Source organism: Panthera tigris, chromosome A3 (genome assembly GCF_018350195.1).
Source record: "Panthera tigris isolate Pti1 chromosome A3, P.tigris_Pti1_mat1.1, whole genome shotgun sequence".
Classification (NCBI taxonomy): domain Eukaryota; kingdom Metazoa; phylum Chordata; class Mammalia; order Carnivora; family Felidae; genus Panthera; species Panthera tigris.
Window position 1 is genome coordinate 116,293,195 of NC_056662.1, and position 144,179 is coordinate 116,437,373.

Here is a 144,179-nt window from a genome sequence, read left to right on the forward strand (position 1 = left end):
CTATTATTCATTGCTTTTTTTCCTTCTTAATTCCTGGAACTCAAATATGATGGCCAAAAGTTAGAGCATCCATGATGGAGTTTGAGGAGAAAACGACATGCTAAGAAGAGCAGAGCAGCAAGATAGAAGGATCTAGAAACCCTGAAGCATGATATACGCTCTGGGCCACCTTGCCTGGACTTCTTTTATACAAGAGAAAATTAAACTACCCTGCTGTTTAAACTACAGTATTTTGGGTTATGTCGTACGCAGCCGAACCTAATTGTGCTCATTCTGTTATATCCTTTGCCTTGGCTGATGATACCATCAACTATCCAGTTAGCCACTGGAGAAAGTCAGAAAGCCACCTGTTACCCAGTCCCACATCTCACTTCTACCCAAACACATATACATATCTGATCAATCATCAGATCCTATTTTATCTCTTAAATAATTCTCCATTCAATTTCCTCATCTCCATCCAATTCTACCACTTCTGTTCTTATCTGAGCCTTATATCTCCCACTGGAACTGCCACCACTGCTTGTATTAGACTCCCTTTCTCCACGCTGGTCTCAGTGGTACGATCTTTGTAGATTATTAACCTGGCCATTCCACTTCTCCACTTGAAACCCTCCACAAGCTTGCTGGCACCTACAGAAGAAACTCTATGCTGTTTAATATATATGGATTACAAGACAATCTGTAATCTGGTCCCTGTCACCCTCCCCAATATCATCATTCACTGTGGATGGTCTCAAACATCACTAAACCCTGACCTGCTTCCGGTTTCCTGCCCTTATCATTCTTGTTATAGGTCCTGCTCTTTTGCTCTGCCTGTAATTTAAGCTCTTCTAATCCTCTCTCTGCCCCAATTCCAGGCCTTCATTGAACTTACTAACAATTCAACGTTTAACTAATTCTTTTTATCCTACAAAGTGATAGATCCTATCAGTCTCTAATCCTTAACAGAATATTTGCAAATCTAGTCAGCAATATATAAAAAAGATTAAAGACCATGATCAAATGGGATTTATCCCAGGAATGTAAGGTTGGCTTAACATTCAAAAATCAATAACTGTAATATACCATGTTAACAGAATAAAGGATTAAAAATGCATGATAATCTTGAAAGATAAAGAAAAACATTTTTTGATAAAGAAAAAGATTTTAACAGAATCCAACACCGATTGATAATTAAAAAAAAAAAAAACTTTTAACAAAGTAGGGACAGAAAGGAATATCCTCAATCTGATAAAGGGAATCTACAAAAAACCTACAGCTCACTTCATACTTAATGATGAAAGATTGATGCTTTCCTCCTAAGATTGAAAACAAGTTAATTCTGTCCATTCTGACCAATTCTATTCAATATTTACTGAAGGTTCCACCTATTGCAATAAAGTTAATAATAATAATGATAATACCATCCAAATTGGAGAGGAAAGAATAAAAGTATTTTTATTCACAGATAACTTATAGAAAATTTTGAAGAATCCTCAAAAAATTCTAAAACTAATAAATCAATGTAGCAAGGTCTCAAGATACAAGATCCATATAAAAATCAATTGTATGTCTACATTCTATCAATAGACAATCAATATTAAATTGAGAATTACTCCATTTGCAATAGCAACAGAAAAAATACCTGGGGGGAAAATGAACAAAAGTTCAAGACTTGTATTCTAAAAAGTATAAAAAATTGCTGAGAAAACTTAAAGGAGACCTGAATAAAGGGAAGGACGTTGCATATTCATGAACTCAATAAACTCAATATTGATAAACTCAATATTGTCCAGATAGTAATTGTACTCAATTCGCTCTGTAAATTCAATAATCCCTACAAAAATCTTATCAGGAATATTTTAATTTTTATTTATTTTGAGAGAGTGTGCATGCAGAAGGAGCAGAGAGAGAGAGGGTGAGAGAGAGAGAGAGAGAGAGAGAGAGAGAGAGAGAATCCTAAGCAGGCTCCACACCGCCAGCACAGAGCCTGACACAGGGCTTGAACTCACAACCACTAGATCATGACCTGAGCTGAACCCGAGAGTTGGACACTTAGCCGACTGAGCTGCCCAGGTGCTCCTTAGCTGGACTTTTTGTAGAAATTGGTAAATTAATCCTTATATGGAAATGCAAAGTGAAGCAATTATCTAAAAGAAAAACAAATTGGCGTACTCCTACTACCTGATTTCAAAATTTAGAATAAAGCTACAATATCGAGACAGTGTAAGAACTTTTAAGATGTACTCTCTTAGCAACTTACAAATATGCAACGTAATATTAACTATTGTCACCATGTTGTACATTACATCCTCAGGATTTATTTATTTTATATCTAGAAGTTTGTATCTTTTGACCTCCTTCAATTGACTCCTTCAATTTCGAATACACAACAGTATATCCTAGAGGAGTTTTACAGAATCCAGATTCAAGTTCAGCAGCAACAGGGGGAAACACATGAAAAAGCAAGAGAAAAGCAGTTATATTCTCAGATTTAGATACTTTATGTTTTGCTAAAAATCAGTTTTAAAAAAATCATGAACTTCAGCAGTTCTAGTAAAAGCTAAGTACATGTAAAGATACAGAATAAAACATACAACTATTAAATATATTTGGACAATATTTACATGCTGAATTATTTAGTATAGGCACCTAGGTATCAGGGCTGCTGTTTTTCTCATTTCCTACTTTCTTCAATCATTTATTCAACAAATATTTATTGAGGGCACATTGGGTTCCAGGCACTATAACAGGCAATGGAATTATAATGATGAGTTAGACACAACCCTCTCCACAATCTTATCCTCTAACTTCAGAAATGGTAAATAAACAGTGATCTTATTTAATCTGACATGCACAATGCAGGGTTTGGTCTAAAGACAGGATATATACCAGGAGCACATAGGAGAGTCACTTCTCCCAGTGTTTTGGAGTTATTATAAGCCACCATTCTGGTGAGGTTGATACCTGAAGGATGAGGGAAAATTATACAAAAGAGAGGAAAGAAGCACACTCAAAGAGGTAGAGGAGAACATTGGTGGAATTAGAACTGATGGTCTAATTTGACTTGAGATTTTAAGATGTTAGCCATCAGCCACAGTACTCCTTGAAAGCTGTTTGAACTTTAAAATAATTGCTTGACTAAATGACACTGGCCTTATAAATATGAGTTGATGATGCCTCACTATAGTTTCAGAGTACAGGCTGACAGTTTCCTAGAGAAGATGGAAGGAAAGGGAAAAGGATAGTCAAAAAGAGAAAGGCACGCATAGTGACTTTTTGAGAGCTTAAATGCTCTGAAAGATCATCAATTAATAAGGATTAATTGTATTTTTCAACATATGTTAATGTATTTCATTAGATGTGTGTACGACAAAGATTTATAACATCGTGTCTTATTCAAATAGTAAAAAGGGGTGCTATTTGCTTTTTACAGTTTATGTTAGCAATCAAAGATATGTAAACTTATTTCCCACATTCTGTCATTATATCTTCTTCTTTCCAAGCCCTACTCCTTCTGAGATAACAGCCAAATACAATTTAATCATCTTTAAGAGATAATAAAGCAGGAATGATAAATTTTAAAACCATTAGTAGGGCTTAGGATTCAGACAGTGCCAACCCAGGCCCTCATTTGGGAGTAATGACAAAAAGATTTCTTAAAATCATAGAAACTTTCTTAAAAAACATAGGTGGGTGCCTGGGCGGCTCAGTCAGTTGAGCGTCCAACTCTTGATTTTGGCTCAGGTCATGATCCCAGGGTCATGGGATGGAGAGCAGTAAGTGGGGCTCTGCACTGAGTGTGGGGCCTGCTTAGGATTCTCTCTCTCCCTCTGCCCTTCTCCCTCCCCGCCCCCCTACTCTCTCTCTCTCAACAAACAAACAAAACAAGAAAACTTCCTTAAAAGCAAATCAAAACAAACAAATAAAAAACAGAAGTGAGACGAACAGTTGGGTGGAGGGTCAGAGCAGTTTCTTTATTCATTTTTAGGACTGAAAGAGAGAAACCTGATAATGGAGTTTGTGGTGGCTGATGTTTTAGAAAGCACAGTTTAGAAAGTTTTAATTTATCTTCAAAAGCAACAAAAAGACTTCTTTTATCAAACTGAAACTGAATTCATAGCCTTTTGAGCATATTTTGACTTGAATTCTAAATTCAATTGTACTGTTGACCAGTTTTTGGGAAGGGGTGTTACAGTACAAAGAGCGTGGACTGCTGAAGCAGAGTGACCTAGGTCAGAAACCCTGTCATGCCGCTTGTCAGCTTTGGGACCTTGCCCATATAATTTAACCTCCCTGGGTCAGTTTTCTTATGCATAAAGGAGGAATACTTATTTCTAACACAGTGTTGTTGTAAAGTTAAATCAGTAAAATATCCAACATGCTTGGTATTGTCAAACCCTCAGTAAACTTTTACCAACTGAATTAATAAACAAGTTAGTGACATTTAATGTCAAATTCGACCTTGGACTCCAAAGATAACCTTTTCCTGGCTTTGTTTTGGTTTTAGGATTAAATAAATTTATTTTTATTTCACTCTTTTGGGGTAGGGTGCCAAAACCTGAATAAATGATTTTTAAAGAGATCCAATAAAAAAGAATCCAAAAATCCAGTCGATGCTTTTTTTTTTTTTTTTTTTTTTTTGCTTATACAACAGAAATTTATTTTCTCACAGTTCTGGAACACATAGGTCAAATTGTGGGCAGGTTTGGTTTCTTCTGAGGACTCTCTCCTGGGCTTGTAGATGGACATCTGCTGCCTGTCTAGCTGGTCTTCCCTGAGTTCCTGTGTTCTAATCTCCTTTTCTTGTCAGGACACCACTCATAGTGAATTAGGTCCCACACTAGTGACTTCATTTTAACTTAATTGTTTCTTTAACCTTATCTCCAAATACAGTCACATTCTGAGGTACTGGGGATTAGGACTGCGCTATATGAATCCTGAAGGGATTAAATTCAGCCTGTAATACCCCTGTACCCTACAACCCTATTTTAGCAATGACCTTTTCCACCCTTAAAGATGATTCTACTTAGTTTTAGGGGTGGTAACATAATTAACTGTTATATTTTAATTATCAAAAACAATTCTGCTAAATAAGCACACAGTGACTACTATCACTTTAATCGGCCCTTCGGGACTCCCTGGGCCTGGGGCAGGCATGCAGAGGGTCAGAGCCCGGTCCAAGGGACTTGCTAGGGTTGGGGGTGAGGGGGTGGGACTTCGCGGGCAGGGAAAGAACGCGGGTCAGCGGATGGCCGGTCCAAACGCCGCCAGCCAAACGCATCTCTGGGCTTTTTCCTCCGACATCTTGGGGGTGACCAGGTGACGTTAGTGTTCCTGAAGGCTACTGAGCCTACGCTGGTGCAGGACTTCAGTTTACACAGCGCTTTGACAGCTTTTGTCTCTCTTAAGCTTCCTGTCCCCGGGGTGAGGCTGGCGGAATGGGTCAGCGGTCAACTGTTTACTCGGCCCACATTCCGAGTTGGAAAATGGGCCCCCGCGCGGGAGTGCGACTCGCTCCAGAGACAGTTAACTCAGCGACAGCCGGGGGCCCCGACACCCCCAGTTCGGCCTCCTCGGCCCCTCTGCACGCACGCGCAGTCGCAGAGCTCTTCCTGCGAAGAAGCTGCGGATACTCAGCGGCGGCTGCGTCAGCGCGTGTGGCCGCGAGAGGGCCTCGAACGGCCTCACGTCACTGTGTGCGACGGCGCCTGCGCCGGAGACCATGCTGCCAGCCGCGCGGCGAGGTCAGGGCCTCGTACGGCTGCGGCTCCTTCGGAGATGGCCTGGGCTCACGACCTTCTCCTTCCTGCGCGGCCTTGGGCCAGAGCCTTTGGAGACAGCCCGGTCACTGTGTTGCGAATCCTCCCCTAGAGACGCACGGGATGGAGAGGGACGGCGCGGAGCGGCACGGAGGAAAGCCCCCGGCACAGAGTCGCCCCCGTCTCTCCCTCCGCGCGTCCGAGGCACTGGGACCAGACGTTTTTCGTCGCTGGAAAGCCTCAGACTGCCGACGCCACGAGAGGAGTCACCCCCTCAAGAGCGCGAGGACTCGAGCGGAGACCAGGGCCAGCCCGGTCCCGCTCACCGGGGAGCCGGGGGTCCCTTGCCGCCCTCCCTGGCCCAGTCCGGGACCGAGGTAGAAGAGCTTCATGGCTCCTCTTCCCGGTCGACTTCCAGAGAGGGGCCCTTTCGCGCTGGGGAGCTGATCTTAGCCGAGACGGGGAAGAGAGAAACACAATTTAAAAAATTATTTAGGTTGAGTAACGCCGGACACTTAAATAGTAGCTGGGGGACAGTCCCGTTCAGCGAGATCGTGGGGAAGTTTCCCGGCCAGATACTGAGGAGTTCCTCTGGGAAGCACTTCATGCTGAGGAGGCCGGCGTTGGAAGACTATGTGTTACTGATGAAAAGAGGGCCTGCCATAACATATCCGAAGGTAATGCGGTGGGAATTAAGTGTGTGCTGGTTCCAGAAAGAACAAAACGGATGCGGAACTGCAGTCCTGATTCATGTACTTAAAGCACATCTCAGGGGCGCCTGGGTGGCTCAGTCGGTTTAAGCCTCCGACTTTGGCTCAGGTCGCGATCTTAGGGGTAGTGGGTTTGAGCCCCGCGTGGGGCTCTGTGCTCATAGCTCAGAGCCTGGAGCCAGCTTTGGATTCTGTGTCTCCCTCTCTTTGCTCCTTCCCTGCTCATGCTCTCTCTCTCTCAAAAATAAACATTAAAAAAAAAAAGCACATCTCAGAACATTTAAATTGTTCTCAGACTTAAAAAAATAATAATAAAATGAAACAATGCATATGAATTTTGCATATCTTATGATTGCTAATTTTAGGAGGAAACAGTCACCTTTAATTTTAATTTCGGAGTGTCAGTTCTCTCATCTGCAAAGTGAAAAGAATATTGACTAACTATACAGAGTAATGTGGACTAACGAGGCACTAATAAGTACTTACATTTGTTTCCCATAACCATTAAGTTTGCAAATTCAGGACTGGAGAATGTTCAACTCTTTTAGTACCATATGGAGGTATTTTAATCATCATTTAATAAGCCATGTTACTAGGGGTAATGCTTTTTCTCTTTAGAGAAAAAATTTTTGTATTAAAACATTTGACACTGAACACTAAACATAAAAGATATTCTTTATAAATAAATGAACTTCTTAGGGTTCCTTGTTAGTTTTATCATAATCGTCCATTGCTAGTGGTTTATTTCAGTTTTTAATCATGGTCATACCGGTTCTACTTCATGATTGTTTCCTTAAATTCTCTACGTCTTTTAAGTGAGGGCCTTCTGCTGATTTCTCTGTTCTTTGAACTCCTATTGTTACTTAATGTCTGTAATTTTGGTATTATGCTAAAGTGCTGCTTTATTTACTAACCAATTCTTGAATCTCTTATTTCATCAAGTAAAATATAAGCTCTTGGTAGACTGGACCAGAGTTTAATCCTTTTTTTTCACACCTTTCTTCTCTGAGTCCAACACAGTGTTTGGTAAGAGTGTGTACTTAGTACATATTTATTGGTCACTGAGTCACCTATACTGTGTTTCAACGTTTTTGTTTTTTTTTTTTTTTTTTTTATTTATTTTTGGGACAGAGAGAGACAGAGCATGAACGGGGGAGGGGCAGGGAGAGAGGGAGACACAGAATCGGAAACAGGCTCCAGGCTCCGAGCCATCAGCCCAGAGCCCGACTCGGGGCTCGAACTCACTGACCGCGAGATCGTGACCTGGCTGAAGTCGGACGCTTAACCGACTGCGCCACCCAGGCGCCCCCACCTATACTGTGTTTCAATCATAGGATATGAATATGATACTGTCGATGATGGACATCCACCCAGGTGATACTGTTTTGGAAGCTGGCTCAGGCTCTGGTGGAATGAGCTTATTTTTATCCAAAGCAGGTAAGAGATTGGGATAAATGAGCAGGGTTTAGATGGGCAAAGAAAATGTTCGATCTTTCCTAATAACAGAAAGTAAAATGAAGATGTTTTAGAAAATATTCACATAACTTTGTGATCAAGAGCATTCTCCTTGAAACTAAATGCAGGCAACTATTTTTCTTTCCATATTGTACGTTCATTCTAGTCATTCTCTTTGTAACCCTCTCTCCATTTTCTGTGTTTTCTCTTGCTCCCTCCATGTATTTTAGGGCTTTTTTTTTTTTTAAACTAAACTTTTTATTGGGATGTAACGTAGCCATAGTGCACTGATCATAAGTGTGTAGACTTCAAAGAATTTTTAATGTAGTAACCATATCAAGTACTCATCACCCAGATCGAGACAAGGAATGTTGCTGCATCACAGAAACCTCCTCATGTCTCCTCTTGCTCATAATCCTCCTGCATTCTTTTTTAAATAATAAACTTTGTTACAGCTGTTGAAGGTGTATATGGGTAGATTTTATAAAGAGTACAGATAGAAATACACTGAATTAAACCTTTTGTTCTTTGACCTAATGCCATCACATACAAACATAATCCAGTTTATACAAGGTCAGGAAATTCATTCTGGCCTCCTCAAATCTTTTGTTTGATTCTTTTCTGTACATAGGTAAAGGCAGTAATTTCTTCACAGTGACTGATTCCTAAAGGCATTTGATAGAGTGAATTTACAAAAAATTTATGAGAGGAGTGCCCATATTTCTAACATCTATAGTATCAGAGGAGTGTCATGGCATGAATAATCCCAAACTATGAGTGATCAAATTATTGCTATTTACTTTTGGGATGGATTTTTTTCTCCATAATTTTCTTTTCTAATTGTTTAGCTTATGCTATTGTTATCACTCATTTTTATCTTTTGAGAACATGATGCATTGCAGCTGGAGTTACATTTCAAAAGACATCCTTGAATTTAAACTTTTCATTAGAGAGGCCCCCTGGGTGGCTCAGTCTGTTGAACATACAGCTTCAGCTCAGGTCATGATCTCACAGTTTGTGGGTTCAAGCCCCGCATCAGGCTCTGTGCTGACAGCTCAGAGCCTGGAGCCTGCTTAGGATTCTGTGTCTGCCTCTCTCTCTCTCTGCCCCTCCCCCACTCGCTCACGCGTGCACACGCGCGCGCTCTCTCTCTCTCTCTCTCTCTCTCTCTCTCTCTCTGTCTCATTCTCTCAAAAATAAATAAACATTAAAAAATTTTTCTTTTTTAAATTTAAAGTTTTCATGGCGCCTGGGTGGCTCAGTTGGTTAAGCGTCCAACTTCAGCTCAGGTCATGATCTCGCAGCTTGTGAGTTTGAGCCCCACATTGGACTCTGTGCTGACGCTCAGAGCCTGGAGCCTGCCTCGGATTCTGTGTCTCCCTCTCTCGCTGCACCTCCTCCGCTCATGCTCTGTCTCTCTCTCAAAAATAAGTAAACATTACAAATAAATAAATAAATAAATTTAAACTTTCCATTAGTAAACTACAGACTGATGTGGGACAGCTTCCAAATGATATTCAAATCACCTCAAACAGAGGTGGGTGGAAAATTTTTGCTGTAAATTAAAATACATATTAGTCTTTTGCAGAAATTCCACTATTACCATGGTAAACAGTTTAAAAGTTTTTCAGACACACACAAAAATACAAATCTCTTTTAAATGTATGAATGGCTGGGGTACCTGGGTGGCTCAGTGGGTTAAGCATCCAACTCTTAGTTTTGGTTCAGGGCTTGATCTCAAAGTTTGTGAGTTTGAGCCCTGTGTTGGGCTCTGTGCTGACAGCGTGGTGCCTGCTTGGGATTCTGTCTTGCTCTCTCTTTGCCCCTCCCCTGGTTGCTCTTTAACTCTCGCTCTCTAAAAAAATAAACGTTAAAAAAAAAAAAAAAAAAAGCTTGTACTAAAACAAAAATAAAAGGCCTAACTTCATCCATAACTAAAGAAATGTAAATTATAACTTCAGTGATAAGTTATTCAGTTTTTACTTACTTATATTTTCTTGTTTTCCTTTTTTAAAATTTTGTTAATGTTTATTTTTGAGAGAAAGAGACAGAGCATGAGCAGGGAAGGGGCAGAGAGAGAGGGAGACCAGAATCCAAAGCAGCCTCCAGGCTCTGACCTGTCAGAACAGAGCCCCGTGCAGGACTTGACCTTACAGACTGCGAGATCATGACTTGAGCCAAAGTCAGACACTTAATGCACTGAGCCATCCAGACACCCCTATATTCAGTTTTTAGATTGACACAGATAAAAAGTTTGAAAACTCTTTCTTGAAGAAAGTATGGAGAAATAAGCACTCTACTACATTGTTGGTAGAGTGTAAATTGGTATCATTTTTCTGGAGGATAATTTTGTAATGATTTTCAAAATAAAAAATTCACATACCTCTTGAGCTAGCAATTTCATTTTTAGGACTGTCATTTCATGAATACAAAGATTTAGGGAAAATAATTTTCATTGCAGTATTGTTTGTTATAGCGTAAGACTAGAAACAAGCTAAATGTTCATCAGTAGGTGATTGGTTAAATAAACTATGGAATAGCCATACGATGGAACATAATAGCTCTTAAAAAGAATGTAGTAGATCATTAATCACTGAAATATCACTGGTAAGTAAGAAGGTAAGCATGGGACAGTATATATAATACACGTATGTTTTAATGTGTGTTAAAAACAGCGAGAGACACTTTACATGGTAAAGTAGGTAACCAAAGTAACATGGTTGCCTCTGAAGAAGATTGATTAAGGCTCTGCGATGCGATAGAGAGTTTTGTATTATTTATATTACACCATGCACTATTTGTATTATTTTTTCACATCCATGTACTACCTTTGCAAAATAAGTTTTTATAATCTTTTATGAACTAATAAATACAATGAAATATCATAAGTTGTTTTTTTAATTAAGTGGGATCACAAGGACAAGTCCTCAGTTTTGAAATACGAAAAGACCACCTTGAATTGGCTAAGAAGAATTATAAAAACTGGTGTGATTCATGGAAAATAAGTCATGTAGAAGAGTGGCCAGACAATGTGAATTTTATTCATAAGGATATTTCAGGAGCAACTGAAGATATAAAATCTTTAACATTTGATGCGGTAAGTTTTCTAAAGTGGGTGCTATGATATTATCTAATACTGACTACAAAGAAAACAGGCATCATACTTTATACGGAAGGCTCTTCCTTCATTATTTGCACCATTTCTATCTGTAGGAGGAATATTTTCCTTTAATATCATGATAGGATTTAGAGTAGAAAGACATACTGAATCAGATGTCAAAGTTGTTAATAAATGTGGAGTAATAACCAAACCAAATACGAAGAGGAGTGACTGAATATCATGAACTTCAGCATTTCCAGGATAAAGGAATAATAATTTGGAAGCAGCATTGGAAGCATATTGATCCTAGTGCCTGACTTCACGTTGTGAGATTTGGGGGAATAAATAGCCTCCATTTGTGAGAGAATAGCCAAGAAGAATCTTTGGACGGTTAATGTCAGGATGTAGATGAGCGCTCATTAAAGATGTTGAGGACAGAGGCATTTGTTATGAACACAGCTCCAGAAAGTGGAGCGGATGGATTTGTAAGGAGGAGCACTGGGAGGTTCAGTTAGGGGAGAAGGACAGTTGATGACAGGATGATATTTTAGGCTGTGACCAGTGATGGTGGAGATGTGGGACGTGGAGGTATTAGGTGGCCTCAGAGTTTCAGAATTCTTTATTTATTAAAAAAAATTTTTTTTAATGTTTATTTTTGTGAGAGAGAAAGCACTGGGGAGAGCAGAGAGAGAGAGGGACACAGAATCCAAAGCAGGCTCCAGGCTCTGAACTGTCAGCAAAGAGCCCAACATGGGGCTCAAACTCATGAACTATGAGATCATGACCTGAGCCAAAGTCAGATGCTCAACTAGCTGAGCCACCCAGGTGCCCCTCAGAATTCGAATAAGTTACCTTATCCTTAATGATTCCATTATCATTTCATAGCTTGACACTACAGACTGAGGTCTAGGTAAGGAGTCTTCTTTGCTTTTCTTAATTGGCTTTTGGAAAGTTGGATTACTTTAGGACATTTATGAGGGAAACTGGTTGAAAAATGAGATTTTTATCAAGACTGGTTCCTATCTCTAACGTTCTTAAAGTCTATAGTTTTGGTGACACAGATCCTGGACACAAGGACCACAATTCTGTTTTTTTTTTTCTTCCCCTTAATGTTTTTGAGAGAGACAGAGTGCAAATGGGGGAGGGGCAGAGAGAGAAGGAGACACAGAATCTGCAGCAGGCTCTAGGCCCTGAGCTATCAGCACAGAGCCCAATGCGGGGCTTGAACTCTGAACTATGAGATCATGACCTGAGCTGTAGTCAAGACACTTAATCGACTGAGCCACCCAGGTGCCCCATACAGTTTTTTTTCTTTATCCTTGTTTGTTTTGCATATTACAGCTCAGTAAGGGCCCCCCTCCCCCAATTTTTTTTTTCTCTACCTAGGCTATCCATAAGAATGTCATAGATACCTGGGAGGTTAATTGGTCATCAGAAGTTTGTTTGATGATCATGACACACAAGGATTCTAATGATATCATTGAAGCTTTTTGGAAACCTGCTGAACCATCCTTGATCTAAAAGAAAGAATATTCCTTACTAGATTTATTCAGCGGACTCTTGAGCATAGTGCCAGATGTTTATCAGTATGAGAAATATAGGAGGAGTCATACTCCTGCCATCCGAAATGATGCTAAACTGAACAAAAAAGGTGGAAAACCACAAAGAGAACAAAAGGAGAAAAAATGGCTAATAAAATATTTTTGACAAATTTTAAAAAGCCTAGCCACCAGAAGGGGAATGCACACAATGGGATACTAAAAATAGTATTATTTAACATAGTGAAATAGTGTATTATATTTACATCAGTAAATCTCAAAGACATGATGTTTAGTGAAAAAAGCATTATAAAAAATGTGTGTATATGTAAAATTTAAAACTACGTAAAACGGTACCATGTATCGTTTGTAGCAATACACATATGTTGTAAAAGTATAAAATTACTTGGGAACATTACCAACTTCAGGACAATGATTATCTCTGAGGAGAGAAAGGGAACGGGGAAGAGGGAAATAAGTTTCGGAGTCCACTCAGCCTGGTTCACTCGGGCTCCCATAATAGCCAAGATGACCTTGGGTAAGTTACTTCAATCTTTCTGTACCTCAGTCCCTTCACATATTAACAGGAATGATAACAATATTTCCTATTTCATAGAGTTGTTGAGGATTAAATAAGATACTTCATATAAAGTGCATAGAACAGTGCCTCATGTATAGTAAGCATTAAAGAAATATTAGCTATGATTTTCATCTTATTATTTCTCTCCTTTTCCTCACCTGTTTAAATTCTACTTTTCCTTCAAAGTTTAGATCAAAGGTCACCTTCTTCACTGGAATATGTATACCTTACTCATCTAACTGGGGGATTATCATCATTCTCTGAATTATTGAACCACTGTTTCTTGATACAATAAGCATTTATTAAAGACCTGTTTTGTACTGCAATGTACTATGCTAAGACAGAAATGAAGTATGCATTTAAAGGAGCTTTCATTCTAGAAGATAGACATACAATTACTGGAAAGACTCACAAGTGTGGAATACCACGACTGTAGAAATTAGGTGTCATGAGATGAAACTGCAAATGTCATCAGGGGCTAGATAATGAAGAACACTTATGTATGTATCAAGCTAGGGCATATGGACATTATCTTACAGGTCATGGGAACAACTGATGAGTTCTTTTCTTTTTTTTAATTTATTATTTTGGAGAGGGTGGGGGGAGCGCCAGAAAGAGAGGGAAAAGGAGTGAAAATCTCAAGCAGGCTCTGAGGTGTCAGCACAGAGCCTGATGCGGGTCTCAAACTCACAAGCCACGAGATCATGACCTGAACCGAAATCAAATCAGACACTTAATCAACTGAGCCACCCAGGCGCCCCACTACCGATGAGTTCCTAATAGGGAAGCAGAATGTCCAAATTCCCATTTTAGAGTAATTCTTTTTTTTTTTTTTTTTTTTTTGATTCCAGTGTAGTTAACCTACAGTGATCTGTTTCAGGTGTACAATATAGTGGTTCAGCAATTCCATGTATTACTACTCATCAAGATAAGTGTACTCTTCTATTTTAGAGTAATTGTGGTGCAATGACGGAAGCTGTGAGTCTATGTAGAAAGCTATTGTAATGTTTCAACAAAATACAATGAGGTCCTGATCTAAGGCATTAGCAGTAGGATGACTTTGAACAATACTTCAGAGGTATATTTGTGGGGCTGGATAATTTTAATCCAAACAGAAGTGTCAAACTCCACAGATCCTCGAAAGAGAGTTCAAGGTAAAGAAAATGATGACTCCCAACAAGTTTCTGGTTTGAGTGACTAGATGGAAATGTTCACTGAGAAGAGAGTATTCAACAGGATTGGCAGTTTTCTTGGTTGTCTGATTTTTGGTCCCGTCAATAACATAGACAAACTACACCCAGAGAAACCCATTAATGTTCATCGTTTTGACCCTTTGATTCAGTCACTGGGATCTTTCCTTGGAATCTAATAGGCATTTTAAACTCATATCCAAACCTGAATTCTTGATTATTTCTGCCAAGCCTGCTCCTCCCATAGTCTTCATCATTTTCCTCATTGGAAAAGGACATCTCTATTCTTTCTGTGGCTTAGGCTGAAAACACTGGATTCATCCTGATTCCTCTTTGTCTCACATCCCACAACCAATCCTAATTGCAACTGGCTCTACCTTTTCAAAATGTATACCGCTCATGGCATACAATGCTGTTTGCTTGTTGCAAGTCCTCATCCTTCCTTGCCCTCTCTCCATCTTCTCTATGTATGGATTTAATAAGTCCGAATGTACTTCATGCCACTGAATTGTGAGTGAATTCTTCTCTTACCATTTCCCCCTTTTGTCTCCACTGCAGTGACAGTGGCCTTCTCAGATTCACCAAGTATCCTACAGCCTCAGAACATTTGTATTTGCTGTTCTTTACATCTGGAGCATACTTCCCCCCCTAAATTTCCACAGGGTAAGCTTAATGATTTTCTTCAGGTCTCTTTACTGACCAACCTATATATAAAATGGCATTTCCTTTCCTTGTTACTCTGTATCCTTCTTACTTTGCTTTATGATTCTATAGTTCTTCTTGTCACTTATCCTCCTCTGATTTACATATCTATTGGATTTTTGTTTAATGTCTATCCCTTTATTAGGATATATGTTCTCTTGAAACAGAGTTTCTTATTACTGAGCAAAATGCTTGGCACATGGAAGGTGCTCAGTAAATATTTGGTGAATGAATAATGATTGATGAACCATTAATGCCATTTAAAAAAGACAAATAATGGAATAATTTCTAATTTAATAAATATGTTGTTGTACCAACTACCCTTAGCTTTCAGAGTTATCCATCAATGAAAGCCACTTTATTTTGTATTTTGACCCTATTTTATTTTAAGTGATTTTTAAAAATTTCGTTTATTCATTGAATTCATTTAACAGCTTTTGTGAGTTATAGCCTTACAGTCTGCAGTTGAATAAAGAATAAATAAACAAGGGACATGATTCTTACATTTTAGAATCTCTGAAATTAATATTCATAATTTTCCTGTTGAGCATAAAAATACATATTTGAGATCATGTGAATTCCTATTGCCAAAAGCTGAATTAAAGTATTGAGTGAAACTTTATAAAGTATGTATTTGTATACATATGTGTATATGAAATACAGCTAAAGAAAGATTCCTGTATTATCAGTACTGCCAAGCGTAAGACATGCCATTATGATTTTCATATAGTCAAGTACTATGACGAATTCTGTAACAGTAAATATGCTTTTTGGGGGGGGAGCAGCAAAATGATAGTTAATAGTATTGTATTTTAAAAAATGAAAACTGTAACTGGGTAATCGCTTTCTAAAGTGTATCATTATACCACAGTAAGGAAAGAAAACTTGTGCTTTGTTTAAAAAAAACTCAGTCTGATTTGCTTTCCTCTCAACAGGTTGCTTTGGATATGTTGAATCCTCAAGTTGCTTTGCCTGTTTTATATCCAAATCTTAAACAGGGTGGTATATGTGCTGTATATCTAGCAAAGTGAGTAATGTGGCTATTTTTCTTTGTAATGTGATTTAAAAAAATTTTTTTTCATGTTTATTTTTGAGAGAGAGAGAGAGAGACAGAGCCTGAGTAGGGGAGGGCAGAGAGAGGGAGACACAGAATCTGAAGCAGGCTGCAGACTCCATGCTGTCAGCACAGAGCCCAACACGGGGGTCAAACTTGAGAACCACAAGATCATGACCTGAGCTGAAGTCGGACACTTAACCGACTGAGTCACCCAGGTGCCCCTGTAATGTGATTTTAAATACACTTTTATTTTGTCTTAAGTATTTGGTTAAAATGTTCATTTTGTAACTGAATTAGAATTAGGTATATAGGTCATCTCATAAAACTTACGAAATGACATATGTCCCAATTAATTTATATTGCTGTTTAAATCATCCTTTACCTAAATGGTAATATAAGATGTGTATTTCTTCTGGCAATTTAGAAGAAAAGTTTTAAAAGTGTATTGTGAACAATAATGTTAAATTATGGTCTCTGTATTTTTTTACTTTCTATGAAATTGCTTATTGTGTGCTCTAATTTGCATATTTGTTTTTCCCCCTTCATTTAACTATAGCCTTTGAATTTGGGTCAAGAGATATAGTGAACTTAAGTATAAAGTTACTATTTTTGTAGAAATTTAAAGTACATTTTTTCCACTTTTCTAAAAGCATCACACAGGTTATTGAACTTTTAGATGGAATTCGCATCTGTGAACTTGCTCTTACATGTGAAAAGATAAGTGAAGTTATTGTCAGAGATTGGTTGGTTTGCCTTGCAAAACAGAAAAATGGAACTTTACCTCAAAAAGTAGAACCTAAAATCAATACAGATTTACAATTACATTCTCAAAAGAAAGTTAGCATTGAAGATGAGATGTTTCAAGAGGATGACCATGGTAAGCTTCAATTTTATTTCATATGTGTTTGCAATAATAAATCGAGAATAGGCTCCTGAGTGTATTGACCAATAATCAGAGCTGTTTCTCAGGGATTTGGGTTTTTTTTTCCCCCTAGAGAAGATGAAATGTACTATTTCTTTGTTAAATTAAAATCTCTTAAGGGACAGAGTAATGTTTTTTTGCCTTTTATGTAAAACTCTGATACCTTTGAAGAATTGAACTTCTTATAATATTTGTATTTTACTTGTATCAAGGAGGTTGGCTTATGAAATACTTTAAATATACTAAAGGATGTTTTGAATTTAGATCAGTGATTATTACTGAAGGCAAAGAATAGGACCTAATATGCAAATAGCTAATATTCCAAAAAGCAACTTCTGGACACTGCTAGAATTTGTCAAAGAACTAAATTTAGGTCCTTATTGTATGTACACATTATTTAGTTCTTGAACAAGTTTTCAAATATCCATTGATTTATGATATATAAGCTTACCCATTTGGTTATAAAACCATATACAAGTTTATCATTTAATCCTTTTCAAATTGTTTTGTAAGATAACTGGCAGAGTAGCTCCAAAACAAATGCTGAAAAAAATGTCTGAGAGAAAAAACTTAAAGAAACAGTAGTTTGTATTTTAACAGTTTTGTGAGCAAATTATAACATATTTTATGTAGCTTATAATATATATTTTGTTCTACAACAGAAGAATCACATTCGGATTTTCCATATGGATCATTTCCCTATATTGCTAGACCTATACACTGGCAAACTGGTCATACAGGTGAGTGATGTTTTCAGGTCATATTAAATGGTGTTTTCTTCTAATTATTGTAATGACCTTACTTTTTTTCTCTCTCCTTAAATTAGCATTTCTTGTCAAGCTGAGGAAGTTTAAACCACAACTTAACTGAGTACCTCAGAGGATAGCAACTGATGTGAAGAAGGAAAGGTATCAAAATAGAACTTTATATTGCAAAACACTACCTTCATAGATTGAAATTTTTTGTATATGATTTGTATAACTTTTACATATAATTTCAAAAAATAACAAAAGCTGAAGGAAGATGTGTAACATTTCAAAACAATTTAAATGTCCCATTTTGACACTTGTCTTGTAGTTTGACATTTTGTAGTTAATGATTCCAAGTTGGTTTAGTTGAGCCATTTCATTCTTCACTTCCTGTAAACCACTCCATAGATTTGTCTTTCTTCATAAAATTAGTTTTCTTTTCTTTGTCTGATTGATGGTCGTTGGCTACCAAAATAAAATACGCATTTTAAGATAAATTTTAATGTATTTGTGTATTTTAAGTACATATTTTAATGGCTTGTCTGTATCTTAAAAAGTAGCGAAATCTGGGTTATAGTAAATAATAGGAAAACTGATAAGAATCATATAACCATCTTAAAAACTGTAATAGAAGATGTAACAATTGACTCCTTTATCAGAATCATTTTAACTTGTTTGAAAGAACATCAGAATTAATTAGGGGTTTATTATTCATAGGCATCAGTTATTTAGCATTTACCAGGTACCCTACATTGTTTTAAACTTTATAATGTTTTTTCATTTAATAGCTGTAGCTTTTCTTTAAGGTTATCTATATTCTACAGATAAACAAAAACGTAGAGTGGCTAGGTTATTGTTTAGATATGGGTTTTTATAGTTTTTATGTTTGTTTATTTTTTGAGAGACAGAGCACGAGTTGGGGAGGGGCAGAGAGAGAAGGAGACACAAAATCCGAAGCGGACTCCAGGCTCTGAGCTGTCAGCACAGAGCCTGATGGGGGCTCAAACTCACAAACTGTGAGATCATGACCTGAGCCGAAGTCGGACGCTTAACCAATTGAGCTACCCAGGCGCCCCAATGTTTTATAGTTTTTAAAGGGTAGTACCTGAGAGGATAAATGCTGCTATTCCTGGATTTATCCCTTAGGCTATTTAAAATAATAAATATTCTAAATAACATTTTACATATTTTTCATTTTTTTGGAAAATTTTAACATCTCTGCTTTTTTAGACCATAAACTTTAACTAGGCATTAAATAATCACACAAATAGAAAATTGTTATATGCTCCAAAGAAGTACAGAGTACTACAATAGAGGTTTTGCTCTGGCCAAGTAATTACCTATGCAAGTGACAAGTGAGCTGAGACCTGAATGGTAAGTACAAGTTAACTATAGCAGGGAAAATGAGAACAAAAAAGGCCAGTGATGCTGGGGTTGAGTGAAAGAGACCCGAAAAATAAGTAGGGGTCAGGTCATGCAGGATCTTCTAGACCTCTTAAGCTTGTCTATCCTAAGAAAAATAGGGTCTCATTGAAGGATTTAGTGAAGTGAGGGTTAACATGCTTAGATCTGTGTTTTGGAAAAAAATCACTCTCATTGTATTTGGGGAACAGACTGAATCATATAAGCAGATTAGTCTTCTGATGTCATATTTCTTTATGGTAACTATCTAAACACTCATAGAGTAATAATGGCTTTATAGTTTTCATAACACTTCAGATACATAGAAGCTCTGAAGTATATTTTTTTTTTTTGGAAGTTTATTTATTATTGAGAGACAGAGAGAGACACAGTGTGAGCAGGGGAGGGGCAGAGAGAGAGAGGGAGACATAGAATCTGAAGCAAGTCCCAGGCTCTGAGCTGGCAGCACAGAGCCCAACGTGGGGCTCGAACTCACAAACTGCGAGATCATGACCTGAGCCAAAGTCACTTAACTGACTGAACCACCCAGGCACCCCTGAAGTACAATTTTAAGTTCTATCATGGAACATGCCTTTTTCTTCTGTCCTGTGTTTAACCAGTAGTGAAATTCTTCATGTATTGTTTTAAATGCAAGTTCTAATTGTACTACTTGGAGAAGGGGCTGGCTTAAAAGCAAAGAAAAGTTGTGCCTCTACTCCTATTTCACGTAGAATAGTTTCTGTTCAGTACACTGCGCTCAATTCAACTATTGACGTTGAATTGAACAAGATGTCTTTAACGGTGTCCATTCTAATAAATATTAAGATGAATTGAAAACCAAACTACATAAGCAAATTAGCATTTATTTATATGGTTAAAGTCCAGCTTAAGCCCTTTCTCCATGTCTCCATTGAACACTAAGCATGTTAACAATCTTGCTTATGGGACAGATGTGTTCTTTTTTATTTTTTTTATCTTTAAAGTAAGCTCTTTACCCATTGTGGGGCTTGAACTCACAACTCCGAGATCAAGAGTCTCATGTTCCACTGACTGACCCAGCCACACGCACCGCCTACAGATGTGTTCTTTTAAAGTTAACCTTTCTTAAATTCGTGTCTGGCTGTCATCTCTCATACTGTAAACTCCTATAGATTTGTGACTGATTCCGTTGTCTTCCTAGTACCTTCCAGAGATCCCACCTTTTCCACCCACTAATGGTCAATAAAAATGTGCTGATGGCTGTAAACCTACATTTGATCATGTATTGTTTTTATCTGTTGACTTGGTTGTTCTGGGGGGAAATTTAGGCATACAGCTCTTGGACTGTGGGGGACTTGGGAGTTTGAACTCTACTTCAGAGGCAGTAGGGAACTCCTGAGGGTTCTCTGGTCATGTAAAAGGAGATTTTTCTGTTTTAAGTTAGTCTGTTAGTAGTGTCTATGAGTATTTGAAGGAAGGAAAAAACAATTGAATCAGCAATTTCACAGTACCACGTGGTATACATTATGAGGTGATTGGTTGTAGTATATAACCATGAGGTAAGGAAAAAGGGTAGATTTAAAAAATATTGTGAAGGAATAACTAGATAAGCTATTCATTGGCTATCGAGACAGTGAGAGTATATGCTTTCAAACTTTTATCTGCTATTCAGAAGCCCTTCCCCTTACTTTGCTGGGCAAAACAGGACTTAGTTGGTGTTCAGTTCACATATTACTTCCTTAAAAAGCCTTCAACAGCCTCTAAAAAGTCTCTCACCCTAGAGTCTTTTGTACTCTTAAATGTTATATAATTAGCATTGCCCTATTACATCATTAATTTACAAACACTGATTATGCCTTTATTAGGTATTAGGATTTTAAACCAGTAGGACTAGAACAGTTGTAGTGACTCAACTAAATAAGGATTTGTTTTTTGAGGAAAAATTACTTGATTTTAGATTATATAACAGTTGTACTGTCCCATGCGTGTCTCTGTGATCCAGGAATAAGGTTTGATATATTGCTTTTTTCCTCTGGCTTCACTCTAAAATCTGAGGAGTCCTCTGCATATTCATGTTTCAGAGGGATTAACTTAGGTGTCCCAAGGCTTAAAAATGCCTAAGGTAAAGTGTCATTTAGTATTAAAATAGGCCATATTCAGATAGAATTGGGTCCCATCTTACTGGTTTTGTTGTTTTACCTTACAATTGTGACTTTTCTGAGTTTGTTTTTTCATCACTAAAAATCAGCTGCTGAGGCAGTAAGACACTGTCCACTGCTCCTGATAACATTGTGTTACCCTTGAATGCCCCCACACCCCTACTGAGCTCACTCCCAGTTAAGCCTATTGAGGGAAAATGAATGTATATGTTTCCTGGTCAAGTGTATGATTAATAATTTTTCTTTACATCGAAAATTTACATTGAAAATGCCATCCTGAAACAAAAGCTTTTACATTTAACTTTAATATTCTGAATAAAACAGTAATGAGTAAATACTTGTTCTTTCCTGTATAGGATCTGTATATATCCTAAACCAGGGCTTCAGGACTTTCCTCCAGGGACAGAATGAAAGCACAGTTCCATTTACAACTCCCTTAAGTCAAGTGCTCCACTTTTCACCCACCATCTGTCAAAGTTGTGCTTTTGCTTCAAAGCAAGCCAGCTGGCAGAGCCCCTTCCTCCCTGGGTGCACTGTGGTTTCTACTCTTTTTTTTTTGTTTAATGTTTATTTATTTTTGAGAGAGACAGACTGCGAGCAGGGGAGAGGCAGAGAGAGGGAGACACAGAATCCGAAGTAGGCTCCGGGCTCTCAGCTATCAGCACAGAGCCTAACATGTGGCATGGACCCACAAACTGCGAGATCATGACCTGAGCTGAAGTTGGACGCCCAACCACCTGAGCCACCCAGGCACCCCAGAGAGTGTTACTACTCTTTGATATCTACAGGGATTAGCTTGAGTAAACCATAACTGCTTGTGTTCTGCTTTCTATAAATATTTGTTCAAATTGTGGTTGGAATTCTCTCCCAATTCACTCCATACAACCTTTCATTAGGGCTGGTTCTTAACGCTTTCACCACTTCCTTAGTCCTTAGTTTGCTAAAAGACTTCTGTGGCAGCTTATTTTCATCACCAAAGGTAAGATTTCATCAAAGGGGGCAGCAGAGCATAATAGTTACAAATTCAGGCTGTAGTCTAGAGTCAGACCTGGGTTCAAATGTCGCTCCACTTTGGGCAAATGATTTAACCTCTCTAAGTCTCAGTTTCCTTATCTGCAAAGTAGAGATAATAGTATTTATCATAGGGTTGGCTGTGAACATTGCAATTATCAATGTACAATGTTTAACATATTGCCTGGAACATTTTAAACATCTAGTAAATCTTACCTATTACAAGAACCAAAAAGTGTAGGTAAAAGTTGCTGGTATAGAAGGGAAAGATGTTAAAAGGCAATTTTTATTTTATACTTTAGCCTATGGTAGATCCAACTTACCTTAAGATACAAGTGAACAAATGAAAATTATGCTTGGAGGTGTTGCAAGGGAAGAGACTATACTGTCAAATTTGTTTAGTGATTTACTATGGCCATGGAATGAAACAATGACTGAGGTGTGATCCCTACCCTGAAGAGTGTTAAGAGTTTAGTTTCTCTTTTACTAAAACTTCAGTAGCCACTATTAATCTCATAAGGATATAGCAAAAATAAATACGTGATATTCTGAAATAATGGAGGTTCATTATAGAATTTAGGCAGAACTATAAGAAATCTGTCAGTCCTATCTTGGATGAAAATCTAGAAAAAAGGCTTTATAAGAAGTAAAAAGGATCACTGCTGGTAGAATATTATTCTGGCTCGGTTTCAAATGTCAGAAATACTCTACCTTTATAAACATAATTTGAATGAAAATTATGGTGTGGTCGACTAAAAGTATTTCCAGTTCATATGATTATTTTCTAACTAATATATCATTGTGCAAAACCATTTAAATACCAACAAAAATGAAATGTGCAAATAAATTATGATACTTACACCATGTCATGATTAAAAATCAGGTTTTCAAAGACTAATGACATGGGGAAATGCTTTATGGTAAGTGAAAAAAAGCAGGCCTAGATATAGTATGTTTCTAATTTTTTTTAAATAGTAGGAAAGTGTATAATATTACACTATAGTAATCAAAACTATGATTTTCACATAAAACTGACAAATAGAGAAATGGAATGGCATAGAGAGCCCAGAAATAAACCCACACATATATGGTCAATTAATTTATGACAAGACGTGCCAAGAAGTGGAAACAGTCTCTCCAATAAATGGTGTTGGAGAAACTGGACAGTCACATGCAAAAGAAATGAAGACCGCTATCTTATGCCATGCACAAAAATCAACTCAAAATAGGTTAAAGACTTGAATGTAAGACCTGAAACCATAAAACTAGACCAAAATGGAAGGATACTCATCTTGCCAATGGTTTTTGGATTTGACACCAAAAGCAAAGGTAACAAAGCAAAAATAAACAGTGGGATTACATCAAATTAAAAAGTTTCTGTGCAGCAAAGAAAGCCAAGAAAATGAAAAGGCAACCTTATGGAATGGGAGAAAATATCTGCAAAATATCTGCAAACCATTCTGTTCTGATAAAGCATTCATATCCAAAAAAATATAAAGAACTCTTACAACTCAAAAGAAAAGTATCCAAATAAAATGGCCAGAGGAAATGAATAGACATTTTTCCAAAGAAGTCATACAAATAGCCAACAGGTATGTAAGAAGGTGTTCAGCATCACCAATTGTCAGGGAAATGCAAATCAAAACCACAATGAGATTTGTGATTATTAATAAAGCATTTATGCTGTATGTAAAAAAAAATCACAATGATACACACACTCACATGCCCATACATGCAATGGAATATCATTCAGCCATAAAAAGTAAGGAAATCCTACCATCTGTGACAACATGGATGACTTTGAGGGCATTATGCTAAGTGAAATACTTCAGAAAAAGAAAATAACATGTGATCTCACATGTGGAATCTAAAAACAAAACTAAACCAAAAAATGAACTAGATACAGAGAACAGATTGGTTTGCCAGAAGCAGGGATGCAGGGTGGGCAAAATTGGTGAAGGTGGTCAAAAGATACAAACTTCCAGTTATAAATAAATCCTGGAATGCAATGAACAACAGGGTGACTATAGTTCACAATATGTGTTGTGTATTTGAAAGTTGCTAAGAGAGTATATCTTAAAAGTTCCCATCACACACACACACACACACACACACAAAACTGTATGTGGTGATGAATGTTAACCTATTGTGGTAATCATTTTGCAATATATCAAATCATTATATTGTACACCTAAAGTTAATACAATATTTTGTGTCAATTATATCTCAATTTTAAAAAGTATATAAAAGAAAACCAGTAGTTAATCACTGATAAAGCTGGTGAGATTTCAAGTAAATTTATTTTCTTCTTGAAACTTCTTTTGAACAAAACATTTCATAGAAAATGCTTCAGGCTCTTCAAATACTTAATACTTTAAAATACTTGAGACCCATGGTGTGTTAGGTTTCAGTGTAACATAAGTCACATTAAAAATCTTTTAGCTTAGGTACACTACCACAAAAACAGATACTGACACAAGACAAATAGTAACTGAAAAGGAGAAAACTTTCAATACTAATTCACTCATAATGTGATATATAAATTACTATGTACCCCTGCCTGTAAGAACTGACTACAGGTCAATAAATGAGGTTTGTTAATAACTTGCATAAATCTAATTCTGACATATTACTAAATCATACCTTGAGAATAGCTATAAGCTTGAGAAGGATTGACTACTATGTCCATTGACTTGTGTGATTCCTGAGAATGTTTCTCCATCACCTCTACTGTATCACTGGATGAAGATGATGAAGACAATCCCAGTCTAACATATCTTCCTTTTTTACCACAGAGTGAACAATCTACTGGGGTGGCACTAGGTCCTCGGGGCAGTTGAACTTCATCTCTGTTGTAGTTTCTAACAGCTCCACTGTGATGCACAGAGCGTTCCCGCTGCCATATATAATGGGTTGGGGCAATAGCCATAACCTACGGTGGAAAGCTTCCTTTTAGAATTTTAATAAGATTTGAAAATTTGGTAAAATTAAATACAAAAATTAAAACTCACAGCTAGCTCTATAACTAGATCTAAAAATCTAAGTTACTGATGTTAAGGAAAAAAAAAAAAAAAGGCATCTCCAGATAAGACAGCACTACCTATAAAGTGATTCACTGCTTAGATCCTAAAGACAATAACTGACAAAGTACTTATTTCAAATATGAAATAAGACTGAAGCAACCTTCTAGGTTTTTCAATTCTGAGTATTCTAAGTTTGGGATAGATAATACAGTTAGTCCAAAATGACACATAATTTTTAACTGGAATATACTGGGTCAAAAATAACATTGTTGAGGTTTCTAACTATACGTTAGGCTAATCTTAACATGTTTGCAATTGTGGCAAGGGAAATGGCAAATAACACAGGTAATTTACATAACCTCTCTGTTCCTCAGTTTCCTTATCCATAATATGGAGAGAATAATATTGTCTACGTTAGAGGATTGTTGCAAGGATTAGATGAACAATTAATTATAAAACTCTTATGATTCTTCACTACATGTTGGGCATTGTTCTCTAAGGTTAAATAAAATCCTGCCTTTGGAGTCTGGATAGACCTATTTCCTTATCCTGACTCTGCCAATTGGTAGCTGTAGGATACTGAGCAAGTTACTTAAACTTTCTGAGGCTCAGTTTCTATATATTTAACATGAGGATACTATCTGCCTCACAGGACTTTTCGGCGGGTTAGATATGTGTAAAATCCTTATCACATAGTAAGGAGCTGGCAAATGATAGTCATATATAGGTACTTTCCCAACATATGAAGGGAATTGTGGGGACTCTTGAAAATTTTGCTTGGAAAGAAAGAAAGGCTTCTGCTATTAAAAATGAAAACCTTAGGTTTTGTTTTAGTGGGTCAGTTGGTTAAGTGTCCAACTCTTGACCTTGGCTTGGGTCGTGATCTTGTAGTTTGTGAGACTGAGCTCCACGTCAGGCTCTGCACTGATAATTTTGCACTTGGAATTCTTTTTCCCTCTCTCTCTGCCTCTGCCCCACTTTCTCTCTCTCTCTCTCTCTCTCTCTCTCTCTCAAAATAAATAAACTTAGAAATGAAAAGAAAACCTTAAAACCCCCTGATTAAAACCAGTCTGCTTAAACAGAGTACCGGTGGCCTCCTCCAAAATAATTGCTAAAGAATGCTAGCTAGGCTAATTTCTTTAGTGAATTATTTTATAATCTACTTAAATCCTTCAAAGAAGTTTTCAACAAACATGTAACAGTTACATATCTTTTATTTTTAAAAATTTTTACCAAGTTCAAAAAATTTTTAAGTTTATTTTGAGAGAAAGAGAGAGAGAGTGAGAGAAGGGGAGGGGCAGAGAGAGAGGGAAAGAGAGAGAATCCCAAGGAGGCTCTGCATCATCAGCACAGAGCCCAATGTGGGGCTCGAACCCATGAACCATGAGATCATGACCTGAGCCAAAGTCAGAAGCTTAAGTGACTGAGCCACCCAGGTTCCCCCCCACTCAAGTTTTTATTTAAATTCTAGTTGGCTAACATATAGTGTAATATTGGTATCAGGAGTAGAATTTAGTGATTCATCACTTACATATAACACCCAGTGCTCATCACAAGTGCCCTCCTTAATATCCATCACCCATTTAGCCCATCCCCTACATACTTCCCCTACATCAACCTCAATTTGTTCTCTATACTTAAGATTATGGTTTGCCTTCCTCTCTTTTTTTTTTTTCCCATCCCCTATGTTACATTTGTTTTGTTTCTTATATTCCACATATAAGTGAAATAATATGGTATTTGTCTTTTCCTGACTGACTTATTTCACTTAGCATAATACACTGTAGCTCCATCCATATCATTGCAAATGGTAAGATTTCATTCTTTTTAATAGCTGAGTAATATTCCACTGTGTATCTTTATCCATTCATCACTTGATGGACTGATTTGGGCTCTTTCCATAATTTGGCTATTGTTGATAATGTTGCTATTAACACTGGGGTGCATGTGCCCCTTCAAATCAATATTTTTGTATCCTCTGGGTAAATACCTCATAGTGCAACTGCTAGATCTTAGGGTAGTTCTATTTCTAGCTTTTTTAAGCACCTCCATACTGTTTTCCAGAGTGGCTGCCCCAATTTGCATTCCTACAAACAGTGTAATAGGGTTCCTTTTTCTCTGCATCCTCGCCAACATCTGTTGTTTCCTGTGTTGTTGATTTTAGCCATTCTGACAGGTGTGAGGTGGCATCTCATTGTGTGTGTGTGTGCGCACATGCACACTTTATTTCCCTTATGAGTGATGTTGAACATATTTTCATGTGTCTATTAGCCATCTGGATGTCTTCTTTGGAAAAATGTCTATTCATGTCTTCTGCCCATTTCTTAACTGGATTATTTGTTTTTGGGGTATTGGGTTTGATAAGTATAGATTTTGGATGCCACCCCTTAATCTGCTATGTCATTTGCAAATATCTTCTCCCATTCCATAGGTTGCCTTTTAGTTTTGATGATTGTTTCCTTTGCTTTGTAGAAGATCTTTATCTTATGAAGTCCAAACAGTTCATTTTTGCTTTTGTTTCCCTAGCCTCCAGAGACATGTCTAGTAAGAAGTGGCTACAACTGATGTCAGAGGTCGCTGCCTGTGTTCTCTTCTAGGATTTTGATAGTTTCCTGTCTCACATCCATTTCGTATTTTTATGTATGGTGAAAGAAAGCGGTCCAGTTTCATTCTTCTGCATGTCACCATCCAGTTTTTCCAACACCATTTGTTGAAGAGACTTTTTTCAATGGATATTCTTTTCTACTTTGTCTAAGATCAGTTGACTATATAGTTGTGGGTCCATTTCTGAGTTTTCTATTCTGTTCCACTGATCTATATCTATTTTTGTGCCAGTACCATATTGTCTTAATGACTAAAGCTTTGTAACATAACTTGAAGTTGGGAATCGTGATGCTTCCAGTTTTGCTTTTCAAGATTGCTTTGGCTATTCATGGTCTTTTGTGGTTCCATACAAATTTTAGGATCGTTTGTTCTAGCTCTGTGAAACATACTCATAGTATTTTTTTTTTTTGAGAGAGAGAGAGAGAGAGGGAGAGACAGGGGGAGAGATAAAATGAGCCAGGGAGAGGCAGAGAGAGCAGGACACAGGATCTGAAGCAGGCTCTATGCTAACAGCAGAGAGTGTAATGTGGGGCTCAAACTCATGAACTGCAAAATCATGACCCGAGCTTAAGTTGAACACTTAACCAATTGAGCCACCCAGGTGCTCCTGTTGGCAGTATTTTGATAGGAATTGCATTAAATGTGTAGACTGCTTTGGGTAGTATAGACATTTTAACAATATTTGTTCTTCCAATCCATGAGCATGGAATGTTTTTCCATTTCGTTGTGTTATCTTCAATTTCTTTCATCAGTGTTGTATAGTTTTCAAAGTACAGATATTTTACCTCTATGGTTAGGTTTATTCCTAGGTATCTTATGGTTTTTGGTGCAATTGTAAATGGGATTGACTCCTTGATTTCTCTTTCTGCTGCTTCATTATTAGCGTATAGAAATGCAACAGATTTCTGTACGTTGATTTTTGTATCCTGCAATTTTGCTGAATTTGTGTATCAGCTCTAACAATTTTTTTTGGTGGAGTCTTTCAGGTTTTCTATATAGAGTATCATGTTATTTGCAAATAGTGAAAGTTTGACTTCTGCCAATTTGGATGCCTTTTATTTCTTTTTGTTGTCTGATTGCTTAGGCTAAGACTTCTAGTACTATGTTAAATAACAATGGTGAGAGTGGATATCCCATCTTGTTCCTGACCGTATAGGAAAAGCTCTCGTTTTCCCCATTGAGGATATTAGCTGTGGGTCTTTCATATTTGGCCTTTATGATGTTGAGGTATGATCCTTCTATCCCTAATTTGTTGAGGGTTTTCATCAAGAATGGATGCTATACTTTATCAAATGCTTTTCTGCATCTATTGAGAAGATCAAATGGTTTTTCTTTTCTTCTATAAATGTGGTGTATCACATTGACTGCTTTATGAATACTGAACCACCCTTGCAGCCCAAGAATAAATCTCACTTGATCACAGTGAATAATTCTTTTAATATACTGTTGGATTCAACTCGCTAGAATCTTGAGAACTTTTGCATTATGTTCATCAGGGATATTGGCCTGTAATTCTCCTTTTTGGTGGGGTCTTTGGTTTTGTCTGGTTTTGGAATCAAAGTAATGCTGGCCTTATAGAATGGAAGTATTCCTTTTCTTTCTTTCTTTCTTTCTTTCTTTCTTTCTTTCTTTCTTTCTTTCTTCTTTCTTTCTTGTTTGAGAAGAATAGGTATTAACTCTTCTTAAATGTTTGGTAGAATTCCCCTGGGAAGCCATCTGGTCTTGGACTTTTATTAGAAGATTTTTGCTTACTGACTCAATTTCTTTGCTGGTTATAGGTCTGCTCAAACTTCTTCCTGTTTAAGTTTTGGTAGATTATATATTTCTAGGAATTTATCCATTTCTTCCAAATTGCCCAATTTATTGGCATATAATTTTTCATAATATTCTTTCATAATTGTATTTCTGTGGTGTTGGTGGTGATCTCTCCTCTTTCATTCATGATTTTATCTATTTGGGTCCTTTCTTTTTTCTTTTTGATAAGTCTGGCTAGGAAGTTAGCCAGCTCCTAGTTTCATTGATCTGTTCTGGGTTTTTGTTTCTATATCATTTATTTCTGCTCTAATGTTTATTATTTACCTCCTCCTGCTGGCTTTAGGCTTTATTTGCAGTTCCTTTTCTAGTTCCTTTAGGTGTAGGTTAGGTTGTGTATTTGAGACTTTTCTTGCTTCTTGATGTAGACCTGTATTTCTACATACCTCCCTCTTATCACTGTTTTTGCTGCATCTCAAAGGTTTTGGACTGTCATGTTTTCATTTTCATTACATTAGCTTTTAAAAAGTAGAGGTAAATAGGGCTGCCTGGGTGGCTTAGTCGTTTAAGCATCTGACTTCAGCATAGATCATGACCTCATGGTTCATGGGGTCAAGCCCTACCTCTGAGCGGTCAGCACAGAGCCTGGAGGCTGCTTTGGCTTCTGTGTCTCCCTCTTTTTATGCCCCTACTCTCTCTCTCTCTCTCTCAAATAACCATTAAAAAAGTTTTTTAAAGTAGAAGTAAAGATGTTGATTCTAACTATAAATGTTTCCATAACAATGTAAAATTAGGTTCAGAGCTACCTAAAGTGAGGAAGCAGAATATCAGAATTTCTTATTCCTTCCATATTTAGTATTTCTTCCTTAACACTTGTACATCTTTATTTCCTATTTCTGGAATGTCCTCTCCCTTTATTTGTCTTAGTATCGCTTTTCCTTCAATGCTGAGCATAAGTCCCACATTTTAAATACTCCAGCTTTTAGATTGTATTGTTTCATTGTTAATCTGACATTAGGACTTTTAACGTGTCTAGTACTCAGATATCTATCTGTCTATCTATCTATCTATCTATCTATCTATCTTTTTATGAATGTAACCAATCTACGGAAGAACTCTGGGCAGGAAGAGTCTCTCATACACCTATCAAAGGCCCTCCACACAATATTATTTAGTCATATATTTTTTATTGATAGATGAAAATAATTGATAGATGAAAATAGGAATTAGAGGCCACTGACATTATAAACTTTCAACAGCATGATTTTTATAAGAATTCTGTCACAAACTCTAGTGAGAAGAGCAGAGAAACATAGGAAGCAAAGGGCACACAGCAAGTTTGGTAAACCATTCTTTCTACAACAAGCTAGGCATCAGTCTCTCCACATGCTAAACCAGCTAGAAAAATGCATGCACACATATTTGTGTGCTTTTCTAAATACAATTTTTTAATACCTATTTTATTTTGGAGAGAGAGAGAGAGAGGCAGAGAGAGAGAGAGGGAGACATAGAATCTGAAGCAGGCTCCAGGCTCTGAGCTGTCTGCATGGAGCTCGACACGGGGCTCACACTCACCAACCATGGGATCGTGACCTGAGCCGAAGTCAGTTGCTTAACTGACTGAGCACCCAGGTGCCCCATTTGTGTGCTTTTAAATATGTTTGCACATATTTTATACACACAAATATAATTAGAATATTATTGTGATAACAGTTAATTAAAAAGAAAATTGTAAGAGGGTCAGGAAAGCAGGATTTAGTTCTATGACCTTAGGCAAATTATGTAACTTTCTGGGCTACAGGGTGTATTTTGTATATGAACAAACAGGTCACTTATAGTCCTCAAATTCTATGATTTATGAAAGTAACTTCTTTAAAGCATTGGTAGCACTTGATCTACTGGGAATGTTATCCTAGTTTTTACTTTATCTTACTCTTCTGTCATTTTTAGTGATTTTGTTGTTGTTGTTCTTTTGGTGGGTGTTACAAAATTTAATACCTGGACCTCTGTTTTTCTCTCTATATTTTACTGGTTATGATCTCAAGAGATAGTATAGTATAGTATAGGTGTTAAAAAAAAAAACAACCCAACTCTGCGTGTGCCTGGGTGGCTCAATTGGTCAAGTGTCTGGCTCTCGATTTCAGCGCAGGTCATGATCTCATGGTTCGTGGGATCAAGCCCCGCCTTGGGCTCCATGCTGACAGCACAGAGCCTACATGGGATTCTCTCTCTCTCTCTCTCTCTCTCTCTCTCTCTCCTCCTCTTTTTCTGCCCCTCCTCTGCTCTTTCTCAAAATAAACAAACAAACACCAACTCTGGAATCAGACTGCCTAGGTTTGAATACTGGTATGCTGCTTGACTAACTGTGTGACCTTAGAGAAATCATTTATTCTCTCTGTGCCTCAATTTCCTCTTCTGGGATTATCTAGCTAGCTGTAAGAAGAGTTATGAGAGTTAACACATATGCAGTACTTAGAACAGTGCCTGACAAGTACCCAAAAAGTACTAACATCACTTTCACCATGGATCTCTTATCTACTCTACCAAGCTTTCAACATCACTTATATGTGTTGACTCATACTTTATTCATACCTGTTGACCATTCACTTAATTATCCAAGTATCACCTTAAATTCATATGTGTGATATAAAATTCCTTATTTTCTCAATAAACCAGTTTGTTTCTTTAGCATTCCCTATTTTCATTATGGAACCCATTACTCCTTCTGTTCTACAGATTTGAAACCCTGAAAGTGGACTTTCCCATATAATCTATATCCAACTGGTCAGCAAGTTATGACAATTATAATTTCATAACATTGATTTTTCTTTGGCATCATTATATTCAGCACTAGGTTGATACCTTCCTTTCTGACCTATACCAAGTTTAGCAGTTTTCAGTACCCTCCCTATATTGGGTCTCTGCTGCATATGGTCATCGGATTATTTTGTTTAAAACTCTGTTTATATCACATCTCTGATTTCTAAATTCTAATCTGGAATCAAGTAGTAGCTGATAGACAAATAAGTTATGATGATACTGTGCCATCTAGGCCAGAGTACATAACAAGATCAGAGAAAAGATTCCTTTAGATAAAATTGCTACCCTCCATGATGCATAAAGGGACTGGAATTGGAGTCTAACTCTCATCAGATTGGCATATTCCATAATTTGTGAGCCAATCTAGAAATCAAGCTATCATCAACCTAAATAAATTCCACCTCAGAGGAGCTGCTATCCAAAAAAGTATACTAACTGTAACTAAGAAGATAATAATATCAGAATGAGTAGGGAAATAGTCTTTACTCTTTTCTGGAAAGGCCTACATATATTTTTCAATTAAATCATACCTCATCTCTTTCCAAAAAAGGATTATTGGCAGCTGACAAAAACAGCAAATAAATTTTTCATTAAACTAGCACCCAAAAGGGAAAAATTTGGCTACAGGAAGAAAATAGAGGGGCGCCTGGGTAGCTCAGTCAGTTAGGTGTCCGACTTCAGCTCAGGTCACAATCTCGTGGTCCGTGAGTTCGAGCCCCGCGTCGGGCTCTGGGCTGATGGCTCAGAGCCTGGAGCCTGCTTCCGATTCTGTGTCTCCCTCTCTCCCTGCCCCTCCCCCGCTCACGCTCTGTCTCTCTGTCTCAAAAATAAACGTTAAAAAAAATTTAAAAAAAAAAGAAGAAGAAAATAGATTTGCCAGTAGTAATGAGTAGTAGAATTGAGGTAGGTAGAGAGAAAACTTGGCTCTTAGCTTCTTTGCAGCAACTAAGGTTAAAAAAAGAGACAAATTACAAAATTCATATAACCTGGAAGGAGAGAATTAAGTTGACAGTGGTATATATATATAAAGAGTGCCAAGTTTAAGTACTAGCTGGCCCTACCACTTATTAAATAAATGACCATGGACAAGTTACAACCTTTCTAAGCCCCAGTTTCTTCATCAGAAAAATGGACAGAATATACTATTTAGTTCCTGAGATAAAATAATAGATATATGTGTGCCTTTCAAATTAACCAGTATGAGCAGTAGAAGCTAGATGTCAGAGAAAACAGAGCACTGAGAAGTCATTAGATATGAAATCACATCCTGAGTTTACCATTTAATTGATGTATGATCTTGAGTAAACCTCAAACTCCTTGGTCCTCAATTTCATCAGATGTAAAATAAGAATGCTGCAACTCTCACAGGCATTTTTGTGAGGATAAGAAGATAATCTACATATGAAAATATTTATGAATTTATGAAGCACAATGCAAATGTAAAGTATTATCATTGTAAGCCATTTTATAAGTACTATCATAACTTGGGTTTACTTTAGGGTGAGACTCAAGAAATGAGTTGGCAGTATGTCAATACCAGGCTCTCAATAACAAATGTATAGAATACTTAGCTAAATTTCTAACGCCATGTCTTGCACTTTAATGCATCAAACTTCAGGGCAAAGATGATGTAACACTTTTTTACAACAAACCCCCATAATACTGAACTTAAGTGTCTTACTCATTAGGTAGCTATTGAATGAATAGTTAAGAGAACAGGATAAAGTCTACATAATTTCTTTTCCTATGTACTACAATGATTCAAATGTACCTGGTCGGAACAGCCATAAAAAAGCTTATCTATGTGCCCGTTGTAAGAGGCAGTGCTAAGTCAGCAAGTTTTATAGTTTATTGTTTTTCTACTACATGGATAAGAAGGTATGAAAAAGAATCAGAAGCTTTAAATCCCATTCACTGTCATCCAGCACTATTTACTGAGTACCTACTATGTGACATGCACTGTTCTAGGCACTGGAGGTCCAATAAGAAAATAAAGACCATACCCTCTTGGAATTTATATTCTAGTAGGGGGAAATCGTATTTGTAAGATAATTAAAACAGAGTATGTTATATGATGGTTAAGTGCTATGGAGGAAACTACGAAAAGAAATACAGAGGGACAGTGGGAAGTAGTACTTGTTATTTCAGCAGCTTTATTGAGCTATATTCTCAAAATACCATACAATTTACCCACTTAAAGTGTAGAATGGCTTTCAGTATGTTCAGAGTTGCACAACCATTATTATAGTCAATTTTAGAACATTTTCATCACTCCATAAAAAAACTAATCACACCCCATTTCTCCTTCCCCTTGGCCTCTGGCAACGACTAAGCTACTTTCTATCTCTTTGGATTTGCCTATTTTGGACAGTTTATTTAATGGAATCATACAATATGTGGTCCTTTGTGACTGGCTTCTTTCGCTTAGCATAATGTTTTCAGGGTTCATCCATGTTGCAGCCTGTATCAGTACTTGATTCCTCTTAATTGCCAAGTAATATATCACTGTATAAATATACTATATGGTTTATCCATCCATTCACTGAAGGACATTTGCGTTTTCATTTTTTGACTATTACAAATAATGCTGCTATGAATACTCATGTACAAGTTATTGTGTGGACATACCTTTCCTTTCTTTTGTATATACAACTAGAACTGGAACTGCTGGGTTGTATGGTAACCCTGTTTAGTCCTTTGAGGAACTGCTACAGTTTTCCAAAACAACTACACTATTTTACATTCCCAACCAAAGTGTATGAGGGTTCCATTTTCTCCATATCTTTATCAACACTTGTTATATTTGTCTTTTTCACAATAGCTATCCTCGTGGGTGTGAAATAACATCTACTTGTGGTTTTGATTTTTCATTTCTCTGATGGCTAATGATGTCGAGCATCTTTCCATGTGGTTTTTGCCCATTTGTAGATCTTCTTTGGAAAAGCCTTTTCAGATCCTTGCCCTTTTAAAAGTTGTCTTTTTATTGTTGAGTTGTAAGAACTCTTTGTATATTCTAGACACAACTCCCTTATTGGACAGAAAATTGGCCAAAATTTTCATCCACTTTGTGGGCTTCTCACTTTCTTCATGGTGTCTTTTGAAGGACAAAAGTTTTCAATGTCAATGATAATCTCTATTTTCTTTTGTTGCTTGTGCTTTTGAGTTCAAGCTTGTGCTCGTATGATCTCTGAGAATCCTAATCCAAGGTAATGAAGATTTACACCTGTGTTTCCTTTTAAGAGTTTTGTAGTTTTTAGCTCTTACATTTCAGTCTTTGATCCATTTTGAATTAGTTTTTATATCTGATATGAAAATTGGGGTCCAAATGCATTCATTTGCATGTAGATATCCACTTGTCCCAGCATCATTTGTTGAAAAGACTATTCTTTCCCCATTGAATTTTCTTGGTACTTTTGTCAAAATTCAATTGAACATAAATATGAAGGTTTATTTCTGGACTCTTCAATTTTATTCCATTCAGGGAGATACTACTTGATGCAGGGTGCTAAGGAAAGGTTTCTCTGAGGTGCTATTTAAGTAGAATCCTAAATGAAGTGAGGAAGTGAAGCACATGGATATCTGGGGGAAAAACATTCCAGGCCAAAAAAAAAAAAAAAAAATCCTGAGGTGGGAATGTCCTTGGTGTGTTTGAAGACGAGCAAGGAGGCCAGTGTAGTTGGAGGGAAGAGAGATGAAGAGATGAGAAGAGAGTTGGCAGACCAGGTAGAGCCATGATAAGGGTTTTGCCTTTTACTCTATGTAAGATGGGAAGCCTCTGGAGGCTTTTGAGTAGAGGACCAATGATTTGACTTACTTTCTAAAAGATTTACTCTGGCTGGTGTATGAAAATATACTACAGGAGAGAAAGATTATAAGAGAGACTACTTGGAAGATTATGGCAATGACTGAGACATGAGGAGACAATCAAAGTAGGATTTAGTGGTAGAGGTCGTGAGAAATGGTAGAATGCTGGACATTTTTTTAAGGTATGGATGTGAGAAAAGTATAGGGCAACAGTTTTTTGGTCTGAACAACTAGAATGATGAAGTTACCATTTATTAAGATGTGGAAGACTATATATAGAAGGAGAAGTTTTGGAGGTCTGTGTAGGGGAATCAGAAACTGGATTGTCAGCATGTTAAGTATGAGGTATTTACTAGATAATGAAATACGAATAGGAAATTTAATATGCACATCTAGAATTAGGGGAGAGATCTATTGTCAATGTCAAAGCCTTGAGATACTAAACTTTTCTGTAAATCCCATTACACAACTAAGTTTACAGTTATCTAAAACTTTTTAGTCTTTTATACATACACCATTAAGGTACATCATACTCTGTCTCTTTAATAGTCTTATGCCAGCAACTGAAGTAATTCCATCTCCAATTGTGTAAATTAAGTTGTTGCAGTTATAATGCTAGTTGTTCTATCTTAGGAGTGGGTGGGCAATCTGCCATGAGGTGAGCATTGCCTATCCCAGCCTCTTGCCTCTGGTGCCCATTCCATGCTCCTAGCTGAGTGTACCATGGGGCTTAAAGTGTTCACTTTGAAAAAAATCAGAGTGTTCAAGTAAGATCTACTATCATGTCCAAGGATGGCACAGGGGCACCAATTATCCACTCCTGACCTGGGGACATAGAGATAAAACATAGCAATACATGACTCTTTCAATGTCCTCTAATTGGAATGAGTTGTTTAAATCCTTTAATGAGGATCTATTAATTTGGGGGAGGGGAGATATACACTCAATTTTCCATATTTTTCTGTTGAATTTCATCTTTTTTTTTTTTTTTTTTTTTGAGAAAGAGTGAGTGAGTGAGCAAGGGGAAGAGAGAGAGGAGAGAGACAGAGAATCCCATGAAATGCAGAGAAAGAGGAAGAGAGAGTGTGGAGCCCAGAGTAGGGCTCGAGTTCACAAACTGTGAGATCATGACCTGAGCTGAAGTTGGATGCTTAACCAACTGAGCCACCCAGGCACCCCCACTGAATTTAACCTTGAAAAAACTTGGCCTTGCTATTTCAATCTTCTAAGTTATTTCTGAATCCTTTAATTTCCCTCAACATTCAACAATCCTCTTAATTTAATACACAATTATCCATACTTGCTAATACTTTCATCTCATTAATAAATATAATTAACAAGGTTAATTCCAGGCAGACTTCTGTGACACACCTCCAAAGTCTTGCCTGAAGTTTGACACTAATCCATTAATTGGTTCTTTTGCCTATCATCATTTAACTGGATATAACTTCATTTCATTACAGCATTAACTAATTCACATTTACCAAACTTTACTAGTACTGGCCTACAATGATCACTGCCCTCCATTAATTTTCTATTTTAGAATATTTCTTTAGTTTGAAACATTAACTTTTTTCTTTATTGAAAACCTAGAACATTAGGTAAAATAACCCATTTTCTAATTTTTAGTGTTTTTCTGTTTGACTTAATAGAATCTGGCATCAAGGAAACTTACTTTATGTATTATTCTATGTGAAAAGAGGTATGATTTTTAACATATTTAAATTTATTTAAATTTTACACCATGTAGTTTGCATTTTAATCTTGGGAACTTGAAATTTCACATACTTTATTTGATGGAAATTATTATTCACCTCCAAATGTTATTAACATATTTTGCAATCTGCACACTGTCCTTTCCCAATATTCTGGTCATCTTTTAGACTAAAGAAACACACTAAAACAAAAATACTTACTACAGAAGTAGGCTGTTCTGAAAAACAGAAATGACAATTTTTAATTATTGTGGTAAAAAATTAAAATATCAACATTGTAATATACAAGATGTATTCATGGTAACCATCAAGGTTAATAGCCTACCCTTACATATACAAAAAATGTATTAGAAGCACATTTAAAAACAAGACAAGGGAAATTACATAAAGAGAAAACAGATTACATATATAAAGTTTTTTAAAAACCTTACCTCCTCACAGCATCGCCTGCTTACAATAGCCCTATAGTCAATTCTATCCCAGAGTTGGTCCCTTAATTTTAAGAAATTAGGGAACAATTTTCTCCAGTTTTTCCCTAAAGCCCATGGAAAAATTTCATATTTGGATTCTTCTTCATCTTCTTCAACTGTATTAGCCAGATACCTAACAAAAAAGACCAACAACTCAAAAAAGAAATGGGAAAAGGACAAGAACAGGCAGTTCACAAAAAAATATATAAATTACTTACAAACACATAAAGATGTTCAACCTCACTCATAATTAAAAAATGTAGACCAAAAATAGAAATACAGTGAGTTGAGTTCTGGATATTTTGTTTGTTTTTTAATGTTTATTTATTTTGAGAGATGGAAGGGGCAGAGAGAGAGGGAGAGAGAGAATCCCAATCAGGCTCAACACTTAGCATGGAGCCCAACATGGGGCTTGATTCCACAACCATGAGATCATGACCTGAGCTGAAATAAGAGTCAGAGCTTAACCAACTGAACCACCCAGGCGACCCAAGTTCTGGATATTTTTGTATTCCTATAAAATTTGAACTTTGTTCCAGGATGCAGTTAAGTTACTTAGAAACAGTCTGATCCTTTCAGGCCTTGCTTTAATGATTTGTTAGGTGGATCTAGAGCAATGTTCAGTCTGGGGTAATTATTCCCCACTACTGAAGCAAGACATTCTTGAGTACTCTACTCAATATTCTGTTAATTATGAGTTTTTTCAGTCTGGCTGGTGGGAACAGGCAAAATTCCCAGCTCTGGGTGAATATTAGGCACTGTTCCCTCTAATCTTTCCCCACACCCAAGTAGTTTCCTTATATACATATGGAAATCAGTATCCTCCTAAATACATGAGGGGGATCAGGCATGCACAGAAACAGGTACACATGACTCATAATAAAAAGAATCATCAACCAAAATTGACACGTTAGAAGTAACAGACATTAAACAGACAAGGACATTAAAACTGTTATATTTACTCCAGATGTTCAAAAAGAACAGGAGACACAAAGTGTACTTCTAGAGATGAAAACTATCTGTACAATGAAAAATACATGGAGTAGGATTAATAGACTAAATACTGCAGAAGAAAAGATTTGTGCACTGAAGACAGCAATATAAACTACCTAAACTGAAACATATAGAAAAAAAGAAACAAAAATAATAGAGCCATCAATGAGCTGTGAGACAACTTCAAGTGGTCTAATGAAGGCGAAACTGGAGTCCCTAACAAGAGTTGGGTGGACAGAAAAAATATTTGAAGAAATAATCGGTGAAAGTTTTTGAAATTTTATGAAAACTATAAACATACAAAGAAGCTGGATGAACTCCAAAGCACAAAATATGAAGAAAATTACACCAACACACAACATAATCAAATTATTCAGAACAGGTGATAAAGAGAAAATCGTAAAGGCAGTCCAGACAAAAAATGAGACATTAGATAACACAGAAACAGAGGTAATGACAGAGATTTCCCACTGGAAACAATGAAAGCACCATAGATGATTTTCTAAGAAAAACAAGCAACTTCCAATAAAAAAAGTGTAAAACATGTAAGGGAACAGTGTACCATAAACATAAACAGACCCTGAGGTCTGAAGATACTGAAATTAATAGTCCAACACGAAAGAAATAAATCCTAAAAGCAATAAGAAAGGAAGGCAAATGATCCCAAGTGGAAGGTTTGAGATGCAAGAAGGAATAGTAAGCAAAGATATAAATATGTAAGTAAGTCCTTAAATAAATGTTCAGTGTAAAAACAACAATAATAATGTCTCAAAGTTTTTGGAGGGCTTCATGTAGAACCACAGAATTGCAAAACAAGAGAATATAAGTTGAGAAAGGGGTGACTGGAGTTAAAATGTTTACGGCTCTTGATTAAAAATAACTGGGATAGAGCTTCCTGGTTGGTGAACATGCAGAGATCAAGGGGTGCTGAGGGGTTATGGAAGCTCCATGCCTTTTCCTCATACCTTGCCCTATGCAAATCTTCCATCTGGCTGTTCCTGAGTTATATCCTTTTATAAGAAACCAGTAATCTAGTAAGTTAAAAAAATAGGTAACTAGGATAACTGCTGAAAGGATATAGACTGCATAATTTCCTAAAAAGCAGAGGAATAAAAGGTATCAAAAAATAAAAATTAAAAAGATCTCACAGAAAAAGTGGGACGTAAAGACAACAAGATAGTAAAAAATTCAAATATATAAGCAATAATATAGAATATTATTATTCTGCAGTGAAAATGAATGAACTAGAGCTACACATATCAATATAAATGAATCTCAAATCATATTATAAAGCAACAGAAGGAAGTTACAGAAGAACAGTGCACATTATTCTTTTACATATAGCTTAAAAACAGGAAAAACCAAACAATATATTATTTAGAGGGTTATATACAGAATAAAGAAAATCAAGAAAATTACTATCTGTGGAAGGGAGGGGGCTCTAACTGGGAAATTGTGCACTGTGAGCCTCTAAGATTCTGGCAATGTTCTATTCTAAAGTTGAGTCATGGGTATATGGGTATTTGTTTTGCTTTTTCTTTAACATAAACATATACACATTCCATATACCACTTTTATAGATATGTCACATTAGAAAAATTCAAAAGGCACAGAAATGTATAGTATACTTCTATTCATATAATATATACACTGGTTCATGTATAGAAAATTATTTCTAGATACACATGATATGTTCATTGTTCTTGAGGAAGGATGCCAACGTCTTGAGACATGAATACTTACTTTTAATTATATACCCACTTATGTCCTTTTAAAAAACTACATGCATATTCAATTTAGTTACATTAATATAAAAATAGCACCTATTACTTTACCTTCCCTTAAAATAACTGTACATATTTTTAAATTACCATAATATAAAAGCACCTCATATGAAACCCATTCAGTTATATGAATCCAATCATGTCCTCTGTGAAATTACATAATTTCTTACTTTAGTATCCTTGATAGTTCTTAGTAAAGGGTAGACAGAAGCCAGAGGTTGGCTCCTTTCACGCTTGTTAACCAAATAAAACAAAATCTATAACATACTATGGTACTATGCTATCAGAACTACATTGTAATTCTACTCTAGATTAACAATTTTTCAGGCTCAATGTTATAAAAATATTTGTATTGTATGCATGTAAGTTGTCTTCTAATTTGAAATAGATTTTCTTGGAGCAGAGTTCATTTCTTTTGTATAATAGCTAATTATGCTTATCCAAATAAAGAATTAAGAACAACCACACGTTAAAGGATGCAAAAAAACAATTTAGATACATGTTCCTTCCCTTTAAGCAGCCTATAGTCAAGTAGAAGAGGTAACTAAGTATGAAACAAATAACTGTACAAGAGAATATGGAATAATGACAATAAAAGTCCTGAGTGTTGTAAGAACATATAGGAAGGAAAAGAACTTGAGTTAGAACTGTGGCTAACTGGGACATTTGGGTGACTCAGTCAGTTACACATCTGACTCTTGATTTCAGCTCAGGTCAAGATCTCAGGAACTGTGAGACCGAGCCCTGCGTCAGGCCCTGTGTTGCACTTCATGCTGTAAGTGTGGAGCCTGCTTGGGATTCTCCCTCTACCTCTCAAAATAAATAAATAAACTTAAAAAAAAAAAAAGAACTGTCGCTAAGAAAATATTTACTGAGAATTATTGAGTCAGGATATATAAAAAAGTATGATTAGATATAAAATGGAAATTATAATCCATGTTATACAGACTACTACACGGTAAACTCGTGCTGCTTTACTTTACTGGTAATAACATTACCAAAATATCAAACAAATCCAATTTCAGGCATTTGTAAGAATTAAAAAGAAAGCTTCTTTTGGTTTGTTTTTAATTTGCAGGTAGAAAAAACTACAAAATAGATATTGTATCAACACAGAGGTATAATATAATACTAAGGAGACATGTTAACAGCAATGTAGCTTAGTGGTTAATCACTAAATTTGGCCACGGGCAAGTCACACCTGACTGTGCACCCCAGCCCTGCCACTTACTAACTTTTGTGAGACTTGGAAGTACTTCCCTTCCTAAGTCTCAATTTCCCCATATGTAGAATGAAGAGAATTTAATAATGTATCTCACAGAGAAGATTCAAGGAGCTTATAAAAAAACAATTTTTGTGGTGTCCTGCACATAACACTCAGTATTAGTTAGTACTATTATATTCCCACAGTTTATCAATCATCACTAAATGTTATAAGGTTCATTATCCCTTATGCATGGGGAAATATGTCTTCTAAATACAAGGAGATCAGTTTCTTCTAGTCCTATTTCTTGAATCACACTTTGAGTCTGAATTAAATAGACTTTGAGTAAAAACTCACTCATCAGTGCAAACAGTTGTTGAGGTATTCAACTTAAGTATTTTTTATATGTAGTTCCCTAGTTAAGTACTTAAAATTATATTCATACATTCCCAACTGCAGTATTATATCCAGGTACTGGGTATAAAAAGTTTCGAGATTGAGATACATTTTCTTAAACATTGCTTCTAGTATAATTCTGACCTATAGGCTGGAAAGCCATGTTATTAAAACCATTTAACAGAAATGGTTAGTATCAAAGCTAGTATGAACGATCCAATATAAAGTCAATAGAAGAATAGAAAAATTGGAAAAAACAGCTATATTCCTTGGTCAAAGTTCAGTGTGTTAAGTCAAAGAGTCAGTGGTTACTAAAGAAAGGTGTCAGATATGAATAACTTCTTTTTTTAAAATGTTTTTTGATGTTTACTTTTGAAAGAGAGAGAGAGGCAGACAGAGCACGAGTGGGGGAGGGGCAGAGAGAGAGGGAGACAGAGAATCCGAAGCAGGCTTCAGGCTCCAAGCTGTCAACACAGAGGCACCCAGGCACCCCAGATATGAATAACTTCTAGGTTACAGACAAAAATCTATAATTAGTATGTCTGTAGCATTTTCCACAAGTTGTTTCATGTAAAAGGAAAATGATGATGACTTTAAGTTTATTTTGAGAGAGAGAGCATGCACATGTGCATGAGTGGGGTAGGGGCAGAGAGAGAGAGGGAGAGAGAATCCCAAGCAGGCTCCACACTGTGTGGTGGAGCCCAACAGGGCGCTCGATCCCACAAACCATAAGATCATCTGCAAGATCATGATCTGAACCGAAAACAAGAGTCAGACGCTTAACTGATTGAACCACACAGGTGCCCCAATGACGATGATTTTTGCTATAAATTTACTGGAAATTTCAAACTGAATATTCTGGATTTTAAAACATATCTGAGTCCAAAAGAGGAGAATTTGGGATAATTTATATGGAGCACTCTGAAATATGTAAAAGATGCAATACAAACCCAAGTGGAATACTGAAAAATAAATCTTACGCATATGGCAGGATAAGATCAGTGAAAAGAACATAAAAATATTCTATTAAAGTAAAAAAATATATAACTTCTATATATAAAGCCTATTCAAGGATATACATCAGGTTTTTAAAAGCCTCTGTTTTATTTTTTTATGGGTTGCAATGTTAACTTCATTTACTTATTTTTTTAAGTAAGCTCATACCCAATGTGAGGCCAGAACTTACAACACAGAGATCAAGAGTCACAAGTTCTACCTAATGAGCCAGCCAAGTGTCCCAAAACAGACTGTTTTAAATAAGTTATCATATATATTATAAATAAGGACCACAAAAATCACTTAGTAGAAAGCATACTTACAGAGCAATAAAGAAATTTATCCTGGTATGCTCATTTATGGTAAATTTAGCTCTCTTGAAATAAACAAAGGTCATAGCCAAAAGATACTATAGGGAAAAAAGTAAAAGTTAATATTAATGTTTTACGTTCATACGTAAAACTGCTTTAAGATAGTTATTTTTAAGATGAATAATAAGCTAAAAACAATAAAGCATTATCTATCTTTATTACAGAATTACCTATTTATTTGGGTCCTTATTTTCTGGCTTCCTGTAATCCATGTGAATGGTAAGAAATAGTTCTGAACCATTTATCATGATTAAGATTAGGAAGAACTCCTAAATTTTATTATTGCCAATATTTTTTGAACCAAAACCCTAATTTTTTTCTATCTTAAATTTCAAATACATAGAGAAGTTGAAATAATAATAAAACAAATAACCATACATCCTTCACCTAGATTCATCAATTGTTAGTGTGTTGCCACATTGGCTTGACATATGTATCTATACAAAAATTTTTTCCTGACTCCTTCCAGTTAATTGCAGACACCTATACTCATTTTTCATTCATTCATTCATTCATTCATTCATTCATTCTTCATTCATTGTGGGGGGGATTTTTAAATTGAGGTATAATTGACACAGATGTATATATTTAAAGTTTACAGTGTGATGATTTGTTATATACATTGTGAAGTGAATAGCAAAAACAGGTTAATCAACATATCCTTCACCTCACATAATTATCTTTTTTCCCTTTTTGTTAAGAACACCTAGGGTCTACTCTCTTAGCAATTTCACATACTCACTTTTAAAAATAACTTCAAATCAGAAATTAGAATAATTTATTCTAATGGCTCTATTTTCTTCAGAAAAAAAGTGTTTTAAATGTGTTATTAGAAAGACATATCTTTCCTGGTATTAGGGCACTGTCCAGGTTCTATATGTTAAAACTAAAAACAATTAAAGTACTGATGTATTAGATTCTCTCTCATAAAATGCCTTTTTATCCTACCTTCACAGGATTCACTACAAAGGTGACTCCAAGTTTTCAAGATAACTTTCAGTAGAGAACTCTTAAATACGGTATGCATGGTTAGTTACTTTAAAAACACTGCCCCCTGCTGTCCAGCAACTTTAATTACTGTAATGCATTTAAAACTGTAAAGTAGGAAACTTACAACTCCACATGCACATTACACAGCTATTTTATATGAAGGCATTAATATTAATTTTTAGAAGTGTTAGAAAAATTGTTATGTTTAAAAATATCTCATCTTTTAGAAATACATCTTGAAATATTCATGGATAAAATAGTCTAGTTTTGGGAAGAAGGATTAGAAGAAACAAGCAGAGCCATGAGCTGATGATTACTGTAGCTCCAAGATAGGCACATAGAGGTTTTTTAATTCTATTTTCTCTACCTCAAGGTATACATGTTTTAAATTTTCCAAAATTAAATTTCCAAAATTAGAGATTAAAAAGACCAAACTTCGATTTTATCTGTGTTATCTTAAGCTTGAAATAAAAAAGTTCACATCAATATTAACTTAATGTATATTTAATCATAAGCCAGGCTTCCATTCATACCTTTCCCACATTAAATGGGACATTAAATTTAAGTGTGAAATGAAGTCATGCTGAATTTTCTGATATGACTACCTGGTCTAAGATACCATTTATAAAGCTGAGATCATAATTGTTCTGCTAAATCTAAAGAGTACAGAAATATGGCCCCTAGTATGTAAGTCAGCATCATGACGATCTTTTAGAAACACAGATTCCGAAATAAAAAACACAAGTACCTAATTTTATCTATAAAATTATTGGGATTTGTTTTACCTATAAAATATTAACTGTATCACAGACCGCCTTAGTGAAATTAATCTCAGAATATTCAGTAATTCAGAATTACTCCATAGCTTGATAAGAGGTGATAATTCTGATCAAAACATGTTAAGTCTATACTGATTCTTGTTTTCAATCAGATAACAGACTTAAGGTCACTTAAATATAATTAATAATATTCTGCAATTCCTCAAGTATAAAATGAGTCTATGATGTATGCTAATTTCAAAAATTAATGCATAAGGATTACCCCTTAGAAGGAGCAACGCAGGCTAGTCCTTTTCCTAACAATAATTAATAGGATAGAAAATTCTTATAAGGTTTTGTTAAAGTTCTGATGGTTTAGTAACATAATAATTACATCTTTACCAAATTTACCTTGTCTGCAATTTTACAGCAGCAGTCCATCCACAAGAAATCTTGAATTAAATCGTCATCTAGAACAAAAGGTAGCTATGACTTGTCTTTTAAAAACAGAATGTTTCCTTTTGAAGAATTAATTTCAAGATAGGGGATTATAAATGATGCTCAGAAATCAAACAAAAATGCCTGGACAAGTACTGTCTAAAATGTAATTTTCACTTCTTTGGTGCATTTACCATTGCAAGCACTGTACAAAAAGTTACGGCTTTTACTCTTGGGTAATCTGATTTGCTCGGGCCAGAGAGGGTATGGTAGAAGTGTTTGGTTTCCTGACTATCCCAATAGCTCTTTGAGAAAGATGTCTTGGGTAACTGTAGATTAGCTCTTTATTACTTTCAAAAATCAATCTTTACTGGTAGAAATGGAGTCTGATAAAAGATAACTCAGTCTTTAAGAAATAATGACTAAATGAATATTACTGATTTTCAAAATGTTTTTACTCTTTCTACTACTTTCCCCTGTTAGGTCTCAGGGTATTTTCAGTTTTGAATTCTTCTTTTCACCTATTTATCTCTGTCCAATTATCTATTATCCAAATAATAATGAAAATGTCTATATAAAGATTCATAATTTATTAGCTATTTACAATTAATACTTAATTCTGGAAAAACTGAGTATTATGACAAAAGATTAACAAAAATACTTTTAAAATATGCAAAAGTAGGTCAAAAGTACTTACTTCAATTTTAAAAGGTCAAAATATATAATCCCCAAATATATGAGTAGTTGTCTGAATACAATCTGAGAAAATCTGCTTTTTCCATTCCCCCCTTCATTTTAAGTTAAATAACAAACAAAACATACTTCTTTATACTAATTTTTACATCCTAGAAATATCAATATGGTCAAATACATGGAAAATTCCAAGAATAAGTACACATTTTCTTAGAATTAATTTCTGCCTTGTTAATTCCATTTTTTAAAAAGTAAACTCTACACCCAACATGGGGTTCTAACACACAACCCCAAGATCAAGAGTCTCATGCTCTACTGAGCCATCCAGGCATCCAGCTATTTCTTAAATTACTTATGGTAGAACCAGGTATTTTCTATTTCTCAGGATCAGCTATGAATAATAGAAAAGTTTGTTGGTAATAGTTTTGCACTAGTCTTAATAAAGAGAAGGGGGAACTTATATTAAGAGTATTATACTTACACTACTTACATTTTTTCTTTTTAGCTCATCTTCTGATTTTACTTTACTTTAAATCTTAACCAGCTTGCCCTTTCTTTTTTCTTTCTTCCTTTCTTTCTTTCTTTCTTTCTTTCTTTCTTTCTTTCTTTCTTTCTTTCTTTCTTTCAAGGTTTATTTATTTTGAGAGAGAGAGAAAGTGTGAGTGGGAGAGGAGCAGAGAGAGGGAGAGAGAGAGAATCCTAAGCAGGCTCTACACTGTCAGTGCAGAACCTGATACGGGGCTCGAACTCACAAACCATGAGATCTTGACCTGAGCTGAAGTTGGACCCTTACCAACTTAGCCACCCAGGCACCTGCCTGCCTCTCTCTCTCTTCCTTCCTTTTCTCCTCCTTCTCCTCCTCCCTTCCTTCTTTTCCTCCTCCTCCTTCTTCTCCTTCTCCTCCTTCTTCTTCTTCTCCTTCTCCTCCTCCTCCTTCTCCTTCTTTTTTCATATTTTTTTTTTTTTTAAGATTTTTGTCTTCTGAGCAGGGCAAACACTCTTGTCCCCAACTGACTTCTGCCTGTTACCTGGATCTAAGAGACTGTGGTACCTACATGACTTGATTCACTCCTACAGATATTTACCAGAATCCATCTATCCTACCCTTTAGTCTAATCTGTCTACCTTACTACCTTACCTTAAAAAAAAAATTCGTCCCTTCCTTGGCTACTAGAATATAAAATAGTTTCTTGTTTTAAGAAATTTGTCAGCAAAGTAGCATTGTCTCATGATCTGAACAGATAAATTTAAACTCATTTCATGAGCATGATGATAAAGCCTAATTTTTAAAAATATTCCGCTGGGACCCCTGGGTGGCTCAGTTGGTTAAGTGTCCAACTCAATTTTGGCTCAGGTCATGATCTCATGGTTCCTGAGTTTGAGCCCTGCATCAGGCTCTGTGCTGACAGTGCAGAACCTGCTTGGGATTCTCTCTCTCCCTCTCTCTGCCCCTTCCCCACTCACACTGTCTCTCTCTTTCTCAAAATAAATAAATAAGCTTTAAAAAACAAACAAGCAAACAAACAAAAAACCCCACAATATTCCCCATATGTGGGGCACCTGGCTGGCTCAGTAGGAAGAGCATGAGACTCTTGATCTGGGGGTCATGAGCTGGAGCCCCACACTGGGTGTAGAGATTACTTAAATAAAAATAAAATATTAAAAAATAATTCCTGGGGTGTCTGGGTAGCTCAGTCAGTTAAGCATCCAACTCTTGATTTTGCCTCAGGTCATGATCTCAGAGTCATGGAATCAAGCTCCACTAAGCAAGGAGCACGGAGCCTGCTTAAGATTCTCTTTCTCCCTCTCCCTCTGTCACTTCCCCATGTGCACATGTGCTCTTTTTCTCTCTCTCTCTCTCTCAAAGAAAAAAAAATCCCTACATATAATACTGAAACTTCTGGAGGTTGGCCAACCTTCCCAGTTTGCTCAGTTTCAGCACTGAAAATCCTGGGAAACACCTCAGGCCCAGTCAAACTGGGCTGGTTGGCTCACCTGAGACTTTATGTAGTATTTTACTTAGGTCACACAAAACTCATGCTATGAACTTGAATTGCTCAGAATTCACATTTGACACTTGGATTTAAGTAGTCTAGAAGCAAGATGAATCTGAACTTCAAATCCAAAAGCAATCCAAAACAACAAAAATCCAACATTAAAAAAAAAAAAAAAAAAGACAAACCCTAAGTAAAACAAAAACAAATTGATTGGAGACAGAAAATCTGACATAGAAAATAACAACATCTTCTTTGATTATTATGAAAATAATAAAGTAGATCTTTAGATTCTCTCATTTTTAAGTACCTTACAATTACTGCTATTACAACATTTTAAACGTACCAAATAATTTAAAGAAAGCAGTCATTTCCTGTCTCTGTATAACTAGACAGGGTCCTTTGGGGCGTTTAGACTTGTTGCTATTATGTGCATTTTTTTCGGATGCTGGCCAACTATCTTTAAAAATAGGACGCTTCAGATTAATGGGTTTTTTAGGCTGATGTGATCTATTTGACCCTGATTTTACATGAACAGTGACAGTAGGCGGTGTCTCACAACACAGCTGATTATGTCTCATTTTGGTTTCCCAAGATTCCTGTAAAAATAAAACATAATAATTTACCACACTCTTGTTCATTTCTATATAAAAACAACTAATCAGATGACATTACCAGATGCAGTCATATAAAATGTTATTGAACTTGCTACTAAAATATTATTTGTGATAGTAACTCACATAAGAAATTGTTTTTATCATTCATTGCTAAGAAATGCTTTGTTTCCTTTGGGTAACTGATACACCTTCTTTTCTCAGTAAGATCCTGTATACCATTTTGCTTTGACTACTAGGGAACCCAAAACCAAATTTGAAAGTTAATTAGAGAAACTATGCTGCACTTATAATCTATTTGTGGTATTCTTTTTTCCTAAAGTTTTAAATTCTGCTTATACTGACATACTTTTATCATATAGTTATTATATGACACTTCAAACTTTTTATAGAACAAGGCCAGCTATTTCCAGAAATAAATTATTATCATATCAAATCTTACATTGAAAGTAATCCACCTCCCCACACAAAATATTTTCGTACTGGTAATTCTTTGATATGCTACAAAAATCACTTATTCAACAAGCATTTACTGGTATTTATTGAAAAGTTAAAAACAATTCTAGCAAAGAAATGTAGGGTATACGTGAGGGATTCTCATAAATTGATCACTCTAATTTTTAAATTTGTGAGTGTATGACTTAGTGGTTAAATGAGCCATTGCTTTAGGGAAGAAAGATGGGCTTATCACTGTTTCGCTAAAATAAAATAACTCTTAAAAAACAGAATCCTTATTGAAATGACTACAGCATTTTTCTCTATCATAACCACAAACTGTTGATCTGAGTGATTGATTTTAAGTGTATATGAATGTACAGTGTTATAATAAAATTAGAAACAAAGTTAATTCATCAATATTTAACAATATGCATAATCACTACCATGTTTGGTGGTAATTAGTTCACATAATTATTACTACAGTTTGTATTACTTTTGTAATACCTTTTTTATACGGTGGTAGGAAATGGACATATGCATAGGCAAAGCAGGAAACTACTCTGAGATCCTAATGAGAACTTCTGAACCCATAACTCACAGTGACCCAAGCATGGCAATCCATAACTCACAGTGACCCAGGCAGCCATGCCTCCCTTGGTGTTCAAGGAGTTAGGTACAGATTCTCCTTCCTGACCCTCAGAAACTTCCCTGCTGAAGGAAGGAATGGAAAATAAGATTGGATATAGTAGGGCTAGATCAGCAATGTCCACTGTAATGTGAGCCACATTTGTAATTTTATATTTTTAAAGCCACATTAAAGAAGTACTAACAAGCAAATGAATCTTCGTAATATGTTTTATGTAATCTGGTATACCCAAAATATCATTTTAGTGTATAATCAACATAAAAATTAATGAGATATTTTACATACTTTATTTTTCATACTGAGTCTTTGAAATCTGGTGTGTATTTTACACTTATAGTAGGTCTCAATTCAGATGCTAAATTTCCAATAGTGAGAGTGAAAAGTAGTCCTACCAATACAGTAAAGTAGTGTGTAAGGGAAAAATATTTTACACTCCTTCAGTACTTAATTTTAAATTAAAATAAAAAATTTTCAGTTGCACCATCCACATTTCAAGTGCCCAACAGCCACATGTAGCTAGCAGCTATCATATTAGACAGCAGAGGGCTAGATTATGAAAAACTAAGCAGAGGAAATTATATTCAATTGATTCTATAATTGCTCTCCTCCCTCTGTTTCACTTCCCTCCCATCCGCTCATCTTTCTTCTCATATCTAAGGTCCAAGCAAATTTAAGGCAATTATGGAGTTGGGGGTGGGTGCTACAAACTCCATAGAAAAAGGAATGGGTGATAAATTGAAACTTGAGACTTCAGAACTTTCTGCTCTTTCCTACCCACCTTGTCTGGGAGACAGCTGGAGGTCTCATCTGCATCTTTTTTTTTTCCCCCCAAAGTAAGAGCAGCCTTACAATCTAGATGGAAAAAATTAAAGTCAGGCTTCTCAAACTGGGAGCTAGGCTTGGGGGTGGAATGTGCCAGAATACAGAATAACTATGGCATATCTCCCAGAAGGTAAGTTTTACTCAATGTTAGGTAACTTTAAAAGTGTTGTTATACTAAGATAACCACGGACATATCATGAAACCAGAAGGCAAATTTTGTCAATCAAATAGATAAATATGTTCATAGTATAGCTTTACACTATTCCGTTAAATTCTATATATGTGTTGGGATACTTCATATGAAATTTGAGGAAATAGAGAAAGAACTGTGAAATTCCCCAAACAGAGATTCATTGAAGTTAATCAGCAAACACTGGCAGAAAAGTTATGGAGACACTAAGGAGAGAAGCGATCAATGCTACATTCTTACTCGTATTCCAACTTGAGGTAGTTTTAAATTATGCTCTTCATTTAGATATACTGAAAATAGAGTTCTCATGGAAGCAAGAGGAAAAGAATGCAAGGCAACTAAAAATATGAGAAAGGGTAAGAGACAGGGAAGAAGGAAGGAACCAGAAGAAACTACACTCAAATGGTAAAACCCTGTAGTGGGTTTTTATGTGGACTCCACCAATCTGAAAAAAAATTGTACTAGAATTCACACTTGAATAGGATGTCTGGGTTTTTTTTCCCCCCTTTGGTAAATATACCACAGCTAATTTATAGGTATCTAAAATAATTTGTTTTCTCTGGGGGTAATATAAAGAGTGTTAGGGTGTGGTGCACAGAATCATACGACAGAATCAGTATTGGGAGACTCAGCTGCCTATATGAAAAATCTAATAGCAACATCTGATGGCGATTCAGGGCAGGCAGGGAAACCTTAACTTCCTTATAATTGCAGCCTTACACTGAACACTTAATGTGTGCCAGGCACTGTGCGAAAAGTTTCACATGCATTATCTCATTTAATCCTCAGAACATTTCTATAAAATGAGTATTATTTTATCCTTATTTTCTAGATGAGAAATTTGAGGCTTGGGGAAGAAGAAATTTGCCCATGGTCACATAATTAACGAGTGATAAACCTAGGATTTGAATCCAGGAATGTCTGACACCAAAGGCCCATATCCTTTAACCACCAAAGAAGTGTTTTCAGAATTAAATGAAATCATGTGTAAAACATCATGGTATGCAGCCCGATATTACTTACTGTCACCCTGCCAGGAAAACAAACCCAGCTTATAAGCTTACACTTTATAAAAATTTAAGTCAAGCATTTGCATTGTCAATACGCAAAATAAATTATGACTTGGTGGTTAAATATTAGCCATTGCTTTAGGGAAGAAAGATGGGCTTATCACCGTTTTGCTAAAATAAAATAACTCTTAAAAAACAGAATCCTTATGGAAATAACCACAGCGTTTTTTCTCCATCATAACCACACACTGTAAACTGTTAAAAAAAAAAAAACACAGCAAATTTAAGAAAAAAAAATTCTTGGCAAAACTGCTGGAAGCTTTGCTGGGGCTATTATCACAACTCCATAATGTTGATTTTTAAATACGGGTTTGTTTTTTTTTTTCTAATTTAACATCTAAATGGCTATTGAATACTTTTGGCCTCGGCCAAGGGCTAGGTGCTACAGCACTTGTAAAATTGCACAGCAGAGCTGTTTCAAGAAGAAGTTCAAGTCTGATTAGAAATCCACGCAATTAGGTGGAGAAAACCAGACACTTTCATGATGAGGTGGTCGGAATAAATGGAAGCTGGGCTGGACAGAACCGTAGGAGTGAGTTGTGGCCGCACTCCTGGGAGCACCACTCCTGGGAGCACCCATTTCCTCCTTCCGGATGTTAAGACACGAGACACACCTAGGTGCTCTTAGATCCTGGTACACAGAAGCATTCAGTAAAAATTACGTATTCTATTCTTAGACGTTGTTCATAATACATATTTAGGACGGTTCATGAGCGAAGGAAGTATACGGATCTATCTGCCGAGCGTAGTGCTGAATCCGTGGCCCAAACTCACTACACGGCAGCAGCATTACTGCGTCTTTTTTGCAGGGAGGCGTGTCTTTCGAGGGAAGAAGAGTCAGACGGTGCCCGGAGAGCCACATTTCACCTCCGGCGATATAACTGAAATGTTAAGATGGTACTGGTAACGGAGACCAGAGGTATTTTTAAACGTGCTTGTGTTCGAGAACAACATTTGTTAAACAAGCGGGACCTCGGTTTTCACATAGCATGGGGTTTATCCGTGTCGAAGTGTTCAATTCCTTCAAAAGGTTCTTTAAAAAAAAAAAAAAATCGAAGCCCGCTGGCCCCCAGCCGTGCCGACGGGTAAGAAACCGGCGGCTGGAAACTGTGGGAGGTGGCTCGGGGCCAGGGCACGGACGGACAGCGGCTGCGACCCCACGGCTCCTGGAAGAGGACGCGCTGACGGGGACCCAAGCGGACCGGGGCGGGCTCCTCCCTAGAGGATCACGACCGGCGGCGGGCGGCGTCCCCCGGGGCCTCTCCTCCCCGCGAGCGCGCCAGGGAAGGGCCCGCCGGCGACACGGAGGAGCGCGACGCCGCTCCGCGGTCCCCACAGCGCGACCGAGGAAGGGGCAGCCTCGCGGACTCCGACCTCGTACGCCCCCCGCCCGAGCCCAGGCCCGAGGCGCCGGGAGGGTGTGCTCCCGTCGCGGCGAGGACACCTGAGGAGACTCGCGGGCCGAAGCGTGTGGGGGAAGGGGGCGGGGACGCCGTCCCATCCTCACACCCGGTGGGCGGCGGGGCCGGGGGCGAGAGGGATGGAAGGACCCGGCGCAGCCGAAACTGGAGGGTGGCCGGCGAGGCCCGAAGCCGGAGCGCGAGCGGAAGATACCTGCCAAAACCTGGGTCCGGGGCGCCGGACAGCCTCCCTCGGCACGCTTCGAGGCCTCAGGCGGTTGCTCGCCACTCGCTCCGCAGCGGCACTACCCGCTCAGAGGCCTCCCGCCAACCGCGAGCGAGGCCGGCGCGGGCCAATCAGCGCACAGAGCCGCCGCCGGGGGCGGGGCCAGGCTGCGCGCGCCGCTTCCCCGACTCTAGGTGGAGCGTTCCGGCTCGAGCTCCCGCTGCGCCTGCCCGACGCCCCGCCAGCCTTCTACCAGGCCTTGCTAACCCTCGGGGCCAGACCCTGGCAGAAGCGACCACCCTCCCAGATCTCTTCTGGCCTCCGAATTGATCCCCTTTCCCTTGGACGCTCATTGAAGTCTGACTTGTATGCGAGCCCTGTACCTCGTCTCCAGTTAGATGGAGAAGCCCTGGGGGGCTGGGACTACAGGCCTTCCTTAACTCACTTCCACTTCACAGCACCAAGCGCGATGCCTGCACACAAACACCAGCAGGTACTCGACAAAGAGAGATGTCAATAGTAGGAAGACAAAGAATCAGAGGTGAACTTTGCAGCAGCAATTATTATGCCCATACAGTGACTGCTAGGCTAAAATAACTAAACAGAGGGACACCCCTTAAACTAAAAAAGAAAGGTGTGAATACCGTGTGGCTCTTTGTGACAAGGGGTCATATTGCACTCTTCCGTTTAATCTACTGTTTTAAGCTGTAAATTCTACAGGAACCTTTTGATTTTGGCCTCCTCCTAGCCCTTGGCCATGTGCCTGAGATGTAGTAGGTGATTAGTAAATGTTAAATTGAGTAAAAGGATTCGTCATAGCTTTAAAATGTTTTCCCTGATATCCTTTCCTCTTCACTTCCCTTCTACCTACTGTATAACGTGCTTTCTTCCCCCGTTAACATCTCCTGGCCTTTTTTTTTTTTCATGTTGCTACAATCTTTCTAAAATTTTATTGAATGCATAATACTCCAGGGTGGATGGACCCTTCCTTCCTGACGGTTCCCTTCTTTCCTCCTTCATTTGACCTGGCACTCTGATATTTGGGTTGCTTCCAGATTTTTCAGCAACCACAATTATTACACCTAAAAAGAATGTGGCCTTGCCTATTTGTGGAACTTCCCAGCAATTAATTACTCAGCAACCCTGAAGAATGAGTAAGCTAGTTTCCTTCTTTCTTGGGCTCTCACCACAGCAAGATGAGGGCAAAATCACCTTCAGGTAGGAAGACGGTGCAGTCTGGGAACTCATTTTTCCTTACAAATGCCTTCATCTTTCCCCCTTGGCCTTTAAATGGGGGAATGGACCAAGAAGCATCAACTAGTTGTGAAAACCTGTAATATTTACTCTCCTAGGAAAATGACTGCTTTAAACCCCATTCCTCTGGTTTCCCTGGTTGTTCTTTTTTTCCCCAAAATAGCAGAGTTTACTGTGATAACTAGTTTCCAGCCTTGCATAATGTTTACAAAGCCCACGTATGTCCACTATATGGAAATCACTGTTACAAATGTGAAGCAAGGAAAGTAGCACAATAATGAATAGCGGCGCTATCCTTCTAGAACTTTCTAGACAGATACAGACACGAATAACTAAAACAACGAGTTGTGGCACCAGAGATGCATATATAACGCAAAGGCAAAGTCCAGTTAGGAGAGGGTATTCCTTAGGATCCCCAAGTCTCCACACAGGAGTTTGTTTTCACTTAAGTAAAATTTGTACACAAAAGTCAGCAAATATACATAGATGTTAACAAAGCAAGCTATTGGGGAAGAAGCTTACCACTTAAGTTTTGGCTTCAGGTTAAGGGTTATGACCAGCAAGGTCTTCATGAGCCTTCTCATTCTTGGGTTTTTGACTATGTTGGGCCCATGACACAGAGGAAAGAAAATGTACTTTAGAGTCACAGGCCTGGTTTGAATTGAAGCTCTTTCACTTTACTGGCTATATGAACGTGGGCAAATTAACTCTGTATGCCTCAGGTAAGTGTAAAGGTGGGATGATACCCTCTGCTTTGTAAGCGTATGGGACAAATTTGATATTGTGGTAAATTGTTCAGCAGTGGACTGGCACACAGGTGTGTTGTTACCTTCTTGCCTCCTTCATTTGATCTGGCAACTGGCTGATAAGAACTGAACACACATTTATCTAAAGAGCCTTTGCATTATTGCCTACAGTCCTTTTCCTCTTTTCATCCATCCTAATGCATGGCTTTGCTATCTCCTCACTAAAATATTACTGATTGCCCACAGCCTGACCATTCCCTGTACCGCGTGCATCGCCTCTAGTTTGTCCGCATTCTACCTTGTATCTCCCCACTATTATCCAGTGATTCTTTACTCCATTCTTAGTGACATACTTTTTTCTGAGTATGTCTTAAACTTTCTTTTTTGAGGGGCACCTGCGTGGCTCAGTCGGTTAAGCGTCGACTTTGGCTCAGGTCGTGATCTCGTGGTTCGGGAGTTCAAGCCCCACGTCAGGCTCTGTGCGGACAGCTTAGAGCCTGGGGCCCGATTTGGATTCTGTCTCTCTCTGTCCCTCACACACACTCTCTCAAAATAAATAAGTAAATATTTTTAAAAAGTAAAAAATAAAAGACCCTTTTTAAAAAAACAAAAACTTTCTTCTTTGAGCTGGCATATAATGTGCTCTTTTTTAAACTTCATTTAAATTTTCTACATGATATTCATCCTTTAAGACCCAGCTCAAGGCATCAGTCCATCATCTGAGTACTTAATAAGTGCAGGACTCTGCCATTCTTGAATTCCTGCAGCATTTTCTTTTTTAAAGGTTTAAAAAAAATGTTTACTTTGGAGAGAGAGAGAGAGCAAGCAAGCAGGGGAGGGGCAGAGAGAGAGAGAGAGAGAGAGAGAGAGAGAGACAGAATCCGAAGTGAAGCAGGCTCCAGGCTCTGAGCTGTCAGCACGGAGCCCAACTCGGGGCTCGCTCACGAACCCTGAAATCATGACCTGAGCCGAAGTAGGACACTTAACCGACTGAGCCACCCAGGTGCCCCCTGCAGCACTTTCTGAAGTTCTGATTTTTGCAATCTTATTAACCAGCTATTTTTTTACACAAAATTTTTTATTATGTGTACATATAGATACAATTTTACATAAATGGGGTTGCATACATGGTTTAAAAAATGGAATATTTGATATGTACAAAAGAATATATTGTAACATATATGCAGGCAGAGCATAATAAAGCAAAAACTTCAAGAAGCCACTACTAACCAAAAAAGCATGAATCCACCATCCAAGAAATAGAACATAAACAATACTGTTGAGATCCTGTATGCTCTTCAGTGGAAGAGCATACTTTCCTGAAGAGGTGACTTTTGTTTTTCCCATTCCCTTAAGATTCACTGTATCCTTAAATACAGATTGTTTGTAAACTTAATACTTTGTATTCTTTATAGTTTAAGATTTTAACATGCAAATGCAGGACACTGTAAAGCATTTTCATTGTTGTATGGAATTCTGTTCTATGAATATACTGTAACGTATCACCATGCTCCTCTCACTGGTCATTTTTCACTATGAATGCCATAAGTCTTCTTGTACACAGACTTGGTTGGTTATCAGCTGCTGTGTCTCTGTAAAACCGTGTTAGTTATAGTGGGCATAGGTTCTGATTAGTTGGTGTTGGATTGGTCAGTGCCCATGTTTCAAATATTCAAATACTACTTCTGCTTGTATATGCCCCATGGTGCACACTTTTTTTATATGTACTTTTCTTATAAAGGCTTTAAAGTGAAAATGATGGATTTTAGGATATGCATTTTACAAAATTATGAATGCTAAATTTATTTCCCAAGTACTTGTACCAAATTAATTATCTATATGCCCAAAGTGGAGCTCAAACTCATGACCCTGTGGTCAAAAGTTGAATGTTCCTCCGACTGAGCCAGCAAAGTGCCCCTAGTTGTACCAATTTTAAGTAAGAGTCCCATTAGTCTACATCTTGCCAAGTTTGTATTTTCGGACTTTTTGTGACTAGATTATCTTTTAAAGTATGTCATAGAGAATACCTTTGGATTTTCTTTTTAGCATCCCTTTTCTGGTAAATTTTCTACTCAACCTCCCAAACCACTTGGGTGCAGGGATAGCAGCTATATTCATACACTATCATCTCTCTTCTTCACCTGCTGGGAGTCCTAAGGGCACCTGACCCAAGTTGAGCCAAATTCTCTTCCTGGAATGTTGCACTAAGACCCAGAATTCAGCGTGGCTGACTGCTCTTTTATATGGAGGCAATAAAAACTGAGAAGTATGAGGATAGAACAATAATCAATCTAACAAGGTATAAGCACTGTATTAGTTTTCTTCACTGTACTTTTTTGTTCCTTACTGAAAATAACCTAAAAAAATTTTTTTAATGTTTATTTTTGAGAGTGAGACAGAGCGTGAGCGGGGGAGGGGAGGAGAGAGAGGGAGACAGAATCCAAAGCAGGCTCCAGGCTCCAGGCTCCAAGCCATCAGCATACAGCTGGATGTGGGGCTCGAACCCACGAACCATGAAATCATGACCTGAAGCTGAAGTTGGATGCTTAACCAACTGAGCCACCCAGGCGCCCCTGAAAAGAACTTTCTTGATCTTTCCCCATACTTGCTTCTGCCTATGACATAATCCTTATTTGTCAAATTGAGGCAACAGCCTCACCACTTTCAAGTTTTGATTCCTAGTTTTAAGTATTCACAAATACTAGGTGACTTTTGCAAGACAAAATGTTACACTACACCACTTTTCTAAAAATGTTTGAAGTGGCTCACAACAAAGGTGACTTGAAGGTCAATTACACAGAGAACCTAGAGGATAGAAAGGGGGAGGGGCAAGAAAATAACCATAAAGATCTTGGGAAAGTTTGATTCCGAACAAGAGGCAACTTTCTCTACGTGCCTGTCAGGTGCTAGCTGCGTTTCTTCAAGTAACTAGACACAACTTCTAGCACTTACCAATATTTTACCAGATGAAGATTAGTTTTGACCATAAACTATTTATTTTGGTCCCACAGACCCAGATCAATTTTCTCCTGAAATTACTCCAGCATTCTTGTGAAAGACAAAAAGCAGTTCAAGGAGGATAAATGAAAACTGGAATCTTTTTTTTTTTTTTTTTTTTTGCTAATTTCTCCAAAAGGTCAAGGTGTTTAAACAGAAAGTTTTGAAACTCACTTGCATTCATTAAAAAAACATTTGAGTGCTTACTACGTGCCAGGCTCCACTCTAGACGCTGGAGACACATCCACAGAAAAAAAAGAGACAAAAATTTCTGCCTGTATGAGCTTACATTCTAGTCACATACAATTAAACTGATTGAAACCCAAAGGCTTCTAAGGGCCAAATACAACAGTCTTGAAGGAATGCCCACTGTACTAAATGGATCTGTACAATGAAGAATTGATTTTCTTCAAAAAATAGAATAGACCACAATTTGTTTCAATCTGTCAGTGAGCATACGGAGTTTAGGGAACTCAGTTGATTAAAGATTAAGGTACCACATTCAAAACAGGTGTTACTGTACAAATTCTCTTCAATGGAGTTACCAGTCTCCACCCAGGCATGAGCTACAAAACCTGAGGCCATTATCCTGGAAGGTAGGGACCTGTTTTTTAAAACTTCTCACTTTAGTTGTACACTACATAACAGTTCCATGTTGAGAGTTGGGTCTTGGGCTTCTCACGTTTTTCTAAGGTAAGAAAGTAGGTTATTAATTTTCAATTTCATAAATTTCAGTAGTTTTACAAGATCTACCAGAAAATGATTTCTCAAGTGATTCTACCCCTCACCCCCGCCTTCTTAGGAATCCTTACCACACTTGAGAGAGCTAAAGCAACAAAGCTCACGGTTACCCCACAACAGTAGACAGAACAGGTGTGTCTGTCAATAACCTGTCGGGAAGTGGCAGCATTTTCAGAAACTGTGCCAACACCAGCTTGAAAATGATATAGGTGAGGTGGCCGGATATAAAAAGTCACAACACTTTGCTTTTGTTTCCGAGCTCTTTTTTCCGATAAATATACTGGAAGGATTAAGACTTACTTTGAAGTTAGTTGAAAGTAAACACATACAGGATTCCTCTGGACTACTCCTTTCCTGTTGTACTGTATTTTGTCTTTGTGACTCTGTCAATAATCAGTGTTTATATATGAATAATCTATGATAGTTTCACATGTTGAGTTGTGGTGTCACTGCTTTCTGAGGAAGAATTTTGGCCTGTAAATCTGCTGCATTGCTCAAATTAGGCAGCTGCAAACTGAGCACACCCTCTTACTTGGTGATCCCAGGCCTGTCTCCAGAAATAGACCAAGGCTCCCAACTTTTTGCATGTCGTATCAAAGAAATGCTGAATCTGTAAGCCTCAGGCAGTTAGCTTATTCTCCTCCCCCATTCCACTTGTTATCTTCCACCCTACTGGCATTCAAAACATGGGGAACAAGATTTTATAACCGCATTAGCTGGCAAAGTCCCTAAGAGGAGAAAAGCAAAGATTTATGGCCACTTTTATAAAAATAAGGTTTAATAAAACTTGCAACCTTAACAGGAAAGTAAATTACAGTGAGAAATTAAAGAAGTTTATAAGTCAACCAATATAGGAGGTGGTGGCTGAGTAGGTTTTGACTTCTATAATTTCCTAATTAGGGAATTTATTTAGAAATTCTGGAATTCGGGGCCCCTGGGTGGCTCAGTCGGTTGAGCATCTGGTTTCAGCTCAAGTCATGATCTCACGGTTCGTGGGTTCAAGCCCCACATTGGGCTCTGTGCTGACAGCTCAGAGCCTGGAGCCTGCTTTGGATTCTGTGTCTCTCTGGCTCTGTCCCTCCCCGACTCAACGCTCTGTCTCTCTCCCCCTCTCAAAAATAAACATTAAAAAAAAAAAATTCTGGAATTCAAATAGACAGGTAAAATCCAATCTCAACAGATCAAAACTGTTACACTATATCTAAACTTCACTTTTGTTGAAGTAAATTTTAAAGAGACTATAGATTAAACTCTACATGTATACTTGCATGGAATCAGTTTATGTCTTATTTAACTACTGTTCATTTTGCAAGGTATGCTGTCACTTTAAAATATTTTTTAACTGCTTTTTAGCTGTTTAAGGAAATTATGGAACACTGAAAACTACCAGCAAAGAAATACAGTATTTCTAAGTGGATGCCACTGGTCTAGTCAGGTAGGTAGGGTCTTCTCAGGCACAGCTCTGATTCAGGGCTGGATTCATAAGGAAATGAGGTTAATGAGGTTAATGCACCAGGAGCAGAGTAAACTTGACCATTTCCTTCTCTGAACACATTTTCAGCGTAAAGATGTGACAGAAAATAATTGGTTCTTTTGGTTCAAGAGTTATGGTTGCCAAGGAGACAAAGGAATAGAACTGCACTTATAAACGAAGATGTTACTTCAGTTCCTTGGCTCAATAGAATACACTTTTTATATTCCTTAGGGACACATCTCAAGATGTTCCTGGCTTTCCCTCATATGAGTTTTCTTTTTGAATGACATATATATCCTCTGAACACTGTTAACACTTCCAATTACCAACCACCTTTTAAGCTTTAAAATTCTTCTTGCTGGCATTTTGACTCAACACTTTGTACAAACCAGTCTGGATGATCATGATTAAAATTTGTCCACAAACAAAATTAAAACAACGAATTTGTTAAAACTTCAAACACAAGGGGTAGTACATTGCAAATGATTCTTTCCATTCAAGAACTAGCAAAAATTTAACCTAATCCATGTGATCCATCACATTAGCATGTTTGATTTTAAATGTCATGACATTTGGATTAAAGATAAATTTGAATATGGAAATCATTAAAAATCAGAGAGGAAGGATGCTATAAATCAGTGACACTAGAATCCGGGTATTTTTCTCCTAAGAAATGAAGTTTTATTTATTTGAAGTGGCACTGTTACCAAGTAAGTAATCTTTGTAACACATTATATGACAGAAACTTGTAATGTGGTTTTAAGACTCCTCAAATAATCTGAATTTATTTTTTTGAGTAATCTCTATACTCAATGTGGGGCTTGAATGCATGACCCTGAGATCAAGAGTCATATGCTCCTCTGACTGAGCCAGCCAGGCATCCTACTGCTCGAGTAATTTTTAAAACATGATAAATTTCCATCCTTTCATTCAGTGACCAATATTACTTTCCTTAATTTACTATTTTTTCATATTCAATACTGACCAGGATGAATTATTATTTTAAAAACATAGTAAGTCAAATTCAAATTTATGTGTTTTGACTAATACAGAGATTAATAAAAGACTGCCTTGTCTCCTGCCAAAGGTTTATTTTTCTAGACTTCCTTCACTATGATTACTTTAAAATTCTATTAGAAACTGCTCACCTTACATTTCAATTAGGATATTTAAATCACATTACATAAAAGCCTATGTGATCTAACCTAATAGAACACATGCAATACAAGAACACTTTCAGAAATCAACTCAGTATATGCGAAAGATATTGAAATCTGTTTGAATAGAATGTGTGTTTAAATGTCTCATTGTAAAGGAAAAAAAAAAAAAAAAAAAGGAATAAAATGACCAGTCAGGCTTCATATCAATTAGACAACTTTTACTAAATGAGAAAACTACATTTAAAATGTGCTTTAAAACAAAATGGAATTAGAAAAAAAGACATATGCATTTGAAAGAACTTTGCACTGTGCTGAAAATCAAATCTCTTGCAGAAATACAATACGCCAATTCATAAAATGTAAGAGTTAACAGAATTCTCAATTTAACATTTTCAAAGACAATATTAAGGTCAAGAATTTCACATCAATGGTAGCACATATAGAAGAAGGGCATTATAAATATGATGTCCATCCCTATGAAGCTTACAAATTTGACAATACTCAATAAAAGCTTTTAGAATCACATCCAAAAGGGTCGCATCCAAAGTATCTCAAATCTGTGTCCTGTAAGTTCTCCTTCTAAAATCCTTATGTTGACTTTTCTACTCCTTGTTAATACTAACCCTTTAAAAAAAGAGAACAGGAAAAGAAATGCTGCAATAAACCCTTGATCATGTACAGAAATTATTGCTACTATAGCTCACTACAAAGCATGTCTATACAATATTGGATGAACTTTGATCATGAAAAATCAGAATAAAAATCTTTAGTGACATAAGCCTTACAATCGTATACAACATTCACATGGCAATATTAGACAGTTAAGCACCCAATAACCATCGTTGACAAAATGTCCCACTGACCAGCATTCATTTAAATACATCCTTCGTACAGAGGGAGGAAAAAAGAGATAGTGTCAGCTTTCCAAGGCTTGTCAAAAAAGGATTCTCATGTTCTGTGGATCTAAAAACAAATAGCAACAACAACAACAACAACAACAACAACAGCAACAACAAAAAACCCAAAAAAAAAAAAAAAAACAAAACCAATGCAGGTGAGGGTGTTACCAGAAAGTTAAGCATGCCAAAAGGTGTTTCGTGCGAATTAAAACCTAAAACCAAGGTACCACATAATCACATTACCAACTAGTTGGGTAATACTATATGAGCCTTATCTTAAAGTTAAATGAAATGCTACTGCACAATAGAGCATCAATAAGTTAAAAATTAGAGTGCACAAATCCAAATCAGTGGCAATTTCTGTATAAAGCAAAATATTCACTATCAGCTGTGAAGTTTGCCCAGTCAAACTGTTTGATTCAATCACTGGATTGGATAGTTGGTCTATTTTTTTTGAAAAATATCAATCTTTAAAATTCCTTTTTACTGTAATGAGGCATAAGTTTTCTTAGTAAGATTAAACAGGTACATAAGTAAATAAGCAAGGGAAAATAATAGTTGGTGAATGTCTTTAAAGCTCTTCCCACATTTCACTTGTAAAAATGTTCAGGGAAAAAAAAATTAATATTTGCCATTATTCTAGCAAAAACAAAACAAAACAAACAAAACAAGCCCAAAATAATTAAACGACCAAGCAACACTAAAACCACATTACACAGATGGATCATCATGCTTTCATCTGGTTTAACTATCACATCTAGTTTAACTGGGATGCTTTTCAACTTTAAAAACTGTGATACGTGAAGATGTAACTTTAATGGGTAATTTTGAATTTGAATTTAACTTTGCTGAATATTATAACAGAGTATACTTATTACAATACAGTGTAGCACATCTTTCTATTAGAAAAAAATTTAAGATCCTTTACCCGTCTCCTTAAGTTAAAGGTGTGACATCATAAAGGGTGTCAAATGGCTGGATGGTTTTACAGTGCACACTTATATATTATGAAGTATGTCCTTAACAAATCTGATGGTTTCTTTATAGAGTTCCTTTCTTCACCTTTTCTTCGGTGGATTAGCTGTTCGAGGTGGAGTGACAGGACGTCCTGAATTCAGTCCACCATACTGGTACTTAGCTTTCTTTTCAGATGGTTTCAATATCTTAAAATAAATAATTTATTAACAGTGTTACTCTTTCAAGTGCAATAGGTTTAAAAAAATTATTGTTATAATAGTGGGCTTTTCAAAAAATGACATAAATTTTAAAGGTTCAATAAAAGTACGGAAAACAGGAAAGTTCCATGGACAGCTCTCACATTTAAAGTGTGCAGATGACTAAATATTTGAATATTCTTATCATCTGTCAAGCCACTGGTAATTCAAAACCTTAAACACACAAATCCTATCAACTACCCAATCCTTAGATTTAAGTAAAAAAAATTTTTTAAATTAATATATCTCTGTGGTGAGGAAAGAACATTTAGTTTATGAGTCAAAAGACCAAGGCTGACTAACAGACACAAGAAAATATACTCAATGTCACTCATTGGGGAAATACAAATCAAAACTATGATGAGATACCACCTCACACCTGTCAGAATGGCTAAATTTAACAACACAGGAAACAACAGGTGTTGGCGAAGATGTGGAGAAAGGGGATCCCTCTTACACTGTGGATGGGAATGCAAACTGGTGCAGTCACTCTGGAAAACAGTACGAAGGTTCCTCACAAAGGTAAAAATAGAACTACCCTATGATCCAGCAATTGCACTAGTAGGTATTTACCCAAAGGAACAAATGGAGTACACGTGCACCCTAATGTTTATAGCAGTGTTATCAATAATAGCCAATTTATGCAAAGAGCCCAAATGTCCACTGACTGATGAATGGAACATACAATGGAATATGACTCAGCCAATCCAAAGAATGAAATCCTGCCACTTGCAATGATGTGGATGGAGCTATAGTGTATTATGCTAAGCGAAATACGTCAAAGACAAATACCACGTGATTTCACTTGTGTGGAATTTAAGAAACAAAACAGATGAACACAGGGGAAAGAAAAAAAAAAGGAGGCAAACCATAAAACAGACTCTTAACTATAGAGAACAAACTGAGGGTTGCCGGAGAGGAGGTGGGCAGGGGGATGAGTTAAACGGGTGATGGATCAGTCACAATGTTTATTCCATAGTATATTTGCTCATCTAGTATCAGTTGTAAACAGAATTGTATTTTCCATTATATCTTCTAACTGCTTGTGGTTTTCATATTTTAAAGCTATTGACATTTGGTTATTAGTATTAAATGCTAATATTTTATTACATTATAAAATATTAGGAGCAAAAAAACAAATGGGTGATGGGTATTAAGGAGGACACTTGTACAAGCACTGGGTGTTATATGTAAGTGATGGGTCACTAAATTCTACTCCTGAAACTAAGAATACATTATATGTTAACTAACTAGAATTTAAATAAAAACTTGAAACAATAAAATAATAATAATAATTCTGCCACTATTTAGAGGATAGTCACAAATGCTTTAATTTTTATGTGTAGATCTTAAAAAAATTATTTACATATTTTATGTATCATATCAGTTAAAATGTACATGTCGATGATTTAAAAGCATTTACAGTTGTACAACCATTGCTGTAATCTAATTTTAGAGTTTCTGTCAGTCCAAAAAGAAATCTTGCTCCCATAAGCAATCATTCTCCACTACTCTAACTTCCTTCAATTCTGAGGAAAAACTAATTCTTCTCTATTTATCTGTCTTTTCTGGCTATTTCACATAAATGAAATCATCCAATATGTGGTCTTCTGTGACTGGCTCCTTTCACTGAAATCATGTTTTTGAGGTTCATTTATGCTGTAGCATGTATCAGTACTTCATTATTTTTAATTGTCAAACAATATGCCATTTTATGGATAGTCCACATTTTGTTTTCGTTCTTTACTTGATGGACATCTGGGTTGTTTCCATTTTTTGGCAATTATAAAGAATGCTCCTATGAATATGCATATACCTGTATTTGAGTACCTGCCTTCAGTTCTTTTCGGTATACCTGAGTGGAATTGCTGGGCCACAAAGAAACTCTATGTTTCACTTTTTAGGGAGATGCCACACTGTTTCCAAAAGCAGCTGCATCATTTTCCATTCCCACCATCACTATATGAAGTTTCCAACTTTTCTGCATCCTCATTAATTCTTGTTATTATCTGATTTTTTAATTGTATTTATTCTGGTGGATGTAAACAGAGCTTTAACCTACATTACAGATAGAAATTTCAGTATTTACATACAAGTGTGTAGAAATGATTTAAGAAGCATTTCTTAGAACTATTCAGAGCATCACAGTGTCTCACTGAAGAAGAAATCCAATTCCACTATGGCAAATGCTGAAAGATAAGGTCTAGTTCCTATCCTTAAATTATAAATGAGAAGTCACGTGTTTATATTCAGGTGTACTAGCTGACAGAAATAGTAATAAAATAAAGGGAAAGAGGGATAGAAAAGCCTGTCCACATTTAAAGAAAGAGACATACAGTATATGCAGGAGAGGCACATAAAATACCCTTTGCAAAAATAAAGCACTGAAGTTGTTTTAGTCTGTGAACAAGAATGACTTATAAGTAGCACACTATGAAGCCAGAGTTGGTCTATTTCTAGCAAAAGGAAACAAAACCTAAGTTATTAACTGAATTCACATTCTTTTAGCAGGTTAAGCCCCTATTCAAGAAGTCATACAGGAATTTAACAACTTAAACATTGCATCAAGAATGACTGACATAACTTAGGCTCTCTAAAACTCTAATACCTGATATACACCAAAAAGTCCGGAGCATTTGCGAATGAAAACAGAAGTCTCTAACAAGTCTATGAGTGATAATCACTTCTGAATAAAACTGATTTATATGTATTTATACTATACCTGAAATGAACACATCAAAGTTTCATCCACACTCATCATTCCACCAGCATTATCAAACTCGCCACAGTAATTTGGGGCTGAAAATAGGGTTACCAATTGTCGTTTAGCAAAAAATTCATATCCATCTTCCACCACCTGTGAAAGGAAAGGTCAAAAGAAAAAACACATTTATTTATAGCTGATTCTCAACTGTCTATATTACTGAGATTAATGTGACAAAGACCTAAAATTAAACACTGTTTTGTTTTGGAAGCTTGATTTTTATTTCTCAACTTGTCTTAGAATATTAAAATATTTAGTATGCCTTTTCTATAATGGCAAGGATTTAGCTTAAATGAAATCGTACACTTATGATAAATAAAATGTTTAAAAATCATACCATTTCTAAGGCTCTCCGTATGCTGATAGGTATAGTGTCTACAGGAACCTTACATACCTAGTACTTCTTTGTTGATGACATTATATCACAACTTCAGAATCCTTAATTCTTTAATGATTTAACATGATTTCTAGAATCTGTTGTCAATTTGAACGATTTAAACAATTTATATTTCTCAGCTCTACAATTCTGAGAAGTAAAGTCAATAACACATAAATATTTTATATTTATTTACAGTAGGCAAGAATAATTTTTGAAGTCTTTTAGGCATCCTTTGATTAAACACAATTATCCTACAATACTTGCTCATAAGAAGTACCTCCAAAACAATTTACATTTTACAAGAATTCCTACTATAGTATCAGGTACATGTTCCTATTGTAATTCCCTCATGGTAGAATTTAGATATTAACCTTTTCTGTTAAGATCTTGGTCACCTTATCTATTCCAGCTTGGCCACAGTGTTTGGAACTCAGTGTATCCTTTTAATTCCTAGTCTTATTCACTTGTTCATTCATACATTTACTAAACAGGTTTATTGTAAAAGGACATATGTGTAGTTTGTGCTGTTTCCCATCAGAAGTCTCTTAATTTTAGAGATAGGTTTGAAAATAAGCAGAACAGGATTCTGGAAGTGTCTGGAAAAAGACTGTCCAAACCAAGGTAGTTCAATAATCTGACTTCTTTAAAAAATCATTTAAAAGTTTTATTCATTTATTGAGAGAAAGAGAGAGAGAAAGAGAGAGAGAGAAAGAAAGAGAGAGAGAGAGAGAGAGAAAGAGAGAGAGAGAGAGAGAGAGAGAGAGAGAGAGAAAGAGAGAGAGAGAGAGAGAGAGATCATGACCTGGGCTGAAGATGGGTGCTTAACCGACTGAGCCACCCAGGTGCCCCCATCATCTATTTTTGAAAAGATCTATGAAGGGAAATATATTGCTAAAAAAATTGATTATTAGTGGGTATCTTGATTATTAGTGGGTATCTTATTAGTAAACTTAGCAACTCTGCACTGTTATCTAGTAGAAAACTTCTATTAATTAGCTAAATCATAAACACAGTATTTACCAAACCTTTGCAAAAGCAAAGGATTTGGGGACTTGACTTCATTTCAACTGAGTTAGGAAATTCTGGTAGGAAGAAGACCTGTGATATACAACATATGCAGAAAAAGAGAAACCAATCTTCTTTGTTTATCCATAGGATCACAAAGAAAAGTAGTCAAGTGTCATAGGGAGCAAAGCTCTCCCAAAAAGGGAAGTACTGTGGCACAGCATCTACTTAACAAACTTCCTTTTAACAGACAAAGAAAAAACAAGGAATCTTTAAAAGTATTACACTTAGAAACTTCAAATACTTTTAGTACTTTCAGAAGTAAACAGAAAAGATTTATAAAAATGTCTTTCACTGAATGTATTTACCAGTCATATTTTAAAGAGCATGAGGACTTGACATATCAAATCATTAAAATAAGCTTTTGCTAATTAATTCATTTATTCAAACACTAAGTGCACGCTGCAGTATGTAAGTTTACAAGGCAATGGATATTTGGGGCTCTTGGGTGGCTTAGTCAATTAAGGGTCTCACTCTAGACTTTGGCTCAGGTCATGATGTCATGGTTCGTGAGTTTGAGCCCTGTGTCAGGCTCTGTGCTTGGGATATTCATTCTCTCTCTCTCTCTCTCTCTCTCTCTCTCTCTCTCTCTCTCTCTCTCTCTCTCTTCCCCCCCCACCCCACCTGTGCCTCCCCTGCATGCGTGTGCACTCACTCTCAAAATAAACAAACATTAAAACAACAACAACAACAACAAAGCAATGGATATTTAAAAGTCAACAAATCACAATCCCCTCCTTGAAGAGTACAGAATATAGTAGTGGTGGTGGACATTAAAAAAAAAAAAAAAAAAGTAAACCTAAATAAACTTTATTTTAAAAATAAGTATGTATTTTTATAATGAAAGCTCAAAGACACACAAAAGGAGATAGAGTTCAATAAACTCTCATTCTCACTATCCTGATTCAATAATTACCAGGATTCTGCTACATTTGTTTCATTTACTCTCCCTTTTTTCTAATGTATTTTACTTTTTTTTTAGTAATCTCTACACCCAACGTGGGGCTTGAACTCACAACCAAGATAGAGGTGCACGCTCCTTTGACCAAGCCAGCTAGGCGCCCCAATGCTGATGTATTTTCAAGCCAATCCTAGACCTGTCATCTTGCTTCTATATACTTGGGTATGTATTTCTAAAAAATGGACATCCTTCTTACATAGTACCGTTATTATCCTAAGATTTAAACAATGAACAATGACTCCTTCATATCTAACACCCAGTCTATAACTGAATTTTTCCAAGTGTCTCAAAAGTATCCTTTAATACTATGGTCATTTGATTGTTATCTAAAATACATATAAACATATTAAAATGGGATCAAGTATTTCTAGAAAGCTTCAGACAAGTGCCAAAAATTCTGCCAGCATTGTAGTATACTGCAAAATATAAATTAGTTTGAAACACCCTCCTAGAGGATGAGAAAGGGTTAACAAATCATTAGATTGTTAATTGTGAGATCAAGGTATATAGGCTTCATCTCTCCTACTACTTTCCTTACATAATTAGTTTTAGATCTTCGTTTCCTCAAAAACAAAAAAAGCAGATCTGTGTAAATAAATATTAAAATGTTCAAAAGTTTTAGATTTCATACCTGATGAGCTCGACAAATCAAATCTAAATCATGACGATTCAGAAATTTACTGACTACATCAGCTCCAAAAGTGAAGGAAACACCACGATCATTTTCTCCCCAGCCTTGCACATCCTTATCTGGGTCAGACCACAGCAAATCACAGAGCAAACCTTTAAAGAATAAAAACACAACAATGAAAAAAATAAAGTTTATAAAGTATATCTGTATCACGTTTCTTCTCATGCCCTCTTACCCTCTAATAAAGAGTAACAATCACTTGCTTCCTAGTACCCCAGACTATTGAATTTAGCCACTCTTTGCTAGCCCACCCATATAATTTTGCCTGGCTGAAAGCAGCACTTCCCAACTCTTCCCACATACAAGAAATATGTGCATGGCACACTCTAAGCACACAATATATGGAAAAGGCTGTTCCTTCTATACCTAGTTACTCCATATGAACAAGCAATTGACCCAGCAGCATTTCCTGAATAGAGAGGCTACTTACACTATTTCTGGGGGCCAATCTATTAAATTAATCCATTTTATTTATCCCTAAGCCAGTAACACACTAAAGCTTTTAAAAAAATCTTTATATTTGGTAGGGGTAGTATCCCCACTTAATGCTTTTCTCCAGAATTAACTTGGTTACTTTCACATATATATTTCTGAATCAGTTAGTATAATTCTATGAACCCAACTGAGATTTCACTGGAATTGTATCTGATCTAATGATCAATTTGAGGGAAGAAAACATTTTCTATAAAAGCCTGGAGGATTTAAATGAAATATGGATGAACAAAATGAGAACGGATCCTTGGCTTCAGTGTCAGGCATAAGAAGTCAGAGCTAAAAATATTTGAGTATCTTCATCATACTCATAGTAGTATAAATCTTAGGAGGGACTCAAACCACCTTGGGAATGTCAAGTGAGAAGACCAGTAAATGAACTCTGAGGAAGCAAACATTTAATACACAGGCAGAGAAAGGAGAAAGGGGAATGAGCAAAAAGTACTGAGAAGGAATAGTCAAAACAAAAGGAAGAGATTAGAACAGTAGAGATCTCCTGAAAGGGGTAAGAATTATCTAGAAGTAGGAAATGGTTAAGATTCAAGTACAATGAACAAGTAGAGCAGGATAAAAACCAAAAAATGCCTACCTTTTTATAGACTCTTTGGATCTTAAGAGTAGGAAATGTACTTAGTAACCATCTAGTCCAACTCTACTTGATGAATAAACAACTCCCCTTTACAAAATTACCAATATGGAAAAAGACAGTCTCTTCAACAAACAGTGTTCGGAAAACTGGAAAACAGTATGCAGAAGAATGAAACTGGACCACTTTCTTTTACCATACACAAAAATAAATTCAAAATGGATGAAAGACCTAAATGTGAGACAGGAAACCACCAAAATCCTAGAGAACACAGGCAAGCAACCTCTCTGACCTCAGCTGCAGCAACTTCTTACTAAACACGTCACCAGAGGCAAAGGAAACAAAAGCAAAAATGAACCACTGGACTTCATCAACATAAAAAGCACAGCAAATAAACAATCAACGAAACTAAAAGGCAACCTTCAGAATGGGAGAAGATACATGAAAATGACATATCAGATAAAGGGCCAGTATCCAAAACCTATAAAGAACTTATCAAACACCAAAACAACAATCCAGTTAAGAAATGGGCAGAAGACATGAATCGACATTTTTCCAAAGACATACAGATGGCTGACACATGAAAAGATGTTCAACATCACTTATCATCAGGGAAATACAAATTAAAACCACAATGAGATACCACCTCACACCTGTCAGAATGGCTAACATTAACAATACTGGAAACAACAGGTGTTGGCGAAGATGTGGAGAAAGAGGATCTCTTTTGCACTGCTGGTGGGAATGCAAACTGGTGGAGCCACTCTGGAAAACAGTATGAAGGTTCCTCAGAAAGTCAGAAATAGAACTACCCTAAGGTCCAGCAGTTGCACTACGATTTACCCAAAGGACACAAAAATACAGATTCGAAAGGATACATGCATCCCAGTGTTTAAAGCAGCATTATCAATAATAGCCAAAGTATGGAAAGAGCCCAAATATCCATCAATTGATGAATGGATAAAGATGTGGTGTGTATACACACACACACACACACACACACACACACACACACACACGAATATTACTCAACCACAGAAAAACCCAGAACCTTGCCATTTGCAATGACATGGATTGAGTTTGAGTATACATGCTAAGTGAAGTAAGTCAGAGAAAGACAAATACCATATGATTCCACTCATATGTGGAATTCAGAGACAAGTGGATAGGTGATGGGCTAGATGGGTGATGGGTATTAAGGAGGGCACTTGCTGTGATGAGCACTGGATGCTGTATGTAAGTGATGAATCACTGAATTCTAATTCTGAAACCAATACTGTACTGTAACTGGAATTTAAATAAAAATTTGAGAAGAAAAAAATTACCAATAAACAATCCTCTCATCAGTAAGCTAAAACATCTTTTTTTATTTACATGACATACTTAATATACCAAGATTTTCTAGACCCCTATGGCACTCTAGGCAATCCTATTCAAGTTGTTGAGAACTGATGAATACAACATACAAAGGGTGGGTCTGATTACACAAATGATGGGACAACGAATCCAGTAACATAAATTCATTAAAAAAAAAAAAAGTCTGGTAGAAACCGAGAGAAAGGACAGTTTTGCTTATGTTAATGCTTTTAATGGTAAGACAGTGTGATATCATAAAACTACATTTAGTTTTTGTTCCTATTCCTGGCATACAGCTCCTAAAACCTTTGGAATTTCCTGAGTGACAGAGGTATCTTTTTATTTTTTAATGTTTAGTTATTTTTGAGAGAGAGAGAGACCACAGGCATGCATGCGTGGAGAAGAGGCAGAGAGAGGGAGACAGAATGTGAAGCAGGCTCTGAGTTGTCAGCGAACAGCCTGAAGCAGGACTTGAACTCACAAGCCATGAGATCGTGACCTGAGCCAAAGTCGGATGCTTAACCAACAGAGCCACCCAGACGACCAGACAGGAGTATCTTTTATTATTCATAAGGAGCCCCTTTCCATCACACCTGAGTGTATGCTAATGAAGTGATCCAGATCCCCTAAAGCACTTCACAATGAGGCAAGTCAACAGCAAGACTAAACATATGATTAGACGACTGGAACTTTCAGCTGTCCCCTCTCTCTGGAGAGGTGGGCTGGAAACTGAGCTCTATAAAAACTCTTGAACAACTGGACTTGGGAAGCTTACAGTTGTTGAACACACTGATGACAAAGGGTGTGGAAGTTGTTCCCCAACCGATATCTCCTAGTTCCTGAGTTGTATCCCTTTATGATAAACTGATAAATACAAGTAAAGCATCTGAGGAAGTGGTTGTGGGAATCCCAGAATTGTGGCTGGGCAGTAGTGTGGGGGCAGTCTTGTGAAATGAAGCCCTTAACCTGTGGAGTCATGGCTAACTTCAGGAATTAGTGTAATTAAATGTTAGACACGTAAGTGTTGGAGAATGGGTTGTGATGTGGAAAAACCATAAACACTGTGTCAGAAAATGCCACCAACAAAGGTATTGATGTTTTAAGCAAACGGTGAACAGAAAAGGAGAATTTTACTGCATTCAATTCACAGGTTATCACAGCATTTTATTTTTTTGTTAAAAAAATTTTTTTAATGTTTATTTATTTTTGAGAGAGAGGGAGGGAGAGAGACAGGGTGTGAGTGGGGAGAGTGGCAGAGACAGGGGGAGACACAGAATCTGAGGCAGGTTCCAGGCTCTGAGCTGTCAGCACAGAGCCCGACATGGAGCTCAAAGTCACAAACTGCAAGATCATGACCCGAGCTGAAGTCGGACACTTAACCGAGTGAGGCACCCAGGTGCCCCATCATAGCATTTTAAGAATATAAATGCCATGATTAGTACACATCTTAGTACATACACTGGCACTCAACTATGAATAATTACCACTAAAAGCCAACAGAAAAGTTAGGCCACTGTGTCCAGAATTTATTTATAAAATTACACGAGGCTCATTTGTTAATCAACAGAGCAATGTATCCTCAAGTGGAACTTAATTTGCTTTTGTTTTGACTTGCTTCACTTACCTAAGAGTTATTCTGAACATCTGAACAGTTAACTTTCATTATTCTTTCACAAATTTTTCACAAACTCACCATGTATCTCTACAGCTTTCTGAGCTCTACAAATGTGAAATATAGAAGATGCAAAAAAATACCAGAAAACTAAATGGTAATTTTTAAAAGGCAACTGTATCCTCAGCTAAGAAAAATTATTATTTTTTAAAGATTTTATTTAAGCAATCTCTACGCCCAAAGTGGGGTTCAAACTCACAACCCAAGATCAAGCGTCACATACTCCATGGACTGAGCCAGCTAGGCACCCCAAGAAAAACTATTTTACTTAAAAAACTTTTGGGGCGCTTGGGTGGCTCAGTCGGTTAAGCGTCCGACTTCGGCTCAGGTCATGATCTCACGGTCTGTGAGTTCCAGCCCCGTGTCAGACTCTGTGCTGACAGCCCAGAGCCTGGAGCCTGTTTCAGATTCTGTGTCTCCCTCTCTCTCTGCCCCTCCCCTGTTCACACTCTGTCTCTCTCTGTCTCAAAAATAAATAAACGTTTAAAAAAAAAAAAAAAATTAAAAAACTTTTGGGGCACCTGGGTGGCTCAGTCAGTTTAAGCTTCTGACTTTGGCTCAGATCATTATTTCACAGTCTGTGACTTCGAGCTCCACGTCAAGCTCTGTGCTGACAGCCCTGAACCTGGAGCCTACATTGGATTCTGTGTCTCCCTCTCTCTCTGCCCCTCCCCAGCTTGTGTTGTTTCTTTCAAAAAATAAATAAACATTAAAAATTTTTTTAAAACTTTTGATTAATTTTTTAAAAATCCTTAAAAAAACTTTATTTTTTTAACAAAAATAAATGTTTATTCATTCTTGAGAGAGGGAACAAGACTGGGGGAGGAGCAGAGAGAGAGGGAGACAGAGGATCTGAAATGGGCTCTGCACTGACAGCAGGGTGCACGATGTGGAGCTTGAACTCACGAACCGTGAGATCATGACCTAAGCAGAAGTCAGACACTCAACGAGTGAGCTATTCAGGCATGCCCCCCGCGGCCAATTTATTTATTTATTTTTTAACTAGGCTCCACTCCTAACATTGGACTTGAACTCATGACTCTAACATCAAGAGTCGCATGCCCTAACAACTGAGCCAGCTAGACACCTCTGTTTGACTACTTTTTAACAAGTCCTTGAAGGACATAATCAATGTTGATATGAATGAAGGAATTTAGAATGACAGGAAGATAAAGGGAATCAGTTAACAAGATCTTCTGTGATAAATAAGTTTGAAAGAACCATACTACAGTTAAATATGAAACTTAAAAGTATTGCACCTTGGGAAGTAAGTAGTGGGAAATAAAATATATTACTGCAAGTAATCTGTAGTTAGCTTACTATTGAAAAAGCTCTATTATTTATTACATAAACCAATCTTCAACTAAATATATAGTTAAGTTCAAATATGTCAATATTTTACATAAAACAATTAAACTTCTCTATATACTCAACCTGTATCAGGGACATCAGTGGGTCTCATAATTCTCCGAATCTGCTCCATAGACTGCAGGTCTGGTGACAGTCCTATAAATAAAAGATGGTCAGAGTAATGACATCTAAACAATTTTCACTTAAATAAAGCAACATTTAATCAAAGTAGAGTCACTATCTGAAATTAAAAATATGTAATGTGTTCCTTCTAATGTTATCTTCAATATACAGAGTTAGAAATCTTACCATTCTTCTTTCTTTCCAACCATTCTCTGCCTTTCTCCAGGAATATACCCAATTCCAATCCTTCCGACCACTTTTGTCACTTCTCACCACCTAATCTTAAAGATGTTTACTTCCAAGTTTAAGTGCCTCACTGTCCTGTAAGACCTTCCTACATCTCTCTGCAACATGCTCATTATCTTCGTAAAGTGTAATTGTTGATCACAAGGATAAGAAAAAGCACATGAAAACACTTCACAATCTTCAGTACATAAACTATTATTTCTCTTTTATGGATAATCCAAGTACCAACACATAACTTCTTAATTTCTACTTTTAAGTATACTAATGTGCAAGAACTACAATTTCCTAAATGTTTAGGATCTACTATAAAATGCTTCAATTAATATAGTAACATGTTCTACCAGAGAATAAATCATGTTTTTAATGTTTATTTATTTTGAGAGAGAGAGAGAGGGAGCCCATGTGTTCCCACATGTTGGGGAGGGACAGAGAGAGAGAATCCCAAGCAAGCTTCACACTGTCGTCATGGAGCCTGATGCAGGGCTCAAACTCACAGACCATGAGATCATTACCTGAGCCGAAATCAAGAATCAGGATGCTTAACTGACTGAGCCACCCAGGTGCTCCAAGAATAAATCGCTTTTTACCTCAGGCCTAGACAAGTACATCTATCTTTTCAGCATTTTTCACTTTAATTCTTCCTGCATATTAATAAATAATAATTATAAATAATATTTATATAACTATATAAAACACTAATTTTCTTACAGTATTTTTACTATATTATTTCCATGTACAAAAACCCAATATGGTTATTAAACCATTCAACAAACTACTTTGCTCAGTATTCAAATCTCTATAATCTGATACTCATTATTCCCTATGTGCTTGACATTCTAGTTAGGCTAGTGCTCACACATTCCTTTAACTAGACAAATAAAAAAGACCATCTCAAATTCTTTACACCTCTTCAAAGTCTACTCCATCCTTCTAACTCAGGCTTCCATAAACATGTGTCCAACAATTCTCTCCCTTTCCAGACTGCATAAAAACTATTGCTTCTACAAGTGCTTTGACATAATTAAATCCTTTTCATTAGTCAGTATCTGTTTTGAAATATACTTTATCTTAACTTTTTGGAAACATGTATTTTATCAATAGGTTTTTAATTTCTTAAGACAGCCAGATAATATACAATCTATATATTTTCATGGCACCTATTCCTGCTTACTTTAAAAGTTATACAGAATAACTTATTCTATCAAAAATTATCTTTAGGATGAAAATGGACATATTACATACAGCCTAGAACTCTTGATATGTGGGACTAATAAACCCAATTTCATCTGGATTCTAATGAAAGGTATTTAATATTGGCAGTAATCATGATCTTCTCATTTTGACTGACAGTAGTGGTATCTTTCTATCAAAACTGAAGCAAAGGGAATACGTTATTTCAAATAAAACTCTGGTTATCCTCCTCACATGTGAAATTCTTTAAAGATAAGTACTCAACTAAACATTCATTTTGTATAAAGCTTCATAAATTTCTAGTTATTAAAAGAGATTTTAGCCATGTTCAGAACAGTTTTAATAATTTGACCTTTTACACAAGCACAGCTATATTTTTCCACAGTGTGCATCCTAGTTACTGTAGGTCTTTTCCAAACAATGGAATGACAGTGAGAAAAACCCATAAAGCAAATTTACTAGTCTACCTCCATGACAACAGAAGATCTTCTCATCCACAATGGCAGCTATAGGCAGACAGTTAAAACAATCGGTGAAGGTCTTCCACAATTTAATATTAAACCTTCGTTTGCCTATAAAAAGAACAAGCAAATAGAAGAAATAAATCTAAAACTGTTTTCATTTGTTATCTCATAGCCACAGGATTATAATTTCAACTTTATTCTTTATACCGCACTTTGTTTTTTCTGTAATGAGTGCTTCTTGTATATTTTTAAAAAGGTAATAAATTTAATGAACATTCAACACCTTCCATAAAGTTAAAAAAACTTGAAAGATTGTGCTAGGTATTTTACAGAACACACATATCAAATCCTTTTGTCTCTTAAGATCACTATAATATAGTCACTTTGAAATAGTCTAACAGACTACTAGTTTATCTGTTCCATTCAATGTGTACATTAGTTGAATACCTAGCCAAATAAGTAAGCAAAAGTGAAAGGGGTATCTCTGGAGATTGTCCATTTTAACTCTAATGCATTGAGTAACACAGCATAAATTTACTGCCAAGAAAGGACAATTTCCAAATGCTTCCATGGTATTCACTTTTGAGTGAATTACAACTTGGCACTACATAAAGTATAAATAGAGACACAAAGGCTATAATTTTCCTATAGTCTAGCATAAAGAGCTACAAGAGAAATCTCAAGTGTATGTTCACCTTTTTAGAGTTACTTGATCTTCCTGAATTTGGCAAGAAGTTGCAACAACTAACGCTGGGGAGCGATGAAAGACACAGCACTAATTTCCTATGCTTTTATGCCATAACCTGCCTCTCTGTGAAAAAGTATAACTCAAAACAGTTTTTACAAGCTGCTCTCATGTACATTAGCTCAACTGATGTCATTTCTATAAACCTTGAGGATACTCAAGCCCATATTTTATTCTTTAAAAACACACCTCTATTCCTCATATAGCTTTAGAAAAGTGGTTATAGTTAGATGCACTACAATCTGCTTCCTGTCTACTGGTCTGATTTGAACAGTTGAAACCATACATTACACCTTAGAAGTAAAAATGCCACGTAAAATCAGATGTAGAATCATTCCTAGTAGAACGCAGCTCCACGAGACTAGAGATGATCTGTCTTGTGCGCTGCTGCATTCCTAGTGTGTAGAGTAGTGCCTGGTATACACACTTCCTCTTGTCAAATTATACAAACCAAGAAGATAGGAGTTTGAATAAGAGTCTACCATATTTAAGGAAGGAAAAAAACAAAAATAGATTCCAATGGAGAATTCACCACCAAAAAACAATAAATTCAATTTGAAAATCGTTGTATTTGGTTCTAAATTGTAATTAACCAAACATGTGTTCTTTTCCATACTCTAACAAAAGCAAAAGACCAATTCAAATGTAGTAATTTAGTAATTACACTTGGAAACATTACTACAAAACAGGAAATCAGTGATTTCTTACCGAAGAAAAAGAGTACAGTAAAATATACCTGAGTAGTTGCTATCCTCATCTCTCGTTTTATAGGCACAAATTAAAATTCCAATAATAAACTTAAACTTTGAAAAAATTCCATAGAACTTCTCAATATTTTTCCTTCTTTATCTCAAAGTTTATTTATTTTGAGGAAGAGAGAGAGGGAGAAAGAGAGCACTGCACGTGTGCCGGGGAGGGACAGAATCCCAAGCGGGTTCTGCACTAACAGCATGGATGTGGGGATCAAATTCCCGAAAGGTGAGATCATGACCTGAGCAGACACTGAGTTGGCAGCTTAACCAACTGAGCCACCCAGGCGCCCTACAACTTGTGAATATTTCTTGTGACACAGGGCCAATGAAAATTTCCATCTTATCCCAAGAATGCTGAGAGCTAAAATCTTAATAGATACTAGAAAAAGAGGCTATTATCTATAGTGACCTCTGTTTCACGTGGATATTTTGCCAAATGAACTGATTAATTACAAGAGGCCCTTTCAGCTGAGTAAGGTGCAGTCAACCTGAAATACCACGATCTTAAGAGATCCCAAAGAACTAGTTTAATTGGTAATATGTTTCCTGGTTTCAGGTTTTTCTTCCATGAAAGATTATTCTTGGTCCTATGCCTGATAAATTATATTAAAAAAAAATGAATCAAAAGAAATCTTTTGAACTGGAAAATTATATTAGGGAATATTAGGGAATTTTCCCATTAATAAAAGATAAATTTTTATTTTTACTTACATTCATCATAGAATCCATAAATGCGATTGATGCTAGCACACTCATGGTTTCCTCTTAAGAGAAAGAAGTTCTCTGGATATTTTATTTTATAAGCCAATAGCAAACAAATGGTTTCCAAAGACTGCTTTCCTCTATCCACATAATCTCCTAAGAAAAGATAGTTGGCTTCTGGTGGGAAACCTCCATATTCAAATAATCGCAGTAAATCTGTATACTGTCCATGAATATCTCCTGAAAATAGAAAAAGACAATTTTAGAGCATTTGGTTACTGTGGGAAGCAGCTTCAAATGATTCCCAATGTTTACACCCGTATGTAATCCTCTCCCCTTGAATGTGGGCTGGAGCTGGTGACTCGCTTCTAACAAACAGGAGACAGAAAAAGTGGGATGGGCTGTCACTTCTGAAATTAGGTTACAAAAGATCACGAGTTCCAATCTGCTTGTACTCTCTTGCCATCTCTCATTCTTGATGCTGAAGCCAGCTGCCTTATGGAGAAGCACACATGGCAAAGAACTGAAGGAGGCCTCTGGCCAAACACTTATTAGGAACTGAGCTCTCAGTCCATCGGCCCTTAAGGAACCGAATCCTTTCATCATTGAGCCTTGAGATGAATGTAGTCCCAGATCACACCTAGATCACAACCTTGTGAGAGACCCAAAACCAGAGGATCCAGCTAAGCTGTGCCTGGATTCCTGACTCATAGAAACAGTGCGGTGATAAATTCATGCTGTTTTAAGCCATAAAGTTTTGGAGTAATCTGTTATATAACAGATAACTACTACAGTTGCTCTTATTATCTGGTAGTTTAACATTACTTTGTTATACCCAAGAGTGAGACAGCCAGAATTTAGAAATATTTAGTATAACTAATTTCTATTACCCTCCAATTATTTCTGTATCAAAGCATTTTAAAGAGTATCTTGCAGAGAATTGGAATCATTTTAAAATGTTACAAGTAACTACATTTGCTTCATTTAAATTCATAGAAGAGACTGATCATTTCCACAAAATTCTTCTTTTTCAGATTTTATTTTTAAGTCCTCTCTACACCCAACTTGGGACTCGAACTCACAACGCTGAGATTAAGAGTTGCATGCTCTACCAACTGAGCCAGCCAGGCTCTACTCCACAAAATATCATATTACCTCTTACTTAAAGGTGCTATTCTAAGCAAATTAATTTATTCAACAAACATTTACTTAGCTAATATCTTTTACTTGCTAGATACTGTACCAAGAAGCACCAAGCACATGACTTAATAAACACAAGAAAGAGGAGAAAAAGTAAAGAACACACTAAGCATCTGCAGATTACAAGGTATGAATGTGGACCACTAAGAAACATGCAGGACAGTGAAAATTTTTACATATAAAAATAGTCCTTGACTGAGCAAAAGATGATGATTAAGTCCATCATCAAAGTCCATGTAAAGCTATGTCATACACACAAACAGCCACTACCAGTTATCAAGCCAAAAGCCAATGATAATTATACCACTTCCCACTGTTACATGAACTATAAAAAACGCTTTTTGTACAATTTTTCTGGCTAAAACAATGTGATCACTCAACCTAAGGTTGTAAATTTTTGTTTTTGGCCAGAAGCTACCATGGATATTGCCATATTGCCACCCAAACTTTAGTTTGTTTGTAACTGGTACACCAAAATGCCCATTTCTCTACATCCTTGACAACAGTGGATTATCAGTTTTTGACTTTTTTTCCGACATGTCTAGAGTTTAGGATATTTTTAAATTGCATTTCACTGATTACTAGTGAGGCTGAGGATCTTACATTTATTGACCCTTTGAATTTCTTCTAAAATCTGCCTTAAAAAAAAGATCTTTCTATTGTATTGTCTGTCTTGTTTCTAAGAACTAAAAACTGTGAATAGCAATCTTGTTATCTGATGTATATTAAAAATATTGTCTGTAACTTACTATTTTATGAAAGTTTTAATTTTTATATTTTATGTTATCAAACCTATCCATCTCTCTTATATAAAAATTTTTAAATGTTTTCTCTAGATCACCTTCAATTTAATTAGGGGAGGAAAACTGGTATTCAAAATAGACTGTTTCCAACTTTACCCGATTACATACCACAAATTTTCAGCGGTGCTTCCAATTCCAAAAGAATAGGCTGGCTGAGAAAGATCTCCCGAGACTTAATACATAAGCCTCGAACTTCTGCTTCAGTCATCTGCACAATCTTTCCTGGACGACATCCTCGTACTGTTAGACAATGAATAAAATGGTCAGTTTTTAAAAATGTCTCTATAAATAATCCTTAAAAAAAAAAAAAGTCATGCCCATATTTTGAAGGTCCAGAAAGTCACACAGACAGCAAACTACCAGATACCCTGTAGTGTTCTATGGCTAACAGTAAGGTTATTCTAGTGATCTTTGCCTTTCTATCTTTATTGTTGCTGGTTTCTAATGATGTTCCTCAAGGCTGCTGCCACAGAAATGCAGTCCCTTGTGCTTTCCAGTGGCCAACCTTGCAGCCCAAGAGACCTAAACGATTTTAGGAACAGCACCTTTGAGGATAGCCTACTCTGTCAGTAAAGTCTTGCATTTAGGAAAAGGCCAAAATAGCATCATTAAGAACCAGTGGCTATGAAGAAAGGGAAATGAAACAAAAAGTGGCTGTCAGTAGGTGATTTAGTTTCACACACATCCTTGGAAAATTATGAACAGTCTTAAGAATTTTAACAATCCCCACCCTCCAACTTCTAATCAAAACAAAATTTAAAAGGTTCCAGATAGCTATTAAATTTTAATGCGTTATTATGTCACACAAGGGCACTATATGAAAAACTCTAAAAGCTATTTAGATGGAGGAAAGCATTTTTCCTATGAATGAACAATAAAATCTATCAACTAATAAGTAACTTCTGGAACAGAGTAGGGAGAAATGGTACATGAGCAGTTCTTATTTGCCCTATTGAACTGAACTTGAAATCATTTCCTCTCATTACCTTCTCCATTGGCTCTTTCTCTCTAAATATACTGCTTGCTCCCATTTAATCTTAACTGAAAAAACATTTATTTTTTATTTTTTTAAAAATTTTATTTATTGTCAAGTTAGCTAACATACAGCGTATATAGTATACTCTTGGTTTCGGGGGGTAGATTCCTGTGATTCATCACTTACATACAGCACCCAGTGCTCATCCCAACAAGTGCCCTCCTCAATGCCTGTCACCCATTTTCTCCTCTCTCCTGCCCCCTCCCTTATCAACCCTCAGTTTGTTCTCTGTATTTAAGAGTCTCTTATGGGTTTGCCTCCCTCTCTGCTTAAAACTAATTTTCCCCCTCCCTTCCCCTATGGTCTTCTATTAAGTTTCTCAAATTCCACCTATGAGTGAAAACATCGTATGTGTCTTTCTCTAACTGACTTATTTCACTTAGCAGAATACCCTCCAATTCCATCCACGTTGTTGCAAATGGCAGGATTTCATTCCTTTTTTTTTGGCCAAGTATTCATTCTGTATATACAAACCACATCTTCTTTATCCATTCATCAGTTGATGTACATTTGGGCTCTTTCCATGATTTGTCTACTGTTGAAAGAGCGGCTATAAAAATTGGGGTACAAGTGCCCTTATGAATCAGCACTCCTCTGGCCTTTGGATAAATTGCTACTAGTGTTATTGCTGGGTTGTAGGGAAGTTCTATTTTTAATTTTTTGAGGAATCTCCACACTGTTTTCCAGAGTGGCTGCACCAGTTTGCATTCCCATCAACAGAGCAAAGGCTGAGAAGGTATTTAAAAAAAGAAAGCAGACTGTATCTCTACATATCCCTACTATTTCCCATTTACAATTAAGTCCACACATTTCTTGTTAAAGACTATGTTTCTTTTGTCAGGTTCAGAGGTTAAAAAAAAAAAAAAGGCCCCCACATGCAAAAGTCAATCCATGTATACGTAACATTAATATAGTAATATCTAAGTAACAGAAAAGACAGACTCTGTTGAAATGTGCTTTAGTAAATATGACTGTTAATAAGATCACCCCTGAAATTCAAAACATCATCAGAACTGCTTTTATTATAGGAACTTTATCATAGCTTCTACATTAGTACTAGCTCATAATCATCAATTACCTACTTCCCATGGATATGTGGATTTTTCTAAGACCAAAAAGGGCATCTTACTTGTACTTTCCAGTAAGTATCTACAATACTAGCTTAGATGCAATTCTCTGTAAAATTCTTAATCTTGGCATTAAGTCTTAACTGTATGGGAAATGATATTTGCAAAATACAGTTTTACCATCAGTGCATCAAGTACCTGTCTACTTTCTTGAAGAGAAAAAGTTATTTTTCTTGAAGGATTAAAGATCTCTTGTTGCTTTCAGATGACAAATACTCACCTAAAAATAATTATTTAAAGATAACAGCAATGGACAACACAAACAAAAGTTGGCTCTTAGAAAAGTTCCTACCATTTTTGTTATGATTCTGTAGTAATAAAACACTTTAAGTTACCAACACTTGGTTGTAACTTGATGACAATCATTAAAACTAGTGTGTGTCACTCTGACCTGTCAATTTAAAGCGTCTAAATTACAGTGGTGAATATTTTATCTCATATTTGTTTTATTTTCCCTGTAAATTATGTGTTTAATTTCGACCTCCCAAGTAATTTAGGTTACACTACGGTGTACTTTGACTAATATTTTTACAGAGCTAGAAACGCTTCAATTTAGAAGTCATGCTAATCCATAAAACTAAAAATTTACCAAAACAAAAACACACATGAAATTTCGTTGATTTTTAAGGTGCATGGTTTTCCCCAATTAATTTTTAAGTTCAGAAATACTTTGCAATCAATAATTTCTTACAATTTTAATTGGCAGTTGCTTTTTGCCTCTTAGTGGCATATAAAACAATGGAGCATTGCATAATCAAGTCACTTCTAAGAGTTGATGAAATGCAGTTAGAGAAACTAAACGTTCTTCTAAAGGTTAAGCATTTGACAAATGACCAAATCTTAGGAATAAGTTATCCAAATATTTGGAAAAAGATGATAGATGGCTCAGGGCAATTCCAGCTGTCTTGTCAATTCAAAAGTCCTGCTCCCTCATGTACTCCTGCCAGTATGTACACCCAAATATCCAAGAGCATTTCAAATTTCTCAGTCATCTGAAAACAGGGAGTAAATCAAGGCAACCTATTAACAAAGAGGAACTAGTTCACTGCCACAATATCCATGAGGGGTTCCAGAATTTGGGTATATGAGCTTAGATACAAGCACCTAGCTAGATTATGAAGATACTAAAAATCTGCACAATTTATAATTCATTAGGTGCAAAGCAATTTCACATCAATCATCTCATTTAATCCTTTTGATGTCCCAAGAATTAGAAAGGGAAGCTATTATCCACACTATACAACAACAGAAAAATTTAAAAACTTGAAAATCAGGGAGCCCAGGTTTATAAAACTAGAATGAGTAAAAAGCAGCAGAGAAGAATTTAGAACCAGTCTTCTAACTCAACACACTCCCCCCTCTACTACCACAAAAAATTCTTAGTCAAAAGTTTCCCAGAAAAAAATCTAGCAGCCAATAATTGTAAACCAGGTAAATACGCCATTATAGGAAATATCTACCATGCTGTTGCTGTTTAGAAAATATTTTGAGGTATCACACATATATACAGTAAAGTACACTAACATTATGGGCATTTACTCAATAAATTTAAAAATTTTAATGTTTATTTCTTATTGAGGTGGGGGGGAGGGGCAGAGAGAGGGAGTCACAGAATCCAAAGCAGACTCTAGGCTCTGAGGTGTCAGCACAGAGACCGGATGCAGGGCTTGAACTCACCAGCTGTGAGATCATCACCTGAGCCGAAGTGTGAGGCTTAACCGACTGAGCCACCCAGGTGCCCCAAATTTTAACTATGTATACACCTAAGTAATCACATTCACATCAAGATACAGAATACTTCCAGCAACCCTGAAGGCTCCCTTATACCCTCAACCATTCAATAATAATGCCGAAGGTTACTATTTTTATTTCTTTCAGTATGATTAATCTGACTCGTTATTGAATTCTGGATAAATAGAAATATACAGTATACTCTTTTGCTCATTCTTCTGTGAAATCTATCCATGTTACTGTGTTCAGCAATGTTTATCTCCTCTAAACATATTTCTTTATGTTTCCTTCTAGACGCTTTACTATTTTAGCCTATCTCATTCAATAATCCATTGATTTAGCACTATTTATTGTAAAGACCATCCTTTCTCCACAGAACTGCAGGGGGAGATGTGTAGAAAAATCAGGTTGACCATACATGAGTGGATCCATTTCTGGACACTCCATATAGTCCATTAATCTGTTTATTTTTACAGCAGTACTACATTGTCTTAATTACTGTAGCTTTTTAAAAGAAACTTTATTTTGAGAGACAGAGACAGAGCGTGCGCGCACCATGTGTGTGCATGTGAACAACTGGGAGAGGGTGGAGAGAGAGAGAATCCCAAGCAGGCTCCACGCTCAGCATGGTGGTGGTGGGGGGGGGGGGGCTCAACTTCACCACCAGGAGATCACCTGAGTTGACCTGAATCCATATCAAGACTTGGATGTTTAACGGACTGAGTCACCCAGACGCCCCCACTGTTGTTTTTTTATAAAGTTATCTCTTAATATAAGCATTCCAACTTTGTTAAGATTGCCTTTGCTAATCTAGGTCCTTTTGCATTTTCAAATATGTTTTAAAATTGGCTTGTCTATTTCTCCTCACCCTCAGCTTGTGGGAGTTTTAACTGGGAATTAATATATCCAGGGAGAATTTACCTTAGTAATTTTGAGTCTTCCATAAACATGGTATCTCTTTTATTTCAGTTGTCATGTGTTTCTCTCACCAATGTTTTGTAGTGTTTAAGGGGCAGTCCTGCACATTTTCATTAAATTGAATTGAAGGGGTGCTGCTTTGTAAATGTGTTTTCTTATTTCATTTTCTAATTATTTGATGTTAAGTATAATTGATTTATGAATAGTGACTTTGTTTCCTAGTCTAACAGTTTGAAGATCCCTTCGGATTTACCAAGTATACAACCATATCATCTGTGAAGACTTTTACTACTTCTTTCCCAATCTTTGTATCTTTTATTTTTCTTCTTCATTGAATTGACTAGGACCTCCAAGACAATGCTGAAGAAAAGTGTGCTAAAGGTTTTCCTTGTCCTGTTCCTGAACTAAGAGAAAAAAAAGCATTCAATATTTCTCACCATTATGATAGCTATAGTTTTGTACATACTCCGTTTGCTAAGGATTTTTATCATGAAGGATGTTAAAATTTATCAAATACTGTATCTCATCCATTGAGATAATAATCCCCCTCCACCTTATTCTGTTAATATGATTTATATTGATTGAGTGTTCCTTGGATTCCTAGAATAAACCCCACCACATTATGACATTTATCTTTCTTATTCAATTTGCTAATAATTTGCTCATGATTTCTGTGGCTATATTCATGAGCGATACTGGTCGGTAATTGCCTTTCTTTGAGAGTTGTCAGATTTAAGTATTAGGGTTGTGCTGGCTTCAAAGAACAAGTTGGGAAGTGTTCTTTTTCTGCTTTCAACAAACTTGGCCTAATTTCTTCTTTTTTAAATATTTAAGTCACCAGCAAAACCAAATGGGCTTGGAATTTTTTTGAGAAGTATTCCAACTACAAATTCATTTTCTTTAACATATATAAGACTATTCAGATTTTCTATTCCTTTTTATCAGTATTGTCAAGATTAGTTTTTCATCTAAATTATAAAAGTTATTAGCACTAAGTTATTTATAAAATCTTAACTTCCTTTAAAATACATATACATAACTTTTCTCTGACCCATTTAAGAACAGACTGTATTCTGGGTGGCTTAGTTGGTTAAGTGTTCAACTCTTCATTTCACCTCAGGTCACGATTTCGTAGTTGTGAGACAGAGCTCTGCATCGGGTTCTGTGTTGACAGCATGGAGCCTGCTTGGGATTCTCTCTCTCTCTTTCTCTCTACCCTTCCCCACCCTCAAAATAAATAAACTTAAAAAAAAAAAAAAGATAGCACAGTATAAATTATCAGATCCAGGGAATTTAACGGATATAAATCTTTAATGTGAAGAATATACTACAATTTTAATAATTGTCTCAATCATGTCCTTTATAGCACATTCTTCTCCTCTAGTACAGAATCCCAGCCAGGATTACATTATTGCTTTTGTTTGTTCCACCTCGTTAGTTTCCATTACTAGTCACATCTCCTGTATCTTTTTTGATAATTTGTTTTCTATTTCTTACATTATCAGTCTTTCTGGGGATTATCAATTTTATTAATCTTACCAACAATTTCTTTTTTAAACAATTTTAATTCACTTTATTTTTCTTGTATAAAACTATATTGTGGCCGTAGCTGGAGCCTGAGCCCTCTGCCTGGAAACTGTGGTGTGGGTCTTTACGAAATGGTCAGTGAATTCTTGATAGGAGATTTGGCGAACACAGTCTCTTTCCAAAGGTCAGGGATGAGATCAATGTTAAACCTTGGAAATGGCATCAGAAGTGGCCTTGGCGAAGTTGCCCAGGGTGGCAGTGCAGCCCCTGGCCAAGGTGTAGCAATCATCAATACCAGCCATCACCAGTAGCTTCTTGGGCACGGGCTGAGACAATGCCAGTGCCTCTGGAAGCAGGGATGAGGAGCACCAGCACAAAGCCACAAGAGCCAGTCACCTTGCATGGGACAGTATGGGCTTGCCAATCTTGTTTCCCCAGTAGCCTCACTGCCTGGGGACAACGAGAAACTTGGCCAGAATGATGGCTCCATGGATGGCAGTGGCTACCTCCTTGGAGCACTTAACACTCAGACCGATGTGCCCACTGTAATCTCTGATGGCAACAAATGCTTTGAACCTGGTCCACTGGCCAGCATGAATCTGCTTCTTGCACAGGTATAATCTTCAAAACCTCATTCTTGAAGGATGACCCCAGGAAGAAGTCAATGATCTCAGATTCTTTTTATGGGCAGGGAGGAGACAGGTGTCCTCTAGACTTGATCTTCATGTCGTTGACCACCAGGTGGCCCAGCCTAGTGGCAGCCTTGTCCTTGGCTTTGCCTCCGTGAGCTCCACAGCTCCTGTCCTGACCCCGGCTATGGCCCTGGCCCCAGATGCTGCTGCTGAAACCTCTGTGGAAGCTGCCATGGCCTCCCATTCCAGGGCCCCTGGGCCCTCCCACAGCACTGGTGTCATCTGTTATTTGGAGTCTTCCCAGAGAAGAAGCTTCAACATTTTCATTTTAAAAAATCATACATTTGATTTTTATTTGATTTCGGCTCTCATCTTTATTATATCTTTCCTTATTCTTCTACTGTCCTGAAATAAAAATTTAATGTTCAGCCTTCCCCCCCTCCCCACCAATATATATTATATGTATTTTTAAAGCTATACATATCCCTGTAAGCATTGCTTCTTGCTGCAATTGCACAAGTTTGACATGTATTTTTATTATTATTCAGGTCAACACATTTTATAATTTTCACTGCTATTTCTTCAGTAGCAGTAAAATATGTAAAAGTACACTGCTTATTTCTAAGTATTTGAGAATTTTCTAGTTACATGCTATTGATTTCTAGTTTATCATTACTGAAATCAGAGAACCTGAGATCTCATTTCTTTTAAATTTACTGAGAATTGCTTTTTGGTACTGCATATTGCATACTTCAGTAAATGTTCCATACATATTTGAAAAGTGTGTATATCCTGTAGTTGTTGAGTAAAGTGTTGTGTGTGTCACTTAGGTCAAATTTACTGTGTTGTTTAAATCTTCTAGATCCTTAATTTTTTCTTTGTTCTATTAGTTACTGAGAAAGGTACGTTAATCTATATAGTGTGGTTTTGTCTATTTTAACCTTTTGGTTCTATCAAGTTTTCCTTTTTGTGTTTTAGACCTATAATATTAGATACCTAAAAATTTTAAGATTATTGTCTCTTCCTGTGGCATTCATCCTTTTAACATTATGCAATGCCCTTCTTTACCTCTAGTGATACTTCCTGTCTTATATACTATTTCTGATGTATATACATCCAACCAGGTTTCTTCTGGTTAATGTGTGCATGATGCAGTTCTCCCATTCTGGTGCTTACTCCTCTACCTTTGCCCTTAAATTTAAAATATGTTCCTTGTATACAGTATAGTTAGGTCTTCTGAACTTTGTCTTGAGTGTTTACTCCTTTCACATTTACTATAATTATGGACAAATCCTGTCATTTGCTTTGTTTGTATCACATGTTCCTCATTCCTTTATTCCTCTTTTCTTGCGTTTCTTTGGAACAATTATCTTTTATTACTCCATTTTCTCCTCTGTTATCTTTTTAGTTATATATTCTTTTTCTTTTGGTAGTTACTCTAGAAATAACAAATGCACTTTTTAGCCTTTTGTTCTACAGTTGTCATATACTGCTTCCACATAGTTTAAACCCTACAAACCATAATTGTTTTAAAAAGCATTAACTTATAATTACACACATTTATCCTTATTGTTGCTCATTTACTTCTGCAGTTCTGTGCTTTTATCTGGAATCATTTTCTTTCAATACGAACTTTACTAGAAAATTCCAGTACCAGTCTGTATCAGTAAATTTTCTCAGCTTGTGTTTTTATTTTGTTTCACTTAAATTTTTTTTTAATGTTTATTTTTGAGAGAGAGAGAGAGAAAGAGAGACACGGACAAGAGCGTGAGTCGGGGAGGGGCAGAGAGAGAAAGAGACAGAGACAGACAGAGACAAGTTAGGGGGACTGTATTATAGTCTAAATTGGAGCCTGGAGCCTCAGGCAGGCTCCAGGCTCCAAGCTGTCAGCACTGAGCCCGACATGTGGCTCGAACTCAGGAACCGCAAGATCATGAAGGCATTCGTTGCCTTCTCTTCTGAAGGATATGCTCACTGGATTTAGAATTCTAGATTAGCATTCTTCCTTTTCTTTCAGCACCTTAAAAGGACAGTCTATTGTTTTCTGGCATCTGTAGTTTCAGGTGATATATCAACCATCAATGTTCTCTTGAAGGTCATGTAATGACTTGTTTCCTCTGGTAGCTTTTAAGATTTTCTCTTTTGGGGTGCCTGGTTGGCTAAGTCAGTTAAGAGGCCAACTTCAACTCAGGTCATCATCTCATGGTTCATGAGTTTGAGCCCTACATCAGGCTCTGTGCTGACAGCTCAATTCCATGCCCCCCCCTTCTCTGTCCCTCCCCAACTCGCATGCTGTCTCTCTCTCAAAAATAAACAAACATTAAAAAGATTAAAACATAAAGATTTTCTTTTTCTTCATTTTTAGCAGTTAAGTCCACGATGGGTTTCAATATAGTTTTATTTGTATTTTTCCTTCCTGGAATCCATGGAGCTTCTTTAATCTTTTGGTATCTTTCTCCCTTTGGAGAAGTCTTGGTCAGTATTTCCTCTATCCTGTATCTCCTCTCTTTCTGGGACTCCCATTATGTATGTTAAACCTTTCCACTGTCTCCTGCTTTCTTTATTTCCCCTGTTTTTTTCTCAGCACTGCGTAATTTCTACACAACACTTTTTTCCTAGCTTTTACTACGCCGCTGTTTCTACCGTGCTAGTAAGCCCAACTCTCAAATTCTCATTGTTAGTGAATGCACTTTTTTAGTTGTAAAGTTTCCAGGACTCTGATAAAATTTCCCATCATTTCTTATTTATCCTGAGCACATTAAATCAGTTATTTTAAAGTCTCTCAGTGATAACTCTAATATCTGAATAATCTGGGGATTTGTTCCCTTTTTTCCTCTGATTTCTGGTCAGTTAAGTCTATTAGTATGTCCTGTGGTCATTTCACTGAATGAAATATCTGATTATGGATGGAAATTGTATGAGCTCTAGACGACATCTTCCAGACAGCATTGTTTCCTTTCAGTGGTAAGAATAATAATGACTTACATTTTCTTGAGGGCTGGTCTACTTCAGTTTTGCCCTCAATCTTAGGGAGTGGTCATGATGGAGTATCAATGGAAAATTTAGACTATAATACAGTCCCCCTAATTTGGCAGTCTGAACTTCAACTTTTGCCCCTCTGGCACTAGGGTGATACTGGAATCTCTGCTCAGATCTTTAGCTTTCCAGATACTGTTTTCTTCTGAGTTTCTTAGAATCTTCTCTTGTATACGTATACCTTAGAAGTCAATGACTTAAGGGGGACCTGACTGCAGATTTTGGGGTTAGAATCTATGTGGTTCTCTCCTCTTTTGGATTTAAGTTTCAATGCTTTAATGGCCTCAGACTTCCATCTCTCCTCTTGAGTCCAGGAAGACTGCCACTCTTTGTTTGGGATCTATTCCTCTATACCTCCAGGAAAAAAGCCAGAGTGATTGGTCAGCTCACTGCTGCTTCCTTTTCCTCAAGGATCAAAACCCTCAAAAATTTCCTGTGTTCATTGCTCAAGTACATACAGAAAAGGACACAAAATATGATTATTGGTCACAGAGGAGAAATTTGGATGATTACATACAGAAACTAGAGGAATATCTTGCAAGGACTAAACACTATGGGCCCTAACCCCATATTTTTTACCAGTCCTGACTGGTAAAGGTCTTCTACTCCTGATAAGAGAATCTTTCTGTGCAAGCATGTCCACATCAGAAAAGGGGGAAAACATGAATCAAATTTGGCCCAATGCCTGGTTTTGTGAGTTTTTACTTTTTAAAAAATGATGGGGGGGGGGGGCGGGGAGGAAGAGACACATAAAAATTATATAAGTTTTCAGCATCCATAAATAAATTGTTTTACGGAAACACAACTACTCTTACTTGTTATGTTTTTCTTTTCTCCTCCCACCCCCAACCCCCATTAAGTATCATCTATGGGCACTTTCACCATACAATGGCAGAGCAGATTCATTGTGACAGAGACACAGGGCACTCTATCATTTCACACTGCTTCTCATGGTACTACGAATTACAGAAATGCAGTTATAACTCAACAGTGTCTTGAGTTCCTGCTTGTTGCTGTTCTGCAACATTTAAAAACATTTTTTTACTTTTATTACAGTGCATACTCTTCACGCAGGAAAAATGGAATGCAAATGTTGCACTTTTAAAGCACAGTGGAGTGTGGATTATTCTGTTACTGAATTAGACAGCTAAGCATTTTATTTATAACATTATAGCTATGCTTAAAAAAAATACAATATATGTTCACATTACCAGGCTAAGCACTATCATCACAATATTCCTATTTCACTCAAAAGCAAAGACAATTTAAACATTTTAAATGGAATCTCATCACAGCAGAATTTCTTCACAAAAATAAAAATGAGACTGCAACCAAAATTAAATTTCCAACTGGCTACTGTGTTAGCAAGCAAGGAAAGCCATGTACTAATGGTGAGTTCCTGAAATCATGTTTGATTGGAAAAGCCAAAGAAATAGGTCCTGAAACAATATTCTTGTTTAAGACTATTACCCTTTCTGTAAAAACAGTTCTTGAAGCATCGAAGACAACGGGAGCAGTATTAACCAATCATCAGTTAAAAAAACAAATGAGGAACACCTAGGTGGCTCAGCTGTTTAAGTATCCAACTTCTGCTCAGGTCATGATCTCACTCAGTTTGCGAGTGACAGCCCCACACTGGGCTCTGTGAACTGACAGTGTGGAGCCCGCCTGAGATTCTCTCTCTCCCTCTCTTCTCTCTGCCCCTCCCAGCTTGCACTCGTGCACGAGTGCTCTCGCTCTCGCTCTCTCAAAATAAATAAATAAACATTAAAACAACAACAACAATAAAAAAAAAAAACAATAAAAAATGAGGGCATCTGGATGGCTCTGTCAGTTAAGCTTCCGACTTCAGCTCAGGTCATTATCTAGTGGCCTGTGAGTTTGAGCCCTGTATCAGGGCTCTGTGCAGACAGCTCACAGCCTGGAGCCTGCTTCAGATTCTATGTCTCCCTCTCGCTCAGCCCCTCCCCCATTCATGCTGTCTCTCTCAAAAATGAATAAATGTTTTAAAAAATAAAAACAAAAACAAATGATTTCAAGTGGTTTTCCTTGGCTATTCGTGACTTCACAGATACTACCAATACCTAACTGTTGCCTTATTTAAGGAGCCAATTGAGTGACTGAAGAGTTAGCCTTGAATTAGCTATCAAAAATATTTTCAAGAAGCTGAGAAAAACAAAAGAAAAAACGGTGGTAAAAATATACATGGAGCACAAAAAAACCCTAGTTGGGCAATTTTACAAACTTGTGAACATTTAAGGTGTTTATAGTGTATGGTGCAATTACTCAGTAGAAAGATACTTTACCATGTATTGTTGGCTCAGCGGTAATCAATAGTGCACATCATTAGCACTCATGAACTATTGTCAGTTCCGTGAGTATTTGTCAGAAATAAAAGCTGAATATCTCAAATTGCTCTACTACACAGCAGTTCAATGGCCTAGTAGTGATAGTTTTATTGTGATTTTTTTGAGCTCAGGGCCAATACTGAAATTTTTCTGAATGACAACAATCACTATCACTATTATGGGTAGTTTAATAAACTAGATTTTGTTGCAAACCTGATAATGTTTCTTAATGATTGAATCTAAAATTGTAAGGCAAAAAAATATTTATATGTGAAACGTATACTGTGGTAAGTCATTATGACAACTAACGATGCTTGAATTCACAAGCAAATGTCAAAGCTGCTTTATACACTCCCAGTGCTGTCAAAGTTAAAACAAGATCTTCATTTCCTCACAGATTTGCATTAAATATATTTTCTAAGCTCAAATCACAGTTCCAACAGAACTCTTCAGACGTCAGTGCTAGTGCACACTATACCAAAATCTATTTAACTGTGCAGGTGAAGAGCTTCCACTTTGCCCTTGATTGGAACTGATTTGTGTGCTGTGATAACATAATAAAAGGCAAATATTAGGAGAGAACTAGAAGAAGTCTATAAATAACTTCCAAATGATAACTAAAATCATTAACTAAAATCACATTCTTGTGGACTGATATCAGTATTTGGCAATACCTATCCATGTTAAAAGATACCTTCCAAGATGAAATACAGATCTCATTACAGATCAGCATTAACAGATGAACACTTGCAATCAATTTTGATGACACAGAACACTAACTCTGAACCTCAATTAAACAAAATGTTATCTGATGTCAAAAGAAGATACACAAATTGCACTTAATCATTATATTTCAAATTTCATATTCATGTAAAAAACCTTTTCAATGCAGGTTTGTCTTTTAAATCACAAATGGTGTTGGGCGCCAGGGTGCCTCAGTCAGTGAAGCAGCCAACTCTTGACTTTGGCGCGGATCATGATCTCATGGTTCATGGGTTCAAGCCCCATGGTGGGCTCTGCACTGACAGTGCGGAGCCTGCTTGGGATTCTCTCTCTCCCTCTCTCTCTGCCCCTCCTCTCCTTGTGCTCTCTCTCAAAATAAATACACTTAAAAAAATACAAATGGTGTGTGATATATGTGTTTTTATGTGTATTGTGTGTATATTAAATTTTATCTTTCAATAACCATCTGCTATTTTCTCTGGCAAGTTCTCACAATAACTGCCTTCTCTAAAACAGAAAGGATGTCAAGAAAAAAGAACCAACCCCATTACTATCTATCATATCTGCCCCATGAAATCTTAGGAATCTTCCATAACCTTTAATATCTTAATTCACTCTACACCCCCCCAAAATTCACTCATGGTTACAAATTAATCAATAGCAAAGTTAACTTCAATCCAGACTTGCTAAATTTCCTGGTTTTTTTCGGTAGGATGAAGTGGCTATTTCTCCCTATTTAGCATGTAAGTCTCCCTTTAAGCCACAAAAAGTAAAAACGGTAAAATTTTTACAAGTGGTTAAAATGTGGAATTTTGGTTTCAAGTGAAAGAATTAGGCAGCTGTCACAATTTCAATTTATCTTAAGTCTGCCTGATAGGAATGATTAATGTGGCCTTCAGAAGCTCTGTATAATACTTCAAACTGTAATACTGTGTATATATATGAACATACATATTTTTCTGAAAAGGCCTATGGCTTTCATGAATTCTCAAAGGGTCCTGTGAAGAGTCATAAATTAAAAAGTGATTCCAGATATACCAGTAAACAAATGATAAGCAAAGAATAAAGAAGTAGCAGATATAGGTGAGAGCCAGATGTTTCAGAACAGAGGAAGAGTGCCCTAGCTCTATGGTTCTCCAAGCGGGATCCCCTTTTTCACTATGTTGACATCTGCATGACACAGAAGCCAATGGTGGGCAAAACTGCTAGCACCTTAGCACAAAACAAAATCAGTGGTGCCAAAATGTACTGGTGGTATTCATTACCATGCATTTACAGTGAAACACAAAGAAGTCCAGTTTCACTTAAGAATGCCCTCAAGTAGTAAAAATTATCAATTTTATTAAATCTCCACCATTGAATATACATCTTTTTAATATTCTGTATAATGAAATGAAAAGTATCCATTAGGCATTTCTGCTACATACCAAAGCACAATGGCTGTGTTCAAGAAAAGCACTCGAGTGACAGTTTTAGCTCCAAGCGGATCTAGCCACATTTTTCACAGAACATCTTTTTTACTGGAAAGCGTAGCTGACAAACTATAGCTATTTACACTTAGATTTCACAGATACTCTTGAAAATGAACAAAGTGAGGCTGTGTCGTTTCAAAGAAAACAACTGACAGCATTTGTTGCTAATGATAAAAATCAACCTTTCAAGTGAAAATTAAAATTTTGGAAACTTTGTATCCAGCACCACGAATCTGACAGCTTCTTCCATACTTAAAGACTCTTCTGATACCTTGTTATATCAACAAATATGATTTTTTGATATTGTGTAAGATGTATCAACATTAGAACATTTGCATAACTCGATGTAACTGATATTTTCCAAATGACCAATGCATGTTATAAAGAATGTATAAGAACCATTTAAGTGTAAGACAGGGGCGCCTGGGTGGCTCAGTCAGTTAAGCGTCCGACTTCGGCTCAGGTCATGATCTCACGGCTCGTGAGTTCAAGCCCCCCATCGGGCTCTGTGCTGACAGCTCAGAGCCGGGAGACTGCTGCAGATTCTGTGTCTCCCTCTTTCTCCCTCTCTCTCTGTTCTCCCCCGCTTGCACTCTGTCTCTCAAAAATGAGTAAGTGTTAAAATAATTTTTTTTTAAGTGTAAGACGGATCAATGGATTTTAATGTAAAGGAACAAAAAAACTCAGATATTTCTGATTCCACATTACAACTAACCTTTAAGAAATTACCACTTGTTGATTAGTACATTAAAGAATATCATTAAAGAATAAACACAACATTAAAGAATATCCACAATTATCTAAAAAGACTAATAAAATACTCCTTCACTTTCCAACTATATGTTATATGATTAACTTCTACAAAACCAGACATTAAAGAGGTTTACTTATCACTATATTTCTTGTTTTAGAAAACATTATTTATGCTGGCATGCAATGGACCATTATTTTAAATGAATTAAAAAAGATATTTTAAAATTCTGTTTTAATCTCTAACACAGTACTAATAAATCACATAAATAAAAGCTCTTGTCCTCTATTCTTTTTAGGAGTATATAAAGTGGTCCCAAGAGTCAAAAAGTTTGAAATCCACTGCTCTAGTCCCCAGCCAAAAGAAGGCATACAACAAATTTCTTTAACTTACTTTTCACCATCTTATTCTGCCTAAAATTGTCTGTGCCCTTCAGCACCAACACTATGTCAAACCAGATTACAAACTCCGGATGATGAAAATAGGAACAAAATGTTTTACACATACATACACATATATGAAAAGAGTGGTTGCATGCAATAACACAATGTGGAGGACACAATACATGTTAGATCCTCATAAGGAATGGCCTTCTCAATAATTACTACAGGAAGGGTTCAGGGCTCAGCAGCATAAAAAGTCTTCTATTGCCTATTTCTCAGTTCAGGTTTATACCAAACAGAAAGAGTAACAACAGCTAACATTTTCTGAGCTTTCATTATGCATCAAAGGGTTTTATCTGTTTAGTCTTTACAGATACATTATGAAATAGACACTATCATCCCCAATATGCAGAACAGAGGCAGAGCTGAAATTAAAATACATGCAGAACCTGTATCCTAAACCAGCATAAACATGGCCTCCCACTGTAACAATACTTACAGATATATCTTGAGTAAATACACAACTGAGTAAACATCTGATTAGCATAACTACTGCAGTTAAGTTCAAAAAACACATTCCTTTCTATCACTGTGTAAACTTAGATCTCCTCAGAAGGCTGGTCATTTTCTCTCACTACTTTGGTTCAATTATTTGACAAATATTCAAACAACAGAGATACCTACGAACAAACACCTATGAAGATTCCTTCCCAATTTATAGAAGTCATTATAACCGTGAATTATAATATTAAAGAAAGCTACATAATAGATGTCCTTATTAAACTCCTTTTATTATGAAAAGTAACTTTTGATTTCTCTAAATCTTAAAAATAGAGGAGGTAAAATTAGAGGAAAAGTTAAAATGGTGTTATTAAACAAATACTCAAAGCAAGAAAATGCTTCTGTGAATCTGTAACTGACTAGACTGGAACTTAGTGATATTCTGATGAAGATTCTGGGGATAAAATTCTTTTATGGTGAAATAAACTGTGTCACCTCCAAATTACACAGTGTGGGCACATTATCAGGACCCAAAGGCCATGTTTCCACTATTACATAAGTAACTCTTACTTGTTCTTGCAGGTAAATTTGGGAAGGGAGAGAGAGGCCAGGAATTTTCAGGAAAGTTACGTATATACACCCTCATAAATCACTCTGCTACATGAGTAGAGCAGAAGCAGGATAAAGGACAACTGCCACTGTCCTTCTACTACTTTTTCTACTGTATTACAAGAACCCACCTAGACCAGGGACTGAATTCCTCCAACACTAGGAAAAGACTGGCTAGTGGTTTTTTATACTTGCTAAACTTCAGAATGAGTTTCTGCATTTTTAGTCCTTTACCTCTAACTATGTAATGAAGACTATTTCCATTAAGGCATTTTCAATTTTATCTAACAGATGTCATATGGTGTATTTCAGAGAATAGAGTGTAAAAAAACTGCATTTCACCTACCAGTAACCAAGACTTCGAAGGTAATCCAATTCAATCTTGGGAAGACATAGAGGGTGTACAAGAAAGAGATGTGTCCCTGATCGCTTTCTCCTTCCTATATTCACTGACCCTCTATCTTTCCAGGAAAAATAAGCCTTGGAATGGCTATATACAGCTGCTAGAAGGGCAGGGATTGCTGCTTGAGGGTATAAATTTGTATCCACTAAAAATTAAATCCTAGAAAACTCAACTGGGAATTCCCATCCTCCACCACATCACTCCTAAACCTACCTCATTTACAAACCATTTCTTCTCTTTGCATCCCCATATCCCAACTCTTCCAGAATAACTTTTGTTTCAGAAATACTTAATGAGATTTCAATTATTATTTCTAAATATTTTGACATTCTTATATACTTATATTATTTTACCTCTGTTAGAACTGAGAATACGTGCCATTGGAATGAATACTGTTAAAATAGTCAATATGGAAAGCAAGAGAGAAAAAAGCCTGCTAGATATAATTTGTTATCTTCCTGTTAACCCTAAATCTTAAAATATAATACTGTCTCTAGACTCAAATGTAAATAGATTTCTAAATCCCAATGAATTTTAATCTTGGATTTAGATATTTACCAGAAAAGCTTCAGCTTTGCATTTAAATAACAAAATAAAAACACTTCTGCACTACTTTAAACTTTCAATGTTTCCCTCACTTGTTGAAACAACGAATTAACAGGAAAACAAACCTAATCTCTGAATCAGTTAAAAAATGTACCACCTTTATGCATCCTCTAGCTTCTCATCTAGGAAGCAGCAAGGGAAGAGCGAAAGTATCCCTCAGATGATCTTTCCTACTCCTCAACCTGCTCATTTCTAACAAACCTGGCCTTGGATCTATATATAAACAACACTTTCCTGCAGAAGTTGGGGTTGCCAGGAACAAGCAGACTAGCACTTCCTTCAAACTGCCTAACCTTTAGACTTCTGGATCACAACTAAACAATTTAAATCGGAGAAAAAAAGGCTTTAAACAGTCTGGCAGTTCCTCAAAAGGTCAAACATATATAGACTTACCATATGACCCAACAATTCCATTCCTAGCTGTAGACTCAAGAGAAGTAAAAACATGCCCACACAAAAATTTGTACACCAATGTTTACAGCAGTATTATTCTCAACAGCCAAAAAGGGGAAACTCTAATGCCCAACAAGTAATGAATAATAAAATGTGGTCTACTCATACAATGGAATATTATTCACCTACAAAAGGAAGAAATACTAAGACATGACACAATATAGATGAATTTTTAAACATTAGAAGAAGCCAATCATAAGAGGCCATATATTACGTTTCCATTTACATGAAATGTCCAGCACAGGCAAAATCCATAGAGATACAAAGATTAGTCGTTGCCTAATGCTGGGGGAGGGCTGAAAGGAAAAAGGGAGTGTGTTGGCTAATGGGAACAGGGCTGTGTTGGTGAAAATGTTCTAAAATTGTGGTGATGCATGGGCAACTCTGCAAATATACTAAAAATCATCGAATTATACACTTGAAGTAAGTGAATTACATAGTATGTGAATTATATCTCAATAAAACTTTTATTTAAAGAGGATTTTAATGTGCTTTTATTAATCTATTTAATTTTTCAAGTCCATTCCATTTTTTTAACTTTCAAAAGGACACAAACAAAGCTTCCTATTTGCTTAGTCTGTCTCAGCCTGACTAAATCTTTAGAATACATAACCCACAAGAACGGAAATGATCACAGAAGTTGCACAAATTCAGAGATATATACATACACACAGATATATATGATAAACATAACAAAATATAGGATCTACATAATAGGCATGTGTTAATTATCATCCGGTACAGCCCAGTTTTTAGACACTTGGATAAAGTCTGGTTGGGAACAGCTAGTGGGAAGCAGTTTTTCACCCTATCCTCTTTCCAAACAGATCCAACTACTCATTCTATTTCACCTCCTCCCAAAATAAACTCAACATTTATAATTTGAACAATGTTTGCAAGGTGATTATGCTATATTCCTACTGCCACCCTAACTCCTTTTGGAACTAATGATCAAAGTAAAAAGCTTTCACTGGGTTTTCCAGGACACCCACAGGAACTAGATTTAAACAATCAGTCAAGAGCATTATTATAAGCCACGAGAATGTGGTAACAGGGTTCACTACAGGGGATAGAATCACAGGCGTCCTTGGCTTTTAGTTCTAAGTAAAACTTAACCCAATATACTGGAGGAATACACACTATTCAAATAAGAAATTAGTATATGGTTTGCATTAAATAACAGAAAATTTTAAATTGTTCTGAAGGCACTTTGAAAATATTACATCAATGATATGCCCACTCAAAAAAGAAAAAAACACAAAAGCAACTTATAAAATATGGTTACCAAACGTGTTACAGCCCACTGGCAATTTGATATAATAAAAAAGAAATCAAGAGCATGCCTTGGAATTACAATAAACGTTTTATTTTTTTTTTAACGTTTATTTATTTTTGAGACAGAGAGAGACAGAGCATGAACAGGGGAGGGGCAGAGAGAGAGGGAGACACAGAATCTGAAACAGGCTCCAGGCTCTGAGCGGTCAGCACAGAGCCCGACGCGGGGCTCGAACTCACGGACCGTGAGATCATGACCTGAGCCGAAGTCGGACCCCCAACCGACCAAGCCACCCAGGCGCCCCAACAATCAACGTTTTAAAATAAGATGAAGTTCTGCTGATTTTTCCCATGTGGAGACATTCTAAGTTTTATCTTATATATTCATTTATTTTTTTTTAATTTTTTAAAAATGTTTATTTATTTTTGAGAGAGAGAGACAGAGTACAAGCGGGGGAGGGGCAGAGAGAGGTAGACACAGAATCTTAAACAGACTCCAGGCTCCAAGCTGTCAGCACAGAGCCTGACGTGGGGCTCGATGTCACCAACCACAAGATCATGACCTGAGCCAAAGTTGGACGCCCAAGTGACTGAGCCACCCAGGCGTCCCACTTATATGTTCATTTAACACTAAAAAAAAACAAAAACACCTACTGCAGCTATTTTGCTAGGCAGCTTTACAAAACACCATCACTTGAATCTAAATGAACTTTAATGAGCAAGTAACATCACTGAAAACAAAGGCAGACAAAAAAAAAAAATACGTCTGTTCTGGATGTCTTTGAACAGGTATAGATTTTGGAAGAGGAAAAGAGAAGGAGCCTGCAGAATTTAAGAATTCCAAGGAGGGACTGTCAAACTAAATATACTTCCCAGGATTGAGAAGCAAGTAATGAAACTCTTTTACTGATGGTAGTGTGTTGAATATAGACAGAGGTCGCAAAAGCCCAGAAATCACTTTAGCCTGGAAGCTCCCTGGGTGAAGAGATTGTGTTTTATCTTTGGATTCCTGGTGATTGGCATAAAGGAGATCAATATTAAAAGGGGAAAATGTCTAGACTATTTCTCTCTCTCTGTCTCTCTCTCTCTCTCTCACACACACACACACAGGCGGGGGGAGGGAGAGGTTGTTCAAAGCCAGCACCAAATATTAAATCTGAATTCACAAAACTAATGGAATCCCTCAGCCTATTTTTCCCTCCGTATCTTTTTTCCAATAAACTCGAACAATCCACTAGTGAAGTTTCTTAAGTATCCTAAAAAAGTGCTGAACCTAAAAGGTCCCAGATCAAACATTTTAAAACACAAAATCTACTGTTTTATGCCTACAAAGTATACAAGTATGTAAGTACACGAAAAATAGAAGTGAAGAAGTTGAAATACAAACATCAGATTTTTAAAATACTTAAATTTACAAACTCAAGTTTAAAATGTGTAAGAAAGCGGGGTCCAGATTCCCCCAAAAGTTATCAAGACATTAAAATGTTTAAGTAGCTAGGGGCGCCTGGGTGGCGCAGTCGGTTGGGCGTCCGACTTCAGCCAGGTCACGATCTCGCACTCTGTGAGTTCGAGCCCCGCGTCAGGCTCTGGGCTAATGGCTCAGAGCCTGGAGCCTGTTTCCGATTCTGTGTCTCCCTCTCTCTCTGCCCCTCCCCCGTTCATGCTCTGTCTCTCTCTGTCCCAAAAATAAATAAATGTTGAAAAAAAAAAAAATGTTTAAGTAGCTATACTTCCCTCTTAGAACAATGCACAATCACAAAACAAAATTTTTTCCAAAGCAAGTATCTCATAGACCCAGCAAGATGTCCACATCTGTTAAAAGTCCACCAAGACTTAAGCAGTGAACACGGACTACAGGCACCAGGGGGCCTCCCAAGAATAACTCGATAGTAAAAGAAAAGGTAAGTAAGAGTTCCTGGTAAAACTTTCCTATCCAGTCTTAAGACTGCTGGAAGGCTTTCACATCTGGAGCAAATAAACTGTAGTTTGTTACACAACGGGCACATACAGAACTGACGAGAAACCAACACACAGACTGAAAAAAGGAACTAGCCAGCCCCTCACCCCCAGGAATACAATTTTCTTTGATGATTTTCCAAATGTAAGAATATACCGCGCTTCGCTGTTGTCAAGTTACCTTCAGGTAACCTGAAAGCAAGTAAGTTAGTGCATACGCACTCTAACGATTTCCAACAGAAAAGGCTAAATTTTTTTGAAGGCTTAGTATCTTTTCTACACACTCACAAAGCAATTAGTGGTGAGGCAAATTTTAGGGTAAAGGGATTCACTGGCACAAGACTGCGATTAAGTGTGAATAATAGCCTGGTCTCTCCATCTCTTCCCATTCCCTCTAACCCCCACCCCAACATAAAACTGTTCAATAAAAACAGAAGGACCAGGAAACTTCAAAAGCAGCGAAGACTTGTAAATACCTTTCACACACGAGAGGCTTTTACAATAAAGTAGACCTTTCTAAGTTTGTGCAGAAATTAAATCCTGCTCAAGCCTGTTAAATTCTCAAACCCGAAAGCCGATCCCGTCAGCAAACGTGTCTACATATTCTTTCTTGAATGCATCTTCAGCTCGAGTCAAAGACTTCGGTTTTACTATTTTTTTTTTAACCTAAATAATAAACAGGAGGTACTCAACTCCCGCTAATGTTATCCCCTCCTTAAACAGAGTTCGTCCTACAGCATCATGCAAAAATGCAGAAGAGGTCCAACAATTGTCTCAATGAGAAGATTTTTATAAAATTCACTCCCGGAACAAGAATCGGAGGCAGCCAAGGGCAATGCACAAAGAGAACAGAGAAGAAATACACGTTCCACGGACATACAATGCACAGAAACTCGCATCCTCGCACCCTCCTTGGGAAGGGTCACCCAGCACCCTTGGGCTCCTCGTAGCCCCCGGCCAGCGCGATGCCATGACGGTCCCCGAGGGTTCGCGGGGACATTGCCCGCCGGGCCGCCCGCGGGGACAGCCCCTCTCGAATTGCCTCCTGCCGACCGTGTTCCTGGAGGCCGCTCCCCCCCGGCCAAGCAGCCTCTTCGCCCCCCTCCTCCGCAGCCGCCGCGGGGCGGAAACGGGGGTCCCCTCGGGTTCGGCGGCGAGGGGGAATGAGGGCTGAAGGGGGCGCCCCCTCCTTGCGGCAGGCCGGGCCCCGCACTCACCCTCCAGCAGTCGGGTGATGAGACTGTCCACGTTCAGCTCCCCGTCCGCCATCTTGTCGGCACCAGACGCTCCTTCCCAGCAGCGGGAACAAGGGCTTCACGGCGGCGGAGGCTGCGGCGACGGCTCGGCGCTCCCTCACCTACAAGTCACGCGGCGTTTCGACCCCGGTTCCAACTCCCTCTTTTCCCCGGGCCCTCCCCCCACCCCCTCCCCACCAAGTAGTGGAGCGCGCGTACACTCGGAGGCCCACACGATAAATAAATAAATAAACAAGCGGAGCCCCCAAGAACCGGGCCGCGTCAGACCCAGCCGCCACCTCCTCCTCCTCGGCACCGCCCAACTCCGCAAAGCTCACCAGCGCCGCCGACGGCCCCACCCGCAGCTCCACTTACAGCACACCACCCTTCCCCGCCACCGCGCCACGCAACCCTCCGCGCAGGCGCACGGCGCACGCCTCCGCGGCCCCCACCACAGCCCTGGCTTTTGCGCAATCGCACTGGACTCCGTTCTCCCGCCGCTGCCGCCGCTGCTGCTTTCGCGCAGGTGCGTCGCCCTCACTCGCCACTTCCACTGCGCCGAATCGCCACGGCGGCGCAGGCGCCCCGAGGCTCGCGGGGCTCGCCGCGCTGGGGAAGCTCCCATTAGGCAGAACGAGCGTGGGCAGCGGCTGACCTTCCCGCTGTTCAGCTGCCCTGGCAGGGGCCCTGTGCACACCGCGTTGCTGTGCCCTTCCCGCCTCTTTTTTCTTTTCTTGTCTTCCTTCCCTAGTTTTGCAAGCAATTCCTCATGTTTCCGTTAATCGGGAAACGTGGACTACATTATCCATGTTTGAAGCCCAGGTTTGCGCGTTTGGGAAGCAAGAAGGGGTTGAGTTACTTTGATGGAAAAGTTTGACATTGCAAACGAGGGATTTTCTACCCCATCATTCCACAAGGCTAGTAGTTGCTCAAGTGTCCCTGGATGAAATACGTTAAAGTGGGCTCTGGAAAGGTCAGCAATACTATTTCAACGTGGGTACCGCTCTCTGCCTTCTGTGTAGTACATCCACACATCTTACATCTTTATTCACTCTATGCATACCATTTTATCTCAGTGCTTTTTTTGTCCAGACCTCCGTTATATTAATCATCCTGCCTTGTGATTGTTTATGCATTTGTCTCCTACACTCGACTGTAAGCTTCTACAGGGTAGACCCACCAAGTGTCTGGCACGTAGAAGAGACAGAGAAAGACGGAAGTTCAGAAAGGTTGGTTGCCCAGCTGTTCTTTCCACATAATTTCACCTCTAGAAAGGCAGGAGGGAGAGTAGCCACGAAAAAGATACTCTGGCAAGCCAGAGTTTTTGGCCTGTTCTAAGAAAGTGGTCAGATCAAAGGTCTCTACTCATTCCTCAGGTGTTAGTCCAGAAACCCAGGCAAGGTGCTGTCCTGAGGTCAAGGCAGTGCTTCTTCCACTCACCTATCACTAATACTAGCCAACATTAAGATTTCTGTATGTACTCTGGCACTGTTTTAAGAGTTCTACATTATCTTATTTAATCCTTAAACCAGCCCTATGAGGTAAGAACTATTATTATCTCTACTTTGCAGATGGCATTAATTGAGGTACAGAATGATTAATTATGTTGGCCCAAATCACACAAGTAACTAGCATATCTGGGATTCAAACCCAGGAATCTAGTGCCAGTGTCTGCATTCTTAGCAATTGTGAAATGTTATCACAGTACATGTTAAGCTGAGACTTAAATATGCATGTGCTATCTCACAAACTTGGAAAGTAGAAACCAATCGAGTAGAAACTCGATTGTCCAATCGAGTGCTTTATAATGGCCCAGATGACTGACAGAGCTAGGATTTCCTAGTGCCTTTTTCCCCCCTAGCTTTTTCTCCATTTCAGGATTTAGCTTGTATATCGACAGTGGGCATAGAACAGGTGACAAGCAATAATGGTGATCCTGAATAGTTTTCACAGGCTCATTGCCAGTTCATGTTGGGGCTTTTAGGGTGAAGAAATGGCTCTTCATCACACTCTTGTTCTGTTAAAGAACATTTATTTATACCCTGTTTTATTCCAAAAGAAGGGATTTAAGGTAGCTTATGAAAATACATGCAGTAGGATAAATTAAAAGTAAGTAAAGAGAAAAATAGGACCAAAAAAAAAAAAAAGTGGGAAAGATAAGATAAAGCCAGCAGTTTTGTATGCAAAATGCATGGTGCAAGATACTATTGGTTTGCTAGGATAGGCCACAAATATGATTCTCAGCTTTTTAGCAACCAGGGAAAAGATCAGTTGCAAGTGGAGTAGGTGTTCTAGCTGAGGTGGAACTAGGACTCAAATACACCAGCTGTGGTTTTGGATGCCACTTCCCCACATCTCTCCCATGAAACTCTTTGAGAATAACAGAATGCTTGGGAACAATTAAGTAAGTGACTGCTTATCTTCCAACGTTCATGGGACCCGTGAATCCCATGAAGCTTTGAACCCTGTCCACAATTAGGGTTTAAATACATGCAGACATGTTTAATAGACAAGGGACACCCAAAGGAAACTGTATTGCACAGGGAGAAAGTAAGCTTCTATAGAGAAATCACCACAAGTGGGGCAGCGAGAGGCCAGTCTCAACAGAGTTGTGGGAGTCAGAAGGGATTGGAAAGTGATCCTGAGTACTGCCTGCAGATATCCCCTTCTCTAGGTTTTCTAGTGCTTTGGAATCCTGGGAAAGAAAAGGCCATTATAAAAATGAAAGAGCTGTATATCACTAGGGGCCCAGTCAACTTTTCTGTGGAATCTCCTTCCAAAAAAATTACATAAGAATTCAGATTCAGAATTCCTCAGATTTTGAAGTTTAACTGGTACATATACTACATATTATTTAGCACCCCAGAAGCTCACTCACAGGCAGCTCACTATAATCTGAAACATTGTATTTTTTTTAAAAGAAAATCATATGAATATTCACATCACGTAAGATAAATAAGATGACATTATGCTTCATATCAGTACAGGTTAGATTTGCCATTAAAGTAGTCCCCTCTTTTGTCCCCGGAATAAAATGTATTTATTGAAGGAAATTTTGAAAACAGAGATAAAATATAAAAATCATCTATGATTTCACCAGCTATAGATAACATCTTTCCTATCATGTACCTGACTATATCCTATTTTATGAAATTGGGATCATGCTTCACTTCCATTATATCCTACTTTGTTAAATGAGTTTCATATTTACCTGAAACTCAGCTTGCAAAGTTTATTTGAACTTTAAAATGTGTATAAGAGATTGAGGACAGAAGAAGAGGTAGGAGGGGGAGACCTGGAGGCTGCTGGAGACAATCCTACAGACAGTAACAGCAGAGGCAGTTGGAACCACCATGAGGTTCAGAGGTAGGTGAGGACCAAATAGAGAGAAGCCCCGCGTGGCAGATATGGGCACTGAGGAGACTCGAGGTCTGTCCTGTTGGTGGAGTAGGGGTCATCAGTTAGGGAAGTCAGCAGCTCAGAAGCAAGACACGAGGAGGCTGCCAAGGGTGTAACAGACGTTCGTTGGGCCAGGCACTGTGGGGGGATAGCAGCCCTGTAGAGAACCCACACCTGGAGACCAGAAAACTTCAGAGCAGAGGACTGGCCGATAGTGGTCCTGGCTGCCTATAGGGAATTGCCTCTCAGTCTTTCTGAACATGAGGCAAGACTCAGGAAAGGGACCATGGTGAGGTCCTGCTTCTTGTTAGACCAGGATTGTTAATCTCACAGACCAAAGGGCAAACTATTAGCTGGGATTCCCAACCCAGTGGGGGCTTTAGATAATGGTGTGCTGTAGCTGTCTTACGCTGCTGGCTCATGAGAGTCAGTTGTTAAACTTTCAGAAATTCTGCAAGCCAGTTGTTAAACAGAGCCATGATTTAAAAATTAAATTATATAGACTTACAAATGAATAAATTATACTAGAAACAAAGGTAACGATTACTCAAAACTCATCATGTCCTGTTTATTTCGCTGCATTTTACTATTATGTATATTCTAGAGGTTGTTTACATCTACTGTATCTATATGGTGGAAACACCATACAATGATAAGCTACTATGCATCTCTTTTCCAACTCCATGTTCAGTGACATCACACTGGCCATCACAGAAATATTTACAGCAAGGAAATTAACAAATGCTATGAATCTGTAGGGTTTTTTTCCCCCTGCCATATTGCTGGTTGTTAAACCTTTACCAGTACACCACTGAGCTTAGGGAGACGTTTGGGTTACACGTGCCAATATCCTTGGGTAATTCCAGAAATGTCTGTGGAGGGGACTTGGACTTCCTGATATCAAGGGACGTGGGGAATCATAATTTGGGGTATTAATAACATCATGATACATGTATTATCTGTTTCTTCCAAACAGAAAATGCCTGGGGTCCATCAGTGCCCATTAGATAAAGACAGACCAGTGCTCAGAGGACCCCAACCATCACTATGCTGAGATGTCCCTGTGGCTTGTTCTCAAACAAGGCACTTTGGAACATAGTGAACAGAAGCCTCATTACTCCTTTTAGTAAACACAGCATAGACTTTAAAAAAAGATGTTTTATATACTATTCAATATTGGCCAATAGCCAATAAGATGTGAAATTAAGTAGGTTTAGGTGGCAAAATGTGGAGGCTATGGTAGTGATGTACAACTCTTTGTGCCCTGACTAATCCAAAATAGCTTCTACATGAATGAATCGGCATTCATTGGTCTGTCCTTCCATAAATGTAATTCCTCTTAATCAAGTCTTTAATAAGTCTACAGTGGCAGCAAGTTCTAAATTTTACTAGATACAGCTTGAGGGCAGCCATCTGTATATCAAATGCTATAGGCTTTTGTGGTCAGCTCAATTCAAGGGTATTGAGAAACCACACAAGGACACAGAAGCTGCCCCTTGCAATCCACGGCCAGGCTGAGGTGGTACACCAGGTCAGAGCCAAGACTGTTTTTTGAGATTTAGTTTTGGTTTCATTTCAATACACATATGAGAGAATAACCAAGTGCCAAAGTTACCAGCTAAGTCATAAGGCATGTCCTCAGGAATTTTAGCCCCCCAAATTATAAAGCCAGATACAACCAAATGCCTCTTCCCCTGCCCTTGGCCAGTAACTGCCCCACCTCCCAATTCTGACCACCTAACACACACATACAAACTCTCAGTGGAGCATTGTCTTTTAGGAGAAATTTCTGGTAGAACCTTCATGGTAAAATGATTGAAAATAAATGCCTAGTAATTTATTACTATTATTATTGTTAGTATTAGTATTAATAATAATAAATGCTATATAGAACTGTTAACTATAAGGCAGTGACAGTTGGATGGGCAGATACCACAAAGGATGATGATTTAATTTTTTAAGGGTTGATCCTGTGGTCCTTATTTTTCTTGTAATTAGATTACAGGGCCAGCTGTCTATTTAGGTCACTCCTAGTTTGTTACAATAAAACCATGTCATCTGCATATATGAAATTGTTTCTCTTTAGGTGCGCTCCCATCCTGCTCATTGAAACAATATATGAGGAAATAACTAAATGTGTCTGTCGGTGAAGGAGAATATACAACATGTGAAAATTTGTTTCCAAATAAAACAATTTAAATGTTTTATTTCTAATGATGGCTGCTCTCCTCATACAGCAAATCCAAATTATGTATGAGTCACCTTTTCAGTTGGAGAAGGTTTACTTCTGAATGATTTCACAAGTCTGTGTCAGTTGGTTTTGGTAAATAAAACAAAGCATTATTAAGCTTTCTACTGTAGTTACAAAATGAGTAGCTCTCTCCTAAGACTGTTAAAATTAATGGCATGTGTCTCCTAAAACTAAACCCAAATGTGTCTCTGAGCTGTGAAAAATATTTATTGATGCAGCACTGATAGGTCCTTTTATGCAGGAAACACTGGTTAAATAGAATATTTATGAATTCTTATTCAAATCTTGACTGAAACCAAATCCAGTCTATTACAAATACTGTAAATACTTAATTAAAATGTCATAATGGTACTTGTTATTTAAAGAAATCTTACAGTGAATGGACCCTGAAAGCAAAGTGAATAATGAACGAATTAAGTATTTATGAAACATTTAGTATATTTGATTTTGTGCTGAAGACGTGATCTTCCCAACTTTGAAATGGTTTACTGACAAGTGGGGGGAATGACCACCAAATGATTTGGACGTTGGCTTGGAGGTGGAGACCAAAGTAGCTGAATAACCTGGGACAAATCTCTCTCGCGCTGAACCGTGGCTTTATTACCTACAAAATTAGTTCATTAATAAATGATCTGCAAAACTTTCTTCCAGCTCTAACGAGTCTTTGATTCTAGGACACAAAAATGAAACCCAAAATGTAACACAATATTGTACAGGCCGTCCCCAACGTAGGAACTGGATCAACTCCAAAAGGTCAATTGTTTGGAACACAGAATATATTTTCCCACAGAGACTGTGGTACAAATGGTGGTTAAATTCCCAGATCAGTCTGCAAAATCAATTTAATCCTTAATGTAACCGTAGGAAAGTATCCATGGTAATACGGACTCTAACCACCAATTATAACAAAGTTTATGGGGAAGAGCCATTGAGGATTCTAATTTGGCATGGCAGAAAACATCTATCTGTGTTTTCCACTCCCCTGTGCAATAGGCATGAAGACAGTTTGAGTTGTAATTCACAGGCAGACCTAGGCCCTAAATGTGGGACTGGCAGCATGGAGAGTGAAGGAGGCTGGGACACCTCTGATCCCATAAGCAGGGGGGACACTGAGGACTGTTCATGGAGTCTGGGGGTTTGGTTGCCAGGAAGGAGTTGGCTCCAAACAAAAGGATAGGGAATGAAAGGGCAGAAGGGAAAAAGGGAGTGAACATACGTGCTGGGAACTTTTAAAAAAAGATACTATTACTTTTGATCTCGCTCACTTTGTGGTTGAGGAAGTTGAGATCTGGGAAGGTTAGATTGCATTGTCTTAATAACAAAACTAAAACTTGAATCTGGAACTTACAGTTCTTAGCCTGGTGAGCTACCTATCTCTCCCTGCCTCCCTTCCTTTCTTTCTTTCCCTCCCTCCTTTCTCTCTCGCTCTTATTTTCACTTGGAAGCAGTTGCATTGTGCAGGGACCTACTCTTTTCATCCCTGCTTTCCTGTGCATGAATCACCTAGAACCCTGTATCTCCACACCAATTCTCATTTTAGTTTTCATTCTCTCATCTTCCAGGGCAGCCTGGTCAAGAATAAGTACAGCAGTTTTCTGTTTTCTGCCCCAATGTGTTTTAAACAGCGCCACCAGCTCAAAGAATGACTTTCTAGTTGCTAAAAAGAAAAAGGGTTGCTCTGACCCCTTATATTCCAGTCCAGAGAATGTGATTGAGTAAGCCTAAATCCTAAATTCTGGTAACATTAGGATACTTCTAATAGTGATGCTTCTGTTAAGACAGAACCCATACTGGCTGGGAGAGCCAGGATCCCAATGCCCAGGAGACAGGCATGGCTCCTTTGTCAGAAAGAAGGCTTTTGGATGCGGTGTCTAAGTGTACCTAGTGCTGGGAATTTTTACTGGCATTATATTTGAGCCCCCTGAAAATCCTGTGAAGTAAGTATTTTCTGTGACAGATGTGGGGATGAAGATTCAGAGGCTTGGAATACCCAGCCGGTGAGATGTAAAGGTCAGAGCTAGTTACCGACCAGCTCTGGGACACTGTTGTGGGAGAAGTAGGAAGACGTGAATGAAGGGATGGGCTGGGTCGGTGACCTAGATCCGCTGTGATAGCAGGGCCCATTAGCTCGCAGCAGGCTAGGAGTGAGCAGAAGGTGGGTGATTTCACTGTGGGTGGGAGTCTTCAGGGACGAAAAGGAAGGAGGGGTCATTCTCAGCCAGAGCCAGGGGAAGGTTGGAATGCCTGCTTCACACACCTGAGAGGGCTCCCATGAGCAACACTGACATGTCCATATTCTTTTGCCAGGCCTGAAGGCTAGGGCTCAGGAGTGTGGTCCAGATCCCAAGCCTTTTAGAATTCCAAAGAGGGAGAGGGCAATGAGGTCAGGGAAGGCCTTTACAGAGGTGATGCAATCGAGGGACGTTAACAGACGGGAAGCATTATGGGGTTTAGTTCAGCCCCCTTCCAATAAAGTGGCTGTGTTCTTGGTGTCAGGATCATCTGGGCAGCTTTTTCAAAACACCACTGTGTGATTCCTCTCCTCCGACCAAGGAAGTCCAATTTAATCCTCAGGATTGGGAGTGGAGGGGTACATATTTTGAAACAATGCCCTGGGGAATTCTGATAGGGTCCCATGCATCCCTCATCCACTTTTCATTGGTATGGAGTCAAAAAATAAAACATAACCCAAGAGACTGACTCAGGTAGAAGAGCCAGTGGAGGGCTCATTTCTGGTGAAGTTTGCAAAAGTGTGGGGAGACTGGTGGCAAGGGTTGCAGCAAGGTGGCAGTCGGAAACAGCATGGGGTAATTAAGATGGGCCATCAAGAAGGAGCTGGAATGCTGGGCTGGAGACTTTAAACCTGAAACTGTTTGAAAAAGGAAACTATTTATGTATTCACCTGTTCAATAAATATCTATTGAGCACCTACTGTGTGCCAGGCACTGTGTTATGTGCTGGCTGTAGAGCAGAGAACAAAAAGTCCTTTCCTTATCAAGCTTAGATTCTGGTAGGGGTAGTATAGAGTGATCAGTCAATCCTAGTTTGCCTGGGAGTTTCTGGATTTCAGCACCAAAAGTCCCTCGGCCCAGGAATCCCCTAGGCAAACCAAGATAGTTGGTTCCTTAGGAGATGGAGTGTGTGTGTGTTGGGGCGGGGGTTGGGGGTGGGCGTTGCTAAGGGTCATGATGAAAAATAAAGCAGGGTAAGAGGGATAAAGAAGAATGTTACTTTAGAGAGGGCAGTCAGGGAGGATTTCTCTGCAGCAATTTGAATAAAATGAGAGAGAGAGAACTGTGTACATATCTCATGGTGGGTTGCAGAGGGGTGACTATTTCTAGCTGATAGAAGCACCACCTAAGGGCCCTGTGGTGGAAACATGATGGGCATAGATGGGGAACAGCAAGTTGGTGGAGTGGTTGAGAAGAAGGGACAGAGCAGAGAAGGGCCAGATAGAGCGAGCCACATTGAGGACCCAGGATCATATTCCAAATGTGATGGGAGCCACTGGAGGGTTGAAAACAGAGGCATGACCTAATTAGTCAGAAGGTGGGGGAATAAGAGTGGAAGCAGGAGGAGCATTTAGGGAGCAATTTCATTCAGAAGTCTTGAAGAGTTTCCTCTCAAAATGTTTGGTCAGAGAAAGAGCAGGATACAGTGCCATTCAGCCATACTGCTATCAGACCAGGCTGGGCAGGATTGGGCTGACCCAGGCTACACTGCAGTGATGGCACCAGGTATGAAGAGGAGGAAGCATCTAGAGTTGTTTTGGAGATGGACTTGGCAGAAGTTGGTGGGGCAAGATTTACAAGGGAGATTAAGGAGATTCCTTTGAAGGAATCAAAGATGATTCCTAGCTAATCTTTCCCAGGCTAGTGTTCCAGGTTTGAATTTCTCCCTCGGGTTGTCCAGATCTAAACTTCATGGAAAAGAATGTGGTATACTCTTTTCTACTAGAATGAGGAAGGTTCCATGATACTGTAGCAAGAGCAGGAACTTGGGATCATACAGACCAAGGCTCACACCCCAGCTCCACCACAGACAAGCCACATCTAAGGCAGCTCATCGAAGTTCTGGGGACCTCAGTGTATCTGCTGGTAAAATGGGAATAATGATGCCTGCTGGCAGGGTTGGAAGCACTGAATGAGGTCACACCCATGAAGAACCTAGTTCAGGACATGGCGAGCCCTCAATCTGGGTTCATCCTCTCCCCCTGGTTGCACCCTTGGAGTTCAGTATGTATGCCTACACACTTTCAGAAGAGATCAGTATCTAATATGCCATTCCATGCTCTTTGCTCCCTTCCCTCTCCCCAGCCCACTTATTCCATAAACACATTTCTGCTTAGTGGCAGGGCCCAGCCGGTCATCACTTGGTCCCTCTTCTTCATCCTCACTGACACTGCCTCTGTGCAAATCCGCCTTTCCTTTCCCTTGGGCGGCTGCAGAAACCTCCCTGGTCTCACCCTCCCACTCCCACTCTCTCATCCTTCAGGCCCTGCACATCACCTGCAGGGTAAAATCTAAACAGTGAGCAGCCCCTTGCACAGTCCACTTGCCTCTGCCCACTTTCCCATATTCTGACCTCCCTGATCTCCCCCCCACCACCTTTGGTCTGCCCTCCATCCTCCACCCCCGCCAAGTGCACAGCTTCATTCTTAGTGCTCTTGTGGTACTTTGCACCTACTGCCACTTATCTCTCCGTTATTTCTGTACAAAAGGGCTATGATATTTTGTGCAGGGGTTCAGAGTTCTTGCTCTGCAGCTACCCACTCTCCATTTCAACCCCAGCCCTGTTACTTACCAGCTGAGCCTAATGAGTAGGGATTAATTTAAAAGACAATGATATTTCTCTATACTGGAATAGTCGAGCAAGTTATTTCATCATTGTGCTTCAAGAATAATAACAATACCCACCTCACAGGTTGTTGTGAATAGTAAGAGTTAATACAGCTAAAGCACTTAAATAGTACCTCCTACATTGTAAGCCCTTAAGACACATTGCCTGTAATTATTACATCTATCTTCCTGAGCTTGAGTTTCATGAAGGATGACACTGGATGTAATTCTCTTCTTAAAAATTCTTCTATCTCCTCCTAATAGTCACTCAGATGTTTGTTGAACAAAGACATAAGCAAATCTTCTTTGAAAGACTTTGTTCCCCCTCTGTACTGAGCTCTTTTTTGACTGCAACATTTGGGCTATGTCCAAACCTTTGTTAATAAAAAATGCTGTTATTAATATTTTTGTAAACTTTTTATCTTCATTTCTGTTACTTCCTTGTAATATATTTCCCAAAGTGGAATTATCTGTTAACGAAAGGAACAATTCCATAGCTCGTATACATATTTACAGAATGTTCTTCAGGAAGACTTGTGCGTTAACAACTTAAACAGGCAACTGGTGAGATTATGGTTTTATTTTTGTGTAGCAGAACATTATGCAGTCACTAAATACCATATTTCTCCACAACAGCCTTGCTGGGCTTTTATCGTGTCCATTTGGTTTTGCTAGTTGAATAGGTGGGTAGTGATACATTAATGTCATTTTAATTTGCATTTTTAATGAGCCTCGCCACTTTTGCAGATGGTGATTTACTACATTTATTATAAAATGTGCAAACGTTTGATTCATTCCCCTAGATTGCTTATGGAATATAATTAGATACTGGTCATACATATTTGAATCTATATATTTGTATCAATTACTATCAATATATTTTGGACGGGAAGATCCTATTTTTTATATTTAGCATAGGTATTAAATATATATTTTATGGGGCGCCTGGGTGGCTCAGTCGGTTAGACATCTGACTTCGGCTCAGGTCATGATCTCCCAGTTTCAGGTCATGATCTTCCGGTTTGTGAGTTCAAGCCCCGCGCTGGGCTCTGTGCTGACAGCTCAGAGCCTGGAGCCTGCTTCGGACTCTGTGTCTCCCTCTCTTTCTTTGTCCTTCCCCACTCTCTCTCTCTCTCTCAAAAGTAAATAAATAACCTTAAAAAATAACTATATATTTTATGTTCTGCTGTATTTTGTTTGTTTAACTTCATCTATTTTGTCGCTATCAATGGCATCCATTAAGTAAAACAGTAGAATGTTAGGGCTTGGAGGAACTTTACTGTCATGATTCTTTTGATGTCATGAATCTTTTGATGGATGAGGATTTGGAGGGTCCCAGAATCTGACTTAATTAATGCCACAAAATTGTCATTTTTTAGTAGCTGAAACCAAATTCTCCTGTAGTTGGGGTGAATAGAATGTTTTCTGTTTTTTTTTTGTTTTTTTTTGTTTTGTTTTTGTTTTGTTTTTGTTTTTTTTAAATCCCAGATACTCCTGTATAGGATGGGATTTGCTTGGGCCATGAGACATGTATATGTAATGTTAAACTGCTCAGAGCATGAGCACTGTTTGTTTAACACCTTCTGTCATCTATGTATTATACTCTGAATGTGTGTGTACGTCTGTGTTGATGGATGAGTGGTAAGAAGAAAAGCAAAAGACAGAGAAAGAGAGAGAAACTTTCACTCCTCTCCTCAAAAGTCCTTCTTTTTTTTTTAATGTTGATTTATCTATTTTGAGAGAGAAAGAAAGAGAGGGAGAGCATGAGCAGGGGAGGGGTAGAGAGAGAGAGAAGGAGAGACAGAATCCCAAGCAGGCTTCACACTGTCAGCACAGAGCCAGATGCGGGGCTCCAACACATGAACCATGAGATCATGACCTGAGCCGAAACCAAGAGTCGGATACTTAACCAACTGAGCCACCCAGGCGCCCCTCAAAAGTCCTTCTAAATAGCAGCCCATTTGCTCTGCTATGTATCTACAATGATAATTATCATAAGGCTTCTCATACAGTGAAAAATTAGAAATAACTTAAATGCCTAATGATTAGGAGTTAGTTTTATGGTGCTTCCATAGAGTGGAACACTACGAAGCATTATAAATCACACTGTAAAAGAATATTTAATGACATACTTAGATATACATAATCTATTGGTAAAATTTTGAAAAGTGAACAATAATTTTAAAAGGTCTAAATAGAGTGTTATAGCATGCTCATGAATTGGAAAACTCAGTATTAAAATATCAGTCTTTTCCAAATTAACCTATAGATCTAATGGATTCCTAATGAAAATCTCAACTACTTTTTTCTTGGGAGTGGGGAGGTGGTGGTCAAAGTTGACAAGCTGTCCCTAAAATGTATATGGAAATGAAAAGAATTCAAAATAGATAAGAAAATCTTGAAGAGAAAGAACAAATTTGGTGGGTTTTACTCTCAGATTGAAAGATGCAATATAAAATTACAGTCATTAAGATAATGTGGTATTGGTGTGAGAATAGACAAACTAGTAGAAGAGAGTACAGAGCCCAGGAACAGACTTACATGTATATGGTGGGGGGAGAATGGTCTTTTCAATAAATGATTCTGGAGCAATTGGATATTTTAATTGGAAAAAAATGAGCTTTGACTTCTACTTCACACTATACACAAAGAGTTAACTGGAGATGGATCAGAGACCTAAATGCTAAAACAACAAAGCTTCTGAAGAAAGCATAGGGGACTTTCTTCAAGACCTTGGGGCAGTCAAAGACTTCTTAAATGGGATACAGAAAACATTAACCATAAAATGAAAGATTAAGTAGGACATCATTAAAATTAAAAATATTTGTGAAAGGGCAAGTCATAGACTGAGAGAAGATATATATATATCTTATATGTATATGTGTATATATGTATACATATATATACGTGTGTGTATATATATAGAGAGAGAGAGCAAGAGAATATACATATAGAGAGAGAATATATAAAGAGAAATGATAAATTATATATACATATGAACATATATAGTATACATAAATCCAACAAAGAACTTGAATTCTATAAACCAATAAGAAAAAGGCAAACAAGGGGCACCTTGGTGGCTCAGTCAGTTGAGCATCTGACTCTTGATTTCAGCTCAGGTCATGATCCCAGGGTTGTCGGATCAAGTCCTGTGTTGGACTCTGTACTGAACATGGAGACTGCTTAAGATTCTCTCTCCCGCTGCCCCTCTTTGCCACTTGCACTCTCTCTCTCTAAATAAAAGAAGAAGAAGAAGAAGAAGAAGAAGAAGAAGAAGAAGAAGAAGAGGAGGAGGAGGAGGAAAAGAAGAAAAAGGCAAAAAACCCAACTTAAAAAGTGGGCAAAAGATTTGAAAAGAAAAAAAAGAAAAGAAAAAGGCAAACAACCCAATTTAAAAATGGGCAAAAGATTTGAACAAGCATTTCACAAAAGAGGATGTCACATAACTTTCTGAGAAAGTGCTCAACTTCATCAGTCATTGGAGAAATGCAAATGAAAACCATAATAAGGTATCAAGTCACACTCTTCAGAATGGCTAAAATTAAAAAAACTAAGACTATCAAGTGCTGGTGAGGGTATATATTGGAACTCTCACACGTTGCTGATGGGACCATAAAATGGTACAATCAGTTTAGAAAACTGGCACATCTACAAAAGCCAGATCTGACTATCCAATGACTTAGTAATTCCATTCCTGGATTATACCCAACAGAAGTGAGTACGTGTGATTTCTAAAATATATGGACAAAATGTCCACGGCAGTTTTATTTTTAATAATAAAAATTTGGAAACAAGCTAAATATCCTTCAACAAGGGAACTGATAAATTATAGTATACTAACATGGTGGAATTTTATACAGTAAAAACAAACAAAAAGTCCATCCACTGCTACATGTAGTAATACAGATGCACCTCAAAGATATTATAATGAATGAAAAAAGGAAGACAAAAAGTATTTACTGTATGATTCCATTTATATGAAATTCAAAAAGAGGTAAAGCTAATCAAAAGTAATACAAGTCAATATAGTTTACCTATGGGGTTCAAGGATACTGACTGGTAAGTGGCAAGTTAAGAATTTTCTGGAGTGCTGGAGTGTCCTTTATGATGCCGAGGTGGTGGTGAAACAAGTATGAACTTACGTAAAAACGTACCAGGGCACCTGGGTGGCTCAGTCGGTTAAGCAGTTAAGCAACCGATTCTTGTTTTCTGCTCAGGTCATGATCTCTCAGTTGGTGAGCTGGAGCTCTGAGTTGGGCTCTGCTCTGGCAGCTTGAAGCCTGCTTGGGATCCTCTCTCTCCCTCTCTCTCTGCCCTTTCCCTGCTTGCGTGCTTTCTCTCTCTCAAAATAAATAAACTTTAAAAAAGAGAGAAAAATGTATCCGTATGCATATGAAAGATCAGTACGCCTTACTCTTTATGTATATATTACACTTCAATAAAGAGTATTACAGGACATTTTAATTTTCTTCTTTTTGCTATGTGTTCTAAATGTTCTCACCTTTTTCTCAGCTATATTTTCCAAAAAGTCTAAAGTGAAGTCATGATAAATTGTAAGGAGAGGAAAAATAGAAGTTATTTTTAAAAAGCTAGAGCTGAATCTCAGCTACCTATCCAGATTTAGTGCCTTGAGCCCTGGACCCAGCTAAAAATAGCTCAGGGTCTTGCCAGCCTGTGACCCGGGAGCTGGACAATGTTTAGCAGACCCAGCACGCGAGTGAAATGGGGTGGAGTCAAGTGGAGCCTCCAGGGTGTGGTAGGAGTGGCTCTCCTAGCAGGCTGTTTAGGCCTTATTTGTCATCAGCAACTGGCTGTTTCTTCCGCTGCAGACCAACAGCAGAGTGTAGGCTCAGTTTACTGCGGAGTGGAAATGAAAGGGAGGAACAAGAACCCATCCTGATTAGAAGGGGGAGAGGTCCAGCGCTGTAAGCAGATTGCACATAAAGGAAGTCAGAGTAGCTAACCCAGGGTATGCCTTCCTTTGCTCTTCACCAGGCTAGACTTTTAATTTTTGTTTTGGAAAAGATGTATTCATCTGTCTACAACTCAGTTTATAACTTTTTTAATGTTTATTTATTTTTGAGAGAGAGAGAGAGAGAGCTAGGGAGGGGCAGAGAAAGAGGGAGACACAATCCAAAGCAGGCTCCAGGCTCTGAGCTGTCAGCACAGAACCCAACACAGGGCTTGAACCCATGAACCCACCAACCCACGAACGGAACCGTGAGATCATGACCTGAGCAGAAGTAGGACGCTTAACCAACTGAGCCACCCACGCGCCCTGTGTACAGCTCAGTGTTAAATGTTAGGCTTAAGTTTGAGGAAATCAGTTGCAGAGCTATTGAGATCGTAATGATGAGAAGCTCCCTGAATGGTTTTGCTGCTGAATCAGCTTAACCTGAAGAATTGACTTTGTTTAACCTCTTCCTTTAATGTGCCCATCTCAAATGCAGGAACGACTAGTAATTATCCGTGTCACAGGGATGTTTTGCAGCTTAATTAATGTTTATAACCGGCTCTGAAGTATTCAGATGAAGAGAGAGTTGATAGGAATGGTGCCATGCTAGGTTTCATTTACAAACTATGACAAGTTGCAAAAGTAGTACGTGGTACTGGGCTTCCAAGGTGCCAGCGTGGTGTCTCCAAGATTCTACCTCGTCTGATCGCAATCGCGGTCACTCAGCCCATATGACTCAGGAGGAATCTCTTTCTACATTTTGTTGATTTGTTAAAGGACAGTGTAAATACGACAGTAATTCATAACAAGTGACCCCATTTAGGGAGATGACTTGAAACAAGTTGGGATGTTGCTGTTACCAGTAGACAGAAATGTTAGCCCCAAAGGAAGATGGAATTGAACTTTTAAGACAGGGCTAGGATATGCCAAACTCTGAGATCAAATACAAGCTTTAAGTCAAACACTGTGGATGCCATGAGAAACCTTCCCCCAAAAGAATCCATCCTGCTGCATGATTTGAAATGGCTTAGGATACTATCTTTTCCATCCTTAAGAAGCAGAAACCCTGAAATCTCATCTATGAAAAACAATCTGGGAGATACTACTAAGACTCTGTCAAGAGCACAATTGTCCTTAAACACCATAGCCAGTAAACTTGGCTTTGCTTGATTAAAAAACTTAAGTCTGTGATCAAACAGGAATGTAGTGGGCTGAATAATGACAGTGAAGATGGTAACAATGACGGTGATAATAATAACAGCAAGCATGTATTGAGGGCTTACTAGGTGCCAGACACTGTTCTAAGAGCTTTGCCTGTCTTGACTCACTTGATCTGGGCAATAGTCCTAGAAGATAAGACCTGTTATCACCTCTATTTTACAGACAAATAAACTGAGGCTTGGTGAAGTTAAGTAACTAACTTGCCTAAGGTTATATAGCTTTGCAGCTAGCAGTGTTTCCAAAACATCAGTGTGCTAAAAACAAAAACAAACAAACAAAAACAAAAACAAAAAATCAGTGTGCTTACGGTTCCCTGGAAAGCTAGTTAAAATGAATATTCCAAACCCAAGACCAGAGATTTTGATTCAGAAGTGTGGGATAGGACCTGGAAAAATACATTTCTAATAAACTCCCAATGCAGATTTACTGTAGGTGGCCTTTTGAGCATCCTTTGAAATAGTGGCCCAGACTTAGACAAATGAGAGGCTGGGAGTCAGCCTTTTCCAGTGTTTCTCCAGTCCTGGCCTTCCCCGTCTAGCTGAATAGTAGATCATTTGCCCAGCTCGGACTATATGTCCTTATAGTAAAAAAAGACTGTATCAGGCTGCCATTGCTTAATGAAAATAGCCCTTCAAAACACCCAACTTGATTCGTTCATTTTCCATATTTGACATTTAACCTTTCTGACTTTAATTTGATTTCTTAACAGATTTTCCTGCCAGGAAGAGTATGTGTTGACCAACAGACACGAATTTCTAACTCTCACAGTTAGTAAATAAATGGTGTTGTAATTTATTTTTTAATCTTACTTTCAAATTTTTATTTAAATTCCAGTTAGTTAACATACAGTGTAATATTAGTTTCAGGAGTAGAGTTCATCACTTACATATAATACCCAGTGCTCATCACAAGTGCCCTCCTTAATACTCATCACCCATCTAGCCCATTCCCCACCCACCTCCCTTCCATCAACCTTCCATTTGTTCTCTATCATCTCATGGTTTGTTTCTCTCTCTCTCTCCCTCTCTCTTTCTTTGGTTGTACTTTTTTAATCAACCTATTATAACTCTAATTAATGTGAATCAATTCTCTCCTGAATGAACTGAGAATAATAGTTTATGAATCTGTAAACCTCAGGGCCAACATACCTTTTGAAACCTTATTTATCCTTTCCTTAACACACACACATCACTGAGCTGGAAGATTCATTTTGAGACTGAGAATGTTGACACATCCAACTCCTCAAAAGGGTAAGTTTATCAAGTTTAACAAAACAATTCACAAAAAGTCATTCATATGGCTTTCATCTTGCAATTCCTCAGAAATCATTCATATGCTCTTCTATCCTTGGCTTTTAAACACGCATGACCTCTGAGATACTGAAGGGCATGATGATGAATTTTCTACATCCTTGTCCTTTCGCTCTGCTCAAATGTCATTTTTCAGATTTGGAACACGTATCACCTGGTAAATCTGGAAAAGACACACAAATGAGTTTGGCCAGAGACAATACTGTGGAGACTGAACCAACCCATATTATACACCCACTTTTCCTTATGATATATTTTTAAAATAGAGCAAAAACATGAGGCAGTGTAAAGCAATTATAGTTTCCATGGTCCCTCTCCATGAGGAAATCATCAAGGTATTTGCTCCTGCATACTTTCCACATCCTATGCTCTGGATAAGACTTATTGCCACCCGCCTCCTTGCTGGCCACACTCCAGCTCTACTACCTTTCTCTTCCCACACTCACCAAACTTGTTCCACCCCCTTTGTCCCTTACCTGTGATGTTCTTTACCCACTTCTTGCTATGATTGGCTCCTCTGTCTCTCAGGTCTCAGCTTTAACATGGCCCTTCAGAGAGGCCTTCACTGCTAACCCCTCTAAAGCAGTCACTATTACATTACTTGGTCTTATTCTCTGTACAGCACTTATCGGTTGTTGATATTTTTCTTGTTTATTTGTTTTTTTATAGTCTGTCTCCCTCAACTAGATGTAAGCCCCATTGGGTAAAGAATCTTCTATTAGATCATATTTTCACTTTTATATCCACAGTGCTCAAAACTATGCCTAACACAGGAGAGATGTTTTGGGAGGAAAAAAAGGAAGACAGTGGGGAGAGCCATGTCTGATCTGAGGCTGATTCTGATTGTCAGGGGTGTCCACTTGGCTATTTATTTGCTTAAGAGTGAAATATTTTTATCTACTTCCCTTGGAAATAAATTAAAGATCTTAAAGATGTGTTGACTTTATTGTATAAGACTATTTAACAGATTTAAAAAAAACAGATGAGTTACCCTGAGAGTCTTTGCTAGATATTTGTCATCATTAGCTCAGTCTCAGTAGTTATTACAATAAGTAGTTAATACAATTACTACAATGTAAAGAAATCAGAAAAAACTGCTTCGGTGCTTGAATTCAGTAGGTTAAGTTTCAAAGTATAATAAAAACAGTTATACTAAAAGGCTTTCTTTCCAAAGAGCTCAAAGATACCTTGTTGGCAATCAATGGGGAAATAGTAAAGTATCTTCCCATATAAATAGGAAATGAGGGTGCCTTCTAAAAGTTAAATCAGTAAAACACATGGGGCGCCTGGGTGGTTCAGTTGGTTAAGCATTTGGTTTCGGCTCAGGTCATGATCTCTCTATTTGTGGGTTCGAGCCCTGTGTTGGGCTCTGTGCTGACACCTCAGAGCCTTGAGCTTGCTTCGGATTCTGTGTCTACCTCTCTCTCTGCCCCTCCCCCATGCATGCTCTGTCTGTCTCTTTCTCAAAAATAAACATTAAATTTTTTTAAAATTTAAATCAGTAATACACACACACACACACACACACACACACACACAGATTATAAATTGACTGAAGGAGTAAATGATAGGTAACCAGTGTGTAACTGGAGACTTTGGAAACACCTATAACTACAGCCAAGGTGACATGGGAATAATCTCAAGGATGGCAAGCACCAGAATGTAACTGTTAATTTAAAAAGTATAAAGCTAATCACCTGTTTGGAGAAAGCCTGGATGAATAGAGATGGTGAGCAGAGATGCTACCAGCCTATCATGGAAAATCTAAGCCTAAGAAGCCAGAAGTTGCGAGTACCTTCCCAAATTCTGTTCAGGGGTTAGGGGAAAAGGAGCCTTGGCCCAAGGACTTGAGCTCTCAGGTGTCTGTGGCAAATGATAAATCATCTACCTACCTCTCCTTATTCAGAGTTCATGCTCTAAGTACAAAATTTAAATGAGTTTGCTCCCTGTCCACAGGGATCTGCTGATATGAGGGTCCATCTGATAGCTGGTTGCATTTATCATTAAAATGGAATACACTTTATTTATTATTATTATTTTTTAAAGTAAGTTCCAGGCCCAATGTGGGTCTTGAACTCACAACCTTGAGATCAAGGGTCCTACGCTCTACCGACTGAGCCTGCCTGGCACCCCCAAAATGGAATACACTTTAATTCTGGCTATACAGCAGTCTCTGTGAACTTGGATTAGTGTGAGTCTACCCCTCAGATAAAGTTTGAGTGCAGAGTGACTTATGTTGGCTCCATACCACATGGCAGAGAATGGACCAGAGTTTATACTGCCGTGACAGGCTGGCTCTGAGAAGACAAGGGCTGACCTAAGCTCGGTTCTTTCTCTCAAATTCCCCAGTGCTATAACTCATGTTCCGAGGAGATATTGAGTGACAGAAAGATGAGAGGCCAGGAGTGTATTCCAGCTGGACACATCCTCCAGAACTGCAAGGCTTTAGCAGAGGAGCCACAAGTGCCACATTCTGGTTCCTGGGGTGACAAACTTTTCCTGTAAAGGACCAGATAATGAACACATCAGACTTTGCTCATTGAGGAGACAAGTGAGCCCAGGAAGGGAATGTGGACTGGAGGGGCCAGAGAAGAACTGTTGCCTCCTAGAACACTTGGGAGAACTAGGGTTACCAGAATTAAAGGTGGGGTGGGTAAGAGCAAGATGAGGTTTTCTAGAGAAAACTAAGGAGAAAGTGCCCTTGGCCAGGAATGTGATGAGCTCAGGTAATTAATTGGTGGAAAATACCAAATCCAAGGGATCTCTGAGACATCTTATAAAGGTCTCAAAGCTACACACTCACCCTTTTGTGGATCTGTAACTGATTGGCTCTGCTGGGTTCTGTCAGTTCTCTACTATTTATCTGGGTAAAGGGATCTGCCCCCCCCACCCCAAGCTTGGATAACACACCTCAATTGCACCCCAATGAATGAATGGACATCATGTTGAAACACAATCCTCCAGCTACAATTGAATATCTATACTGCGTGCCTGGGTGGCTCAGTCAGTTAACCGTCCAACTCTTGATTTCAACTTGGGTCATGAGATCGAACTCTATGTCAAGCTCTGCACTGGTGGCAATGAGCCTGCTTGGGATTCTCTCTCACCCTCTCTCTCTGCCCCTCCGCTGCTCATGCACACGCTTTCTCCCTCTCTCTCAAACATAAGATAAATATTAAAAAAAAAAACATGATAGAATATCTGTTTCCTTGATGGGGAAGGGGGGACAAGATTTAATTAACCAACTTTTCTGTTTGGGGTTAAGTATAGGGACAGTCTAAATATATTTTTTTCCATGATAGCTTTTTCATTATATATTTTATTCTTGGGAACTTAAATCACTTTATATATATTTTTTAATTCTCTATGCTGTACTTTTTATCCCTGTGACTTATTCATTCCATAACTGGAAGCCTGTACCTCCTACTTCCTTTCACCCTTTTGCCCATTTCCCTACCCACCTCCCCTCTGGAATCTATAAATAAATTCTGCATGTAGAGCATGAAATCTGAGTAAGAAGAGGTAGGTAGGTGATTTATCAAATTCAAAATATGCAGATGAACATATAAGTGTAATTGACCAGAGGGTAAACCAGGATCACAGAGCATTTGGGGAGTTGGTGGCAGAAACGTAAATGGAACCTGGGTTCCGGGTTCTAATCTGTTGTCACTCTACTGCCGTGATTCTCAAATGCTGCAATGGATAGGATGAGTGGAAGCAGATTTTCAAGCTATGTAGTTTGAAAAAACTCTTACCCCTCCTTACCCCCAGTTGACATCCAATGATCTACAATTCATCTTCTGTTGCTTTGGATCTTCTTGACACCTCTTCAAATAAAATTTAAAAAGCCGAACCAAACCAAAACAAACATGAGTTTTATAACTCAAGCTGGAGAATGGTTCTCCTTATTTAGAAGCAGCCAACAGAAGAGCTATAAAGAACAGAATGATTCCTGAATCAGCAAACCCCACAAGTTTGGATGATGCAAAACCAAGAGACTGTGGCTGGGATCAGTCTCATTCACTGGCAAGAAGCCGCCCGATAAATCACAAGATAGAACCATTTTAAGGCCTCTCTCTTCTAAAATAGGAGAGGGGAGTGTGTCAGACTTGTATTTATTCCGAAAGGAATGAAGACAAGTAAATTCGTTTAGAATTTCAATCTGTGGCAAGTAAGTAACTTGAATAAGATGACAAAACTATTCTCCACCAAATGAGGGTGAATTGAAGGTGCATTGCACCTGCAAAACATGCTCGTATCAACACCCCTCCTGCCAGGAGCAAAAGGTAACTGTGGGGCTTTAGGTAGGGTAATAACACCAGGAAAACTTTAAGAGGAACCTGGAAAACACTAGGGCTGATCCTGGCATCAGCATTCTAGAAGTACTGTGGCTGTATCAGTATAGCTATTAAACACCTTATCTGAAATAATATGAAACCCAGAGTCATCAAGTAGAATCATGTACATTTTAGAGTTTGAATGGACCCTAGAGAAGATATCCAGATGGAGAAACTGAATCCCTCCTCTGATCTCAAAGTATTCCCACTGAGTATCCCCAGTATCCCCACTGAATCCTCTAAACTGGGCTCCTTGACCACAGGGACTGTATTTTTTTTTTTTTCATCTTTGAATTCCTAATGCTTAGCACAGTGTGTAGCACTTCATAAGTATTCAATAATGTTTGCAAACCAATCAGAAGGAGCAAAAGTGTAAATCCTAGGGCGATAGGAAACACAAATAGAGAGGGAAAATCCTTCTCTGATCTCTTAGGCAATGGTGGGGCAAAATCACCCAAAAAAGCAACGGTGATCTTGACCTCAGTGTGTGTCTTTTTCTGGGTGAACACCCCAAGTCACATTAGCTTTTGCTAGACTGCCCAGAGCTATCACTTCTATCGTTGCTACTAACAATGTGGCTTGCTTATTTTGTCTTATTCGAGTATTAGAATGAGTTCATTCACAATGAAGTCTCCTGCTTTAATTATGGCAAGAATAAAAATTGGGCAGACAAGTGATTTTCATTCAAGGATCTCAGACATGTTTCACTTTTGAAACCTGAGGTATTAAGGGAACATCAAAACAGCATTGTTGGAAGTTAAAAGTACAGGTTATCTCCTCGTGGAAAAAGATTAAATGTAATTCTATCTACTTTATGATTACAATGGTTCGTCAGATTTGGTAACTGCTGGGAAACAATCATATCTTTTCTGTATCTAAATTATTTGGTTCTTTTCTCTGAAAAGACTGAAAATACTATGAACCCTTAATTTCAATGACACAAAGAATTGTGCATTGCATATTTATAAGTCAGCCACAGGACAAAGGGAAGCAATAAAGAATTAAATATTACATTCTCTTAAGAAGTATTTTTTATCAGTATTATGTAAATATCTTTGTGCTTTTCCATTTTCTCTTTGAAACCAAGTAACCCTATGACATTTCAAGCTGAAATAACCACACATGCAATTTTTATGTACAGGCTACGATGACTTTTTTTAGAACCAAGTGTAATTAACCACACATGGCATATTATTCATTGTCCTATGACCTTTGTTATTTAATTTCATACTCCGAAAATGTTTGTTTCTAAATTTAGTCAGGAAAATGAGGGACTGTCATGATTGCTGTGTTGGCTGTATATTACTGTGGATTATACCTAGAAGGGTTTTCAAATGTGGAAGTTTAAAAAATATATATTGTTGGGGTGCCTGGGTGGCTCAGTTGGTTGATCGTCCCACTTCAGCTCAGGTCATGATCTCGTGGTTCGTGGGTTCGAGCCCCACGTTGCACTCTGTGCTGACAGCTCAGAGCCTAGAGACTGCCTTGGGTTCTGTGTCTCCCTGTCTCTTTACCCCTCCCCTGCTCACACACTGTCTCTTTCTCTCTCTCTCAAAAATAAATAAACATTAAAAAATATATATATATATATGTATAAAATCTGCCTACTTTGGCGTGTGAAAGGTTTAACAAAGTGGTAATTTGGATTTACAGAGACTCCCCATCCAAGGTCCAAAAAAAATTCTAAGTTGCAGGCACTGCAAAGGACAGTGCCTGGTGGGGTCAAAGAGAGGAGCCCGTCTGTTGCTGTAGGGGCCCAAAACCAGTGGCTGTTGATGTTCCTGAAATGCACCACTGCACTCTCTCATTGTCCCTCCTCTCACATTGCCTCCAGAGACCATGATGTGGCTGGTCTAGATCTGGAGTAAAGAAAAAAAATTTTTTTAAGTTGTACAATCCCTTCTTTCAAACAAAAACAAAGCCAAAGCCAAGAACACAACCTACACTAGATATCAGGCGACAACGAGCTGCTGTGGCTGATGTGTGTTTTGGGGAGTAGGGGTCAGACACAGCTCAATGGAACCAAGGGATGCATGGAATGGAATTTCGGAATCACTGCTCCAGTGTGCTGCCACCAGAAGTCAGGTCACCTTCCCTGCTCTATGTGGCCGCCACTGCCCAGGCCAGAGCCACATGTGTGGTGGGACAAGTTGTGCCTGTGCTTGGTGCCCAGACAAGGGAGCTGCGGAGGGCTAAAATCCAGGCCTGGCTCCCCTTGCCAAATTCAGCTCCCTGGCTCAGGGCTGCTTCTGCAAGGAGGAAAGGGCTCTTTTCATGTTTCATTTGCCTGAAAGGGATTCGGTTTTCTTCCTAGCACAAAAGTCTTAGGAGCTGGCAAGGCCCAGGCCCAAGGCTGAGCATGTTCTAGAAAGAGCTTCTGATCCCACTCCTGTCTTGATCTTTCTGGCCTGTGTGTCCTTGGGGTTGTAGTACCCCCCACTAGGGTGAGGAGCCCCCAGATCAGCACCAAAGAGGGGTATCTCCCTGGGAATCAAGTCCTGAGCAGGAGGCTATCTCTTAGTCCCAATCCCCGCCACCCACCCCCCTCACCTCCACTGTGAAGTAGGGTGGGAGGCTCCTAATGGCCCCTGCCACCAGCACTGGGAAGTGTGAGTGAGTTCCTGCTTTTCCTCTCCCTCTTCCTCCCTTCTCGCCACTCCTTCACCCCAAAGGAAGAGTCATAAACCTTCCCCATCTCCAAGGTTGTGGGGGCATGTTTCATTTTCCCTCTCTGGTGAATTTTAAGTGTGCTCAAAGAATTATGACCACCCAATGGAATTCCTGAAATTTTTATTTTTATTTTTGGAGAGAAAGGCATAGATTCAAGTGTTCCTTTGAAGTCCCCAATGCTTGGGGCGCCTGGGTGAAGCAGTCGGTTAAGCGTCTGACTTCAGCCAGGTCACGATCTCGCGATCCGTGAGTTTGAGCCCCGAGTCGGGCTCTGGGCTGATGGCTCGGAGCCTGGAGCCTGTTTCCGATTCTGTGTCTCCCTCTCTCTCTGCCCCTCCCCCGTTCATGCTCTGTCTCTCTCTGTCCCAAAAACAAATAAAAAACGTTGAAGTCCCCAATGCATCCTTTATATTTGCCTGGGTACCTTGGACCACTCAAGAAGCAGGCCAGGTCAGGGCGCAGACAGAGCTCCACATACCCTATGTCCATACATTTAAAAGTTGTAAAGAAAGCTAAAAGATGTTAAGTAAAATGTGTCGTAGCTTTCTGTCTTGACAAATCAATGATGAAATCCGAAAATGTTTACAAAGCTCTGGTCTTTAAAACAAACAAACAAACAAACAAACAAAAAACAAAAAAAACAAAGCTTTGGTCTTTATATGATGAAAATCGGCAATATACCAAAGATGAGTACATTCAGTTATTTTGCACATGTTTGGATGAGCTAGCGACATTTTGTATGAGTAACAAAAGACATAAATAATTCACAAATCATTCACTTATTCTACAACATCTGTTTTATTTTCTTCATTTCAGCAAAACCATTAATTGTGCTGTTACATAAAGATTTTCATGTCATTTGTGTTCATTGACAGTCATAACAGATGAAAAACAAAGTGCAATTGTTCTCAAAATGTTTAAAAATTTGAGTATACTTCTACCAAAATGTAAATTAAAGTGAATGGAAATTTTGAAGTTGTAATTACTTTGTATATTTTCAAAAGTTATTATTTTAAAATATTCATATTATCTATTAAAATTAAAAGGCAAAATAAAAATACATGAAAACAACAGCATTTTAAGTAAAAATTGTTTAAATAGAGTTGAACTTTTAAATTTAACTCTGAAGAGTTGTTAAATCTTACTAAATACATTTATATACATATTAAATTATTGCCATCCTAGTGTTTAATACCCAGTTGTCAATATAAAGAATCAGCATTCTGTTTCATGCGTGCCACAGCTACATTTATATATTTATATTTGAGGAGTAATACGAACTGTTTGCTGTTGCAAAATGTCCTCAGTCCCTGTGTACAACTGTTGCGAGTACAATGTAATTCTCAAAGTACCACCAGGACTGTGAGATAAAGGGAAGCAAGAATAGGGATGCTCAGCATTGCTGGGTAATGATACTTCGTTATGCAAGAGTCTATTGCATTCATACTCTTTGAGAGAAAGGATTTGACAACTTAATTAATTTGTCTTTTCTTACCTAGGAGCTTCCACTGCTCAAATCTTTCCAAAGCAATTTTTATTTCTAAGATCACGAGCGACACAGCCCATGAACCTTCTTTTGTTTTGAAGACAGAGAGCAAGAGAGGTCCAGCAGTGTTTCTGGGAGTCCTGGATGGTGTTATCTCAAGAACAAATGTTTAGGGTCAGGGAGCTCCCTGGGCCAGTGTGGCGTGCTGGATCTCAAGGGCCAGAGGCACCCCTATTCCCCTATTCCTTCTGATCAATCTGGTGTGTGGGGGGTAGACATGCGGTACAGTGAGGGGGCTCTGTTGTGTGGGTATCAGGATGGTGCTGTCTGGAGGGTTGGGAGAAATCATCTTAAAAAATACTTCCAGCGTCAGAATTCAGAAGCAGATGAATTTATATGGTAGAGATCCTGCTATAACAAGCAAATTACAAATAACAGTTGTGCTCAAACTTTACTTCCCATTTTGCTGAGAGTAGTTCTTTTTTTTCTTTTTCCTTATCTTTTCTCCTTCTTCTTCTTCTTTACCTTCTCTTCCCTTCCTTTCCCCTTTCCTTTTCATTCTCTCCTTTTCTTTTTTCTCTCCACTCAACTCCCCTCCCCCTCCCTCCACAACGCATTGCCAGCCTGAATCTAAACAGGTCTGGGATCTACCAATCAATTTGCATTCTGAGCTTTGTATCAGATTCCTTCCTTCCTTCCTTCCTTCCTTCCTTCCTTCCTCCCTTCCTTCTTCCCTCCCTCCCTCCCTCCCTCCCTCCTTCCTTTCTTCTTTTTAGTTACCAGTCTTATTGAGATATAATTCACATACTGTACACTTTATCCATTTCAAGTATACACATCAATTATTTCTGTATGTTCACAGAGTTGTGCAACCATCATCGCAATCAACTTTAGAACGTTTTCGGGGCGCCTGGGTGGCGCAGTCGGTTAAGCGTCCGACTTCAGCCAGGTCACGATCTCACGGTCCGTGAGTTCGAGCCCCGCGTCAGGCTCTGGGCTGATGGCTCGGAGCCTGGAGCCTGTTTCCGATTCTGTGTCTCCCTCTCTCTCTGCCCCTCCCCCGTTCATGCTATGTCTCTCTCTGTCCCAAAAATAAAATTTAAAAAAAACGTTGAAAAAAAAAAAAAATTAAAAAAAAAAAAAAAAAAAAAGAACATTTTCATTATCCCAAAAGAAAACTCCATTGCCACTTGTAGACACTCCTTATTTCCCCCCTCTTTTCCCTTCACTCCTTGACCCCAGACAATCACTAATCTACTTTTGTCTTTATAGATTTGCCTATTATAGCCATTTCGTATAATTGGCATCTTACCATATGTGATCTTTGTGACTGGCTTCTTTCACTTACAATGTTTTCAAGGTCCACCCATGTTATAGCAGCTGTCAGTCAGGATTTCATTCCTTTTTGTTGTTGAATAATATTCCATTGTGTGGATAGACCATATTTTATTTGTCCATTCATCAGTTGATGGACATTTGAATTGTTTCCACTTTTTGGCTATGATGGGTCAGACTGCTACGAACATTTGCATACAAGTTTTTTTGTGTGGACATAAATTTTCATTTCTCTTTGGTGTGTACCTAGGAGTGGAATTGCTGGGTCATATGGTGACTCTATGTTTAACTTTTGAGGAATTGCCAGACTGTTTTCCAAAGAGGCTGCACCATTTTACATTCCCACTGGCCATGCATGAAGGTTCCAAGTTCTCCATGTCCTTGCTAACATTTTTTATTGTCTGTCTTTTTTAGGATTTTGGCCATCCTAGTTGGTGGAAAGTGGTATCTCAATGTGACTTTGATTTATATTTCTCTGATGGCTAATGACATTGATAGTTCTTTTCAAGTGGCTTTTCCTGATGAGAAAGAACAGAAGTCTTTGTGAACGCCATCACTCAGTGCCTTGCTCATGGTAGTTAGATAGAAATCAGCTCATAGGACAAACGTGTTAGAAGGGACCTTGGACCCAGGGCGGGCTCCTGCTTTACAACACAGCTCACCTGCTGTGCTGAATGTTTACTACTTCCACTGTCAGAAAGTCCTGATCTTTAATGAGAACTGCTTTTTTTAAATCTGAAACTGAGTCACTGAGAACTATTTTTCTTAAATCTGAAACTGAGTCACTGAGACTTAGTCACTGAGTCTAGCTTTGCTCTCTGAAGCAAGGCAAGCTTTTGTCTTCATCCCAGCACCCTTCTCCTTCACTGGACTAAATCCCCCTACGTATTTGTAAGGACAAGTGTCTGCAGTCCACTAAGTTGTTACCTTGTTTCCTTTCCCTTTTGAGTTAATGAATGCAGCCTGAGGCTGGGATGCAGACTAGGCCACACTGCCAGGCTGTAGCAACTCAGCAAGGGTTCTCCAGGAAAGTCCCATAAGTCAGAGGGTACAGACCACATGGGAAGAGGGTGTATAAGAGACCTGAAGAGACCTGAGAAATCACCTTGCTTTGTTTTCAGTTACTGTATTGGTTTTGAAATTCCAAATTATTTCAAAAGAGGGTATGTGGATTTTATGTTTACTGAAAGAGAACAAATGTTAAGAAGGTATTCGAACGCAGTCCATAAAAACAGAGGCTTGGCCATCCTCTAAGGCTAAGAAAGACACGGTTAGCTCATTTCCCTCAACCTGGCACACTTTGAAAAGGCACCTGCCGTTGCCGTGTGTGTGTGTGTGTGTGTGTGTGTGTGAGGCTGGGCTAGGGCCTGTGCCTGTGTGCATGTGAGCACCGGTCCACCCGTCTCCTCCACCCCTCCGTGAACCTGAAGCTCCCGCTCCGCTTCCTGTCCAGTTCTATGTTCTCCCTTGTCAGACCTCTTGCGAGGGTTCTCTGTCCTCCTTCTCCTCAAACTCTGGAACTCTGTGGACAAAATGTTTTCATTTCTCCCATCTCATACTTCCAACCCCCCCCACATCCTCATCCACACTGATCACCTCCTCCTGAAGACACTTGTCCCGTACCCTCCCCACCCCATTCCCTCTTTCTTAGGGAGGCACCATCTTTCTCTTGCTCTCTGCCACCACCTTTGGAGTCTGCACTGCCATGCAGGCCTCTTCTCTCCTCTCTTCAGGTTCCAGTCTCTTACTACTCTATGCCATGGCTGCCACACTGATTTTCTGGAATCACAGACCCTCCCTCCCCACCCCTCCAGCTTGGAATGGAATTAGAGGCTTTTTATAATCTGACCTTCTTACCTTTGGCAGGGGCATTCCTTGACATGGTTCCAGCCCAGCGACCTAGCAGCTACAAGTGGCCTTCATGTGTGGGTGACTAGACCCTAGGAATGGCTCAGCGAATTCCTTCCTTTTCCTGGAATGCGCAGAGCTAATGCTCTCCTCATAGCCTTTGCATTGGGCTGTTCCCTGTGGCTGGAGAACACCTTTCCAGGTATTTTCCCCTGGGCTCACTCCTTCCATTACTCAGATCTCAGCCCACGGTGCAATTCCTCTGAGCCCCTTCCCTGACAGCCCTCCAAAGCAGCTCAGTGGCAGAGGATTTCTGTTCTCTTTGTTATCTGCTTTGTTCACTGCTGTCTTCCTAGCACCTATAACAGTGCTGGCATGTGGCAGGCAGCAGATACATACCTGCTCAATTACTGGAACAAAGCAGCTTCTACAAAAAGTACTGGGTTGCGTAAGTTCTGCCATTCTGTGGGCTAGAAAAGAATGGAGGAATGAACAAAGAAAGGAGGAGCAGACAAGAGAAGAGGGGATACGAGCTCTTGCGGGGCAAGGGACAAATATAGATAGCTAGAGACAAAATAGGACACAGGGTTTGAGACCTGTTTTCCACTCTCCCTGATGTGGAAAATAATCTCCGTTGTGATTAAAGCCAAATCCAGGTTTCACTTGCAGAAAAGGACATTTCTGAAAACACCAGAAAAGGAGACAATCTCTCCCCCATCCCTCCAGCCACTCCTCCTCAGTTTCCAGGTTTCACCATCAAAATAAAAAATGGGCAGGTGGGTGTCAATTCCCACTGCGTATTTGGTGATTCCCTAGTTAAAAATATCAACAAAAATGGGATCCAGATTCAAAGGACACAAATTGTCTAACTTGTCTGAAAATTTTAAAAGCAGTTTCTTCTGAAGGGCACATTACTTCCTAAGACTTTTGGCCACTCACTGAAGTACTTTTGCTCACGACTGAGCGAAGTACCTGTCATTGTAGAAACTGACAATGTATAAAGGATGTTCCCAACTCAGAACCCCATTGTGCAACTTTTCTTGATCTTTTTTTTTGTCAAACTGGATCTTCTGCTTCCTTTGCCAACTGAAATCAAATGGATGTGTTAGGTCATGGCATTAATATGAAATAGTTTCCACGCTTGTTTGTCTTTCTCCTTTCTTACCGCCTTTGTATTACATGTAACAAGTCAGATTGTAATTATGAAAGTGAGGAACTCAAGCAGCTTGCTAGCACACAGGCTGAGCAATGCTGCCTGTCTTGTTTAGGACTCTCGGTGAGAGCCAAAGGGTGTTGGTCTCATGATTGTTCAGAATGTGCAACCAACCAAGGCTAAAATGACATCACCGGAGTGAATTACTCTGGGGCTTTGCAAGTCTGCAATGGAGGATTTGCCCCGGGAAAATGAAACCATCAGCTCTTTTTACTCCTCCCATCCCCCCTCATGGATGTAGTATTCTTTTTCTAGTGGCTTTCATTTTATGCTGAAGAGGAACTTGGTCCGTTTTTCTTTCTGGTACCTAAAAGTGTCCCAGAAACTAAGGCTTTGTAGATGTGCAATCATTGCCACTTCAAATGTTTTAGTTTTTCTTTCTTAATGTAATTATCCAATGCTTTAGACCTCTGTACGTGCTACGTTTTCCCACATCTCTGGATTTGGTGTGGGATGTTTCCTCTGTCTCGCATGCCCCTCTCCCTGGCTTTGTCCCCTTGTCTATCTAGTGAACTCCTACTCAACCTTTAAGACCATTTCAAGTGACTCCTCCTATGTGAATTTTCTTTATTTGTTTTTATTTTTATTTTATTTTATTTTAAAGTAATCTCTACATCCAACGTGGGGCTTGAACTCACAACCCCGAGGTTAAGAGTCACCTGCTCCACTGACTGAGCCAGCCAGGCACCCTTCTTTCTATGTGAATTTTAAATATATATATTTAGAGTTGTTACATATCCCTGATGAATTAAGACTTTTATCAAAATTTAGTGACTCGCTTTATCTCTAATCCTTTTTTGCCTTAAGCTCATTTGTCTGATATTACTAATAGCCACATTGGCTGTTTTTGGTTAGTATTTGCCAGCTCTGTCTTTTTACATTACTTCTATTTTCTGTCCTTCTGCATCCTTAGAATTCAGCAAGCCTCTTATGAAAAGTATATCAGGATTTATAATATTTTTCTTTCTTCTTTCTTTTTTTTTTTTTTTGCACTAAAGCATTTTATTAGAATCCTTTTGACAAGACCAAGTATTTGATTACAATGAAGCAAAGCGGTCTGAATGATATTTAAAGATCTCAAAATTTCTATGCAGTTTTTTTTCTCAAGTTCAAAGCTGCTCACAGGTTAATGCAGGACAGCTTATAATATTTTTCAATCTAATATTTTCTGTATTTTTAATAGGACAGTTTTATCCATTTACATTTATTGTAATTACTGATAATTGATTACTTGGATTTATTGCTATAATCTCATATTTTGTGCTTTCTATTTGTACTGCTTTTTCTCTGCTTCCTGCTCTCCCACTTTTTCTGACGTTGTAATAAACTTCAACTTTGTGATTCTTTCATTTTTGTAAACAGGCTGGATGTGCTACTCGTATGGGAGGATTGAACTAGCAGGTTTCTGCCTTCCTGTTTCTTAGAACTTCTTCTTTTAACTAGGTAAATGAGAAAATTCTAAAGAATATTTATGACTACTCATTGTATTATCAAAAAAGAAGAATAGCTAAGAGAAGACTTGGAGACAAACTTTATTTGTTAACAGTTCTCAGTGAGGACTAAAACACTTTAACAGCCAAGTAGCTGGTTCTCAAAATGATGAGTCAACATAGAGTGTAACGCTGGATACAGAAAGATGGAATTTGTGTAATGTCTCTGCTTCCACTGTGAGGATGGTAGCTAAGGGGAGGTCCTTGAGAGTGTGACGTGTCTGTACTATATGCTGCTTGACTGCATGGAGAAACAGTTTTCCCATGATTTGTCTTTGTTGAATCTACTGCAACCCCCCCCCCCCCATTCATTCAGTGTGCCATAATAGTATTTGGCTTCCCTTTGACTTGAAATCCATCATAAACAAAAAGAAAAGGGAGTCATTAAATTGTGTGACAGGACTCAGTTATAACTGGGTTGCTTAGTGATCCAGCATATGTTTGTATCACTTTTTAAGATTATCATTTAAATATAAATATGTATTTTTAACATACTTACAGCAAGTTTTGCTTTGTGGTATCTTTCTTTGGATTTTTTTTTTTTCTGGAAAAACAAGTACAGCATAGCAGTGAATATCCTGAAATCTAGGGTCTGAATCCTGATTCTTCTTCCATGAACTAGCCATGTGATCTAAGGCAAGTTACTTGATCATGCTAACCCTCAGTTTCCTCATATTTCCTGTGAGGCCAATATTAAATCTACACACAGGGTTGTTGTGAGAATTTGATAAATTAAAACTTAGTAAATTATAAGGCCTTTGGCATAAAGTGAGTACTAAAATATGATAGCTGTTATTATTATTACTTTTTTTACATAAATGAGGACTTTTTGGAGTCATTCCTTCTTCAACCCCTTGTCCTTTAACATGAAATAATGGAATAATATGTTGGGTTATTGGGCTGGAGCTGGAACTGGGGGATGATTGATCTTTTTACTTCAGGGACTTAATAGGCTGAGTGTGGTAGAAATCCTTTTGAAGTTTAAGATGCTCTAAAGGAGATCAAGAGTGTGACTTCTGTCCTCATATGTACTATCCTGAGCCAACAGATATCAGGGATGTTGGTAAACTCTGTTTCAACAGATGTGTCCTCCTTGATGACACTATGGCATGACTTTATGACCTCAAATCTTGATTTCCTCTCCAAACCCACTTAGAAAACCATCAGATACCACATTGCCACCAAACTTCTCATTCTCAGGAATCCCTGTTTCAAGGGTGAGAGGGAGTCCTGTCCTAGCATGCTGAGTTAGAATTGGGAATTCATTCCTATGACACGTGATTATTTGTAGGTGATGTGTACTATCAGACTCATGCTATTAATAATGGGTAAAAGTAAAAAAAAAAAAAGATCCTCAGGACCTACCTGAGATTCTAACCTCTTTAAATAACATGCTTCCCTATGGCAAATGTATTTTCAGTTCCAAATAACTGATTTACAAGTAAAATATAGAAACATCCACTGTTAGGAAAATGGGGCTGCAATTTGGCACATCTTTAGTATAGGAAAAGGAAAGAAAATTCTGTAGGCCATCCAAAATGTAGGAACAATTGAACATTGTGCATTTTCCTAAACTGGAATTTAGACAGGACAGTAGATGAGCAGTTTCTTGCAAAGAACAACTGTGGCTCCTTAGTGACCACCAGTGATGGGGACATTGAATTAGGTTTGATCTCATAGCCACCCATTGTTCTCTCCTGTATCTGGATGACTCATTATTCTTTCAAGAGTCTTCCTCAGAGAGGACTACCTTCCTTTCCAAGGCTTTCTGGAAGTTTCTGAGATTTCCTGGGGTGGGGTGGTGTCTCTATGTCTATACTTCTTCCCCCAAAATTGGCCTGACTCTAAGCAGTTCCCTAAACAATCCTTGTAAGATCATTCTGTGTCCTCCTGTCACTCTTATCTCTGGTGTTTGACTGCGCTGGGTGTGGATCTCTCAACAGTCAGTCAGTTAACAGGTAGATGCCAAAAGTCTACTATTGCCCAGGATTCCTCTACTCTCTGTGAGAGTACAGAAAAGAAAAAGACAGGATCTCTGCTCTTAAGAAACTCACAAACTAATTCAGGAAGCAGAATATCCTAGATCTTAAAACACAGGATCCAAATCAGCCAGCCCCGATCTGAGTCTCAGGTCTACCATTTCATAGCTGTGTATTTAGGGTCTCTGCTTTTTCATCTGCAAAATGATGATAAAAGTGGTTATCCCATAGTATTGTCATGAGAGTTGTGTTGCAAGATAAAGCACTTAGCAATGCCTGCACATAGTAAGTACTCAATAAATGTTATCATTATTCAGAAAGCCCAAGATGGGGTATAGACTGGTCTGAGCAATGTAGGAAACTAATAGCACTTTCCTCAGTGCCCTCCTTACTCTTCCCAGACCTGGGAGAGGAGGTACTGCCTTGTCGGTCACAGAAATGGATGGGGTTGGACTGGTGGGAAAGGGGCCTTGGGGCACAGTGAGGAGCTGTTGTTGACTTCCTGGCGAAGGCGATCTTCCTGTCTTGGCTCAGTTCTGTGCTGGGCGTCTTGTTGGGCTTGGAAACCAAACAGGTGGAACTTCCTCTACCTTTGAAGAATTTGCCAGTCCGGTGTGGATCCAGGACATACATACAAGATGCAGATTTAACACAATAATGAAGCAGCATCTTAATTAACAAGAACAAAATGATATGGTACCTACAATAAATGTTTAAGGCAAGAAATGCTTACTGATGAGTCTAAATTCTGGACTTACAGGTAAAATTTTCTGAGCATGTTAATATCACCCAAAGCTCTGTGGAAAACACAGCAGAGACACCCTTTTCTTCCTGCCCTCCACCCCCAGAATCTTGCCTCTTTGTTCCCTGTGTCTGTTTCTGCCCCCAAACTATGGTCTGGACCAGCCGTGAAATACAATTCTGAATCTTGCCCATGGTTTTTGGTGATTTGGGATAAAAGGCCACAGTGATCTGCTAGGGGACCTGAGTATATGTTTACACTTTGAAAGCAGGGACTGGTGGAGTGATGAATGGTGAACACTCTCCCTTTCAAGGAGTACCGTTGACTTTAGGTGACTGCTAACTCCAGTCTTTGCAGAGGATAATGTTTACTTTGCAGGCTTAAGGACAGGGCTGGCTTCCTGGGAGTGTTGAAACAAAGAGACTCAGACAGAGGCGTCCATGGACCTCCTTGTTAGTAAATCTGCTCCAACCAGCACCACGAAGGTAGTTCCACTGAGTTTAGGATTTGGTTGTGAGACAGAACTCTTTTCTGAAGATTTTTAGCCAAATACCTGCGTGATTTTGCCTTCCAGAGAAATGGGTGTGTTCAGCAGCAACCATATCTCCTGGACTCATTCTCTTAGTTGTTTATGAGACTGTGAGAAGAAAGTCAAAACAAAATATAAAACATGGTTGTGGGGTGTCTGGATGGCTCAGGTGGTTAGGTGTCTGACTCTTGGTTTTAGTTCAGGTCATGATCTCATGGTTTGTGGGTTTGAGCCCAAGGTTGGGCTCTGAGCTGATAGTGTGGAGCCTGCCTGGGATTCTCTCTCTCCCTCTCTCTCTCTCCCCTCCCCTGCTCATGTCATGCTCTTCCTCTCTCTCTCTCTCTCAAAAAAAAAAAAAAAAAATCAACCACCATGGTCATGACTCTATAGTAGTTAAAAATATCCTTATGGAATTTGAAGGCATCACAGAAGTCATCTGTAGATGGGAAAAGCCAAAGCCCAGAGAAGGGAAGTGTCTTCTTCAAGGTCACACAGCAAAGGAGTCAAGAGCAAAGCCTGAAACCCAGGTTCTCAGCCGATGGTTCTCTTCTCTTTTCATTATTCTCCTTCTGTTGACAACCAGGGAGAGTTCTTTTCTCCTTTTGTCAGACTGTTCTTCCTTCCTAAGCCCCCCAAAAAACCAAGATGATCCAGGAAATCCTAACTCACTTCCAAAGACACTTTGTTGTCTCTTGGCCATGCTGTGCAGCTTGCTGTTTCAATTAAGTTTTTCAACATTTCACATGAAATTATGCAAATTACCACTGACTTTAAATAAATCAGAGTTTATTCAGGGTTTATAAATATGGACAATCTCACTTTCCTCTTATTTCTCTTTTCCCTGGATTTATTCCCTACACTCGCCTCCGTTAAGATGCTTTCTTTTTTTAAGGCTTTACTTGGGATACATATTTTAACAGCTTTCTTCTATCCCAATCTTTATATTACCATCGTTAATAATGACCAATGTTATAATGATTTATAGTTTGTAGAATTTTTTAGTATATTAACTTGCAGTATAACTCTTAACTTTTCTAATGAGGAGGAGGGTGCAGATAGGACTAGGTAGAGAGACTTTGAAAATGTGGGCAGGGTGTTTGTGAATGTCTGGGCAGTGGAATATTTTTGCGGCCTGGTGGGTGTTTTGAACTCTCTGGAAACTAACAAGCTAGCTCCACACATACACTTGATGGAAGTCCTCCAGGCTTCGGATAACACAGGAGCCTTTCAGAAGTCTGACCCAAGTCCAAGTCAAATTACAGCCCAGTGTACTTGTGCAAATGGGAGGCAGAGCAGATCAGAGGAAATGACACTGGTCCGGGACCCCACCCCCTCCCCCACAGAGCCAGGTGCTGGTTCTACCATTAGCACTAGTTTCCTGGTCTATGAAAAGGGATAATAATAGTTCTCACCTGATGAAGTTCCTTTGACAATAAAAATATAATAATGTATGCAAAATGCTGAGCCCAACGCCTGGCACATAAGAAACATTTATTTGTGTGACGTGTCAATAGGTTTCTGGGCAACTAACAGTCAACCAGAGAAGGCCTCCACTTGGGCAGTGAGGCACCAGGCCTACGGCTAAAGGCTTTGAAGTTAGCTGGGTTTAGACTTCAGCTCCAGAATTTTCCAGCTGTGTTGTCCTGGATAAGTTACCTCACTTCTTTGGGCCTCACGACCCATCTCATGGCATTCCTGCCTGGATTAGTGATGAGCCCATGTGAAGCTGCTGCCTTAGTGCCTTGCACATGGTAGATGCTCAGTAAATGGCAGTTATTGTTCTAGGTTCTGAGAGAAAGGGGCCATAAGAAACAGGAAGGTGTGAGGCAGATAAGAGAGTTGTTAAACTGAGAGTGGGGGAGGAGTTCGAAGAAACTAGGAGAGCAAGATTAACCTCTTTGGAGCTTATATTAGTCTCCTGGGCTGCTGTAACAAATTACCATGACGTTAGTGGCTTCTTTATTCTTCCACGGTTCTGGAAGCCAGAAGTCCGAAATCAGTGTCCCTGGGCGGAAATCACGGTGTAGGCTACAGAGGCTCTAGGGGACAATCCTTCCTTGCCTCTTCCAGCTTCTGTGCCCCTGACATTCCTTGCTTTGTGGCTGCATCACTCCAATCTTTGCCTCTGGCTTCACATGGCTGATCTCTCTTTGTGTGTGTGTGTGTGTGTGTGTGTGTGTGAAATCTCCCTCTGCTTCTCTCTCACAGGAACACTGCGGGGGCACTTGGGGCCCACCTGGAGAATCCAGGGTCATCTCCCCATCTCTAGAGCCTTAACTGAAGCACACCTGCAAAGACCCTTCTTTTTCTTGTAAGGTAACCTTACGCTCAGGGATTATTCTGCGTCCACGGAGCCTAACACATCAGTGGCTGGGCGAAGATCCCAGCTTGTCTTTCTTTGGAGTGAGGTGGCAGGGACAGGAGTGTGATGAGGAGGGGAGGAGAGCTGCCACCAGGGCAGAGGCAAGACAAAGCAGGGCAGAGCAGGGGTGTGGGAGAGGCTGGTGGGGATCACATGGCCACGGGCAGGCTGACATCAGCGAAGCCATGGGGCAGAGTGGAGCTCTGCACCAGCATCTGGGCAGGGGCATGTTAATGGCCTCCAGGGAAAGGCATGAGTCACTTGGACACCTGACCAGGAGAAGGAGGAGGCCAAGGCTTGCCTGATTGCACTGGTGGGTTCAGAGCCATGGTGGACTGCATTGGGAGCCTCAGACCGAGGGCCCTTGCCCAACCTCCCTCTACTGAGTCCAGCTGGGCCACACTGACTAGGACACAGTCCCTGTCCTTAATGAGCTCACATCCTGTGCAGGAGGCAGGCATATTCAAAGTGCTCTATTAGTAAAGCATACCTATCTATATGGATCTGAGGGAATGTGTATAAAAAGAACACTGAGGCGTCTGGGTGGCTCAGCTGGTTAAGCGTCCGACTCTTGGTTTGGGCTCAGGTCATGATATCACAGTTCATATGACTGACCCCGCATCAGGCTCTGGGCTGACAGTGTCGAGCCTTCTTGGGAGTCTTTCTCTCTCCCTTTCTCAAAATAAATAAATAAAAATTAAAAAAAAAAAAAAAGAACGCTATTCTACTTGGGCCCAGAGAGTGGTGGATCTAGAAAGTTTCAAAGAGGTGAGACATTTCAGATGGATCTTAAAGTTCAAGAAGGAGTCTTCTAGGCAGAGGTGGACAAAGTCCAGCAGGGTGATAAGGAGGCACAGGGCAGTTGTGGAAACCAGTCGTGACTTGGCGTGTCTCCAGATTTCACCTTGCTATAAGACAAGTGGCTCCTTCTTTACATCTAAACAGGCCATCGAAA

The 144,179-nt window shown here is 38.3% G+C and overlaps 3 protein-coding genes and 1 pseudogene across 9 annotated transcripts; 1 reads left to right on the plus strand and 3 right to left on the minus strand.

Annotated features, from left to right (window-relative positions):
• The first annotated feature begins 5,423 nt into the window (after positions 1 to 5,423).
• TRMT61B (tRNA methyltransferase 61B) lies at positions 5,424 to 17,917 on the plus strand. The gene is given in 8 exon segments (XM_042982249.1): positions 5,424 to 5,556; positions 5,559 to 6,421; positions 7,789 to 7,891; positions 10,816 to 11,006; positions 15,955 to 16,046; positions 16,727 to 16,953; positions 17,661 to 17,738; positions 17,825 to 17,917. Coding segments are annotated over 8 exon segments (1,731 nt in total). The 3' UTR covers positions 17,869 to 17,917.
• On the minus strand, positions 17,569 to 54,603 carry SPDYA (speedy/RINGO cell cycle regulator family member A). Of its 6 annotated transcripts, XM_042982251.1 has the most exons (10): positions 54,497 to 54,603; positions 51,579 to 51,652; positions 50,784 to 50,865; positions 49,449 to 49,701; positions 46,389 to 46,447; positions 44,182 to 44,267; positions 38,447 to 38,618; positions 24,941 to 25,229; positions 22,335 to 22,399; positions 18,128 to 18,212 (listed from the first exon to the last, which is right to left on the minus strand). In XM_042982251.1, exons 2-9 carry the CDS (start codon positions 51,611 to 51,613, stop codon positions 22,380 to 22,382), a joined length of 996 nt encoding a protein of 331 aa, XP_042838185.1. In that variant the 5' UTR covers positions 51,614 to 51,652; positions 54,497 to 54,603; the 3' UTR covers positions 18,128 to 18,212; positions 22,335 to 22,379. The 6 variants fall into 6 exon arrangements, with proteins under 6 accessions (XP_042838184.1, XP_042838188.1, XP_042838186.1 ...); XM_042982250.1 differs by lacking the exon at positions 22,335 to 22,399 and having other exon boundaries at positions 17,569 to 18,212; XM_042982254.1 differs by lacking the exons at positions 22,335 to 22,399; positions 50,784 to 50,865; positions 51,579 to 51,652 and adding an exon at positions 53,497 to 53,763 and having other exon boundaries at positions 17,569 to 18,212.
• An 8,480-nt stretch (positions 54,604 to 63,083) lies between these two features.
• On the minus strand, positions 63,084 to 105,684 carry PPP1CB (protein phosphatase 1 catalytic subunit beta). Of its 2 annotated transcripts, XM_042982255.1 has the most exons (9): positions 105,596 to 105,684; positions 105,240 to 105,379; positions 82,644 to 82,775; positions 80,542 to 80,772; positions 78,337 to 78,441; positions 76,394 to 76,465; positions 70,794 to 70,945; positions 67,716 to 67,850; positions 63,084 to 64,942 (listed from the first exon to the last, which is right to left on the minus strand). In XM_042982255.1, the coding sequence occupies exons 2-9, from the start codon at positions 105,289 to 105,291 to the stop codon at positions 64,838 to 64,840; spliced, it is 984 nt and encodes a 327-aa protein (XP_042838189.1). In that variant the 5' UTR covers positions 105,292 to 105,379; positions 105,596 to 105,684; the 3' UTR covers positions 63,084 to 64,837. The 2 variants fall into 2 exon arrangements, with proteins under 2 accessions (XP_042838189.1, XP_042838190.1); XM_042982256.1 differs by lacking the exon at positions 105,596 to 105,684 and having other exon boundaries at positions 105,240 to 105,558.
• Positions 88,564 to 98,239, minus strand: LOC107180239 (annotated as a pseudogene).
• Positions 105,685 to 144,179: the final 38,495 nt, after the last annotated feature.

What these genes read in the sequence shown, in the direction of transcription:
- SPDYA (XM_042982250.1), bottom strand. Translation starts at nt 51,613, where the DNA reads ATGCAGATGAGACCTCCAGCTGTCTCCCAGACAAG. An exon ending in GCATGGCTGCCTGGGTCACT is followed by an intron (nt 49,702 to 50,783) that starts GTGAGTTATGGA and finishes TTATTTTTACAG; the next exon opens with GAATCTTGGGAAACCAAAAT. An exon ending in GCAGGCGATGCTGTGAGGAG is followed by an intron (nt 25,230 to 38,446) that starts GTAAGGTTTTTA and finishes TTTCCACCGTAG; the next exon opens with GTTATGGCTATTGCCCCAAC.
- PPP1CB (XM_042982255.1), bottom strand. Translation starts at nt 105,291, where the DNA reads ATGGCGGACGGGGAGCTGAACGTGGACAGTCTCATCACCCGACTGCTG. An exon ending in GATCTTCTGTTGTCATGGAG is followed by an intron (nt 76,466 to 78,336) that starts GTAGACTAGTAA and finishes TTTTATTTATAG; the next exon opens with GACTGTCACCAGACCTGCAG. An exon ending in CTTTGATGTGTTCATTTCAG is followed by an intron (nt 64,943 to 67,715) that starts GTATAGTATAAA and finishes ATTTATTTTAAG; the next exon opens with ATATTGAAACCATCTGAAAA.